Below are 138,263 nucleotides of genomic sequence, written 5' to 3'. Positions count from 1 at the left end.
AACATGTGGAAAATTGTTGGGTCACTCTAGCGACAAGGGGAATTTAACATGGAACTATAGTGTGGGTCTGTCTAGCGACAAGGGAAATTAACATGAGGAATAGAGTTTGGGCTTGTCTAGGGACAATGGGAATTGAACATGGGATTTTTTTTTTTTTTAAAATTTTTTAAAAAAAAGGGTAGGCAATTGAAAGTCATTCTCTTTTCGAGAAATATGGGTGGCCCTGAAAAGGGCCTTTGGGTTTTTTTCTTCTTCTTCTATCTCCTTAACTTCTTCCACCATCCTCTTATTTTTTCCATCATTCCTTTCTTCTTCTTTTCTGTTTCTGGCATCCAGTCCGGGTGACCCATGGCTCGGAACTTCTCTTGGATTTTCATCCAGTTAGCGTTTAGTTTCTCTAGTTCTTCCTTTTTCTTTCTATTTTCTTCTTCTTTTCTTTCCTTTGACCACTTTTCTTTGATCTTCTTGACCTCTTCCGTCAGCACATTCCTCATTACTTCTTCCGCTTTCTTAAGCTTGTCTAAGCCCCACTTCACAAAAGACCAATCTGTCCATTCTACAATGTCTTCTAAAAAACACCTTACACTCGTCACATAAACTATCGCTTCTTTCAACTTACCCACTTTCACATACGGTGGGTTAATTAAACCTCTGATTCTCTTCTCCTCATCCTCTATCATTTCTTTTACAATATCGATGGTTAAGTGGAGGCTGGTTACTTGTCTTGAGACGAAGTCTTTTGTCACTGCATGCCTCCATTCCTGTTCAAGCCTTTCTGCTACATTCAATCCATCCACCATCCAATACCAACTTCCCATAAGGTTGTTATACAAAGCTGAAGCTGCTGGCATCTTCTTGTTTGCTTATTCCGTAGAATGGGATCCAATGGCAAACATTGTTAGTTTCATACTTAAAGCGCGGACGTGATTGAAAACATCCCCCCCAAGACATAAAATTGATATTACCTAGATCAGGACCAAACAACGCGCGGACGTGAAGGAAAACATCCCCCTACTTTCTCATTTCGTATAATAAAACCCAAACTATACTCTTCACATACGCTAAGAAACAATAAACAAACCCATAATCTATTATTCACACAAACTTACGTGAGCAGTTACAAACACAAACACAAACACACATACACTCACACTATGAAAAAAGAGTCAGTGTTTATATTCACACTACTCTACCTACACACATTGGCAAATGGATAGTTATTTCTTTTCTAGAGTACTGGGTAGCCCTGAAAAGGGCTGTTTTTTTTTTAACTTCATGGACACCTGGTTAATGATGGCACCTTCCAGGCCTGGCGCCACATACACATCTTGTTCCCCAGTTGCTTTTTACTTTTATTGGGGAGAGAGCAGAGGGAGGATAAATAGCTTCAGAATCCCAATTTTCTGTCTCTGGGATTCTGAAATTTCTTCTTCTTCTCTCCTTTTCCTCCTCTTCTTTGTTTCTTCTCTCCTCCTCCTCTTCTTTGTATCTTCTCTCCGCCTCTTCTTTGTATCTTCTCTCCTCCTCTTCTTTGTTTCTTCTTTCCTCCTCCTCTCTCATTCTTCCCTCTTCGACAATGGCCTCCGCGGCCAGTTCGTTCAACAGGCACCTGGCATATTCCAGATGCACATGAAGTTCCAACAGTTTCGCTAGTCTGGTGTTCATTCTGGTGCTGATCAATCAACAAGGGTAGCTAGACTGCCCAGCGAGTTTCAATTTATAGTGAAAGCGCGGACGTGAAGGAAAACATCCCCCTAGAAACATAAAATTAATTAGTTAGTTAGTTAGTTGGATTATAGTGGTTTTCGTTCTTTTGAACATGTACCACTTTTTTATTCACGCACTGCGTGATTTTTAATTACTCCTGGGGGAAGGAAAAGGAGCCTCATCCCCCAGGCTTTTATGTACTCAAAGAGTACTTTTTAATTTAGCCACTCAGGTGTAGGACTAACTAGTCCTTAACAACCTGACTGAAAGGCTAAGACTTTTTCCATTTTTTTTTGTTTTGGTTGGTGTGTTAATAAGGCACCCACTCTTGGAGGATGCTACTCTTTTTCTCTTGAGGTATTTTCTTGGATTGGAATGCTTTGCGTGTGCAACCGGCAATAGGTGTTGAAGAGGAGGATGTCCGAGCGGAGGATATCGGTTCTTGTTTCACTTCTGTCTTCACTTCTGTCTTCACTTTCTTTTTCTCTTGTGATGAATTAGGGGTGGCCATCATCTTTTTAATCCATCCAGTTCTGGAGGTAGGTGGTGTTGTTAACTTGCGCACTTTTTCTGGTGGAGTTTGAAACGCTTCTTCTTCTTCTTCTCCTTTTTTTGTCTTGGTCACTGGTAGTGGTTGTACTGGTACTGGTACTGGTACTGGTGATGGTGCTGGACTTTTCATCAAGGTCTTAAAATCTTTCAGAGTGGGTAGAGCTGTTTCGTCTAAAGCTTTCTGGTAAAAGAGTTGCAGCCGTTGCAAGAGTTGACCGTACTTTTGCGATTTTTCTGTTTCGGACAAATCTTGGCGATCCATCAAGGACTGCAATTCGTGTTGTAACTGGGACATCTCGCTCAAATTGGGATTGGGAGGTAAATGCGGGTTGCGTTGTTCTTGCCACCGATGGTATTCCATCCATCGTTTGTAAGGCACTAAAGCCAGTTTTCGTCCTTCCATGGGGTTGTCAGGGGTCGATTCTGAGATCTTGGGACTTCCGAGGCCTTTTTATCTTGCTCCCACCAGTCCTCCCAACATGGTTCCCAAGACTCCTTTCAGCAAGGGACCTAACAAGAGGGGAAAAATACCTCCACGTTGGACCAACATCTTCTTTTTTTGACGAATGGGAATTTTCTTTTGAACCATTTGGCGAAGAACGTGACGATGTTTGCCTAAGCATTGTTTCTGGTGTTTGGACAAAGGGATCGTGCCTTTCAAGACGTTCAAACAACATTCGCACACGGTATCGATGACCTCTTTGGAGGCCGATTGAATGAGTTTTTTCGTAGAGGTGGAGAAGCTTTGGACAGGACAGATAACATGTCCCCATGTTTGACTAAACGTGGTGGCAGTCCTTTCCTTTTCTTTCCTTGGGGTTTTCTGGAGGGTGACATCTTTGAGTCTTCAGGAGCACCAAAAAAGCACTGATACCCCCGATTTGGTCACAGGACTTTTTTTATACTGGAACGCGTCGCCACTGATTGTCTTTACGTCGTATTAGTTTGATGACAGGCATGACACGTCGTGCAGGGGTACGCAACGGACTAAATCGAGCCAGTTCTTGCTTGGACAAATCCAGTAAACTTTGTAACATGCCCGATCTTTCTTGGACTTAGATTTTGGGAGAAGGTACTTTGTGAGCAGCAGCCACTGCCACTAAATTGGAGGGTCCTGCCACTGGGGAAGTTCTTTTGGGGGTCATCAACGGAGAAGTTCTTGGTGTGATCAACGTCTCCAAGTACTCTTCAGTTCTTGGTGTCATCAACGGAGAAGTGGATGAACGTGAGGCTGCCGGAGACACAGTCACTGCCGTGGCAGGTCGTGGTTTGCGAGTGTAAAGTTGCGTCCTGGCCGAAGTGCCTCTCTTGCGACTAGTTTTCTTCTGTGGGCTTTTCTTTTTCTGGGGACTTTTTCTCTGTTTCTTTTTCCGGGGTGGTGTCTGGTCAGAGGAGGGTCCAGCCACTGGAGAAGTTCTTCTTCTTGGGGACCTGGTCTTTTTCTTCTTCTTCTTGGGGCTTCGTTGGGCTTTTTTCTTGGGGATAACTTTGGGGGCATTAGGATCCCATCTTAAGAGAGAGCAAATGATGACCCCTCCTAGAGTACCGCTCCCTCCAGGTTTCAAAATGATTTGTTTTTTGGTTTGAGTGTCGATGCGGGGATCGGCCAGTTGGACCAAAGCGACTTTGTTTCGATCGAAAAAGCGTTTGGTTTTATGAGGAATCTGAATGATTCCTTGGAGTATTTGGCGTGCCGTCACCGTGAACCATCGTAAGACTTCTTTGAGACTAGCTTCTAAGACACGAGCTCGTATTTGTGGATTTTTTTCTCGACTGATGCCATACAAGGCACGAATCAATTTGACGGGAAGATGCGACTGAAGGGACGTCATGTTCACACTGTGTGAGACAGACGAAAAGGGTTTGAGGTTTTTATAGATTTTTTTTATGTGGAGTGAAATTAAGTCGAGGACGGAGACGTGTACAGGACAGGCCCTCCGTCTTGGCACCAGTGGTGAAACAAGTGGGTACGAAATCGCAAATCATCGGGGGTTGTAGGTTTCAAATCGACGAGTAAATAGGCATGTGACGTTTGAGTGGCATTGTCGTACGCCTGAGTCAGCCAAGGCGTTCCTAACTGTTTGGCTAAGACTTGCACTTGCGATTTATCTCGAGGGCTTTTAAACAAGACCACGTAATGCGCATTGCGACTGATGGTGCGATGGGCTTTACTTTTTTGAAACAAATTTTGGGTAATGTAAACGACACTGGCATTACGGTGATGCCCTTTGCGCGTGAACCACAGTTTAATTTCTTCTTCGTCTTCTCCTAACATGTCGTCGAAAATGACCAAATGGGTTTGACGGGAGTCAGAGACGATACCGTCGTCTTCTTTAGGAATGCCTTCTACAAACACGATGGAATCGCCTTGACTTTCTCGCAAGAGGCTGTACGCCGATTGCCACTCTTTGTAACACCACACGATCCGTTGAGGTGGCCGATCGATCAAATGATGTTTATGTTCGATCAAACGTTTGACGAATTCGGTTTTGCCTGAAACGCTAGGTCCAGCAATGAGCATGTTAAAAGGATGGCGAAGATACAAAGCCTCCCAACTGGCACGATCTAAGTGTTCGTCGATGACTTTGACAGTAGAGGAAGAGGGAGCAGAGACAGCAGAGGTAGACATAGTGTGAGAAATGTCACTTGTGACACGAAAACAAACAAGACAAGAGTTTATATACTTTTTTTCAGAAACACGTTTATTGAATGTTTCAAAGATGAATACGAAAGACAAAAATACATAAAAGCCAAAGGCTTAAGTAAAAGCATAAAAGGCACATGATAACCATTAACGTGGAATAAAAACAAGTGTCTGTACAACATGTTTTGGGTAATGTTCTAACCAGTTCTATAGTAGGGGCTAAGGTCACACAAGTGTCCTCCCGAAAGGGTCTTTCAGGCCTGTCCACGACAGTCCTGTCCTGGGTGACGGGTTCTTCTGGCACCGTCACTAACACGGGTTGAAAAGTAACTTTTTTCCTTGAACAACTCTCGTGCATACTGGGCCACTTCTTGGGTCCAAGCCTCAAAATCCCATTCTTTCCAGGCACGGACATCTGTCCAATGGGGATGTAAGTCACAAGCTACACACACATCGTCATACACGTCTTGGGTAGCTAAAAGTTGACGAATCTTTTTTTCCTGTTGAGGTCGAGAAGTATCCAGATGAAAACGCAAGGCTTTGAGCAAAAGGAGTCTTTCGTGACCATTTAAGGCCATGGGGGTATGGTAAGTACTGATCGTAAAGAGTCCACAAAGAATCGGCTGGTAAACGAAATCCCATAAAACAAGTCACTAAGACACACACCACTTGTCGACCCAAATTGAATAGATACAGTTCTTGTAATAATCGATGGTAATGATCCACGGTTTGAATATGGTCATTGAGTTCCTTCCACGGAATCTGTTCAATCACTTGTGACATAAGCCGTGGCATGGATTCCTGTTTTTGTACTCTTTCTTTCGGAAGCAATACACGTACATTCTACCCAGACATCTTCGTTCTCCAGAAGGAAATCTAGAATACTGTAACCTACAGTTCAAACTTCGATTAGAAGTTTTCTCTTCCACTTAGTAGATTCCATGTAACATATGTTGGTAATCCTTTAACTCGTCTTCCTCAATGCGTTGCTCTAGGTGAATCTCGAAGTAACCAAAATGATGAACATTTCGTTCATTCACTAACTCACTAACAAGGTCTCACCACTGAAACAATTTCTGACGAATCAGTCCTCTTATACCATTCAGGTACCAGTGGTTAAAGATCTGGTGACGTAACGGATGCAATTGTTCTTTACGTTTGACTTGTATTTTCACCAGCTCTCGGTAAATCCTTTCTCTCAACTCCTCAGGCAAGCCCAAAATGTTCTCTTGTAAAGTACCCATAAGTATATACACTGTTTTTGGAATCCTTGGGTGGTGGCCAATAGCCTCGTTTACCTTTGTGCCTGATGTAATATCCACTCATAATCAGTCTTCTTATACTTTGGAACAGAGCATAATTTAAAAACGGTTCAATAACTTTGCGTTTGCGTTTCACTTGTATTTTGATCAGTTCTCGGTAAATGCGTTCTCTCAACTCCACAGGCAAGGCACGAATGTTCTCTAGCAAAGTATCCATGAATAGGTCATACTAAATCCTCTTTGGCCTGACACAAGAAATGTACTCTTTGCACAAACATGGTTTTACTTCAGTGTCGAATTTAAATCGTTTAGTCACTAATTTACACATTACAATTCGTTCAGAAGTTTCCTCTTTCACTAAGTTGACATTGTGTTCAAGATGTTGGTAATTCGTTAACTCTTCCTCTGGAATTCGATGCAGTAAGTTTACAATGATGTAGTAGATAGAATCGTCCATAACAAACCAATCCTTTTTAAAACTAGGGGATCGTTGATCAATGTCTGTCCAATGGAACACTTTCAATTGAATCAGTCCTTGTATAGCCTTCAGGTACCAGTGGTTCAAACACCGGTGACGTAACGGATGCAATTGTTCTTTACGTTTCACTTGTATTTTGACCAGTTCTCGGTAAATGCGTTCTCTCAACTCCACAGGCAAAGCACGAATGTTCTCTTGTAAAGTATCCATGAATAGATTATGGTAAGTTACTTCAATGTCTCGGTCCCACTAAGGGTAAGTAATGACAATTCGGTGACCATCGAGCATGTTCTACGTAGGCCGAATCTTGCGGTTCGCAGTGGTGAAGTGACACACCGCAACTGAAGCACTTGACTTTATCTCCTTCGCCCAAGTAGAAAAATCCGGCTCTGGCTAATTCTTCGGGGGTCGGTCCTCCCAGATACTTAGGCCATTTTCCTTTCAACGATTGAAGACGATTTTCAAAGCCGCAGTATTCCGACAAACGCACAGGAAACGAATATTCGTCTTTCACAGGTTCGTTTCGATGAGGGTTGGGTGACATGAACAGGAGTTTGCTCAGTGCTGGATGACATCCGTACGGGGGTAGACGTGAAGGTGAACATTCCCCTTTAAAACGAAACCCAGTAAAATGTCCAAGAGGACGAGCGGCATCACTTTCGCATCCCTCAGGTTTGACACGCACAGCATCCCTTTCCATGATAGGGGTAGTGACACTAAAGTTCCCATGATGCTTTACGGCATCGCTAAGGTCACAGCGTACAGCATCGTACCCATCGCAAGGCTCACAATCGCATTCCACTTCAGAAGCCTCACACTTGAATTGTGCCTTTCTAAACAACTTGTTTTGTGTTTCTCTGAAAGTATTCATCTTGTTCGCTCGGTCTTGGTAGTTCCAATGAACTATCGATCTTGCCTAGGGTTCCCTTTTAATATACAGACCAATACCGACGTGTCCATACGGTAAGGTGAAATGATTGGGAAGTCGCACTCGCTTCTGGTACACGATTTGATAGACTTTTTCCAAGGGTCGACTGACGATATGATGAGTGGGTAAACGTACAATCTTGTTCGGTTGATAGGTGGTCACTTTAAAGTGTTCATCCTCTCCCGATTGCAAGGCTTGTTTCAATACCCCAAAGTTGACCACACGACTGGTACGATAATTCAGAGTCAGTCCTTTCACTTTGCACGTCGTGTGCACTTCTTGTTTGTCCCGGTATTCGTAGCCATAATTTTTTGGACCGCCAATGACGAAACTTAGAATCTTGTCGTCGGGATGCTCGTCTGTCCATGCTCCTAAACGGTCTCCTTCGATGTCAGGGTGCTGTTGACTCGGGTGATGGATGTAAATGCAACTGTCCGTGTCAAAGTACAGGACGCGATCCCCTAACAGTTCTAAAGCTTCGTACAATTTTAAGCGAGCATGGGCTGTCACGTAAGCCGCAATGATGACATTTCCAAAAGGGTCGTCTTGTACAAAGTCCAGATCTTCTTCGTAATTGACCAAGATCATATCCTCGCGAACGACGTCCACGTGTTTCATGTATTTGGTTTTGTCGTGAATCATCTGGAAGTAGCGGGAAGGTTCTGTCAAATATTCCGTCTTGGGTAAACACGGTCGTTGTGCCATTTTACCCCACAAGCAATTTAACATCACTTTGGCAAACGATCGCCTGCCTTCGTTTTTCTCGATGTGGTCTAAAGTGATGCCTTCTTGTTCATAATATTTCTCTTTGAATTGTATTTGGTCTTCGGGAGTGTGACACCAGGACGGATAGCCGCTGGCTTCTTGTTTCAGTTTCAAAAAGGCATCCACGTAGTCAGCGAAAATGCCTTTCTGACTGGGATCACCCTTGTGGTATTGTTGTGTCTTGGGAAAGTGGCAAATTTCGTACACTTCTAACAGTTGGTATCCCATGTCCAGAGCTTTGAACAATTCTACGCTGACCCAGGTTCCCGTCAAGGCACGTTCTTCCTGGGTGTGCTGGCAAGGCTGGTCTTGGTTGCACGTTTCGGTACAAGTACGGCACAAGGGAAACATGAGTTTGCCTTGGCAATGGTGAGGTAAGACGGGATGGTACAAGTCCGTGGGAGGCAAAACTTTACACTTGATCAAGCCTTCGTATTGTCGAATGTTTTTCAGGTCGATGTGTTCCGTGAACAATTGCGGGTGCCCTACAGGAAAGCGACAATATTTGCACACGTAGGGATACAGCGAACACACGTCCAAGTATTTTATTTCTTCTCCTTTCTCTTCGTCGGCTTGGTACAACAAACAGGTGGCATTGGTCCTTCCTCCGTACAAACTATCCCTCGGGTTCAGCGGGTCCATGAACTGGTAACTTTCCACGAGGCGTTTAAACTCGGGATCGGTTTTCATACGGTGATCGTACTCGTGTTCCCACATTTCCACCACTTGGTATCCTTCCTGTTCCAACTTTAGGCGCCGCTGACAAGTGTCCTGGTACAAATCTTCCATGGTTCGTTGTAAAAACTGATTTTTAGTGCCACGGTCAGGGTAACAGACGGGACATCCGTGAAATAAGCAACCGTTAAACTCGTAGACGATCTTGGGGTTTTCTAAGTCCCAGCCATCGACCGAATACGTTCCGATGGTCTTTTCACCCCCTCCGTTGCGGGCATGCTGAATCCATTTGTCTTCCTTGTCGCACAAGTAATGTAACCAACGTAGGGCTTTGACCGAGTATTCACGTTTGACATAGTGGGTCGTTTGAGGACTGATGACAGCCACGGTGTTTTCAGGCATGAATCGTTGGCGGTACACTAAGGAACACGCTTTGGCAATGGTGCAAGCTTCTTTCAAAGGATCGACCCCTCCGTGTTCCATGAACAGTTCTCGAAATTTTCCACAGCAACGTCGTAAAATGTCCACGTCGGAACGACAATACTTTAGCATTTCTTCCTGAAAGTCGAAAGGGTCGGAGGCATGAGCCTGGTACCAAGCGTAGAAAGCTTCTCGTTGTTCGGTACGCATGTTGTCGGGGTCGTAATAGTGAGCCTCAGGTAAATGGGGTAGAACGGCGTGTTGATTGGCTTCCGTATTGAAAAAGTGTGGAAAGTACCCTTTAGCCATTTCTGTCATTCCAAACGTTTTAGGCATTCGGCTCAAAGGCATGTCCAAGTAGCTCATCGAATCTTTAAACTGTACTTGTCCCACTTGCATGAAAATGATTTTGGCTCCGTTCAAAGTCACTTTAGGACGCTCGGTGCCTTGTTCCGTATAGTATCTCAAAAGAAACTGTCCATCGTATCCGGAGAAATTGTGAGCCATCACCGTGGCATGACGATGACAATCTCCGTAACGTTCGATGTCCTCTTGGCTCCACGTCTTGTCGATGGGGTCTAAGACCCATTGTGCAAAATCGGCTAACGTGTTCGGTCCCCGAAAGATTTCTTCACGCCCTCCAGGAATCTTGCTGCAGTGAGGGCAATGACTGAAAATAGGTTCTTGAATGCACTTCTCGCACGCTCGATGAGCCACGCAGAAATTAGGAATGTGAATGCCAGTCTCTTGCATGCATTCGAAATAGAAAAAGATGAAATTGCCTTTCTTCCTGTGACCGTCCTCTTTCTTTGGTGGGGGTTGGTATTTTTGCACGTAGCATTGGTGTTCCAAGTCCACGATGTGGTGACAAATGTGACATTTTTTCTTTCCTCGACATACGTGTGCCTTGACAGTATTGGTACATATGCCTTGTCCACACGTAGGGCACAATCTCAGCAGTTGACAAGCACATTTCTTCTGTGAACCTTGCGTCTTCAAATGTTGTTGGTAACAGGCAGGGCTGACAAACGTGCGCAGACAAGTTGAACAAGGCACTGGTTCTTCGCTCAGACAGGGTGGAGAGGCCAAACATCCTGGGCATTTGGATCCACAATGTTTGTGTTGCTCTCGATTATTATAACCACGGTCACATTTCTCACAATAATAAATATATCCCAAGAATCCGGTGATGGTGGTAATGGTATCGAAATGGTCATCGTGATAATAAACATGAATGTATTTTCCGTCCTTACAATCTTGGCCTCGAAACAACAGAGGCCCGAGCACTTCTTGAGGGTGCACTTTCAAGGTGTAGCGTGGAGCTAGGGCATCTTGCAATTTTTGCATCTCAGGAATGCCACAGGGTGTGTCTTTGGACAGTCCGGCTTGTTGTAACAGGAGTTCTGCTTCGCTTCGTTGTTTGGCTCGATCGGATCGTTGAATAGTTTTCCAGGTTCTTTTCCATTCTACCGTGTCGTTCTTGTTGGCATAGGTTCGTCCCACCACGATGGCACAGGCTAAACACATCTGGTCTTGAGAGTTGTTAATTCGGACTAGACTTGTTTTGGTGTTGCGAAGGTCGTCCACCAATAACATCTTTTTGCGTCCAGTCCCTTGAGGAGGAGAGACGTGGGTCATGTCCAGTGTGGCTTTTCCATCGGTGATGTCAAACTGGTCATTAGAATGTTGTACGTGTTGAATCTTGTCCATGACTTTGGAAGCGGTCAATTCTGCAGGGGTGCTAAACTCGATCCAAACAGGGGATTTCAAACCGTCGTGTTGTATAGAAAGTCTCAAGCGATCGTCTTCTTTGGGTTGACATTGTCGCATGAGTGCGGTGAGCAAAGAATCCCACACCCCAGTGATGAACACTTCTGCTTTCTCTAACGGTACTTCAGCCTTGAAATCTTTAAACTTCACCGTGTATTTGTAAGCCGTGGTTCTAAACGTTCTAGAGGAGCGCTTTTCCGTCTCTCGAATGGAATAGTACTTTTCAGGGTTGACTAAGGGTGGCGAACTTGGTTTAGAGGGTTCAAATTCTGGTTCACTCATGTCCTCTTCAAAATCACTGGCATGAATTTGTGCCAAGACTTCAGCTCTGGTACGAGGCGATAGATCACGTTTCTGCCTCTTACTTTCTTCTTCTTCTTCTTCTTTCTTCTCGAATGAATAGGATCGTTTCATCTTGAGTGGAAAACGTCAAATGACTCAAGTTTAGACACCATAGACTAATTTATAGTCATGGCAGACCAGCGAATATAAAAGGGTGTGTGTCTTGTCCTTTCACTATTCATTTCACTCTCAAGCCGAGCACAACGATGAAAGAGACTAGCCAAATCGAACGTTTCGTCAGAGCTTTGCGAGGGGTCATTAGAAAATTCTCTTCACACCAGCCGACGGACTACTCTCCTTCCTTTCGAGATAAAAGTCAAGATACTTGCTATATCTGTCAGAAGAAAGGGCATTGGTCTTCAGAGTGTCCAGACCGTCAAAAAAGAAAAACAAACAGGGGCTAAAAAAGACAAAAGTCAAGATACCTGTTATTATTGTCAAGAAAAAGGACATTGGTCTCCAGATTGCCCAAAAAAGAAACAAGAGGAGTCAGAAGAAAAGAGGAATTCTTCAGAAGAAGAGAGGGATTCTTCAGAGGAAGAGAGGGATTCTTCAGAGGAAGAAGAGGAAGAAAGAAGACAATTTTATTTACAAGAGGCAAAGAAAAAGAAACAGGAGAAGAAAAGAAGAAGGGAAGAAAGTGAGGAGAAAGAAGAGGAAAAGACGGTGAAGAAATTCAAAAAACAGAGAGACTAAACAAGGAGAAAGAAGAAGTCAATGAACTTTTAATTAAAGTGTTCTGTTGTGAATTGTGAATTGGATTGTAACAATGGATAAAAGAATAAATTAATTATATAAGGTAAGTGTCTCTGAGTTATGATTTTAAAATAAGAACGTACACTCACGCACTCATACAAAGACACGTACTATAGGGGTAAAATGGTTTGTTTTTTTTTTGAGTTATTGGCAAATTGAAAGGCTATTTCTTTTCGAGAAACGTGGGTGGCCCTGAAAAGGGCCTTTTTTGGTGCAGGGGTGAGTTCAAGCAATCAACTTTAACTGCCTTAAGCCTTTGCCACGGCCAAGGCCTACTTCTGGACTGCGTAATGTTGATGATGATGATTGGGTTGAAATCACTAAGGGTGGTACGGTAGGCTTAGTCACAGGGTTGACGTGTTTAGCTCGAGAAGGTCGTATTCTCTTCGGTCGTAATAAAGAAGTCTGATACATTTGTTTCAGACTTCTTAGCTCCGCTAAAATGTCCAACAGTACCGTAACCGTTTGATTTTCACCCTCTTGTTTCTTTGCTGCTACTTCTTCTTGCTGTTGTTGCTGTTGTTTTTTTCTTACCTCTTCTTCTTGCTGCTGCTGTAGGAGAAGAGCTTGTTCCGCTTCCTTTTGTCGTTGTATAAATTTCTCCAATTCTTCTTTCTGTCTCTGTCTCAAATTCTCCACTTGCGGTAATGAAGAAGGTAACGAAGGTTCCGGAACAAATTCTTGCGAGGTAAGAAAATCCACAAAATCCCAATTCACCTCTTCTGAAAGTAAGTCCGGGTTCCCTTGGGCAGTCTCCCCTGCTGGTGCACCCCAATGGATCGTTTTCTGAGTTTCCGTCATGTTGAATCACTGTCGCATAGATTGACTGTACACAAGCGCTAGCGAATCTATATAGACCACGTGACGTCACAGACTGCTCTCTTCGGATTGGATGCGGGCTGACTGAATTTTGTAACGCGTGTTCGGATTGGTGAATGAACTCAATCCGTTTCGATCCCTCTTCTACCTATAAATAAGCGCAGTTCACTGCATTGATTCACCTGTTCTCGTCGCTTCAAGATGTGGACCACAGTCGAATCATCCACCCTTGTGTCTTCCATGATGTTTAGGACGGACATGCTCATGTATGTCCAGTCCAAGTGGACCGTTGTCGACAAGTCAGACACCAGTCTGTGGATACGAAGAGTGTACGTAGAAAGACAAGGTTGCCTCAAGAGGACACTGATTTATGGCCCTCGAGTAAGACGCAGCTTGAGGACAAGAAGATGCCGCAGATGCCCTTTATGTTAATGGATACATTAACATAAACCCAAAGGCCCTTTTCAGGGCCACCCATATTTCTCGAAAAGAGAATGACTTTCAATTGCCTACCCTTTTTTTAAAAAAAATTTTAAAAAAAAAAATCCCATGGTCAATTCCCCTTGTCCCTAGACAAGCCCAATTTCTACTCCTCATGTTAATTTCCCTTGTCGCTAGACACACCCACACTATAGTTCCATGTTTAATTCCCCTTGTCGCTAGAGTGACCCAACAATTTTCCACATGTTAATTTCCCTTGTCGCTAGACAGACCCACGATTTATTCCCATGTTAATTTCCCTTGTCGCTAGAGTGACCCACGATTTTTCCCCATGTTAAATTTCCATTGTCGCTAGAGTGACCCAGGGGGGGTCTGTCATGCTAATTCCCATTGTCGCTAGGGTGACCCTATTCACTACTTGTAGAGGCTAAACTAAATCTACCCCATTCTTAACAGAGAACAGTATTATCCAATACTTGACACAAAGGGGAAACAACCACAGAAAAAATAACATAGATATAACTGGCACATAAGTACAGAAGGTAATATATACTTTGACATGAATCCGTGTATGCCAGGACGTACGTGGTTTAGAGACTGCATTGCTATGCTACGTGGCTCACGCGAGGTACACGTGCCTGCAGAGGATCCAAAGAAAATCGGGCGCACGGTATATGGACAGAGAAGTAAAAATAGATAAAGAAATAAATATACATAATGCCAATGACTAACAAACGTTTCACTTACTTAATAATAGAGTCACGACAAAATATATACACCCCAGTCTAACACAAATATACAAGTACTCGCTCATTTGAGAGTTATATTTACTCAATTCATTTTTTAATATTTGTTTGAATTTCGGCTACGTTTTCGCATCCAACCAAGCAACAATTTTGATAATAAATTTGTCTCCTTTCAATAGTGTTACGATGAAACCGTAGTGCGTTAAAAAGGCCAGACAAAACAGAATTTTGACGTAAAAACCAACTGTTTCAGCAGTCAAGTGTACACCATTCGGACCCCAAAAACCTAAGTCGAAATCTCAAATGACGACTGCATACGGCACGCCATATCTTTCAGACTGGGTGTACTGGAGCAATCGTATGGTGAGCTGGAGAAGGCGAATTGGAGAGATCGTTGGGTGAGCCGAAGTAAATGTAAGGTGAGCGGGAATAATCATAGGGTGAGCTTGGGGAGATCGTAGGGTGAACTGAAGTAATCGTAGCATGAGATGAAGTAATTGTAGGGTGAGCTGAAGTAATCGTAGGGTGAGCTGGAACAATTGTAAGATGAGCTTGAAGAGATCGTAGGGTGAGCTAAAGTAATCGTAGGGTGAGCTGGAACAATCGTAAGATGAGCTTGAAGAGATCGTAAGGTGAGCTGATGTAATCGTAGGGTGAGCTGAAGTAATCATAGGGTAAGCTTGGGGAGATCGTAGGGTGAAGTTAGTGACGGATTCCCAAGTAGGCAGAGTAGGCACCGGCCTAAAGCCACCGCGACAACGGATCAAAATAATATTGATAAAATGTATTAGGAGATAATTTGCGGAGGGGGAGGGGGGCAATATTTCAACTGCCTAAGGGCCTAAGGGCCTCCACAGGGTTTAATCCGGCACTTGATGAAGTGAAGTTTCGTAGAATGAACTAAAGTAATCGTGGGGTGAGATGAAGTAATCGTAAGGTGAGCGGGTGTAATCGTAGGGTGAGTTTGGGGAGATCGTATGGTTAAATGGAGTATTCGTAGAATTAACTGAAGTAATCGTAGGTGAGCTGAAGTAATCGTAGGGTGAACTGGAGTAATCGTAGGATGAGCTTGGAGAGATCATACGGTGAGCTGAATCAATCACTTTGAATTATAAGAACCTAATATGTATCGTTGTTGATACAAATGAAATGGTTCATGCTGTTGTTTACTTGTATTAATTTGTGTGAGGCGCCGTAGCGGACCAATGCTGGTCCAATAATAAAGTTTCAATTAAAATTTCAATGTCGTATGTGGAGAAATCCAATATCACTTGTTGGATCAAATTACATGTCCTTAAAGTTTCATTTTCTACATCGAGATTTTAGATTTTATATGTTGAATTATACAGTAGTTTATAGTTTTATTTCCTATTTCGACCTTTTACAGTGTATATTTTGAATTACACAGCGTTGGTTGAAATTTCAATATCATATGTCGAGAATCTCTAATTCACACGTTGAACGTAACTGTTCGTGACGAAAGTTCCATTTCATACGGCGAGTATTTAGATTTCATCTGTTGAATTTCACAGCAACGAATAACAACCTCCTTGTTTAAAAATAACGCGTTCCGTTCACGAGTGCGACCTCTAGCGAAGAAATTTACAGAAATTCTCGACCTGTAAATGGTAAATTTCAAACGGTAGATGCTTGAAATGTAATGGCGCCTCATAAATTAATACACGAATGATGTATCTTAATACTCGATATTATTTTGAATTGTTAAAGTGGACATTGTGTAATGTTACTTTCAACACCAACACATCATTTCACCATAACAAAAAGCAATTCTGATAAAGCACAATAAATCTCCAACCACCGATGTGTAATTCAACAAATACAATCTAAAACTCAACATACAAGATGGAACTTTCAGCACAATCAATGTGATTCAACATGTTTAATTTAAATTCTCGACATATGACATTAAAATTTCAACAACCGCCGTGTAATTCAGAAGATACAATATAAAAACTCGACATTGGACATGGAATTTTCCACCAAAGGCTGTGTAATTCAACAGATGAAATCTAAATACTCAACATATGAAATGGAACTTTCAACATACACTCTTTGAACCAATACGTGAAATGTGAATTCTCAACGTATGACATTGAAATTTCAACCACCGCCGTGTAATTCAAACGACACAATTTAAAACCTCGACATAGAAAATATAAAAATATAACTTTGAACCACTACTGTTTAATTCAACAGATACAATCTAAAATATCGACCTAGAAAATGGAACTTTAAGGACATGCAATTTGATTCAACACGTGATATTGGATTTCTCGACATACGACATTGAAATTTCAACCGTAACTTGCTCATTGGACCAGCTTTTTTCTGCTACGGCGCCTCATAGGTTTACCCTACATGGAGTTTTCTTATGAGGGGGTGTTGTTGCTTTGTTCTATTGACAGTGGCAGAGTTTAATTCTAAGTTAAAACAAAATAACGAAAAATAATTATAACTAACGTTAAAGTTTGGCAGGCAAGTACTTGATGAAGGAAATGCAACATATATGCCATCAACTTGATTTTCCTTGACTACACAGTCTATTTCAGAGGTATATTATTTTACAAAAATGATAAAAGCTACTTTGATGGCTCCATTGAAAACGCCAATGTCATGCCTTTTTATTTCCTGCTTTCTGTGGGGGAAAAAAGGAATGTAATAAATTGATACTTTTATTCCATCTTTTCCTTTTCCATATTCCGTGTGACCATCCATCATTATGTCCGTGCGTCTGCCTTACTTTCGCTTCTGTACAAACACTCTCCTAAATTAAAACTGGACTTTCAAAAACGGTGCGCAGTTTTAAATTTATACGAATTTGGAAGAAATGTGGTTTTTCTTCATTTTATGGTGGGATTATATCCTGTGATAGTCCCAATAAGTAAATTTCATTTCTACATGTTAACCATATTCATTATTATCACAAGTTTTCTCCAGCACTTTTGTTTAGATGAGGTCTCACATAAGGTTAAATTTAAACAATTAGCATCATCATTTTGAGGCTTTGTTAGACCATTGGTTGTATGCTAATGTTTCCACGCAATAATTATTTATTCGTGCTAGATTTTGCCTAAATTGATGAATATTGATGGGCTAGAAAGTGAGTCTGACGTTCAATTTCAATATCGTATGTCGAGAAATCTAATATCACGTGATGGATCAGCTAGCAGGTCTTTAAAGTTCCATTTTCAAGATGGAGATTGTAGATTTTATATGTTGAATTATACAGTGGTGCAGGGGCGTATTAACCATTAGGCAGACTAAGCACGTGCTTAGGGCACCAGGGCCAAAGGGGGCACTACAAAGTTGAGAAAAGGGTGAAAAGAAAAAAAAAACGAATGAGGATTTGTAAAAAAAATTGATAAAACTAGTGCAAATTGATCATAATGTTCTGTTTCTTGATCATGGTGCACCCTAGGGTTATCTTCCCAGGTGTACGTGGAAGGGGGGGGGGGGGCACCAAGATTTGTCAGTGCTTAGGGCACCAGTGAGCCTTAATCCGCCCCTGCAGTGGTGGTTTAAAGTACTATTTCCTATGTCGATGTTTTACAGTATATATTTTGAATTACACAGCGGTAGTTGAAATTTCAATATCATATGTCGAGAATTCCTCATTCACACGTTGTATGTAACTATTTTTGATGAAAGTTCCATTTCATGTGGCGTGTATTTAGATTTCATCTGTTGAATTTCACAGCAACGAGAAGCGGCCTCCTTGTTTAAAAATAAGGCGGCCAATTCACGAAAGCGACCCCTAGTGAAGAAATTCTTAATAATGATCGACCTGTAAATGATAACTTTCAAACTGTAAATGCATGAAATGTAATGGCGCCTCATAATTGAATACACGAATGATGTATCTTAATACTCGATATTATAGTGGACATTGTGTATTGTTACTTTTAACACCAACACATCATTTCACCATATAAAAATAACAATTCTGACAAGCACAATAAAATGTCCAACCACCGCTGCGTAATTCAGCAGATACAATAAAAAAAAACCTCAACATACGAAATGGAACTTTCAGTACAATCAATGTGATTCAACATGTTAAATTGAAACTCTCGACATATGACATTAAAATTTCAAAAACCGCCGTGTAGTTCAGAAGATACAATCTAAAAACTCGACACCAGACATAGAATTTTCCACCAGCGCTGTGTAATGCAACATATGAAATCTAAATACTCAACATATGAAATGGAACTTTCAACATAAACTCTTTGAACCAATACCTAAATTAGAAATTATCGACGTATGACATTGAAATTTCAACCACCGCCGTGTAATTCAAATGACACAATCTATAGCCTCTGCATAGAAAATATAACTTTCAACCACTACTATTTAATTCAACAGATACAATCTAAAGTCTCGACCTATAAAATGAAACTTTAAAAACAAACATTTTTGATGCAACACGTGAAATTGGAATTCTGGACATACGACATTAAAATTTCAACGGCAACGTTCGGTTGAACCAGCTTTTGTCCGCTACGGCGCCTCATGGCTTAATATGAAGGCCACACACAAAAAATAATAATAATAATAATAATAACGCACGATGAAATTCGCGTCTCTGCCTGCATAAAGTTTAACACGATTACAAACCACGTATATAAGGCACTACGCGAAAAAGCCTTCTCAGGAGAAAAGGTCACGCTTATCGTAGATGAACTCGCGATATCCACATCCATAAAGAATGAAATGAACACATAGCGCATGCTTCTGTCAATATCTACGAGGCAAATTAACGAAAAAAGTTTTATATCGTGAAAGAGCGAATGCCCGCGAGTCGTTTACGGAAAATGATTTACGTTTGTCGTGCAGTCGACCAGCTTTTGATACTTTATATAAACCCAAAAGTGCGTATAAAAAACCCCGACATTGCAATTCTGCTTGTCGGAGACAACAATATAAATGCCGACATATTACCTGAAGCAATCACACAATATGGTCGCCTTTGCTACGTTTTTACACAGGAAATACTGTTAAACATGTTCTTTGTCAGCTCATGTCTAGATTTCTTGCAAATTTGCACCCATTACCTGTAGCAGGGATAATTAAACATACAAAAGACGCAGCAGATAGGATCTACAAAGAAATGTACTGTCACCTGGAAAACGAAGTGAGTGCGATCTTAAATTGATGATTACCAGTATTTTGGACAACCATAGTAGCAAAGTTTGCTTTGATAACTCGCATGTCACGGATAAATTTCATTCTGATGGCATTAATTTGTCTGCGATGATCTATGCATGCTTTAAAATACCCAAGAACCATTAAAACGGAAAGCATGGGTGTTCGTTTGTACATTATCCACGTTAGCGTGGTTGCAGCAGAATTCCCGTTGGGTGTTTCACTTTGAAATCCTAGTTAGCTGCCATTTAGGAAATAACATGCCAGGTCGTGTAGCATGTCTGCTTTTCAATTTTAATTGTATATGCCCCCAAAGGGAAATAACAAGCCAGGTCCTATGTCTGTCCTTTTTCTGCAAACATCCTTAGCGTATGCCATTGTGGGGATACTAGTCAGACCCGTACTTAATCATCTTTTTTAACATGGTCCTGAAAACCACTCGGGCACACATAATAATGGGTTCCAAGTAAAACGTTTGTGGGTGATTTTTACCACTGCAATAACTTTGACATATCAAAGTATCATGTTTCTTACTTATTATACAAAAGTAGACTTTTATCGGTGACTTTCTCTAATTATACACAAGTTGGCTTATATCAATGACTTTGGATTTTCCTATCTGCCCACCTTGGGAGATAACGGGTCAGGTCGCGTGCCTGTCCCTTTCCTTCAGTTCTTTTGTTATGGCCTACTTCTGGAGATAACATATCAGGTCCAGTACCTGCCCGCCACTCGTCCGTAGGGCGTGACTATACATCTGCCGTTTTGCTACAGAAAATTAGGTCAGGATTAGCATACCTTGCTTTGCCTGGACGGAAAGGTTCGATATTTGCTGTAAAGATGTAACAATGAAATGTACACAATCTGGGTACATGGTCAGGAATTACGGTCAGCCTGTAACAATGAATGTGCACATGTGGGGCACAGTCAGATTTCTGCGGTCAAATTGTAGCAATTGGACTGTGCACGTTTGGTACACATACGATAAAACACTGTACACGTTTGGTACACATACGATAAAACACTGTACACGTTTGGTACACATACGATAAAACACTGTACACGTTTGCCTTGTCATTATATAGCTTGCACATTATGCATTCTGCATACTTGTATATTAGTATAGACAAGAAAAAAATTTAAATATACCTTATTACACGCATATATTTATATATACATGCATCATTTGATATTCAAATTTAAACAGAGTTCTAATATAATTGATATTTTATCTTCAACCTGATTAAGTCATATCTCCACTGTCCTCGGTGAAGATCTGACAGCGACCGCTTACAGGTCATTTTCTGGTGACTTTTGAATTAGGCAATGGAAATCAGCTTTAAGAAATTTGTAAAAGAATAAAATCGTTCAACACACATTGATATTCTTCAGCCATAATCCCAAATGCGTGGATATAAGACTTCATCTGATTGGTTTATACAGTTAGCGATTATGGTAATAATATGGGTCATCAGAACATGACCCCTAAGCGATCGTGTCAGATCTTCACGTAGGACAGTGGATATCTAGTTTTAATCTAATTAACCACATCTTTCTCATAAAATTAAAAAGAGTTTAATTCCTAAACGTTTGTAGTATATTCTATAGTTTACTGGTATTGGACAATAAGTATTCTTAACAGGATTTTTTTTTCTTCAAAGGGAGCGAGTCGCAACTGTTTATAGATCTCATGAATGCACAAGTGATAAGAGTACTCAAAATAAATCAGTTCTTGGCATCCGTCCGTCTACGAGAGACGATGGCATAGCTCCAAAGTACGCTTTTGCTTATCCTTCTTTTTAGCTCTCTTTTCAGCTTGCTTTTAAATAAATCAGTTACGTTTGATAAAAGCTAATAGTATCTTTTTGACACCAAAGTGTGATTGAGTGCTGAGCGCTGCTTGTAATTGCAATCATTGAAGAATCTTTACTTAAAAAAAACACAAAATGAAACGAAACAAAACAACAACAACAACAACAAAGCAATTGTTATGTCAAGCACGAGTATCCTCGACAAGTGCAAAACGACGCGTCTCATGCCAAAATTTCATGACTTAACTTACTTTTTGAAACATTTAGTCTGGAATTCACCAGTTCGATTCACCCAGATTATGTCTAACTTCTCTGCTACAGCAGAATATATCCATATTAAATTCCTTCGAAATATACCCTTATCATCTCTCTCTCTCTCTCTCTCTCTCTCTCTCTCTCTCCACCCCATGGTATCGGACCAAAATTTCAGGTTATTATTCTCTGAAGAATATAAAGTCTAATTTGTACTTTTCAATTCACATATTTTTTTGGATATAAACAAAGAACACGATTTGATCGCATTACCCTCATTGTTGATGTAAATTAACATTACATCTTGTAAATAATTATGTGCGAATGTCAGGTGAAAAGGAGTGGCAGCGGGTGGTGATAAATTAGTATATTTCTTTTATTTGCTCATACAGGTATGAACAAAAAGAATACAAATTAGCCTAGCCAATCAGATTTCGGGAAATTGTACTGAAGAAAAGAAATTAGTTATTGTAATATATACGTAAATGGCACGTTTAAAAGGAATTCCGGTTCACAAATAGCTAATTAATCTTCTTTTGCTCTCACTTTTGGAGCGTAACCTAATCGAAATAGACTAAAAAACGTCCAGGTACAGACAAGTACTGATTTATGGAGGGTAACCGAACCTAAATAAACTAAACAACGTCACAGGTACGGACAATAACTGATTTTAAAGGTGAATAGCTTACAAATATTTCAACATCCTGTGTATTAGGAAACCCTAGACGACACATTTAGAAAATTTACTTTACAAAAGTGCCAGAATGCAAAACTTTAGGAAATACTATGCTAATTTGCTACACATTTTGCATTTAATAAAATTCGGTTTGTCACAAAATCAATTCGTTTCTTTTAATTTTTGAAAGTATTGTCTCCCTTTTTTTCTAGCTCTTTTTCGTTCTAATAACAATATCACGTGGTAACAAAAAAGACAACATGTCAACCAACTGTACAATTAAGTTTTGCCAATTTTCAATGATTTGTTAATATTAGAAGATGGCTATTTATATGCACATTATGTTGCCATATTCAATATTTTTATCACTTAAAGAATCTCTGGTTCCAACTTTCATTTTTAGTAAGAGCAAAACTTTCTAACACAATAATTAGCAATTTACAAACAGAATTTTGTAGGAACCACGGATATGGAATTTTTGGGTTCTGACAGTTTCCAATGAGGTTAAACAGAAATCTCCAATTGTGATTTTAAATGTTAAATGGCATTACAATATTTTTTTAATATCAGTTATGGGATTCAAACTGTAAGGGTGAAAAGAACTGCCAATAAGTATTTATGTTGCTCAGTCAGCTGTCTTTGTTACAGAAAGGATTGGTGCCGCTCATCTACACGGCTAACCAGGTGGTTGCAAAATCTATCTTTAGGGTAACAGTAATAGTTAAATTTTAGCTACGTTTGTATTTGTATGGCAAGTCATGTTTATAAATTACTGTGGAATGTGTTTTGATGTGAATGCGTGTTAGTGGTTTTACCGACTATATTGATGATATCATTATATTTAAGTTCTGAAAGGTCTTAGTCATCGTGTGAACCGGTCATCTGGTATTTTTCGGAGTGTAATCAAACACACGTTCATCAGACATGACTCTTGTGAGTGTGCCCTGATGCCCTAAATTGGTCACGATTTCGCATTGGTGCCGTACTTCTTAAATGTTTAAATGAGGTCAAATCGTTCAACCGGTATTTTTATCATGAGCATTACACACGAATAGATACATGTCTTCAAATATTTACTCGTAGGAAAAAATCATCACGATTAGAAAAAAAGAAGAAAAATATGCGTTAAAAGCTCTCTTGAGCGGCATCCACAGAAAAATGTTTCTGATACTATGAAAGCCATTTGCTGTGTAGTGTTTAAAGGTTTGTTCCAATGTCACAACACAGTGAAATTGTTGATGAATTCAGTAGAAAGTAGCAATAGTTTCCCTCTGTCAATCGTTCCTACTTAGCGACCTAGTTTTAACTATACTTACTAGGAAATGATACCAACTAAAGCCCACTGTGTTATGTAACAAATAAACTAAAACGTTTAAGGGAACAGGTCTCATGGGGCAGACTGCAATAAAGAACTATTGGCAACTTTGCACCTTTACGCTTAAATAAACGTTGAAATCATAAATTCAGCGTAATTTAATTACAGCAATGCCTTTGAGTTTATTAGAAGAAACTTTTATTCAGATTAGAGCCTGACTTTGACCAAATAGCAGCATATATATATATATATATATATATATATATATATATATATATATATATATATGTGTGTGTGTGTGTGTGTGTGTGTGTGTGTGTGTGTGTTCTTTATTACGCCTTTTTAAATCTTTGCACAATATATTAACAAAAATTTCATCTTCACTCGCCATACAACTATTCTCTTTTTTAAATTTCACGCATGGATACATATTTTTGTGTACTGTGTAGATAATAAAAGGTATCAGACGATATTCACATATTTTATTCATGAAATATACATATGTGTAGTTATTGTGCAGGTTTCAGGTCGTTTGCATGGTAACAAAAAATCTGCCGTATATTTGATAAAATCAAATGGTATCTAGAAAGATACTTCCATGACAGTTCTTTCCCAAGTATTCAGCTTAGTATGGCTATTCATTACATTTAGATGCCAGTGGGCACTAAAACTTTGTTGATGACGTGGACAACACCATTGCTTGCCATGATATTTTTATCAGTGACTGACGCTGAATCTACCAAAACAGCTGAAAAATATAAAAGGAAAACATTTAGTTTCGAATCTTTTCATACGTGAAAACATGTTTAAAAATACAGTAATTGCGTTCGATACTATGACTCAACACACAAGTTGGCACATGTATTATCTGCCCCTGATTTAACAGAATCTCCTTTGCTCCAGAACGCCAGAACACGCTTCTTGTCTGACTGTACAAGCTTGATGGTTTGACCTCTAAATGCTCATCATTCTGTGCCATATACAATCTCAAACAGTCTTAACTTCGGTACTCTCAATACATTTTCATTAAAATTTACAATGTTCTAAAAAAATATTATAATTTCATTTTTTAATTGTTTCTATGCAAATGAGTAGGCGGAGTTATCTTAGCTCATTGTTGCCATTTTCTACTTTGGAAATTAAAATTGAAAGTATTCGTTTGTACAGTGACTTTTTTGATAAAAGTATTTGTTTCTTGTGTACAACTCACACCACAGACTAATAACATAAACTAAGACCTGTCATCGCGTATTGTGCCTTACGAACCGGGACCACTGAAACTAAACTTGTTGAAACGTCAGCTTAACATTTGATATGCCTGTGTATTTTTAACGGCCTAACTAGCTATTTGGCTTTATTGGGGTGGGGTGGGGCGGGGTGTTTAAGCAGGGAGCGCTTATTGCAAGAGTAATATACACGACATACCTCCAGCGTTCTTTGTGACGAGAAGACTTGATCCCTGCTGTGTTTGCAAGTGGTCACCGTTGTTTATCTGATCTATAGTACGACCTCCGGGAACCACGTGGTTTAAAAGGATCGCTAACAATTAAAACTAAAACAGTAAACTTCATGTGGATGTAGACTGATGCAACTAGTCCAGAAGATATTATGTGAACGCATGCGACAGCCTAAAAGTCTGTATGGGTAAACTGGTCATGTACGACTTGCGCAAAAAAGCGTTGCACAATAGCAACAGTAATAGGAAATAAGAAGAAAATCACAAATAACTTAGCTTTAGGTTTGATTGCTTAGTGTGGATAAAGATATCCAATAGGTTATGATCCAATATATATTAACCCCTGCGAAAAAGAAGTTAAATACTAAGATGGACATTTTGGAAATATTTATGGGAGCAATTTTAGAATGATATTTTCTTTAGAATTTTTATACAATTAGTAGTGTGATATACGTCTAAAACGTCTGAGTCACAGCCAGCACACTTGAATACTCATATAAATCGCATGAGACACTATTTATTGTACATCGAGTAGAGCGGAGAAATAAGATGAAATTATTGTACAGCATAAGTGATGGCAATAGGCTATATTGTTGTAAATTCAATAGTTCTCAGAGAGGTGATTGAACTATTTTCATGAGTTCATATTGAAAAGAGCAATCTCAATAGCAAAATATACAGTGCATTTGTTTACAAGATTTACGATTACTGAAATACAGAAGTAAAACCAACAAGTCTTGTAAAATTTAACAAATAATTTAATTGTAAAAGTTATAAACGAAAATGTGAGAGGAACGTAGAGTAGTATTATGAAGTGAATCCAAAATAATCCTGAAAAGTTCTATTAAAGTCCAAAAGAATGAAAAGTTCCGTATAATTTTTGAACCGAAAATGTACTTGTCCACCAACAATCGTGACTTTGTAAAAATGGCGTCGTCTAGAACACCTTTGAATAATTCGGAACAGTTCCAAAATATATTATAGTCCAATGAGCACTTTCTGTTTCCACTGAACAGTCCACACAAATGGTTTTTCCTCACAAATATCTAAGTACAACATAAAACACGTCTGCATACTAGATGTTACAACATTAACACAAGAAATAAGAATGACTCCAAAAAAGAAATCAAATCTGATTGTTCATTTCTCTCCTTCAAGAATATATTACCGCTATACGTTGCAATAAGCCTCACGTGATAGATCTTACTCGTCCAGTATGAATTAGCTTAATTCTTCTCAGATATCACCTGATCGGTCTGTCCAATTGTAAGACAGTGCATAATCTCGAAAACATATTTACTAATAATTTTATTATTACTAACTGATAACACATACGTAAGGAAAAGGAAAGAAAGGAGAAAACAGTTAAAACATATAGATCAGTCTTTCTGGTTACATGACAGCTGATAAAATTTGAACTTATGAATTAAAAATTAGTAAAAGAGTAAGAATTTCAAAATATAAATCGATATTTGCAAAGGGCTACCTACCTGGGTCTACCGAGGAAATATTTAGAATCGCGCAAATAATTTTTGGTGATATGAGAGTTTATAAATTTTAAGACGTAAAGAGAGAGAACAATACAGACATGTGTTATGAACAAGAGTTATCTCTATACAACAAACAAGATGACATGTACAAAGCGGAAAAGATTCTGAAGGCCATAAGAATGGAGGTATTTGTATGTAATTTGAATCGGAAAAGATATGACAAATCACATGCAAGGTTTTCCAATAAAATAAACGACCGGAGCACAGTAACAAGACAACAATATTAGATAGCTTACAACTGTTGAGATCGTAGGAGATAATGAATTTTCAGAAGGTAATAGGTGTGTGAAAAACAATGCTTCAGAAACCGAAGGAGTTAAATCGTGAACATCATGCTTATCTGTACTGATCACATGGAAAAGAGTACAACGCAAAATATTACAGTTAAAAGCAATACAGTACACAACGACAAATATGACAATGTCTTCTGTGACGTCACACATTATCACGAGTGGATATCCTCTCGTGATAATGTGTGACGTCACAGAAGACATTAAATAAATATTATTAAAAGATAAAGTTCATTATCTATACATTTAAAGAAAGCCGAGAAATAAATACAAATGATCAAAAGCTGTCTACTAGAATTTGTACAAGGTTGTGCAAGTCACGGGAGGTGGACGGATTCTTGAGTACGTTTGAACTTCTTTCAAAGTTCATACCAAACAAGTATGGCGATTTACACAAAGATTAGATAATCAATACAATTTTCCTGGACCATCTATAACTTTTACCTCATCCCTGAAACATTCAATCTCAAAGAATGATCACAGCGTTAAACGAAATCTTTTTAAATAGAAAGAATTTGTACACCACCTGGAGGAAGTAAAATACAGTATTCTTTTCACGGTGCGTTTAAAGATTTATAATGTTCAGTTTTAGCACAACTTTCGCTTGATTGCTAATGAAATGAAACTACTGAAGTTAATGGCATATTCTTTGTTGTCGCAAAGAGACAAGCTTTCTGGCAGAGCGGCAATGTCAGCAGAGGAATGATTATAAATTGGTACAAATCTTACAAAGAAAAACTGATATAGAAAATGGTAAAAGGAAATACAAATACAGAGATGCTACAACTGTGTATAAGAAACGGGTTTAATCATGTAGGAAATTAATATATTATAGTGAATAATCAACACTGCAATGGAATGTGGAAAAACCATAAATAGACGCTCAATGTATTTGCACAAGAAACACCAGTTAAATTATACGAAGTGTAGGTATGCTAATTTCTTGATTTTAAATGCTGGATTTCTGAATTTGTTAAAGCGAAAAATAGTTTAAAGAGAATGGGCTAGATAAATCTAACACTGTACACCATTGTGTTGGTAAGCCTGCTTTTGTACAAGCTGTTTACAATTCTAAGAAATAACCATGGAACAGTATGCAATGTTTAGTACTAGAGAACATTGTGCACTGATCAAATGTCAATGTGATTTAAAAAAAAAATATGTGTTCACCTTCTGTCACACATTTTCCCCAAATGTCCGCATCAGTATCAAAAGCTTCTGCCCCCTAGTGTAACATATATCCGAACATAACCAACAAGCATCATAAGGGATAGTTCATACATCCTATTGCAAAACCGTTTTAAACTAAGCGACTGGACTTTCGGCTCTATAATTTATGAAGTTTTCTTATTCCATTTGTAATACATTTGGGGTATGTGCATTTGGTTATAGCGCACCGTTTTAAGGAATTCTTAGATTTTTTGTGATTATTTGTCTGATTATTGGAATTAGATGCAACGGAAATTTTCCTTTGCCCGAAATAATTAGCCAATTCTTGTCGAAACGTCAACAACGGCGAACAATTGTTTGATTTTCTCCAATATGTCAGAAACTGAACGAAGTGTGTCGAGCTGTTTTAAAAATTGAACCATTCTTGATTACGACTGGCATAATCTGGAAATTAGCAGACGCAATTAGGATACACTAGCTGGGTTGGAACTACCTAGGTGTGCGTACGCGTGTCTTCCCTTGTGTTACATTGTTACAAGTTTGACTCCTAATTTCTCTGTAATGAACCCCTGTGTTCTGCATTGTCCCCAAGAAGTAAGCCGCTGTAATATATTGCTTGATTGTAATTACTATAAAGGCAAGAATCTTCGTAAAAATGTGCTTACAATTGTTTTGCAAAATGTGAAATTTCCCATACTGGTTGGAACCCTTCCATTGTGAAATCTTCATTTTCGAAGGTGCGTAGCTTATAAATGTTGTCAAGTTCTTCAATTTCGAAAGTCGATAAATCTTACATGTAGCAATCCTATATCCGAAATAGAAGCGATCGGTTCTGAAAAGAATCGGAACTTACATGAGATGCTTCGAATGGCCTCGAATGTGTGACAGCATATACACTTGCAGACAATTATATATTTTGTTCGCCAGTAATTCTCTGTCAATCCTTGTTTTATAAATTACAGGGGTGGTCCGAATGACAGCTAATGGTGTATAACGGAAATATGATCCTTAAGATTGACCCGAAAGTTGCGAATGGGAGATTTGGTACTTTTACAACATTGAGGATAGGGCAGGGCAAAATACGGTCCGCGGGTCGGACGCAGCGATTGAGCTGGGTTTTTTCCCCCGTTAATTTACATAACAGATTGTGGCTTTAAAAATAATTTATTCGGCCCGGGCCTTGGAGGAAGTTACCCATGAATGTGGAAGAGGTCCCACAAGGATCTCAAGTGGGACGTTTTTTGCCATCGAAAGACGCATTCGGAGACCATGTAAATTATTCTGCAAAACAGAAGAATGCTTATGTTGTGTGCTGGCATAGTTATTTGCAGAAATGTCAATTGTCAAACATTTTGTCCGCCAGATGTTCTCTTTTTTCGGACCACCTCGACTATTTCTGTTATGTGATCGAAAAATACATTCATGCCTTCTTCGTTAACCTTACGCCAAGGTGGGTCTGAATGCAAGTATAGTTCAATGATTAGTCTGAATAATTTGGAGTGTCAGACATTGATATATATGGGGCAGGATCAGTGGGATTGACCAAAAAGTTGCTATTTGCAAAGGACTGTAATAGTCAAATTGTTAGGAACATGCAAACTCGGTATACGGCTCATTATGCCACGGCATATCGGATTTTAGTTGGGTTTTTTTTTTTTTTTGTAGTTGGCATCCCGCTACACAAATGCAAATACACTAAGCAGTTTGAGATTACTTAGTGAAAAAAAGTTGAATCCCATTATGACCACACTCCTCTTGTAAGTAAAATATATTTTATAAATCCAGAATTAATTTGTTTCCAAGTAAATATTTAAATAGCGGGAAAGGGATAAAGAAAAAACGATCTTTGGAAAAGGTTTCCACATTTTGTTTATCATACAAATAAATAACTATGTTTTTAAGGAATGTGTGTGTGTGTGTGTGTGTGTGTGTGTGTGTGTGTGATTTGGATTTTTAACATAGCTTTAACAATTTTTCAGTCATATCGCTACGATGTCTGCAGTGGGACAGTTTATAGTTATGTCTAGCACTGGGGTATCATGCCGCAGACATGTAGCATGATGTCCCACCCAGTCACATTATCCTGACATCAGGCCGACCAGTCCTAACACTAACCTCTTAGTGCTGAGCGCCAAGCAAGGCAGCCGTTAGTACCATTTTTGCAAGTCTTTGTTATGACTCGGCCGTGGATCGAACCCACAGCCTCCCGCATCTGAGGCGGACGCTCTAACTACTAGGCCACCGGAGCGGTGAGGAATATGTACTTATAGTGTTAATTATCGCCTGAGAATGGAGAAAATATGCTTTCCTTTAGATAATTATGATGTCTTAGATATTGTTTCAGTACATTAAAATGTCGCCCGTAGACAGTTATGAAACAGTTTTGTAGATCATAACAAATTCAAATTAGAGATATTTTACCAAAGGGAAAAGGCATTAAAATATGCATTAGTTAACTGCCTTCACTTTTACACCTTGGTAAAAAGACCACCAATACTCTTCATCAAGAACATTTTAAATGATAAGTTTTCATTATTTAATTAGCATTAGAACAGCAAAATCACCGAAATGATCCAATAAAAACAGCTGAAATCCGTCCTTATTGTTTGCATAATTATTCGGGAAAGTTGTTTTCAGCGGAATCATGCTTGGCCCATCGCAATATCTCATAAAAGTTTAGCAAATCTCTAGACGACGAGATTTGAATGAGAGCATTTACCAAGATGCTGCTATGAGATAATAACCGTTGCAATAGCTCAACCTACTTTGGTTCAAATGAATTTGTTTTGGTTTTTCTCCGGGAGCGTCCTCCAGATGTGAATGTCCCGAGAATAAACAATCTGAGCACGTTGGTACTCTTACCTTTTAACTGTGCCGTACTCAATTGAAAGATATGTGTGACAGTGCGGAAAGCTTCGTCGGTAGGAGCAAACAGAGTAAAGTCACCACCTGCAATAAACACGAGTGAAGGGGAGGTTTTGTGTTTTCTTTTAAGTTTAACGAACGTGAAATCAGACATGTCATTCTCTATTCAAGGCTTACAAACCTGAAACAGTCACATGTCAAAACATTAATATGTTCGATTTTTTTCCTCTCCAGTCATCTCAGTTTAGTTTTTGATATTTGCTTTTACTGTTATTGTTGTTTTTACTATATTATTATTATTATTATTATTATTGCTGCTGCTGATGTTGCTGTTTTTGTCAAACTGGGATACGGGCTAATTATATCTCGCCTCGAATTATTTGATTATAACCCTGAATGATGACTATTACTGTAGTTGTACTCACTATTTTGTCTATATACAATCAAAATCTTCGTCTTCGTTTGTCATCATCATCATCATCATCAGTAAACTTAGTAGCAATAATAGCAATATTAGCATTACTTTTGTTCTTGATGCATTTAGACAGATAAACAAGTAATTACCTATTCATAAAAAGCAGTTACAAACGAGAGCTAAGTTAGCTAACTAACACAGCCATCAAATTACTTGATAGGCAGGGAGGTAAATACCAAAATAAGAAGACATACGCAGACAGATATTAATAAAGAATGCATGCATACGGGGAAATATTAAGCGACCTAAACTAAGTGTACTTGGAAAATAATAAATAAATGAGCTAGCCAAGATAACAATAATTAAAAAAGTCGATGCGATTTCATCTCACTTTCTAAGACCTGTGTGAGGTTGGTGATGGCAAGGGCGAGAGCCAGGTCCTTGAAACGACTGTCGTCCTTGATGATAATCTCCGTAATGCTCTCAGTCGAAATCAAACTTGGCAAAAGCACATGGTCGATTTCATGTATTACACCGTTGGCGACAACAATATCTCTGTTTTGAATGCGTGCAACATCATTAACTACCAGCTGAAAACAAAAAGTATGCATTATTGTTTTCCTTGCGAATATGCATATACATGAATGAACATTCATGCAAAGATTATATATTCCGCTCCTGTTAGTACGAAATCGAGCGGATGGCAATAATCTGTTCGTGTTATCAGAAGTTCTTATCAAGCTGAGTTATTTTCATATAATTACTCTGGAATTTAAACAGGGAATTCAAATCTATTCGGATAAAGTATAGTTGACGGTACATACATACATACATACATACATACATACACATGGGCATACGCACACACATTCACAGACATACATGCAAATTTAACATTCCAAGGGGATGAGAAGTGTCATTTTGCATATGAGTTTCTCTGAGAGGTTATTAAATTCACGACAAAATTAAAAGTATGCATTGTCTCCAACACAGTATTTATCTTAATAATTTTGTATTACACACCTTTAATGCATATAACATAAACACACTTGTTTGTGCACATATACACAATTTAATTTCAGATGTATTGAACTCGGTTCCGTAATGACGTAAGAATAATTCTGGACTCACCAGTCTCATCCAATAAAAGTTGGAAGTTTTAATGATGGAGAGTGATTTCGAGAGGATAAAACCTGTTCAGTTTCGAAGAAAGAAAGATTTTGTTAATGTTCGAGATTACCCGGGCTTTACTGTTTCAATAAGAGGTTTTTTTTTTTAAAGTGATATGAGATCGATAACTTCAAATCATGTTCAACAGTTAGCACAGCAAAAAAAACCGTGTATTTTCCGCACAAAAAACAACACCTTAAACCTACCCCGGTAGCGGTTTTCTCTACTTTGATGGTCTGACCCTGCAGAGTTGGTTCATTCACGATTCCAGTCACAACAGCCACGAGTTTGAATTCTTGTACCACGTGGTACTTCAGCATTTCTGTAAGCTTGTTTGGGTTTGACGTCAGCGATGTCAGTATGTTAGGACTAAGCTTGGCAAAGGCAGCGTTTGTTGGAGCGAAGACTGTGAATGGTCCTAGAAAGATACGCGAATAAATCAAATGGTAACAATGTTACTACAGTTAGGTATATTTGGTCACACCTGACTGATACAAAATGTTTATATCGTTCGAGAAAGAATACCCTATTCAAAGTCCCCCCGTTCCTCGTTCTGCTGCTGCTACTACTACTACCACTACTACGACCTATCCGTAGACCTTATTTCAAACACCATAATGACCACTTGTACTAGTACTACAACCGAGGCTACTTCACAACTACTACTAGTAAAACTACTTCATTGTTGCTAATTTCATTTACTGTTAGTACTATTATAGCATCAACTACACCGTGCTTGATGGCGACTCAGACGCAGCTTGTCTTTCAATCTAGTTGATCCTTAGTAGCAAGACAAACCATAGAACATATCAGAATTTTGTAGCAATTTAGAATTCCTTCATTTTATCTTACTAATTTTGGGTTTAGTAAAATAGAGACCATGTACTGTCATATATATATATATATATATATATATATATATATATATATATATATATATATATATATATATATATATATATACAGAGAGAGAGAGAGAGAGAGCAGGTCTCATACGCTTCCAGAACTGAGCTTACCACTTCCCTTGAGCACTTCATCTAATTTCGTATCATGAAGAAGCCTGACAAAAGTTGAATAGCCATGATCTATCAAGTACTGTATGACGGTTTTGTTTTCATACGCCAAGGAGGAGCCGAGAAAGACAAAAACGAAACAGAGATGGAGAGCCCACATGTTGCTTCTGTTCGGAATGCTGTCTCAGGAAAGACTATGGCTGAAAACTATGACCTCTCCGTCAGGTGTGTGCGCTGATATCGAAGTCGTGATGCCGAATGATGACAGAAAGACACAGATTTTCTATTGGTGGAAAATCTGAAAATGATAAGATAAGGAGCATTTGCAAATTGTTTGCTGTTACTTAATCTTCATAGAGGTACTGTCTATCTAAGGGTTTCATCAAATAAAAGTAAGGTTTTAGTTATATTTTGTTTCTGTATATCTGAGCAGAAATGAACAGTAATATCGAAAACTAAACAAAGTATGTAAGTCAGAAATATCAATGATAACTCTCTTGCTTCTTGGGGATCTAACTTACTCTAACCGTCTTAATAATATGCATTCAATTTCATGATCATTAATGACAACAATTTTTTTTTAAAAATCCTGTCTTTGTGCCTCTGCCGTGGTGGACTATGAAAACTCGAGTCACCTCTTACAGGTATATGAAATCTTATGGTTTCCTTTCCAGATCTATGAAAACTCAAGATTCCCCTTCCAGGTCAATGAAAACTTAAGGTTTACCTTCCAGGTCTGAGAAAACTCGAGGCTCCCCTTCCAGGTCTATGATAACTCAAGGTTCCAATTAGGTCTATAAAAACTCAGCGTTCCCCTACCTCTTTTTGTATAATCTTGGAAGAAAAAAAATTCTTCAATAAATCGAAGAAAAAATATAATACTTCTATACGGCTTGGACCCAAGATTTATTTGCAGACCATTTTTAGACCTCCCGACTAGGACGGTGCAAACCTTTGATCCTGTGATGGTGGTAGCAGTTGGTGTACGTAGATTGTTCTTTGCGCCCATGGTTTTGAAGCCCCAAGACCTCTAGCAACCGGGGAAACCGCCCCGTCTGTACCCCGTGCATTTCTTAATATTTTAAGGTGTACATATTTTCATTAATTTTAAATATATATTTCAGAAATAGTTGTACGTTAGTCTTTTAAATTTGTGTTTAGTTTGTATTGGTTTTTGATCATGATTATTGGTAACAGAAGAAACCTCTGTACATATGTATCAGTTTCGAGTCTGACTGCAAGTAGAGTTTTAGATTTATGTAGCGAATGATTTATTTATTTTATGGTTCAATGTACATAATAATTTTGTTACTCTTTATTTTGGGGGCCGCTAAGGATCACTGCCATCTCACCTCTGTCTGCGTGGGTTCGAGTCTCAGGCTCAGCCGGTGTGGGTACTTGAGAAAGATTGCCATTAGTTTTCCGTGGATCGGTGGTTCTTTCCGGGGTTTTCCGGGTTCTTCCTCCACCATTAATACTGGCCGCCATGTATAGCCTATCGTGCTGAAAAATGGCGTTAAACCCCACAACAACAACAACCGGTGTTTTCCCGCGTTCTTTCTCGACCAGTTATACTGACCGCCATATATAAACTATCCTGTGCTGACAATGGCGCCAAACCCCATAACAACAATAACAATAACAACTGTTAATTTTGCACCTTTGTAAACATGTATAATCTTTATCTGTACCTCTGATAAATCATTCATCTAGAAAAAGTTACAGAGGAGGCAATGGGTCATTCTTGAAATAGCCATGCAAATTATCAATGATCAATTTTATGCACATTATGAAGCACGATCATAGCCAAAGAGGTATAAAGCCGGTCTGACAAAACAAAAACAGTGCAAAGAATATGATGGCATTAGTGTTTCTACGCCATTTGGAAAATTTAGTTTCGACATCTAGAAGAAGAAGAATAAACTTAATTTCTCAAATACCGGTGTTTCCTAAGGTTTATAAACATGATTAATAATCCACTAATGATTATCAGCTCAATTGTATATTATTAAGATGGTCACAGTGTGTCAGATCACACATTAAAATGAGAATTAAGATAATTTTCAATGGTCGTTTCGACTTACATCATTTTGTTTTAGTTTCAGATACTACCGTATATTTTGGTGCTGGTTGGTTGGTTGTTGTTGTTGTTGTTTGGGGGCCTGATTGTTTTTGCGGGGGGTTGGGGTTGGTAGTTTTTTGGGGGGTGCTCAAATACACGAAAAGAAAATTTAACACTAAAACCTTACCTTCCGTTAATGAAACACTAAGAATAAGGAACATCAACTAATTAGCAAATGCTCCTTGTCTTATCATGTTCAAAAATTTCAACCAATATAAAATTTTTGTCTTGATGTAATCATTCATAATCATTTGGCGTCACTAGTTTGATTCACTTTTTTAGCGCAAACACTTGACGGAGGGGTCATTGCTTTCAGTCCTTGTCTTTCAAGAGACCACATTCCGAACAGAAACGGCATGCATGCTCTCCATCTTTGCCTCGTGTTTGCATATTATTTTTTTTTTTATTTTTTTGGCGCGTCGTTAGCGTTTGAAAACAAAACCATTGCACAGTATTTGATAGAACAAGACTATACAACTTTTGGTAGGCTTCTTCAGGACACGAAGCTCGATACTGTTCTCAGGAGAGGCGGTAGGGTCAGTTCCAAAATCGTTCAAGACTGTTTTCTGTCTGTCTTTTTCATTCAAGATCAATCTATATATCGATATACGTAAAATACTCTGTCATTTAGGAGTAAAGGTAAGGCACAACTGTATCCTGGAAATGAACTTAGATAGAAAGAAGCAACAATTTTAAATTTCAGTATTTTTCACGAGTTTGGTCAACTAAGGATCAACTGAAAAGGAGGCTTTGTACGGATTACCATTACACATGGTGATGTAGTCAACTTTGTAATAGTCGGAATAATAAATATAATGAGCAACAATAAAGATGAAGTATACACAGCAATAAGAATAGAAGATGCAGCAGCATTGGTGCTAGAAATAGTTGTTGTTATGGTGCTTGAATGAATTACTTGTGGGAGCTACAACTTCTTATTACTGGCATATCTCCAATTCATAACAGTAATAGTAGTAAGGTGAAAGGAAGAGGACTTTTAGTAGAGTATTCTTTATTTAACGAGAGAAGCATTTCTTATCACTCAGGTGTGGCTTGATATACATCCCCATAGTATTAGTAATAGCAGTTGTATCATCTCTTTCTATGTCCACTCAGTTTTCGCTCTAACAAACACTGCCTTTGCCAAGCTTGAAGATAACATTCTGTATTCCCTGACGTCAAACCCAAACATGCTTACAGACGTGCTGAAGTACCACGTGATAGACAGTTTTCTTACTGGATTCCTTATTTTGGGAATCAAGAACGAAACATCTCATGCAGGGTCTGTTCGTTAAAGTGCAGAAAACCGCCAGTGGCGTATATATGTTTTCTTGAAAGTAATATGAATCCGAAGTTATCATTCTCTTATCGCGTGAAAAACTCGAATTAAACGATACGATAAAACCCGATAAACCTCAAACACAGCAAAATCATTGCTTATTCAAATTTGTAGAGGCTTTATCCTCTCGAAATCACTGTCCATGATTAGAACTTACGATTTTAATGGGTGTAACGGTGAGACTAGATCCAGAATTATTCCTACAACATACCATAACCGAGTTCAATACATTGAAATTAAATTGTGCATCTTTGCACACACACAAGTGTGTGTCTTGTTATATGTATTCAATGTTTGTAAAACAAAATTATGAAGATACATAAGGTTTTGGAAACAATACATAATTTTAATTTTGTCGGCAATTAACCAAACATTCAGGGAAACTCATGTAAAATGAAACTGCTATAGCCAATAGAATGAATGAATAATGAATGAATGAATGAATGTATGTATGTATGTATGTATGTATGTATGTATGTCTTCCTGCATGTCTACATAGGTTTGAGTCTCGGGCTCGGCTAACGCGGGTATGTGAGAAAGCTTGCCTGTAGCTTCTCGTGGGTCGGTGGTTCTTTTCCGGGTTTTCCCGGGTTCTTCCTCCACCATTAATACTGGCCGCCATGTATAGCCTATCCTGTGCTGAAAAATGGCGTTAAACCCCATTACAACAACAATAACTTCCTGTATGTCTTTGTAGCGGCTGCTACTGGTGGTGTGGCACTATGAGGTTGTCTTTTCTTGCAAGGTGTCCGCTTTATTTGGCTATCGTTATCTAGAGGGCGATCGCCCTCGGTATTGTTGCTACCCTGATCGAGTAAATATTAAAATAAAGTGTGAAATTATAGATGGAATAAATAGAGATCTGAGCAGATATACAGAACAGAATGACACGAGCCCCCGTACATGGAAAAACAAAAATGGTATCAATTACATAAACAACTGGAATAATACAGTACATTAGGAAGATATACGTCTTTTTGGAATAAATCTTTCACAGAATTTAAAATCACATATATATTTATCTAAATAGCCGGTCTGTCTTAAATGATACAATTAGTTTATCATATAATTGAGCAAACGATCGAAGTCATTGCCTTGTATAACTTCATTACCTGCTTATTCCAGTCCTCTCCAACTTCACTACGGTGGTTCCTCTAGGTCCTTTTCGCTTTTTCCCTTTTCCGATTTCCCTACTGTCTCGCCTCTTTTCGGCCATCAAACTTATTGTGGGTAAGTGTATACATAAGTACGTAGATACGTAGATACTTGGATAAGTAGGTACATGGATACGTAAGTGGATAATTCAGTGGATACGTCTGTGGAGCTATTTCCCCTTTCTAAATAAACAGAAGCAACCTAAATCTTCTGTCAGTTGTCCTGCTGGGAACAAATCATTACTCCCCTATCGTTATGTCAGATATCGTTCTATCGGAATTCTAACAGACCAAGCTAAACATGACTGACCATAAACAAACCTAGTTTCACAAGATTAATGTACTTCCTGATGGCCATTTCATCACTGATTCCCATTAATATTACACGAGACATAACAGTTCCGTTCTTGTCTCAATTACACAAATGAATTAATGTAATTAATTATATGCCTTAACTACTTTATTTCCAGCGAATACACACATTCAAGTCATTAGCATACATGAAATCATCTTTGATCGATGAATTCAAACGGGTTCTCGTAACTCATATCAACTAAAGTAATGCATGAAATTCTTAGATTCCTATAACAATCAAGACGACAAATTCAAACAATTTGTCAAACTTATATAAAGAAGATCATTGTATGACTTCAGAGAGATTAACTCAAACACAGTTACACTCATTTCAAAAGAAATGATCTGCGGATTTAAACAAATAAATTCATGCAAATATAAACAATTAAATTCAAGCAAATCATTATATTGGTATCAACGAACTACATGAAATTGACGCAAATACCTTGTTCCTTCAATCTTTGCTCGCTTCTACCACCAAAATCTTGTCCGTTGACTTCCAGACATCTGGTCCCTGTGAACAATGTTTTACGAGAGAATGTCTTCCAAAATCAATCTTGGAGTCCCTTATATTTTCACTCTTGCAGGAAAGATGAAGACTGACTAGACTTTATTATGAGGGCAATTTAACCCCAAGAATTTTCGTGTGAAAACCAAGCCTCTTTTTAGCGTAACCAATCAGGATCAAATATATTTACCGCCTTTTATAACTAGGCGCCGAAATTGCGGTCAGCATTACTTATAGAATTCCAAACAACAGATCTGAAAAATTTCAAATCTGACAGTTCCGATATAAAATCGAAGGTAACCTTCCCTTTTCTAGTCGTCTAACGGTTAAGTAAACAAAGGCTTAATTAAAAATCGCTTCATCTCCCGACACAGACATTATAAATCATTGCAGTATAGCGATTTAACAATACCAACAAGGGCAACAACATAAATGACAACAAGAGCAATGTAGAAAGTTGAATTAATGCAGGAGATGAATAATATTAACTTTTATTGTTTTGACATGTGCATGTTTCAAGTGGATATGACATGAAATGAGAACGACATCTATGATTTTGTGTTAGCAAACCTCATAATTTACACACAAAAAGGACTACAACAAACAATTTGATTTAATTTTGTTGCAGGTGGTGACTTACCCTCTTTGCTCCCAAAGACGAAGCTTTCCGCGTTCCCACACATATGTTTCAACTGAGTACGGCACAGGTTAAAAGGTAAGAAATTGTAGATTCTCGGACTTTCCTTCACATCTGGATGTCCATCCCAGAGTAACACCATTACAAAATCAATGTGCTCCATACTGTGTGGAGCCAATGAAAAGGTTATTCTCTCATAGCAACATCTCGGTAAATACTCTCATTTAAGTCTCATCGTCTCGAGATTGGCTGAAACTTGGTGAGATATTGCAGTGGGCTACGTATGAATCCGCTGCAAACCCAATTCCCGTAGTCAAAATTGTACAAAAACAATAAGTTCTGATCTTTCCAATTGTGTGTGTGTGTGTGTGTGTGTGTGTGTGTGTGTGTGATCATTTCAGTGATTTTGCTTTTCTAATGTGCGACTGTTCGCTAATTAAAGAATGAAAACTTACCACTACAACGTTTCTGGTTAATCAGAGTTATGGTCATTTACCAAGAAGTAAAAGAGAGGCAGCTAGCTAATGCATATTTCAACCTTTTTATCCTTTGTTACAACATCTCCAAATTAACTTGTATATGCCGATATCTACCACACAAAAGCATTTGGACTAACCACATTATGTAACACAATTTTTGTTCCCGGGTAATAAGTGTTAGTTCATAATTGTTTATGTCTAAAAGTATAGAAAATGCCTATTATTCCCCCACAAACTTTGATTTTGTGATCAGGACAGTGATATTTTGAAATTTACTTATTTCCAGTGAAACAACGGGCGAATTTGTCTCTTTGCGTTCACATAAGAAGAAAAAACAACATATGAATCAAAATTAATATGTATTTATACTAAAGTAATAGAAAAATGACCACAAAAGATTGAGAAGTGAGTCGTTTTCCCAGACTTACGATTATACTGTAAATCACTTTCACGAATTAGCCCCCCAAAAGTAGTCTCACATCATGTTCTCGTTATACTATCCTTTGTAGCGGCGTTCAAAGACCAGTATATCCTGGTGGAAGCGCTCGCCTTGCTCTTCCGAGCACACCCCCATGTTTCCCTTGAATTTATCTATATGAGCATCAAGGATATGGACTCTGAGGGACATCCTGCCTCACAGTGTTCCGAAGTCTCAACCAGTTCCACATAGTGTTCGGCCTTGTGATTGCCCAGTAATCCCCGAACCACTGCGACAAAGCTGTTCCAAGCCGCTTTCTAGTGAGCTTCTTGGTGAATTCATTGCACTCCAGTATCTTCTTTATCTGTGGCCCGACGAAGACACCGGTTTTGACCTTTTCCTCAGACAGCTTAGGGAAGAAGTTTTGAAGGTACTTGAAGGCTGCCGACTCCTTACAAATTATTTCATAAGGCCCATTTTGATGTGCAGTGACAGCATCAGCACCTTCTGGGGGTCCACCAATGGCTACCACTTCACGTTGTTCATCCCCACAGAGAACTCATATGTGGCCAGTCCCGCCTGCGTTAGTGCGCCTTGGTGTCCCCGCTGTTCCAAGGGCAAAGATAGCAGGGAAACTTGGTAAAATTGCCTTAGAGACCCATCAGGAATGCTACCATTTTGAAGTCTCCGATGACCTTCCAGCCATACTCATCATCTTTCAAGGCGTCCAGAAAGGTCTTGATGCTGTTTTAATCCTCTTTGAGGTGCACCGAGTGAACCAGGGGAAGCGACGGGTACTTGTTTCCATTATGGAGCAGCACGGCTTTGAGGCTCAATGAAAATGCGCGACTCATTATGGTTACATGCGATTCCGATTGCCTCGAAGAGACTGGTCACATTATGGCAGAATCAGAGCCCATATTGACGGGTGAAGAAGCTGGATAAAGCTTGGTGACGCTTCCTCTGATCTGCGACTTGCACACTTTCATCCAACAAGTTCCACTGCTTCAGCCGAGACGTCGAAAGCTCGGCATTGGACTTGGCGAGACCAAGATCTCTAATCAAGTCGTTGAGGTCATTTTGGTTCGGGTAGTATGGTTTACTCTTCTCAGCCCCTCCTCCGAAGTTGTCATCTGGATCTACCACGACTTCCTCGCTCTCTGACTTGCTGATTTCTTTCAAAGACGACTGCTCTCTCTCTCCTGAGGAATGGGTACGGGGACCTCAGGGCAGTGTGGCACAGGGGCGATGGATGAAGGAAGGTCCAGAGATACCTCATAGCCGGTGCATTCTTGCCAGTCCGACGTTTGGAAGGGTCCACTATACAGAAGTAACAGTTGCTTGAGTGGTCAATGGGTTCCCGCCAAATTCTTGGGATAGCTTACTTCATGGCTCTTTTCCCCTCTGTACCATCCTACAAAAATACACTATTTCACCCATGAATAATGTGTAAGAGATTCTCGCAACATTTTTCATATATGATATATTTTTTCAATAACATTGAAAATTGTAAAACATTTTAAAATTAAACAGTTTTACAATATTTCAGATTTTAACAAATTTTATAACATAAAAGTCTGAACAACAATTGTCCATCTTACCTTCCAGAATTGTTTTCGTAGGCCTCTCACATATTAGCAGATGCTTCGACAGAGTACGTTTTCGCTCTTGTCTTGATCAATTGGCCGCAGACTTAGCAAAATGCGTCTGCCGGATGCTTGCATCCTTTTCATGCCATCTCAGAAAATGCAGATATATATCCACTTAAGCAGGAGGAACTAAACTGAACTGGTGGCTTAAGGCTCTTGTATTTATACTAATATTTATATTACTGGAATGTTCTTGAAAGTCCAAGTTTACTCAGCACTGAATCTATCTGGAATGTTCTGGAAAATAGGTCAATTTCAAAATATCACTAGCACGGACGAACTCACTTTTAGATAAACTAATTGTCAAACATGCATATGTGAGTCTGTCAGAGAATTTCCGAATTGTTGCTAAATGTTCTTTCCAGGTGTAGTTGTAGATGATGGCATCATCGATGTAAGCATCACAAATGTCTAGACAAGAGGTAATCATATTCATGAGATGTTGAAATGTACTTGGCGACCCTTTCATCTAAAATGGCATTACTTTATAGTGGTAAAGTCCATCTGGAGTCACGAATGCCAAACTTTCCTTTGCTCTTTCCATTAGTGGAATTTGCCAAAATCCTTTCAGAAGGTCAAATTTGGTGACATACTTGGCATTCCCTATCTTATCAATCGAGTCCTGGTAATGGGAATGAATCTATTTTTGTCACACTATTCACATTCATATAATCAATACATATGCGGAAAGTTTTATCTGATTTTGGAACAAGCATGCATGGTGAAATCAAGTCACTTTTACTAGGCTCTATAAAATCATTCTCCAGCAAATATCGATTTTTTTCTTCAAGTATTCCTGTTTGAGAGGCTTCATCCTGTACGGATGTTGTTTGACAGGTTTAGAATTTACAATTTCAAAGTCATGGAAAATTGTGTTTGTCCTGGTAGTAATATCTGGAAATAAGTGCTCATATTCAAATAATAACTGTTTAAGTTCATTTCTTTCTTGCTCTTGCAAATGTGAAAGTTTATGGTCCAGATCTGTCATTATATCTGAATTCCGAAGATTTATCACTCCAATATCAGTAGAATCCGATGATATTCCTTCACATTAATTGCATGTTTAACCTGGTTATCCTTTTCAGTATACTGATACTCCTATAATTTATTTAGACCCAAGGAGCACTAATATTAAAATTTAACTCATTCATGTTCTTCTTAACATTGTATGGGCCGAAATATCTAATCTGAAGAAAATGTTGAAGAACGAGCAAGAGGGACAGAACTCCATTATTACCAAACTCAAAAGTTCTCTCCGCTATGGTTCTGTCAAAACATAATTTCACTTTTGACTTGAATTGCTGAATGTAAAATTCAAGCATTATAGACTGGAATGTTCCAGGCCTAAAATTTGACCCTTGACCCGATTGGACAGATTTGGGAAGGCCAAATTGAGTTTAAAAAAATGTTATCAAAGTTTTAATATTCCCCAACGGTATTGTCTCTGGAAACCTTGTTAACGCACACATAATGGTCAACATGTATTGGTTACCTGACTTGGTCTTAGATAAAGGACCAACATAATCTACCATAAGTCTACTAAATGGTTCGTCAAAGGCAGGAATAGGTTGTAGATGAGACTTAGGATTTTTCTGATTCGGCTTTCCTACCATTTGACAGGTATGACATGATCTACAGTATTTGCCAACATCACTTTTGATTTATGACTAATAGAAGTGATTCAAGATCGTGTGATAAGTCTTATTAATCCCTAAATGACCAGCCAAAGGAGTCTCATGGGCCAAATTCGGTATTTCCTGTCTGTAAGGTTTTGGAACTACAATTTGATAGTTCACTGAACACTCGTCACCAGCAGGTACCTCGGGAGGTCTCCACTTTCTCGTAAGAATTCCATTTTTAATTAAATAACAGACGGGAACTTCAGTAGCTTCAGTTTTACTAATGACCTTTTGAAACAAACAGGAGATCTCAGGATATTTTTCCTGTTCAGCGACAAGTGATTGTCGTTTTTCACCCTGATTAGAATAAAAAGAATGAGTAGTTGAAAGAGGATCACTGTGATCAATACCTTCTGATTGATCCAAACAAAGAGTGAAAGTGACCTCATCAAAAACCTAACAAATACATGTGTCAGCTAAAGGAATACTTTCTTCTCAGCATCATTCTCAAAAGCTTTCTTTGCCATAGCTCTGGTAACTGAACAAGCTGGTAAGAAATAAGGGAATTCTTTGTCAATTGGATCGCTTTTCTGACCCAAGCAAGGCTTGTCAATTACAAGTGGATTAACCATAACCTTGTCTTCATCTAGGTATTGCCTAGTAATAAATGAATACCCTCAACGGGTAAAACAGAGACTGTTCCAACCGTCACGGGTCCTGAGACTAAATCTGATGATAAATTTACACAATGGAGAGAAACATTAACAAAGCCGCACTCTACTACCTGAAAAAGAACACTCTCATTAGAAGAAGACTTCTTAGAAAAAGGCAAAGTACCTGACAGTAAAAGACTCTAAGAAGATCATGTGTCCCCTAAAATTTTAATAGGGTTTGGATTTGCTGAATCACCTCAGAGTGTTATAGAACCCTTTCATATGAATGGTTCATAATTCTCCATAATCAAATCAGACTGGGGTTTATTAGACCCAACAAATATATTGCTTTCAATACCTGACCGTGACCTTGACCCCTTAGAAATAAGAGCATCTGGAAAAGGTCTGTCTTGATTCTGATGCCTATTTTTCAGTCTTTAGCAACCAGAAATATCCTTTTTTCTTGCAATAGGTACACGTAGGAAGAGACAAGGATCTTGAGTCAAGCTTCTCTGAAGTTTGATTTTTAGACGTTGTACCAGTTTGAGTTTTAGAAGGGCTTGTATTAGACTGAAATACTTTTCTGCCGAAAGACTGTTGAGTACAAGTCTTATTTACAAAGGAACTTTATGAGTTAAAGAATAGTCGTTTTGAGACATTCATAATCTCGTTCAACGTTCTTGGCTAAGCACCATCTATCACATAACTGCTCTTTTACTCTAGCAAATTCGACATGAGTTTGTCCAGCTTCTTTTCTATAGTTTCTGAATTTTTGCCGATAAGATTCAGGGACTAACTCATAACCCCTTAGGATGCATTCTTTAACAACATCATAGTCACCACTTTGGTGAACTGACAGTGAATCGTAAATATCACTAGCTTTACCAATGAGTACACATTGTAATAACTGAGTCCAATGCTCCATTAGCCATTTCAAATTTTCAGTAACTTTTTCAAAACGAGTAAAATATTTGTCTACTTCTTTTTTTCTGAAAGGGGACACTAATCTAATATTCTTTGCAAGATCGAAACTTCAATTTGGATTTGAAGTATGAATGTGCTTTTCACTTACCAGTTCCATTTATTTCATTCTACATTAATATTCCCTCTCTTTCTTCTCTCTTGCACTTGCATTTGCATTTCTCTCTCTTTCTCTCTTTTTTCCTTTAGCAATTGTTCTTTTTGTAACTGCATTTGTCTTTCTTTCTCTTTTTCTTCCGTTTGTAAATGCATTTGTTTTTCTTTCTCTCTTTCCTGTCTCTCTCTATCCTCTTTCTCTTATTGTAACTGCATTTGTTTTTCGTGTAGCTGCATTTATATATCTTTTTTTTTCTTCCGCTTGTAATTGCACTTGCTCTTCTCTTTCTTCTTTCTGAAGCTCCAGACTCCTCAACTCCAATTCCATCTTGTATATTAATTCTAATTCCTTCACTTTTATGTCAGAGTCTGATGAAGATTTACTGATCTAAACCAAAGCATTCTTTTCTACCAAGTACTGAACCATTTCTTATTTCCTGTTTCGTTAAGGAAGCCTTTACCTCAGAAAGATCGTATTTTCTGGCAAGTTGAATAAATTCATCTTTTTTGAAAAGATCTAATTGTTCCTGTGTAGGATTTGAAAGAAATATTTCCACTGTTGTTGACATTTTAGAAAAAGCTTGCCGATTTCACTAAATATTTCAAAAACTATGAGAATTCAAATGTCAAAAAACAAAATTTTCTGAAATATTCTAGCCACAATTCAAAGTTATCCTTAGGGAGAGCTACCCAATTCTTATGTTACGTCTTCAGGCTCGAATAAACAGTATTACAAGAAATAGTGAAAACAACAATAATTTCCCTGGAAAAAATTCTGGAAAAATTAAAAATAGTAACTTACGGGTTTTAGGAATCAAATCCAAAATTAATCCAATAATAATCCACGAATAAAATTTTAGTAGTCCTGATAACAAAATGTTCATCTAATTTTAAGTTTGAAGAATCCAGTATGGAAGAAGATGACGTATGCTGTAATCTGTAGTGTTGAAGTCTACAGTTCCTTGTAGTAACAAGAAAGATCATTCCGGTTTTGGAAATCTGAATAAATTTTTATAAAAGTTGAACAAGTTCAACAATTTCATATGAGTGCACGTATTTTCCAGGAAAAAAAGAATTAATCCATTTAAATCTAAATAATTTGAAATAACTCCAAACGGCACAACAGTCACTTTCCAGTGTAATAGCCCAACTAATGAGAATATCTCTCCAAAACAAAGCTTATATCATATTCTAAAACACAAAAAGTGGGTCACGTGATCATGTTCCAGAACATCGTCGAAATTATTTACTTGTTGAAGATCACGTACACCCAGTGTGGCCCTGACGAAAACTAATCATTTTACTAAAAGAAAAAAAAAAAAAATAAATAACTTCATAAATCAGTAGTCCATCATGACCTCGACAACAACCAATCATTTTAAAATAAAAATAAAACGTATTTACGTGGCTGCTGCTAATTTTGAATCAAGGTCAGGATCTAGGTCAACACCTGGTGTTTACTTAAACGAACAGTCAAGATCAAAATATTTCTGGAAAAAGTATCATCTCTATTGAATAAATTTACATTACAATAGTATGTAATGATTTTTTTTTAAACTGACAAACAAACAATTAAATTGAAATAAATATATATTTGATCTGATATAATTAAATGAAATATACATGACAATGTAATGCCGAAATTTGCAATCTTTTCCTAATCACAGAGCATATATTATTTTATTTTAATTGTAAACTGAATATTTTGATATGCATATTCTGTCTGGAAATGTGGTTTCCGAACATCGTCATTGATTGTATATTTCTATCCTGTATCGTACTAATGGGGGTGGGGGTGCGTGCGCGGGGGGGGGGGGAGGGGGTCCCGGACGCCAGAGGTCATGTATAGGACGCAAAAACAGCTGATACAATTAAATTACTGGAAATTCGTTGACGGCAACATTTACCTTTTCTACGCCACTGTTTCTGCCTGCATATTCTGTCTGGAGGTGTGGTTTTCGCATACCGTCATTGTTCTTGCATAGTTCTCTATCAGACCAAGGGATTAGCGGAGATCGCGATCTGCAACCACATTATGCGACAGCAGTTCTTGAACTGCAGTTTGGTGAGCTCTATCTACAGTTAAAGATGTCTTCTGTGTAAAGTTCCTATTAGGGGCTCAGACTTTAGCTGCAAAATGTACTCTATTAACACTACCTGTATAGTTTTTAAATGTCACTACAAACTAATACTTTCAAATTGTATTTCCAAGGTAGAAAATGATAACAATGGGCTAATATAACTCCACCTACTCATAGCATATCATTTAGGCGAATTAGAGTTTTTTCCCCTCTGGTAACAAATAAAAATGAAATGATATAAATTTTTAGCACATTGTAAAATTTATTGAAAATTGGGCGAGAATGTCGCAGTTATGATTGATTGAATTTGTATCTGACTCATTAACATTTAGATGTCGGATGATCAAGTCCATATAGTCCGACAAGAAGTATAGTCCGTTCTTCTGAGCAAACGAGTTTTGTTTCAGTCACATCAGGGGTAGATACTTCGCGAACATGTGAGCCATAATTTCGAACGCAATATTTCGTTAACAGGTTTTCAGGTATGGAAGATTCAAAAGTAAATTTAAACAGAAACAGTCGTACCTGACTCTAGACCATAAATGACAATTAGTCACATGCTAAAACTGCCAGGCAGGATCGGCAAGAGCTGCTAATTTTTTCCTTTGATATTATTTAGTTGTTCTGGTAGATTCTATTTGGTAAATAATAATAATAATAATAATAATAATAATAATAATAATAATAATAATAATAATTATTATTATTATTATTATTATTATTATTATTATTATTATTACCATGATGATGATAAATTAGTGTGTGTGTGTGTGTGTGTGTGTGTGTGTGTGTGATTTGGATTTTTAACGTAGCTTTCAGTCATATCGCTACGATGTCTGCAGTGGGACAGTTCATAGTGATGTCTAGCACTGGGACATCTTGCCGCAGATTTGTAGCATGATGTCCCACCCAGTCACATTATCCTGACATCAGGCCGACCAGTCCTAACACTAACCTCTTAATGCTGAGCGCCAAGCGAGGCAGCTGTTAGTACCATTTTTGTAAGTCTTGGTATGACTCAGCCGGGGATCGAACCCACGACCTCCCGCATCCGAGGTGGACGCTCTAACCACCAGGCCACCGGAGCGGTCGATAAATGAGTAAGAAGAAAAATGCAGGAAGCACCTATAATAGTTTGTTAAATAAAGGTTTAGAGATTCATTAGGATGCCACAAATTTTTTTTTCAGAGTGAGACTATAATGTTATTGTTTTGTATATTTAATCTGTTCTCCATAACTATAGGTTATGTATAATTGTATTTTGGTTTTGACCTTGTCTAAAATCAGGTTCACTGTGTAACTGACTAGATTCGTTGACGTTGTTTTATTTTGTAAACAAATAATGAATAGTTAACATTTCTCCAGAAGTGTGAATTAAAAATAGTAGGATTATTATCAATAACGGTTAACATGTGTATTTGGGTCTGGGTTTCGAATACTGGAATTCCCCCATGAAGAACATGTTATGCCTGATATTTCCCCTGCTCTTTATTATAATTTTAGTAACAGATTTTATCTGTTTACAACTTAGAATTTTCTAGAAATGAACTGTTGACCTACATTCTTGCTAAGTTTGGTGTCTTAGTTTTTTTATATAAAAATAATCTTGTTTACTTGAAAAATTATTAATTCTAGCGAAAACATCAGAAGCAGAATTATTGAGATTGTTGTGTTCAGTTTTTGATTTGGGTGGAATTATTTATTCAAATGAATATTCTCCTGAATTACAAAGTGCTCAATAATATTTTTGTGTAGGGACTTATAAATATTGTGAATTAAGACAAGAACATCTTGGATTGTGTTATTGGGAGTCATCAAAATTCTGTTGGCACATCTTCACGTAGCAGGTAACAGCAGGCAAATCGACACATTTAGTGTTGGTTCTTTTTGTTTTGAACACTACTGAATTTAATTATAACTCAGTACATCATCGCTGCTCTAACGCTAGATGGAAGAATTATTGAAAATGACGCTTGCGTTGATGTGCATTAAGATTTTATTTCTTTCTCTGATTCATTTTCAGAGACATTATTTTTGGAAAATTTGCTCAAAGAGAGTACTTTAGGAATTGAATTTGTTATTACTTCTTTGCGGTTCATTTTTGGGGAAAATTCTTTAAAAGAAAATTTGCAGGATGAGGATATCTTGAGTATTTATCTCATCACTTCGCCTACCTCATGACTTGCTATCTAAGCTAGATATTATTATTTCTTTTCTGCTGACATATTCTTTTCCTCCAAATCACAACTAACCGCATACAACCCACACTCCACCCATCCTCCCCAAACCCCATCCAACCAACCCCACCCTCGAAAGGTATATGCTGTTGGGAATAGTTATGGTCATCTGTGCCCAGTTTCCACGTTTCTTTCCTGTCTGCGGTCCAGGTCGTTCCGACTCCCATTCTTGCATATTGTAACACATCAAAATCACTTTTTAGTTGCATGTACTGTTGGCTAGCTTGCCGGGCTCTCGTGCACGTCTAAGGGACAAAAAGGTGAAATGGCTCGAGTACTTTTCACGTTACTAATGGCCAGTCACTAATTACCCTGGCGGGAATGCCTCTCTACGCGATAAAAGATGCATCCGGTAAAGTTCTTCTCCCGAAGTCGAGTGACGTTTCATTCAAATCGATTAAGATCATCGTCATGGAGACCTAATTTTCTTATTCAGCATATTACATAAGAATCGTCTGATGTGCCACTCCATAGCATGTAGTCCACACAAAGTATTTTGATTCTGACAACAATCGATGGCCTTTGTCAGTTTGCTTGAAGTATTTTGACCAGAACCGAACTAAGTTATAGTTAGGGATCTCCTCCAATAGGAGAAAAAGTTTAGACGAACATTGTTGAGCTGGCTTCAGGAAATAGAAGGCTGAATGTATGGCATTTGTCAGAAGCACGTTTAGAGATTGCCTCTTACGTCCTAGAATGGACCGTAGGATCTCCTTCTTCAACATTTTGATTTGGATCAGTGCTGGATATTTGTACTTAGGGATCTATTAGAAATCCTAGAAGAAGCATTTCTGAAATGGATCGGATAAAAAGGAATGCCTCTATTTGACATCAATGTTATGTAAAATGTAGTTAAAATAAAAGATATAGACAAAAATATAAATAAAATCTGTACACCACAGGATTAAATCAACTTATGCAAAAATGAATTGCCTCAAAATGTCAACGAGCTTTTTTTTGTTTTTGTTTTTGTTTTTGTTTTCGTTGTTGTTGTTATTGTTGTTGTTTCGTTGCTATTTTCTCTTCTTCGTCTTCTGGTTGTTGGTATAAATGCATTACCTTATGGATACGTACAGCGCTCTGTAGTCAAAGAAGGACAATCTAAACATATTAAAACATTGTTTTTATGGTGTCATACCTTATCGTCGGTCTCTTTTTGTACTTAATCTGTGATACAATTATTTCCAATACTAATAGTTTGCATTGCGTGTTTATGTTATTCGTGTAAAAGACAATTCAAACTTAAATTTTGTATTCAATCTTTTATACAGATTTGTGCTTTCATATGATCACATAAACACATATTTCCAAATGTCTAGCACTGTAAGCTAGTGTGGTCAAGTTAATTGCTTCCTGTTGCATCGTCAAAACCGCCACAGTCATAAATTAGAAAACGACTATTTGTTTCTTGAGAAACATCAAGCAGTAACTCTAACCATTTGCCAAATTTATCTGTAGCATCTGTTATATCACATTTTCATTTCTGAGGAACAACTTTTCATTGGAGGCTTGCTGGATAGAAAAGATTGACAGATAATAACGAGGCAGACATAAAAGGATTCTGTTCAGTCTCTTGCAGATTTCATTAAACCACGTTCTTTCCACAATTAATCCTTCCACAAATTATTATGCTATATCAGTTAATCTATTGTAAATTCCATCTCTTTACGACTGAAAATCTTTTAAACCATTATAATCTAACGTTCTGACTAGTTAGGTCACAAATATATTCATCATAGGAACTGCCTTTTCCATACAATCAACATGAATGTTTAAAATTAAGCATAACAATATACTGTTAACATGGATAGAAGTATGGTATATTATTCCAGTCACTTAGTAGACTCATTCATGATGACTGTAAAACGGATTGATTTTCCTATAAAAGGATCGCACATATTTATGATACGGCTGCGAAAGGGGTTTTCAGTCAGTGTCAATTGTGATACGGTTATTAAAGGTGGGGTTTCCATCAATGTCAATTGTGATACGGTTATTAAAGGTGGGGTTTCCGTCAATGTCAATTGCATACTCTGTTGATGTAGTTGCACATTGTTCAGGTTTCGCAGTTGGTCTTTCTATCTAAGTTGTTTATAAGATAGGTAATAATATATATTTCTGTCATTTATTATTTTTTTATTATTTATCTTACTAGAGAAACATGTTACATGTATACCTTAAATATATTAGCGTTATTGTTTTACTTTTCTATGTTGATATTCAATCTGTTTATTGTAACCTTTGTATAACGACCCTTAATATTGTGCTAAAAGATGTCTCAAGGAAACATCTTTTTTCTTACAGGCAAGATTCTAACAATAATTTTGAGTGTTAATTATTTGATCAAGGTAGATTTTAAACTTATTGCTTTCTAAAATCCACAAACTGTATCAGATTCAATTGTGAGATATCTGGCTGTTATGTGGCAATCAAGTTAAAATATATAGCTATCAACTGTTGAGTTTTATTTCAAACATTTAACATCAATGTTGTCTTCGTTATTTCTCAAAGTTGCAAAAATCATCAGATGCAAACCGTCATTGCTTTATTTATTTATTTATTTATGTGGTAAAATAGTTCACTTCATAGGAAATATTATAATACACGCAAAAAATCGTTTCATTCTCTTCAGTGAAATGTACATTGAACGATGGCAACGGAATTGCTGAGATAAATTTTTATTTTTCAAAGAGCTAGTCACCACCGTGATTTAGGCCCTTCTTCAAGAGATCGAATTCAATGTACTTTCATATTTACATTGGAAAATTTAAACTGACAAAATGTATAGATTTTTCGGGTTATTTTGCATCCTTTGTTGTTATTGTCTCCAAAATGGAGTTGATCTCCAAACGTTTCATGTATATACGCATCTCGTTTAATTTCTTCTCCTCCGTTGAAAATTGTTTTTTTTTCTTTTCTTTCTCAGTTGCTCTGTCTTCCTAATTGTTCATTTTCTCTGTGACTGCATTTGTATCACTTTGTGCTTACTGTACTCGATAACTTTTAAATTGTACGCATTATCGTTGATTTTTATGGCACTTATTGCTTTAGTTATCATGTCGTTGATACTGTAGGACATTTTTATTTTCATGCTGTGCTTTGGTTAACTGTTCTTTAATTTCGATGTATTTTACAACTTATGTTGAAGACTGTTAGGTAAATTAAATTTACTTTTGGACCAAATGAACAAGGTACCTAAAACAGCTACGTCGTTATCTATGAAATATTACACCCTGCTTTTATTGTCACTTTATTAGTTTGTAACAATCCTTTCATAATGTTTTTTTTTTAAAATATAAACTCTTCTGTTTTAAATATTCAAGTGTGGATTTTTAAACATTCTTTTCAACGTTTCTCAAGTTATTTGACATGTTCAATTTTATGAGAAATCTTCTGGTTTATTTTAAAGATGCTTTCACTCGTGAAAGCTTACCCACTCTCCTCGGCCATACATCGTCTTTACCATAATATGTCGGTCTTGTTTTCATTTCCATCTTTTACTTGTTCACAATCTATATATTTGCAAGAAATCCGCAACGCTAAGACAATGCAAATCTAAATCGGAACACGGTTTATTTGTAAATCATGTATCAATATTACCGTAAGTAGTTTTGAAATTGAATTGTTTGAATAAAGTAATGGACTTTAATGTGGGGAAGAAGATATGAAATTAAAATTACCAAAACAAAACACATAATGAAAATAAATGTAAACCCTATAAAAGTGAACATAATAAAAACTTGTATAAAGACAAACAGAGCGATATAACTAGTACATGAAACAAAGATATCACAATGATGACAATTCCAAGTTAATCCTCCTAAATATATTTATAACTGGACACCAGAAAATATTAATTTCTTAGTGTTTTAACGTTTACTGTGCATAGCAAAATTTTACAATCCCTGAAGAAGGCAGCATAAAATAACTTTCATATTCGACATTCCACTGCATGTACATTTTTTATTTTTCTGATCCTGAGCACCAAAAAAACATGATAACACTGGCTAACGAAAACAGTTTTAAAGAAAAGAAAATACCGGTGAGTTCATTCTTTCCAATTCGTTTTAAGTTACATTTTACCCGTTATCTCTATGTGTGTTTCGTTGTAATACATATTCAGAATTCCTGTTTTTGTTCTTTGGTTTCTTTGGATTACACGTCGTCGTCGCGATAGTCAATGGGCACTTTCATGTTATCATCACAACACCATCCTGCTTATTTTCCAGAAGATTCAGTCTTTATCGTTGCGTGAGTGCGGGTCATTTGGATTTTTAACGTAGCTTTAAAAGATTTTCAGTCACATCGCTACGATGTTTGCAGTGTGGCAGTTTTTAGTGATATCCAGCACTGGGGCATCATACCGCATATATGGAGCATGGTGTCCCACCCAGTCACATTATCCTGACACCAGGCCATCCAGTCCTAAAACTAACTTCTTAATGCTGAGCGCCTAGCGGGGCAGTTGTTAGCACAATTTAATAAGTCTGTGATATGACTCGGCCGGGGTTTGAACCCGCGACCTCCCGCACCCGAGTCGTACGTTCTAACCACTAGGCAAACGGAGCGGTCCCTTTGTCTCTCGATAAATGACAGAAAGTGGTGTCAACTTAGACAGGAAAGAATTTGAAAATCTCTTCCATGAACATGATAGTACTCACAGAAACACAAGAACAAATATAAGCTGGGGATACTGCAACGCATTTAATTAGAAAATTAAAAGATGCATTGCTCATTTCAAAAGAGTAAACATAATTCAGAGGTTTGTCAATGCGACAAAATAGAACCTAATACCTGCTGAATCATTTGCAAATACGGCAACATAATCTAATTCATGTAATGCTTAATTGTACGTAAAGCAGATTTAAGAGTCTGGAACGACCAAGAATAAAAACAGCTAAATTAAAGGGAAAAAAAGCAGTGCTGACAGAAGCAAGCACAATTGTTTGAAGAGATATCATTGTAGGAGAAGAAAACGTTGGAGAAAATACTTTTAACAACCCATTAAAAAATTAGAGAAAAAATGACATTAAGTGAAAGACTGCAACGGCTGTTTAAAGCCAAAGATATTACATTAACGGCTATAAACACCGTAATTGGTATAATAATATCAACTATGTATTATCTGGTCATAACATAAGTAATAGAAAAGAGCGAGAACCAAGAAGTTTAGAAAAATTCAACAAATAATTTATTTCTCTAGAATAGAAAGTGAAAATGTAAAATAAAATGTAAGGTATTGTGAAATAATCCAAAATAACACTAGAATTTCGTCCTAATGATCAAAGTTCTGAACAAACTTTAGTGGTATTCTAAAACAAAATCAAACGCTGGACGTGTTGATGTACCTGAGGTGGTCTATGTCTCAGTGATGTGTCAACAGCCTTTTGTTGAATCAGAATAACACAGTCCAGAATATATTTGTTTCTGAAATTTCGCTGTAAATCCAAGTCTCTGTTTCTAAGTAGTTATGTTTGAACCCTTTGTATTTCCTGAGAAAAAAAAATTTAATTAAATAATTTGAATAAATACATTCCAGCCCAAATCAATTTCTGTACAAAACAATGCTACAATTGATTCTGCTAAGATCTTTTTTCTCGGACTTCTGTCTTGAGACTGTCTCGTCTCTCACCCAGAAAGCTGATCCTTAATGCTTTTTCAGAACTTGTGCGTCCTAGCACCAAACCCTGCCTGTTCCTACAAGACAGCTACCTGGTCCCTTTCTTGTTTAACGAGGAAAGCACTATTCTCTTTAAGCTTTTCCCGGGGTCAAACTTCTCTCAGGAATTGAAAGGACTAAAGAATTTCCACTAAGGTCGTCACTTTAAATTCACATTATTTCTAAAGTGTACGCTTAATTTATTCACTTATTCTGACAAATCGTAGGCAGTGGTTCCTAAATTTTCCCCAAGACAACCATTTCTTTCGTCAGATTTTCAGACAGCATAGAATCTGTGAAGTACGGCATATCAATTTCCCTTTGAAAATGATAACCTGACATGGGTTCCTTTCAAGCTGGTATGGTTGGTAGCTCAAATGTTTACTTTATCGGGACAGAGTAGCAATGCCCCTGGTAAAATCTCACTCAGTCATAAAATTTAGCCTTTTAAGTGTTAACACTGACACGAGGGTGGGGAAGAAGAAAGGTCGAAGTGACCCTTCACAAAGACTTTTCTGGCTTAAATGCGTTGAAACTGTAATTCTCAATGCATTCAACTTTAAAGTTCAATACAAATCTAAATTCGACACTTTACACGTAGTCTAGCTATACAAATACAGTGTCCTTGACAGCTTAAGGTAATGATCCTCAATTAGAGAGAAAACGTTATTTACAAAATTGTCACTGATTTTTGACAATACAATGTCACGTTACCCAGAGCGCATAATCAAATATATAAAAATGAATACCAAACAAACAATGCAAATATATATATATATATATATATATATATATATATATATATATATATATATATATATATATATATATATATAATCATACATATAAATGATTTCAAATTTTCTTATGTTCTAATAGCTTAATCTTAAATACCTACTTCATAGTCTGAGTCACTGTGTGTTGTTTTAAATCAAATTTTTTTTTTTTGCTAAATAGTTCTTGACTGGCTTTGAAAAGTTTTCGATGTCCTCAAGTTGTACAGTAAATTTAACCAAATACAAGTTTGTGCATTTACCCACATCATACCACTTCGGTAGCCTAATGGGTATAGCCTCCGCCTCGGAGGTGGGAGGTCGCGAGTTCAAACCACGGCCGAGTCATACCAAAGACTTATAGAAATGGTACTAACAGCTCCCTTGGTAGGCACTCAGCATCAAGAGGTTAGTCTTAGGTCTTGTCGGCCTGGTGTCAAGATAATGTGACTGGGTGGGACATGATTCTTTTTGTCTGTGGCATGATGTCCCAGTTCTAGACATCACTATAAACTGTCACACTGCAGACATCGTAGAGATATGACTGAAGCATTGTTAATGCTCAGATAAAAAGCCAAATCACACACACACACACACACACACACACACACACACACACATTTACTCAAATCAATTTTGTAATTTATTCATTTTTATTGCTGAATGATTTTAGTCATGTTTCTACCAGACTGATGCTTCTTATTTCTGTGTTATCATCAATGAAAACCTGCATAGTTTCTTAAATATTGAAATATATCTTTTCTTTTCGTTTGAAATTAACAAATTCCATCTTTAACCTCTTGAATGTTATTCTTCGACACAATTAACTCTGACCCCACTTTTATCTGGTCAAAATGCATTAACAGATAGGCATTATTGGTAGACACCGACATTATTACTTTCATGTTAGACTCATTATATATATGAATATCTACCAGCTTTCTGAAAACTGTCGACTTTAATGCAAGGTTGCTTTGTCTTGTTTTATTTTGTTGGGGGTTTGGGTTGGGTTGGGAATTGGGTGTAACATCAAATTTGGTTATCGCTACGCTGGTTCTCTTCACCAATCGTTTTTATAATCTAACTGATCTAGTTAAATAAATAAATCGTGAAATAATAACCTCGAGTCTTACTGGTCTAGTAAATATTTTCTTATTTCTTAATTGTTTAACTTTTTGGTGTTGTCGTCTCCCTTTAAGGGAGTAATTGTAAAAGAATTCTTATTTTGCGCTAAAATTTGGGATTTCTAATTTTTTATTGTTGCACAAGTGTTTTTGTGTGAAAGTATTATAGTGCGTATGAACTTCCAAATATTATATACAAATGTACAACAAAGGAGCTGGTAGGACGTATTGGAATAAATCACAACAACACCCAAACACCTTGATTAATTCTGATTTGAGCATGCAACATGTATACGTATTTCAAGACTCCAAAGTATCATTTTTAAAAGAAGTAAACGTTGAAGACATATGTTTCTCCATTCAGCACGGTTCAGAGATGCGAAACTATCAAATTTGTAACATGCCGTGGATAATATCATAATTGGGCACTCGTACATGTCATAGACGTATGTCACAATATCAGTCCCGTCATACCAGAATGACCCTATGGCAAGTGCGTTGAAGACTGCTTTGTTCGTTTCTTTGTTCGGAGTATATTTTTTTATTTACTGACTTGAAGCAAATATCATAACCCTATTATGTATTAAAGAAATGAAACGTTCCTTTAAATGAATAAATTTCGACTTTGTAATTAACATTGGTACAAGTTTCCTAAAATAGGTATTCGTTTTTAAAGATCCAATGTCAGTCTGCAGGATAGAAAGTAGTTTATCTTATCACATTGTTATCTGTAGGCATGATTGTTGAGCTATGACATTTCTGGCCTTCGGATGAAATTTTGTCACGACATCAAAATAGGTAAACGTCTGCCATCTTGTTGGTAGAACTTCGTCAGCAAGAATTAGGCCGCCATTTTTATTTTTACATTCTAAGTGTTGTGGAAACTTTCTCATTTTCTTCCGGTATGGCGATCGACAGGAAAGTTCTTGCAACTGTTGTCATTGTTGTTACCATCGGTTCTTGTTTCGGATATGAAGACAAGACTGTAGTACAATATCTGCGTGATCATGGATACCATACTCTGTCGAGGCTACTGATAGATACTGGGCTAAATGTGACCTTGAACGAAACTGGTAAGCAAAAATAATTTAGATTTATAAAAACCACCAAACCAAACGGATAATGAAAACTTAAGTCTTGAAATCGAATCCACCATTTGACAATCTGTTTTCCCGACACATTTCGTTAAACTTGGATTTCAAAATATCCACCTGAAGAAGACGCTTTGACTCTAGCCAACATAAGCTGTCTCAGTTATATGCAAACACAAGACGAGAGAGAGAGAGAGAGAGAGAGAGAGAGAGTACATTTTGAATTTTGAGCTATTGAGCTGAATGATTGATCATAACAACAAAGAAAAATCGGTTCATTAGAAATTACTGGCTTTTGCAATTTATGAGCTTTCACTAGCCCCCTCCACCACTACCCTGCCAACCCCACCCCACCCCACCCCCCCTCTCTCTCTCTCTCTCTCTCTCTCTCTCTCTGATGAGTTTATAAATACTATTACTACTAATCATCGCATTGGCTTACAGTTAACATTTGTCATTTGCTTTTGTGTTGTTTTCGTCAGGGCCATTCACGATATTTGCTCCCACAGACGCAGCATTTGCGAAGATACCATCTGATACCCTGGCATCGTTAGCCTCAGATCTCAAGACGTTAACCTCTGTCCTGAGTTATCACGTAATTCAGGACTATATCCTCACTCCTTTAGTCAATGGAGTCAGAAACGACACAACTTTAGAAGGAGGAATTATTTCGATTCAGAAAACATCATCAGGGGTAAGATTTCCATTTAATAATTGACAGAATTAATTTATTATCATTTGCCGAGTCAAACAGATAATGGGTATGATGTCCAAAAATAGCCTATATGATGATTTCGACATGCATGTTTTCAAGCTCATTTTTAAGTGTAATGCGATTTTATATAAACATATAACTTAAACAGGAGTTATGTCTTTCGTAAGGCCCAAAACGTACACAAGTATTGCCAAGCAGGTAGTCTCATGCAGTTATACATGTTTGTGTTTTTTTTTCCTCACTGCAGCAATATTTTTTTCTTGTACATGCTTACTGCTGATAACGGCCATCTTAGTTGTAATAAATGACTGGACTTCGAACTCAGCACTTTTTTGCACTAAATACTCAGGTGGGGGGGGGGTCCAAAAACATGTATCTGTGAGATTAGGGTTTGCCTGTTCAGTTTCCATCTTCTGCAACATAAAGAGAAGATAGACTCGCCCAAAAAAGTGAAGTTTAACGATAAATGTGATGACATTATATGAATATATCCATAAGAAAAATGTCAATATAGTTGAGGATGATAAAAGAGAGGATTTATTAAATCTCATAATAATCTTATTGTGAAGAGAGTGGTGATGTGCCTGAGGAATAATATATGTCCAAAACGTGTAGAAACGACTGAACCATTGAAAAGGGTAATGCGGTATCTAAATCAAACACTCTTCTAATTTAGACGCAACATTTGAAGATGGCAACAAACACTGCCAGAACCTTTCTATATAGTAATGTTGAAATATGACAAAACAACTTGCTGGACTTACAGTCTAGCCTGGAGTTTTAGATATTGTTTTCCCCTAGTCTGGGTCAGTGAGAGCAGGGACATCATCGTGCATCTCTGGTGAGAGCTTAGAACTACTGAATGTTTTCTGTGACACTAAGATATTATGGGAAAGAAAGCCTAGGCTTTTAAATTATGCCGGTTTGTAAGTGAAAGCGATATTTACTCTGCTGCTTTCCTCATACACTATATGATTAGAGGAGGCAGATGAACTTAAGAGAAGAGAATACGTCAACTCGAACAAACAGAAGACGTATCTTCTGTCTCCAGAATTGACCTATCGCCAGTTGTCAATCATTCTGCTCGATTGACCAATCAGCGAGTGCTATTATACACACCTCCAGTCACTGTTTACGTCCGCCATTTTCCTCCGACAAGCTGCTTCTGTCGATATCGACTCAGCTATTGTATATATTTACAAATTTCGCAACGGTTCGGAGAAGTCGCCCCACTTTGCCTGGAGAAGTCGCCCCAAGGATCATATATAGTAATTCTGAGATGTCGCCACATGGTTAAGGCTTTATTTGTTTTTGGTTTTCTTCAACTTAATAACTTATTAAATTTATAAAATGTGCAATTTTTCAACTTTTCCATTTGATCAACTCCGCTTCTGTACTTTACGAAAAATAAGTGTTATCTGTCCCTTTTGCTCTGCTCTTCAAATCAGTATATGCATTTTAATAATATCTGTAGAGATAGTGTTATCAATATTTTTCATCACATTTACATCTAAAAATGAAACATGCGTAATAGATGCAGTATAAGTAAATTTAATCGTCGGGTGAAAATGATTTACGCGATCAATAATTTTTTTCCAGTTCTTCTGTTGAATGTTTCTAGATCATAAATATGTCATCTAAAAATCTGAACCAAAGAGATGAATTAAACTTTTCGTTTTGAATAAAATCCTTTTCTAATTCACCCATGAAACGGAAGAGTATATATGAGCCATATTAATACCCATTATCTGTATGTAATTCGTATTATTAAATTGAACATAATTATTTTCCAAGATAAGTTTTTATTATTTTACAAATATCTTCGCTAAATAGTGTGCTATTATTAGGATTGTTATTAAGAAAATATTTGTACGCTTCAATACCATCTGCATACGGAATGTTGGTATATAGTGATGTTACATCTAATGATACCAGTATTGAAATTATCAGATAGATATGGAATAGACTTCGACTTTTTAATGAAAGTAGTTGTATCTGTAATGTATGAAGGAAGTGATTTCATTAAAGGTTGTAAAACACTATCAATAAATTTAGATAGGTTTTCAGTATATGAATTACAACCTGATATAATGGGTCGTCCTGGAATCAATAAATTTGGATAGGTTTTCAGTATATGAATTACAACCTGATATAATGGGTCGTCCTGGAAAATTTAAAGGTAAATTATGGCCAGGATTTGTACGAGTTTTGGGTAATATGTAGAACTGGGGTGTACGTATGTTAAGAGGGAAAGTATCAAATTCCTCATATACGGAATTATTATTTTTAGCGATCTAATTAATGCATGTTGAAATTTTTTATTTAATTTCTAATTGACGTTCAACTTCTTTAACATAATCATCTTGATTCACAATAATAACAGTGTTTGACTTTTCATCCTTTTTAATCACTATGCTGTCGTCATTCATTAGCTTATATACAGACTTAATTTCGTCCTTATAAATAATAATATGATATTGCTTTAATTTAGTTAATATCTCTTTTGTTATCGCATATATATAAAAATATAAATATGAATCACGTAAAAGATTACTTAATTCTGTTATAAAAAGGTTATTTGGGTGACAAGTTTTGGGATGACTTCTCCAACCAATTAGGGCGACTTCTCCAACCACTCTGGGACGACTTCTCCAGATACGTGGGGCCGAGTTCTCCATATGGCGAGTTCTCCGCATACCGAAATAAACTTAGAGAAGTGCAAGCGATGGATAAATGCTCTCGCTTTCTGTCTCTGTCTCATTGTTGTTTCATATGGCAAATATTGCTCACCACTATCGTCTGGTATATCTTTTAATGTTATCACGCCCGCCATTTTCACAGAATGTTTGTCGGAGGTTAAGAGGTTGTCAAGTCACGTGTTCGGTAGGCGGAGCATCTACCTTCTGGCGTAAGGTCAGTTGCAATCGGCGCAATTATTTTATAACAGGAAGGGATGCAAAATCTAACAGTCGCTGATAGAAATCAAACCCGGTTAAGCTGTCTCGCAGTTAAGCGCACATTCTACTAGACTAAAGGATCTGACCCAGCTGGGCTGGTAAGTTAATGGCTTAGTATGTATGACCGACAACACTCCTCTCCCTAACTTTCTCATATGGCACGACGGACAAATGGACTACGGATTCACCTCCTAGAATGGTCGAAACGCATTCTCTAGCGCATCATCACAACTGAGAAGATTACAAGCACACATATATAACGGGAAGGATGCAAAGTCAATTGTGTTGGTCGTCATGAATCGGATCCGACTTGTCTGTGTCGCAGTCAGGTGCACAAACCACTAGATGTTAAGGTTTGGACCAGCTTGGTTGGTTCAGAAGTGTTCTTGTACACCTCATCCACTACAATATCACGCGCGAGTGATTGACGTATAAATCAAAACGCGGTTGAAAAAAATAAGTACCACCACCTTATTATGGTTTTTTCACGGAGAGTATCTGCTTCACGGCAATTCATCTAAGTAAGACTAAACTTATGACGCATCTTTATATTGTAAAAATAAATTGCAGGATAGATAGTATATACATTTGTATCAACATATTTATCGTCTTCTGAAAAATGGACTTAAGATGTGCCGTGAATAAATTTAATTAACTGAAATGTTTAAAATTACCTTGTTCTATCAGATTGAGCTCTCAGTTAATATATTTTTCTGAATCCTTAAATTTGATCAGAAGAAATACAATTTTCATGTCGGCGTTATTCTCTAGCTTCTTATTAATGGCGTCGCCCGCACCCTGCCAAGCCAAAGTGATGAAGTTGTGAATAATGGCGTAATTCAGCCAGTCGACACAGTCCTTCTGCATATCTTCCACCCGGCCACCGAGACCCTGACTCAGATTATTGTGCGGGAAGATCACCGGTTCAAAGATCTAGCGGTTGCCTTCCTATTGGTCAACTTGCTTACAACTCTCTCAAGTAAGGTACCAATATTTCGTCTTTTTTTTTTTTTACAATCATTTAATCTTTTGTGTTTGTTGACAAACGGTGATTGAGATATTCTTTACCAACATTATGTATTTTCAGTACATTCATTTAAGAAAATACGTTTCATTATCTTATGAAACACGTACACTTGGATAGCTATTGATGGTGAAAAGGATCCAATCTTTTTCAATATTCCAGACATAGTATTGTTGCTTGTTCCGTTTTTCATGTTTGAAAACAGTTATTCACTAGTTGAACTATTTAAGGATATTTGAATTGTATTAACTTACAAATATTTTTTAAACCCCACTCCCACCCCATGTACAACTCTTGTCTTTTCTTTTTGGTTTATGCTGTTTCTTTTTTATGGCTCACACAGTTTTCTGTAAATCCTGTGCGGTTTGGTTTACGTTGTTCCTATGGTCAGCAATGAGATTTTAAAATGTCTTTAGATACAAGAATAACTCATTCTCTCTACATCTATACAACATTAATCTGTACTGCCTTTCCTTTAAATTATTCAGGGTATACCAACAAACAAAAAAAAAACAACCAAGGAATAAATGTTAATCCTGCTTTACAGCAAGTTACAATCGTAATCTTCAAAATTGGCATTATTTTTTCCCACGTACGACGTAAATTAAACAACTCTTAAATTATATATGTTTATTTTAGATATTTTTGCAAAATAATTTTATTCTTCGTCATGTACTATATCCTAATAGGGTCCATCCATACATGACGTCACGTAAGTTGGGTCGATTTTTTTATTTCCCCTTCCCTTTGTAACATTTTATTACAAAACTCACACAACTTTTCAAATATGACGTCACTAAGCATTACCGCATCCACCCCATACACCTCCCAAAAATAATAATATTACTTTCAATAGAAAAACGGAAAAAATACAACACTATTCTGAATTGTTTAATACGTACATACTACATTGATCAATCCAGGTTTAATCCTTTAAGACCTACACTAAAGAGAACAATTATGGAAAAGACAAAGATTTTCATTATTCAGTGAATAAAGTTGCAGACATCTCGTCACATGAATTTATTTCTCAACGTCCCCTTCCTCCCATAGTGATACTGCAATGCTGCATAGTTTACATTTTCTCCGGTAAATAGCGCTGGTGTTTATTTGTGACGTTCATCGTCACACAAGTCAAACCCCTTCCCTCCAGGTCAGTGACGTCATATGGATATCTCTGCAGGACATTCAATTTGGTTTCTCCAATGAATTCTTCTTATTCATCACCTGCAATATATTCAGATACGTTACCTTGAATCCTCCTCAAATACCGTTTGATTTTAATTTGTATGTTTACTATTAATTGGCGTACTTTACTGCTTTTGATTTACTGTCATATGCATGATTTTGTCGAAAATGTTTTCTTTTATGCGACATATTTTCTAGATTGGAGAAATAAAGGTTATTAATCGCCTTCTTCAGTAATGATACCGTCTTTTCTCACTATATGTCTAATTCACGTTGCTTGTCAAAAATCATCGGTTTGAACTTTTTACACTAAATAGTTAGCACGACGTGATGCTCAGCAATTTTGACCAAAACAAGTCACATTGGCAATCTTTTGTTCATGTTTATTTATTGCACAACAGTTGAAATCAAAATCTTAAGTGGAGTTCGTAGCTTTATCTATGTACCAGGTTTGACACTGCCTACCTCTAAATGGCGCAAGTGTCTTCTGATATTTCAAGGCCGTTCGTTTGTTTAGATGACTTTCCTCAAGAACAAAGTTGGAAAACAGGAATTCCTAGGGTTTATAGTATAGACACAAAATCCATCAGCAGGAATATGGGGAGAGTGAGTTCCAGATAGACAACTAGCCTAGATGTTATGATCATTTTACCTTGAATGACTCCATATAGACATCTAGCCTAGAGATTATGATCATTTTGCCTTGAATGACTCCATATAGACATCCAGCCTAGAGATTATGATCATTTTGCCTTGAATGACTCCATATAGACATCCAGCCTAGAGATTATGATCATTTTACCTTGAATGACTCCATATAGACATCTAGCCTAGAGATTATGATCATTTTGCCTTGAATGACTCCATATAGACATCCAGCCTAGAGATTATGATCATTTTACCTTGAATGACTCCATATAGACATCCAGCCTAGAGATTATGATCATTTTACCTTGAATGACTCCATATAGACATCTAGCCTAGAGATTATGATCATTTTACCTTGAATGACTCCATATAGACATCCAGCCTAGAGGTTATGATCATTTGGTTGAATGACTCGGATTCGAGCTCCAAATCTACAATAAAAAATCGGAAGTTAGTGGCAAATGAAACGTTAGGAAGATGACAGAATTGAAGATGACCGTAAACTGTCGTCAGTCTGAATTTTCAAAGCTGTAATTCTATGTATGACATGACAAACTATTGCACATTTTCCCCACTAAAATGAAATTATATGTGTGTTGTGACACACTATTACTGTTTCCACACTATAATGCAACGTTATGTATATTGTGGCACACCATTAGTTTCCACACGATAATGCAATGTTATGTGTATTTTGACACGCTATTACACAGTTTCCACACTAAAATGCAAATTTATTTACGTTATGAAACATTATTACAGCTTTCACACGATAATGCCATGTTCTGTGTGTTGTGACAAACTATTAAACAGTTTTCACATTATTATGCAATTTTATGTATGTTACACTATAACAGTTTCCTTAATTTAATGAAATTTTATGTATGCTGTGAACACATAATGCTATTCTATGTATGTTTGTACACAATTACAGTCTCCACACTATAATGCAATTTTATCTAAGATGTAACACGCTATTACACAATTTCCGCACTATAAACATATATACAGATATTTTCTTTGGTTCTACTATTTTAATATCGGGTCAAATCACAAAATTGAGTATAAATGACAATATCAGTCTACATTCCTTGGTAGGGCGCTAAAGTCGTGGGGAGATTGCTAAAACATTTTGAAAATACCTGATGGATTTATAACTTTGCAAACACATGTAGTTTTACCATATTAAGTTGATAAATATAACTTGAATTCATTTTTATTTGAAATGACTAGATATAATACTAAATAATGGCAGTTTAAAACATAGTCCCCATTTAGCAAGTAAAGTCATTAACAACTGCAACAACAATTAACTGTTTGATTACTCTTTACATAAAAATGCATGATTTATGACTGATTTAATAGTTTAAAAAATGAAAATGCAACGTTCGATCTGTTACCATTGTTATTTCTACTTTGTTATTGTACACATAATGGTTCTTCTGTCTTTGAACCGTCCAACCATACAAAACGAGTTTGAAACCAACATATTGCAGCTATTTTGTTTTCTATATCGTCTGCGGCTTGAATCCCTTTCAACAGCTGAATGAATAAAAACACGATATCGCTACAATTTGCAAGAAATTCTTTCAAATATTGTATTTAAAAAAGCATGCCGCACTATCAGGGGCTCTTCGCAGATATAAATATTATTTCAGAAGAGGCGGTTCAATTTTCTAAAAATAGCTACCTTTGTTTTATCAATAATAAAATATTATACTAAATATTGTGACTGTGAAAAAAAGGCGTTCGACCTGGTCTTCCGATGTCTCTCTAAATCCGCCAGGCAGTTTTGAATATACCAATGTTTTCTCACCCGAACGAGTCTCTTTAATCTTGAATAAAATGCTTGTATCTCTAAAGTTTCTGCCAATTCTGTTACTGTTCACTGAACCTTTGAAACTCTTTGCTTTTTGGAAAAACACAATATTCGTCAAGAAGGTACTGAGGTTCTACTCCGGTGAACAACCGATAGAGCACATCGTGAAGGAAACACATGTTTCATCTGCCTAAATGGGTTACCTGACACATTTGGTACCCTGTGCACTTAAGACATGCATGATACCGAAATATTCTTAATAAATATCTTTTTTCCTCAGGTGGAGACTACACCGTGTTTGCACCAGTGGATTCGGCCTTTGCAAAATACAAAGACAACCTTCTGAGTTTCGATGCTCCAAACGCTGGCACCATTTATACCAGTAAGTTATAACCTTACGAATCAGTTTCCTGTGCTTACCGAAAGATATTATAAGACTCTAGACTGTAAAATGTGTCTTGCTATTGGTTATAAAAATATGTCAGCTCAGTAGTTGTGGTAGTTGTAGCGGCAATAGTAGTGTGTTTTTGGACTTTTAACGCAGCTTTGGTAAGATGTTTGCAGTGTGGTAGTTTATAGTAATGTCTATCACTGGGGCATCATGTCGCAGACATGTAGCAATATTTCCCACCTAGTCACATTATCCGGAAACCAGGCCGACCAGTCCTAACACTAACCTCTTAATGCTTAGCACCATGAGAGACAGCTTCTGGTACCACTTTTTATAAGTCTTCGGCATGACTCGGCCGGGGTTCGAATCCACGAGCTCAATCATCTGATGCATACGGTCTAACCGTTTAGGCCACCGGAACAGTCAGTAGTAGCAGTAGTAGGTTTTAGTGACAGTCAGGATAGGGTAATTGGCAATTCCTTTAATTGCCCCCTTCCAAGTACATGATGACAGTATGCAGTGTAAAACCAGAGATAATATATGTGATACACATTGAAATCACTCAGTGAAGGCAGGGATTAACTGACAGTTACAGCTATATCGATATAATTAGGCGCACACCCACCCACTCATATATATATATATATATATATATATATATATATATATATATATATATATATATATATGTGTGTGTGTGTGTGTGTGTGTGTGTGTGTCTCTTTCTATCTATCTATCTATCTATCTATCTATCTATATATATATATATATATATATATATATATATATGTGTGTGTGTGTGTGTGTGTGTCTCTATCTATCTATCTATCTATATATATATATATATATATATATATATATATATATATATATATATATATATATATTAAGAATGTACATAGCAGTAATAATAGTAATAATAAAAGGAATATTAAAAGTAAAGAAGTAGTAGTGATAAAATTATAGTTGTTGTGAAGTTATTTATATATGTATATGACCATTCTTAACCAAGTTTATCAGTATTTCTCTCTTATTTTTTATACATATATTTTCTATAGATTAATGTTCCAAACAGGTCTTAAAAGTCATTTATGATGATTAATGTGATTATTTATTTATTGATTTATTCCTTTATTCATTATTTTCAATGAAATAAAAAAGTTTTGAAAAGCACAATTTATTTTCGGGATTAGCTTTCTGAAGGTAAAAAGTCTGTGGCAATAGATGTATCATAAATAGATGTATCATAAATCTGTCATAACGACTGTATCATAAATATGTACTAATAGATGTATCATAAATCTATCATATTGGATGTATCATAAATCTGTCTTATTGGACGTATCATTAATTTGTGTGCGTCTCTCCATCCGTCGACTCATGGCTGCAGGGCTGCATATAACATTAATAAGATATATTTGTTCTGTTTCTGTCTTGCAGGGGTGATGCAATATCACATTGTAAGAGGTGGTCGGACTACTTCTCAACTGTCTCACGGTCAGTCACTGATTACCATGGAGGGGATGCCTTTGCTTGTGACAAAAGATGCATCCGGTAAAAATCTGCTTGTGTAGTCCGAGAGCGTTTTGTTCAAAGATTGCCTTCATCGTAATGAAGTCATATTTCCTCGTTTAGCTCATCACAATGTATAAGACTAATAATTTGCATACACATAACCCTTGTATTCTATAATCATGAACAAAAGTGAAACACACAAGAGATATACATAACACATGGACATAAAGCGATTATTTGAACATATACACGTATTTTCTTTGATGACAGTTATAATAGATCGATTATTATTATCATTATTATTATTATTACTGTTATTATTGCTAGTTATCGTCACATATTTCTCAAATCTTTGCAGGTATGAAAATAAACAATGTAACTGTGATCGAAGCAGACATAAAGGCAACAAATGGAGTTTTGCACGTGATCAACGATATTCTCTTTACCCCCGACATACGCGGCTGACGAAAAGAAAACGAGAAATTCTGAAATTTTGAGTCCTAAACTATATATCAAGATTGCTCTGCTCTTGTTATTATTTTTTTAAAAACACATATCTTATGACAGGAAGAAGCATCATTAACCCAAGCCACATTCTCTCTCTCTCTCTCTCTCTCTCTCTCTCTCTCTCTCTCTCTCTCTCTCTCTCTCTCTCTATATATATATATATATATATATATATATATATATATATATATATATATATATATATATGATATACAATATATCAGTTTTTAAACAAAATAAAAAATTATACAATTTTGTATAGTGCATTGGTATTAAGGCCATTAGGATATAAAGTATCTAACTTATGAATCCAATAAGTTTCTTTCTATTCATGTCACCATGCATACTATCTATTGGCATGAAAGAAAAATCGAATAGAGAGTGATTATTGGTGTTTAAGTGTGTTGAAATACTAGAGGAAAACTGAGGATCTCTATAATTTTTTATATGAAAGCGATGATTATTCATTCTCTTAGAAACTTGTTGTAGTGTTTGTCCAACATATTGCATGCTACATGTTTTACAGGTTATCAAATGAATCACATCAGTTGATATGCAGTTAATGTTATCACGTAGAGAAAATAACTCTTATGTATTAGCGCTACCGAAAGAAGTACTTAAATGTGTGCGCATTGGGAGCACCGGTGTCTGTTACATTTAGATGACGAAAATTTTCTTTTTTATTTTTTGTCTGTTTAGTTCTAATTAGAAAATCTTGCAAATTCTTGGGTCTTCTATAAGCGAGAATTGATTTATTTTAGCAAAGTGATTTTATGCTGGTTTTATTTGATAAATTTAGGAGACTATAATATTTATTAATTATAAGACCTATATTAGGTAATGAAGGATTATACTGTATTGTGAAAGGAATTATATTTGTCTCTTTTTTACATTCTGCTGTGTTTAAAGCCTAATGTTGAGTAAGATTACGGGATAGTTTCAGCGCATAATCAATTATATGTGTATGATAATTTATATTTTGGAAATATGTTTGTAATTTATTCAACGAACTTTGTAATTGTCAATCATCTGAAACAATGCGTCGATATCTTTTGGCCTGGCCATATAGTATACTGTTTCTACATGACATTCGATGACATGAAGAATATTCCACATATTGGTGGATATTAGTTTCTTTGATATGAATATTTTTAGAGATAGCGTTATCAATATTTGTTATTACATTTACATCTAAAAATGAAACATGCGTACTAGATGCAGTATAAGTAAATTGATCGTCTGGTGAAAATGATTTAGGCGATCAATAAATTATATAGTTCTTCAGTTGAATGGTTCCAGATCATAAATATGTCATCCAAAAATCTGAACCAAAGAGATGGATTAAACTTTTCGTTTTGAAGAAAATCTTTTTCTAATTTACCCATGAAAAGGGATGCGTACGAAGGAGCCGTAGGACTACCCATTGCCGTACCCATTATTTCGATGTAATTCTTATTAGTAAATTGAAAATAATTATTTTCCAAGATACGTTTTATTATTTTACAAATATCTTCACTAAATAGCGTGCTATTATTAGGGTTGTTATCAAGAACATTTACACGCTTCGATACCAGAGAAAATACTTCTTTCAGTAGCTTTAATATAAAAGTGGTATTTTCTCTACGTGATAACACTAACTGCATATCAACTAGTGTGATTTATTTGATATATGAATGGAACAGGTAAGGTGACATAACGGTACTGGAGATTGGTAACAATGTAGCGAGGGGCTGACCTCAATTTGGCGGAACACTGACGACAATGTTGCAAGTGGCTGACTTGAACACGGGCTACCGCAGGTAGAGACGAATACAGTAGAGACTTAGACAAAGACACACTAACACGCATATATGACAAAGAGGAATACATATCTTCTCGAGGCATATGAGTGGCCCTGAAAAGGGTCTTTGGTTGTTTTTATTTTGTTAACATCAATCCGTTAATACAAAGGGCATTGCATATGTCTCCTTCTCTTCCTCAAACTTCTTCTGACTTCTGGACCGTAGATGAGGACTCTCTTCAGACAGCCTTGTCTCTTCACATAAATTATTCTTTTCCAAACTCTCGTATCGGTGATCCGAATGATGGTCAATGATGATCTGACATACATGGGTAAGTAAGTACGGAATAGCGTCGACGATACGCTGGTAGATGATTCAACGTTAATCCACGTCTTGTGACGAAAGCAGTTGAAGGGAATGTAGTGAACCGCCTTTATGTATCGTGGAAGTTTTTTCATCAATCCCAATACGCGTTACACAATTCAGTCACAGTGTGGAGTCTGTCTTCCAATCCGAATAGAGCTGCCTGTAACCTCATATTCCCTGCGTAGATGCGCCAGCGTTTGTGCGCAGTGAATTAATGCGGCAAAGTTTTCAAACATGAAGACGATGAATTGGGGTGCACCGGCTGTGGAGACGATAAACGATGACATAGCAGTGGCTACCAAAGTCACCAGTCTTACTTACAAAAGATACCGATTTTAGTTGGGATTTACTGGATTTTCTCTCTTCGCAAGAATTTTTTCCAGAACCAGCACCTTCGCCACTTTCTCCTTCTTTACCACACGTTGAGGATTTTAAAAAGAGACAGAAAGAAGAATTGGAGAAAGTTTTACAGCAGCAGAAAGAAGCGTAACAAGCTTTTCTCCTTCAACAGCAACAGCAAGGAGAAGAGGCAAGAAGAAAGAAACTATAGAAGGACGAAGCAGCAACAGAGAAGAAACAAGGTCTCGGAGAGAAGGAGGACAGTAAAAGTCAAACGGTGACGGTACTCATAGACATTTTGGCAGAGTTAAGGGGTCTGAAACAAATGTATCAGACTTCTTTATTACGACCAAAGAGAAAAAGACATTCCCGAGCTAAATAGCCCAACCCTGTTGCTACACCTGAGATACCCACTTTAGTGATTCCTACCAAATCATCGTTGACATGAGCAAGTCCAGAAGTAGGTTTTGGCCGTGGCAAAGGCTTAAGGCAGTTAAAGCTGATTGCTTTCCGTTCCTGAGTTGTTTTTCATATATAAAAAAACACCCAACGGTCCTTTTCAGGGCTAACCACCTCTCTCGAAAAGAGATAGTACTTATTATAAAAACTTTTGTCTTGTTTGTCTTCGTGTCAAAGGTGACATTCCCTGCATTATGGTTACCTCTGCTGTCTCTGCTCCCTCTTCTTTTTTCAAAGTCATCGACGAACACTTAGATCGTGCTTGTTGGTAGGCCATATATCTTCGCCATCCCTTTAACATGTTAATTGCCGGACCTAGCGAGTCAACCAAAACCAAATTTTTCAAACGCTTGATCGAACTTATTAAAAAACGGAAAAGGTGCTAGCCAGCATTTACTACGATTCAGCCCATCCTGCAGGTTACGGAGGAGTTCAGAAATTGTATCCGGCAGCCAAAACCCGTCTTAAAAGTCTCCGTTTACCTCAAGTGCAACGATGGTTACAAGAACAAGCCACGTACACCTTACACAAACCCATTCGACGAAACTTTTCCAGAAGTGTCACCCGCGTTGAGGGCATCGATCATCAATGGCAAGCCGATTTAGCCGATGTCTCTCATTTGGCCACCTACAATCGTGGCTACAGATATTTGTTTTGTGTCATCGACGTCTTTTCAAATTTGCCTGGGTCGTACCCCATTAACTTCCAAATCGAGAAGTGAGTTAGTGCGAGCCCTCAAACTGGTGTTGAAACAATGTGGTCGTCACCCTCTTCGATGGCAAACCGACAAAGGCACCAAATGTCTGAACCAAGCTTTCCAAAAAAGAATTAGAGAAACGAGACATTCATTTTTTCACCAGAGAGAATCCCGAAACCAAAGCCAGCTAGCATCGTGGAACGTTTGCAGCACACCTTGAAAGAACGAATGTGGAAATATTTTATGCTACAACACACTTTCAAGTATATCAACGTCTTACCGCACCTAGTCCAAGCTTACAATAATCTTACCATCGAAGCATCGGAAGTGCCCCCACCCCCCAAAGTGACTCACAACAACGAAGTGACTGTTTTTGAGAGCCTGTATGGTACGTTCCCGACGGTGGCTGTCCCCAAGAAAGGAGGAGTGTTGGCAATTGGAGATTGGGTGCGCATTGGCAAAACCAAACGCACTTCCGACAAAGATTTCTTACTCATCTGGACCACCGAATTGTTTCGTGTCATTGGACGGGTGTGTGGCCGTCATCCTGTAGTCTATAAATTGGAAGACATGAACTGGGAAGTGTTAAAATGAACGTTTTTACTTGCCCGAGTTAGAACTCGTGACCAAAAAATAAGTTAACGTGTACTACATCAAAAAGCATTCTCGAACGAAGAACCCGTAAAGTGGGATAACGCCGTATTAAAGAAGTCAAAGTGCGTTGGAAAGGATATCCTCCCGGTTTTGATTATTGGATCGACGCTTCGCAAGTCATCGGCTATAAAAAGATGTGACCATCATTCCCTTCAACTCCGCATCAACGGCTACCACCACAATGACCACTCCTTCATAAAGTTCTTCTGTGCAAGATCTATAAAAGCAACCCTTGTGGGTGTGATGAGAAGAACGTGTGCCTAAATCGCAAATCGTCTTTTTCTGCCAAATCTTTGTGGTGCGGCCATTACCAATTTGAGTTTTCAACAAGGAGACAAACAATTGTGAACAATTTTACTTAGCAATTGCATCGGTTACCCTTTCCCCAATCCTTTCATTAAAAGTTCCTGCAACGGGAACAACGGAAGTCTTGTGTCCAACGTCATTCACCACTCCAACAATAACCACAACAGCAATCCTCTTTTAGACACTCCTCTCACTTCGAGTGACCCCTCGGGCATCAGCAGAAATCTGGTATTATGAACAAAAACAATCATTTTTACTTAACTTTACCCAGTGACAGCTCCATGGAGGTGTTTCCCAACAATACTTTGTGATGTTACACGGCCAAATTACCTCAGGCCATCCAATTAGATCACGAGGCCATTGGGAAGTGGCTTTGGTGGAAATGATTTACTCTACAGAAATCAAAAACATCACTGAAACTCAAAATACTTTTCAGAGCGAAATCCTGAACGTCAAATTGTAAGAAGAAGTGACTAAAATTGGGTTTTCAGGTGACCATTCATCATTCAGCATGTACACGTTGAAAATTTCGGCAGGCTGTTTTCTTTTCTGCGGTAAACATATGGTGGACACGCTTGCTGACAGGTTCGAGGCAGCGTTTGGCAAAGCCCTGAACATAGTAAAAAAGTGTTACAGTTGAGTACCATAAAGTGTCCCTCGGCTAGTGATGATATTTCGGGATACCGAAACGCTGTCCATCAGGTTTAATGGTAGTTTGCTTTCTTTCAATTTTGGGTGGACATCAACAGATGGTAGCACACAATCTGATCCCAAAGATCAACAGTAATATGGATCTTTACAGGGCTTTTGGATTCCATGTAGAACTGAACCAAGGACTCTATTTGATCTTTGTGTATTCCGCTGAGGTGTAGTACAATTTAGTGGAACACACCTCCGTACCGTTACTACGTGTCATTCCTTTCAAAGCGGATTCTACCACGCCCAATGTCCAGGAAGGTGGAAACCCCTATCACATTTGCCGCGAATGTGTACATCCTCACTATTTAACCGTCAGTAAGTCGTATTTTGACACTGTCAACATTGCTATAAAAGGAGATCTGGGACAAAATATTCCATTCTCCAAAGGGAAAGTCACGGTGAAACTCCATTTTCGAAACCGATTCTCTAACGAGTTGTATCCAGTGTAACGAGGCATCACTCGACAGCGATGACATGGTTTAGAAGATATGCTGAAATCGGCCTTTCGTTCGGTGGCCCCGGTTTTCAAACCGATGGTGACATGATGATTGCATGCTTTGAAAGATGTCGCATTGACGCACATCAAAGAATTTCTCCAAAATGTAATCGTCGACAATCAAAACCCCAAAGAAGCTTTCTTGAGAGAAGGCATAAATGTCTTGCTTCAAACGGGCAAAGACATTCTGGGCCGACGAGAAACTCCTATGAATGCCATGGACGGTGCCGAGTCGGGCATTCCTGTTTCCCTGACGCTGCAACAAGGACAAGGGAGTAGGAGACGACGAAGACACACTTCCAGAGGACTTCACATCCCTAGAGATAGAAAGACTAAGAAAAGAAGAACCGTCCGAGACTTAGACGTTTTTGATTATTAAAAAACAGAGAGATAAAAAAATGATGGACCGAGAGTCTTGCGCCTGTTCCAAATCGGAACTGTATCTGTTTGCCAATCCAACCATCATGATGACGATGCAAGAATCATAATGGGTAGAATTTCTTCCCGTCCCTTCTGTCATGGAATCAGGATCAACTCACATCGAATTTGAAATCAAAGGACAGAACGAAGATTACATCGATCTGAATAGCAGTTGCTTGTACTTGAAAGTCAAAATAACCGAAGCGGACGGTGACAATCTAGTTGACGCGTCCATAGTAGCTCCCGACAATAATGTCATGCATTCCTTGTTCAATGTAGTGGATTGTACTTGAATAACAGACTGGTCAGTAGCAGCATAAACACTTACCCTTACCGAGCGTACCTGGAAAATCTCTTTACGTACGGAAAAGAAGCCAAGAACACTCCTCTGGATGCTGTTGTGGTATGGAAAACTGACAAATTCAACGATACCGATTACATTGCAGATCAAAAACCAAACCACAATGTGGGATTGGACAGTCGACGAAACAAAATCAAAGGACCCAACAAAATGTAGAACTGATGGATCGTTTGCATTTTGACATGTGGTTGCAAGAGAAGTATTTGCTGTACTGATTCGATGTGCACCTGAGAATGAATCGTAGCAGTGCCGCTTTCCATTTGATAGCTGAGTCTGCCTATTACAAAACAGTCATACAAGAATACTGATTCCACGTACAACGTGTGGAAGTGTTGCCTAAAGTGGGAAACGACATCAGTCACACTTTGAGCAGAACGACCGCCAAGTATCCGATACGATACGTGGAAGTGAAAACTTTAACCATTCCCGCTGAACATCAATCGATGATCGAAGATCATCTTTTGCAAGGAGAGTTATCCAAACGTTTGACATCATTGGTATCATGAAAAATACAGCCTTCAATGGAACCTTCGAGAAAAATCATTTTTTTTTTTTTTGCATTTCAGCAGTACATTTCGTCCAAGATCGAAGCCAGTCGCGATGGCAAAACCTTATGTACTAGGCCGTTCGAACCTGACTTAGTGACGAGAAGAATAATTACTTGAGATCGTACTTGTCCTTGTACGAAGCCACGGGACAGTTAGGAACCAACACCATTCACGGCATTACGTACGAGGATTATACAGAAGGTTACACTTGCGGGCCTTTGATTTTACTCCAGACCAAGGCAGGGACGAGGGACATTCCACCCTATAACATCCGGCCAAACTCATGTGGAACTTCAGTTTGCAAAGCCAATACCAGTAAACAACACGGTGAATGTCATCTTGTATGCCGAATTCGACAATACGATATAAATCAACAGTTTGTTTGTAGCCATTCTAGATTATTAGAAATTCTGGAAGTCATGCATACCTCATTGAGTGGTGGATAATCTATGGAAATGGAATGGGATGATACCATGAAAGCTAAACCCCAAGACAAAGACGAATAGGACGTGGTTCTGAGGTCCAGATGGACAGAACAAGAACAACATTTAGTCTCCTGTTTTGCCAAACACCAAAATTACGAAATTGATCAAGAACGATTGCTATGAATCATCTCAGTTAAATTCAACACGATAAATGTCTGATGATGAGTAAACAAATCGTACAAAGCTAAGAAACAATTACAAAATTAAATTTTTAAGCGAAAAGTCAGGATTGAATTGATGACTTATCATTCCTGTGAAGAAAAAATATAAGAAAAAACAAACCAAAAAATGGATAACTGGGAACTGTATTACCTTTTGAACCACAGTTCGATCACTGCTTTTTGGAATCCAGTGGTGTATGCTAAAGATGAACTGCCTCATCGCAAACCTCTAGACCATCAAGCTTATTTCATCAACACGGACGACAGTCATATCCCAAGAACCCGTCTACTTCCCTAAAGAGGGTTGTGTGGATTGTTTTGATTCGTATATATTACCACCTTTGGAAGACGATATCATCGACTTTATGAGAAGAAATGGCCAGACGACACGATTCAATAATGTGAAATTACAAGACACAGATTCCATGGTGTGTGGACAATATTGTGTGTATTTTCTTCATCTACACAGTCTTGGATATTCTTTATAACATTTAGTGACTTATTTTGATCGTCACTCTTCTAGAAACGATGACAAAGTAGATCGATGGTTTTGTTACCATTATGGCTATATTTTGTCTTTAGCTAGGAAACGTAGTGTACATCAATGGCCCAATGAATTCCATCATTGGAATTCATGCTTCACTTTATAACGTTCTCAACCTTGCCATAAATAGTTTATTTGTTTGAAAAATTGTTTGTTTAATGTTTGCTTTTTGTTCGAAGAAAGAAAGAAAAAAACGTTTAATGGTTAATTGTTGGTTGTTTGAATAAAAATGTTGTTTTGAAAAAATGTGTCTGTCGTCTGTTTTCATTTTTTTTCTTTATACATGCTCTTTGACTTCTCTATCCCTCACCCTAAAACCAACTCTATAGTATTCCGACCCAACACAAAATCGTAGATATGTTTTCTATCACGTCCGCGCTTGAACCATATAAAGCGATGCAGTCTCCAGTCTGACCATCCATTGTTGACTCGTTCACCTATGAAGATGCTTCTAATTTAGCTAAATTAAAGGAAGCCTACGTGCATTTGCATCGTGTCATTCAAAGCCTGATACTCAAACCTGAAGAGATAGAGAATATCAGGATGCTGAAAGTGGCCAAAGACCTGATGGAAGAGTACTTCAGAGATTAAATCAAGAAGGAGAAATAAGAATGGACGGAGAGGGACAGACTTCAGAAGCAGAGAGAGAGCAGCAGCAACAACAGCAGGAACCAGACAGAGGTTTTGTCGACTGCCGTGTGGACACGAAATAGTTCTCTTCGTTACGAAGAAGCAAACCCCTATCCTGTAGGAAAGCCTGCCGCCATATATAGATGGAGAGATTGATATTTTAACTTGACCTAGATATGAGTTATTCCGGTGGAAAATTACAATCAAGTTGCAAACAGATTTGTTTCTAGAACATTATAACCTCCTAGCAAGCTATTTATAACCTACATTCTTGGACAAACGTTAATCATGTAAACATTCTGTTTAGAAATGACCATTACCTTAAATTGCAAGCTACCATCATAGACAAAAGTTAAGTACACAATGTAGATATACATGCCACTATTAGAGGCACTGCTAAAATATTTTGATCTAAATCGCTTTTATATATCTCGTTGTTAGGGTGTTTTAAAAACTTTGCGAAAAATGTTGACAAATAAATTGAGCTTGTTCCAAGAAATAAAGAGACTGCGTAGGGAATAATTTTATAAAACTTTTGAATGACCGAAAGTATTTTGATTTTGACAACATTCGATTGCGTTTGTCATTTTGGGATTGCAATGATCCCTACAGTACGTTTTAATGCAATTCGTCTAGGCGACTCACCGTAATACAGTGGTCTCAAAGGGGAGGTTGTTTCATACACTCCTTATTGCGATAATCTATTATGTGAACAATCGGGTCTATTAGAATCCCATTGTGCTTCTTTTTATTTGAACCCTTTCTGGACATTCGTAGCTAGAGATCAACGTAGAGATCAGCTACGTTGAGCCGAATCGGAGAAATATATGAACCCGGTACGGTGAGAACCGATTCTATTGACAGTTGGGGCGACGCGAGGACTTTTTCTATTTCCAGTTAGGAATCCGATTAAAGTATTAAGATTATGACCCTTTCGTTGGCCTCTGGTAGCTTGATATCTGTTAGGACCGATTGAATAAGTGAATCAATAACCCTTGCACCAATTTTCATTTTAATCGCTTTCCTGGACATTTCTAGCTAGGGCTCGACTAAGACCTGAAAATAAGTTGAGACGGAATTCGTCGAGCCAAATCGGAGTAATAGGAATATTTTTGTCGGTGTCGTCTATAGCAACGTACCGATTTTACCACCACTTTGGACCCCTGCTTTATGTATTTTCATTTTGAACTCTTCTTTGAAAGATCGCAGCTAGTGCAATGAATCTGTTCTAACATTAGAAAAGTTTCGACGAAATTTGTCCCGCCGCTTTCGATAAATCAGAGGCTGAATAGATGGTGGTAATAAAATTCAGCAGGAAGATTTCATAATACGTTCACATGTGGACTCTAATATCCCGTTGTAAAGTCCTTTCATTAGACCCCTATTTAAGATTTTATATGTAGGCATCCGTCTGGACCGCTAGATAGAAATACTGAGATATGTTTTCAGGCTTAGTCGGAAAAATAGGCTGGCCATTTGGGGTTGGTTGCGTAAGGCCTGTGGATATATGAGCGATGATATTAAGCATTTAGGCTATGAGATAACCTGTCTTAAAGGATTTTGATTAAACCACTATTTATTCTTAAGTTAGAGATCTGTTCAAACAATATAAAATGTTTGAATGAAAGTTGTTGAGAAGTTTTTACTAAATAATAAGGCAAAACAGAGACTAAGTCTACAATTTTGGACTATGAGAAGTTTGCTTAAAATGATTTGATGTTAACAATGTTTTGAAATGGTGTCAGTAATTCGCTTAGCTAAATGTTTGCAGGAAATTCGTCAATCGTGTGCCAAGAAATATGCAGGCTAAACAGAAATTCATTATATGAATGTTAGGTTCGCTGCTTAAATATTCTGATTTTGATCCCTTCTTTTGCCCTTTGGTACTTTCGAAAATGCCAATAAATACGTTGGATTTGGTAAACATGGATCTGTTTGTACTTCGGAGAGAAGATCTTTTGTCACGTGACTTATACAAATTCTCCAAGCAGCAGTTAGATCAAGGTCTCATTAGTTTATTCCTGAAATTGTACAACGAAATTATAGTGATCTACAACAGATGCACATGTATCGGCACATAATGCGGTGGTGTCATATTCAGCGATAAATGGTGATATTCAGCATTGGTAAATATGGAAATTTAGAAAATTCAAATTAACTGAACAAATGTTCTGCGACTGACATTATTAGTGTTATCTAACTGACTGATGCACAAATGGTATTACAAGAAGTTGAAAAACGTTAATAGAATGAGGAATATTCAAGGCTGATATATATTCTCTATGTATTCATGTCGAAAACGACATGGAAGAGAACATATAATTTTACCACACTAGTGACTACCCAAGGAACAACGTGTTTGGTAAACCGTAAATGAACTAAATTATACTCGGCATTTTCACAGATGAACTAACCGGTTTTACAGATCAATGGTTTAGTCAGCTAAGATCAGAACTATATTCTTTTAAGGCGGAAAAGATAAAATGAAAGGTTTTAACAGAAATGTGAAGAAGAAAAAACGTCTGATCATATAACATTTTAATTTAAAAATACCGAATTAATTATCAAAAATAAATTTACTTGAACTCCGATAATCATGGCAGAGTTTGCTGTTATGGCAATAATCCTTTGCTTAGCGTTATATAACCATACTAGAGGCGTGTCTGTATTTGTCATTTACACATTTGCAATTGATTCCGAGGTAAACGTATAGTACTGCAGCTGCAGACAAATGTTTTCCAGTTCGTAGTAATAATTTCCTCCCTATTGCACTTCTGAGACGTTTGCAAGTGCAATGTTTAATTTCAAAGCCCTCAGAAATAGCAGAAGTGTTATGTTAAATCTCAAAGTCCTGACGAATAGCTGAAGCTTTTGCAAGTGTTTTGCTAAGTCTCACAGTCTAGATGAACAACAAAAACTTTTTCAAGTGTTATGCTACCACGCCTAGCCAGAGACCGGAAACTTTAGTTGGCCAAGGCGAACGGTCGTATGACTTAACAAAGTATTGCAGATCAATAGGGTTTACTCCGAGAAACGAAGCCAATCGTAATTTTGCGGCAGAACTAAGAGGTAGATTCTAAGGAAAGACAAAGCTTCGAGAAGGTCAGTAACTTATTTGCTCGATTTTGCAGAATATTGCGGCATCATAATTGTAATTATTTGTAGTATGTGCACTTAATTACTCTGATCATTCAGCATGCAGAATTACCTTTGTAGTGGTTCATTTTATGCATGTTTGAGAAATGAGCTTGAGTCTTATGTAGAAAACTATTTAATACGAGTAGGAATTATGTAGATTGTTAGCTTGTGGTCAGAATTAATTTTGTAATTCGCTATTAAGTTACTTCGTAGTAAACCAGTACATTTATTAATGCGTTATGTTAGAATTTTCGCATGCTTGAATTGTGAATCTGGAAACATGTTTGAAGTATGTAAGATTATTTACTATGGACGTATGCACATGTCAGAGCATGGATATTTGAATATTTGCGTACTTTGAGTTGTAAGGAATGAAATGCGTCTGATTATTGTGATAGTGTTTAGTATAACGGGATGAGGAATATGTACTGATGTGACGGAATTTATTGAAGTACGTATAAGAAGTAATTGATACCGTGTTGTATTATGACGTTCGTTTTAGCATGCAAGAACGTGTGGGTACTTACATGTGAACGAATGCGTTACCGAAGAAATTGAACAGCCGTTATCTGATGATAGGCTGTGTGTAGTGTGGGATGAGAAGGCTAAGAAAAATGGTTGTACCGTCTTTGTGTTTTCACTGGTAGCATTTTAGGGGACAGAGAACTTCGGGTTTCATTGGGTTCTGAGTCTTAAAGAGTTGGACATGGAATTGAGACTAGTCGAGATTATCCGAGACAGTCAAAGTCGACAGAAGTGTTGTCGGGGGAGAGATTGTTGAAGAGGAGGAGGAAAAGGAGTCTAAGGAATGTGGATGAGTCTGAAAGAAGTGGAGGAGGAGAAGGAGTCTATAGAAGTCAAGGAGGAGGAGATATCTGGAGAAAGGTAGAGGAGGAAGATGAAAAGGAATTGTGAGAAATAGGAGAGAGAAAGAATACAACGGATGAGTAGAAATACAAGGACAGGTGGAAATCAGTCTCACACTGCTAATCGATTAATGTGATAGGCTTATTAAAGGGTCGAGCGAAAGGAATGTAACTGGAAATTTGAGTCGTTTGATTTTTGAATTGTTATTAAATTGTTATTCATTGAATTTCAACCTTTATGTATATTTAACCATCTAACGGTCGGAATTGCTGACTGGGGACAGGGAACTTTACATCTATCTTTCACTAAATTTAACTTCCAACAAAATAGAGCCTGAGTGGTATCTCTATAATAGTTTAAATACAATATATGAAGCACCCCACCTCCAATCATATACTTCGTCACACTGATAAATAGCTGAAGTTTTTTAAAGTGTTATGCTAAATCTCAAAGTCCTGATGAATAGCTGAAGCTTTTAAAGATGTTATGCTAAATCTCAAATCCTGATGAATGGCTGAAGCTTTTAAAGATGTTATGCTAAATCTCAAATCCTGATGAATGGCTGAAGCTTTTTAAAGTGTTATGCTAAATCTCAAATCCTGATGAATGGTGAAGCTTTTTAAAGTATTATGCTAAATCTCAAATCCTGATGAACGGCTGAAGCATTTTAAAGATGTTATGCTAAATCTCAAATCCTGATGAACAGGTGAAGCTTTTTAAAGTGTTATGCTAAATCTCAAATCCTGATGAATGGCTGAAGCTGTTTAAATGTCATGCTAAATCTCAAAGTCCTGATGAATAGCTGAAGCTTTTAAAGATGTTATGCTAAATCTCAAATCCTGATGAATGGCTGAAGCTTTTAAAGATGTTATGCTAAATCTCAAATCCTGATGAATGGCTGAAGCTTTTTAAAGTGTTATGCTAAATCTCAAATCCTGATGAATGGTGAAGCTTTTTAAAGTATTATGCTAAATCTCAAATCCTGATGAATGGCTGAAGCATTTTAAAGTGTTATGCTAAATCTCAAAGTCCTGATGAACGGCTGAAGCTGTTTAAAGTGTTATGCTAAATCTCAAAGTCCTGATGAATAGCTGAAGCTTTTTAAAGATGTTATGCTAAATCTCAAATCCTGATGAACAGGTGAAGCTTTTTAAAGTGTTATGCTAAATCTCAAATCCTGATGAATGGCTGAAGCTGTTTAAATGTCATGCTAAATCTCAAAGTCCTGATGAATAGCTGAAGTTTTTTAAAGTGTTATGCTAAATCTCAAATCCTGATTAATAGCTGAAATTTTTGAAAGTTTTATGCTAAATCTTAAATCCTGATGAATAGCTGAAGCTTTTTAAAGTGTTATGTTAAATCTCAAGTCCTTTGGAATAGCACAAGGATACAACGGACAAGGATCTGTTATAACCTGAAAGTCAATGGCTATTCAAAATTCTTCTCCATACACAACAAAAGAAATAGCTTCTGTACCAGATTTTTGTACATTACCTTCTGTACCAGTGTTTTGTACATTACCTTCTGTACCAGTGTTTTGTACATTACCTTCTGTACCAGTGTTTTCTACATTACTTTCTGTACCAGTGTTTTCTACATTACTTTCTGTACCAGTGTTTCTACATTACCTTCTCTGTACCAGTGTTTTGAACATTACTTTCTGTACCAGTGTTTTGTACATTACCTTCTGTACCAGTGTTTTGTACATTACCTTCTGTACCAGTATTTTCTACATTACCTTCTGTACCAGTGTTTTGTACATTACCTTATGTACCAGTGTTTTGTACATTACCTTCTGTACCAGTGTTTTGTACATTACCTGACACTGGTCGTAACTTTTTCAGTTTTTCTCACAGCGACTTATTCGATCCTGATTCCGATAAGCACATTTTTTTTCATGTCCAAGTTGGGATCATTTAACTTGAAAAGATTGATACTTCTTTACGGTATTGCCATATCAGATTGATACTTCTTTACGGTATTGCCATATCAGATTGATACTTCTTTACGGTATTGCCATATCAGAGTGATACTTCTTTACGGTATTGCTATATCAGAGTGATACTTCTTTACGGTATTGCCATATCAGATTGATACTTCTTTACGGTATTGCCATATCAGATTGATACTTCTTTACGGTATTGCCATATCAGATTCATACTTCTTAACGGTATTGCCATATCAGATTGATACTTCTTAACGGTATTGCCATATCAGATTGATACTTCTTTACGGTATTGCCATATCAGATTGATACTTATTTACGGTATTGCCATATCAGATTGATACTTCTTTACGGTATTGCCATATCAGATTCATACTTCTTTACGGTATTGCCATATCAGATTGATACTTCTTTACGGTATTGCCATATCAGATTCATACTTCTTAACGGTATTGCCATATCAGATTGATACTTCTTTACGGTATTGCCATATCAGATTGATACTTCTTTACGGTATTGCCATATCAGATTGATACTTCTTTACGGTATTGCCATATCAGATTGATACTTCTTTCACATGGATTATACCCTTAATATCTGTGACCTACATGCCATAAAAATGACGGAGCCTTTTTGTCGTGTAAGTCGAGGTTGTTTTGGGCAAGATCGTAGAAACTGGTAAGCAGCATTTGCATGAACTTCCATCAAAAGTGCAATGAATATTGTTAAGTATATCCACATTATGTTTGAAGTTATTTACTAAAGCTTTGTAGATTGTCACGATGATTTAGTAGACATCGTATTAAATATATAACTGTCCATTCTTTACATTGTGGGTGTGTACTTAGGATGAGGAATTTCGTCTGAGTAAACATGTATCTGTATAGAGGAAATCTTATTGACAAATTTAATGGGATTTGATTTCCGGTCACGAGTTTCCACCTAGTAAAACCAGTAGATCTAATTTCAGATTGGTTGGCTGTTCAAGGACTAGACTTTCTTACTAGTTAGAATGATTTAGAAATGAATATTCGACACTCAGTCTGATTCGCAATTCGGATTTATTTTTATCTAAAAAGGGATGTTTTCATGCGAATTTGTTATTCGTGTCTTATACATCAGTCTTAACAGAGTCATTTAGTTCTGCTCAGTTAGTATTTGAGAGGATTTATTTATTTCAATTATTCATTGGAATTACAAAGGGCTCATAAACGTCAGGATTAACTATTTTGTAATTACTGTGAACTCATTTAAAGAAATTGGATTATATTCATGTGATACATCAAGACGGCTAGCACATCAAACAATTGCAGAGTATTTTACATCAGTACTATGGATCTGAATTTATTCGGAACACCGTTGGAACTCATTTGTAATACTCGATACTTTTGAACTTGTGGTAGAACTTTTAGGACTGTAAGATTTCATTCATCATACTGTAAGGTATTTTTAATTTTCACTTTGTATTCTGGGAAATATATTATTTTGTTGAATATTACAAAAAAACTTGAGTTTGTTGCTCTTTTCTATTACTTAAAAACCATAGAGTCGTACTAATATGTATTCGTATTGTTCTTCATCGTTAGCAGATGGTATAAATTGCATGGTTTGGGTTGGCTTTGTTTGTCCAGATTTGCATTATTTTCAGGCTGTGAAGAAGACTATCAATCAAAACCATCATGCATCTTGTTCAAGTCATCAAAACTTGTTCCGTCAGTCATTCATTCGTGTAATCCAGTGTTTTAGGTGTATTTTCAGTTAATTACTCTGATTGTTGTTACGATTTATTAATACTTGATCAGCTGGGTTTGGATCAGAAAATTCAACATACAATTGTTTCCTTAAATGCTGGACTGTTTCTCTTACAATCATAATTACTAATCTTGCAATTTATTGTGCTCGAAAGGTGTTTCGACCTAACAACCCTTTAATGCATATGTTTTTGCTTATATCTCGCTGTCTTGTTCGGTAGCACAGACTTGTGTATCAACAGCGTTGCATCCGAAAACTGTTGTCCTGTATAGGACAATGCCATAACAAATGTTGTTGCATTAGAAACAAATGTTGATACTACCGCCAGCATTTTATGCTAGCTTGTATAAAGGATCCCATTTTATAATTTAAACAAAAACAATAACATTTTGCTCTTTACATAGTGTTTATTTTACATTGGAACGAGTTTAGCTTCAATTTCAGCTCTAACAAGAAAGCAACGCATTTATCACCTACAACTAATCCAGTGTGAAAATCAACCTACCAATACACTAATGTAAAAATAAACGCACCACTAGTTCAATGTAAAACTCAACGTACCACTAATCCAATGTGAAAATCATTCTACCACTAATCCATTGTAAAAAACCAACCTACCTGTTTTCGGGTCTATGCTTTTACAATAAGTAACAGAAATGAGTGACAGAGTGAAGATAAGCTTTGCAAAATATAACAAATATTTATTTTCCTGGAATACAAACTGAAAAAATGAGAAAAATGAACTTACGGTATTGCGAATTAAATCCAAACATAATCCAAGAATTATACACACAAGTCCTGTCAATGAAAAGTTCTAAGTGAATCTCAGTTCAAATCCCGATGGAATTCAAGATGGAAGGCAATGACGTATGTAATAACCAACAAAGTGTAGCTGCGTTAATAGTCTCTTGTGGAATCACATACATATTATTCCAGGTTTGAATTCAGTATAAATTCCAATGAATGTCTTTGTTCAAAAATTATCAACGCACATTTGTGTTTCCAGGGAAAACAATCAATTGACTAATTTACACAACAGAGAGGAACATTAACAAAGCAATCTACTCCCTGAATATGAACTCTCCCATTAGAAGAAGACTTCTCAGGAAAAGGCAAAGTACCCGATAATAAAAGACTCTGAGAAGTTCCTGTGTCCCTTAAAAGTTTAATAGGGATGGGATTAGCTGAACCACTCATGCGTGATATGGAACCCTTCAACATGAATCGTTCATAATTCTCCATAATAAAATCAGACTGGGGTTTATTAGAAAAAAAACAAACAAATGTATTGCTTTCAATACATGACCGTAACATTTACCTCTTAGAAGTAAGAGCATTTGGAATAGGTCTGTCTTGATTATGATGCTTATTTTTCAATTTTTAGCAATCAGAAATAACGTGCCCTTTCTTATTGCAATAGGTACACGAAGGAAGAGATAAGGATTTCTGATAATTTTTATCAGAAACGTGACTTCTGAAAGTTGTGTCAGATTGAAATTTAGAAGGGCTCGTATAAGTCTGAAATACCTTTTTACCAGAAGACTGCTGAGTGGAAGACTTGCTTAAAAAAAAGAAACTTTATGAGCTAAGGAATACTCGTCAGCATTACGAGCAGCAGTTTCCCAAGTTTCGATCTTATGTTTATCAAGATAAGTCTTAATGTCACTATGGACATAGTTCTTGAACTCTTCAAGTAATACGAGTTGTCTGAAATTTTCATAATCTGGATCAACGTTCTTGGCTAAGCACCACCTATCAAATAACTGCACTTTTTCTCTTGCAAATTCGACATGAGTTTGTCTAGCTTTTTTATTTTATAGTTTCTGACCTTTTACGAAAAGCCTCAGGGACTAACTCATAATCCTTTAAGATGCATTCCTTAAAAACATCATAGTCAGCACTCTGATGTACTGACAGGGATGCATATGTGTCTCGGGCTTTACCAAACAGTGCATTCTGTAATAATAGAGTCCAATGCTCCTTTGGCCATTTCGATTTCTCAGCAATTCTTTCAAAATGAGGAAATTATTTGTCTACTTCCTTTTCTCTAAAAGGTGGCACTAACCTAATATTCTTAGCAGCATCAAAAACCTGAATTTGTATGTAAAGTGAGGATGTGCTTTTTCACTTGCCAGTTCTTGTTCTCTTAATCTAACCTGATATTTTCTTTCTTCCTTCTCTATTTGCATTTTGATTTGTCTCTCTCCTCTTTCTCCAATTGCAACTGCATTTGTTTTTTCTCTCTCTCGCTCTCTCTTTATCTAATTTCATTTGTTTCTCTTCTTTCTGTAACTGCATTTCTTTCTCAATCCTCTTTCTCCAACTGCAACTGCATTCTCCTCGCTCTCTCTCTTTCTCTCTTTCCTCTTTATCTAATTGCATTTGTTTCTCTTCTTTCTGAAGTTCAAGCTTTCTTAACTCCAATTATAGTTTGTATTTTAATTTTAATTTCTTTACTTTCATGTTAGAGTCTGATACAGACTTACTGATCCAAACCAAAGCACTTTTATCCAAAACATTATTTTCCACCAAATACTGGACCAAAATAAGTTTTATTTCTTGCTTCGTTAAAGAAGTTTTTGCGTCAGAAAGATCATATTTTCTGACAAGTTGAAGCAATTCGTCTTTCTTCAAACAGTCCTACAGCTAGCTCCTGGATAGGATTTGAAATAAGGATGTCCACCTTTTATGACATTGTAAAAAGCAAATCTTGTTGATTATGCTAAAGATTTATAAAATATGATATAATACTTTGGATTTAAAATTCCTAAACTAGGGGAATATAAATTTCAAAAACAAAGTTTTCTGAAATACTTTAGCAAAATTCGTATCCCAAGGACAATCGCCCAATTTTATGTTACAAGTCTATGCTCTTAAAATAAGTAGAAGAAAGTAGTGCAGGTTTGACCTTGACTTAACTTAATGTTTCTTAGTCTGAGAAAGATAAAAATATTTTTAAAACATTGTTTACCAAAACTGTCACTGATTTTGGAACAAGGTCAGCAACTCGATACAATGTTTCATTACTGATAGCATATAACAAACATAAAAAAATAAAAGTAAACAAATATTAAAAACTAACAAACAAATTAAATTAAATTAAATTAAATTAAATATTCATAACACTACTACTAATCCAATATAAACATCGGTTTACCACTAATCCAATGCAAAAATCAGTCCACCACTAGTCCAATGTAAAATTCAACCTACCAGCAGCAATTCAATGTAAAAATCAATGTACCACTACTTCAATGTAAACATCAACATACCACTAATCCAATGTAAAAATCAACGTACCACTAATTCAATGTAAAAATCAACGTACTACTAATCCAATGTAAAAATCATTAATTCAATGTAAAAATCAACGTACTACTAATCCAATGTAAAAATCAACGTACCACTAATTCAATGTAAAATTCAATGTACCACAATTCAATGTAAACATCAACGTATCACTAATTCATTGTAAACATTAACGTACCACTAATCCAATGTAAAAATCAACGCACCACTAATTCAATGTAAAAATTAGTGTAAAGGTACGCCCCTCACTTGCAAGGGGTGTGGGTTGATTGGCAGATTATACATTCTTTCAAGGTGTCCGCTTTATTTGGTTCTCGTTATCTAGGAGATGATTGTCTTCTGTATTATTGCCCGGATCGAGTAAACTTATTGGGGGAATTAATAGCGATCCGAGCAGATATATAGAACAGAATGACACAAGCCCCCGTACGAAAAGAATCAAAATTTAATCAGTTACATAAACACTGGAGATAATACAATACATTAGGAAGATACACAACAATGGAATAAATCTTTCACCGAATTTCAAAACACAAATATATTTATAAAAATAGCCGATCTGTTTTACTGATTGATTTAGTTCATCATATGATCGAGTGAACAATCGAAGTCGTTGACTTGTAAATTGCATAACCTGCTTAGCTCTGATTCCCTCCAATTTCACAATAGCTGTTCTCTGTCTTTTCGCCCTATCTTTCCGTCCTTTTTCTTCCTCCTCTCCAACCTTTCTACTGCTCGCCTCCCTTCGGTCCTCTTTCTTTGTGTGGGTAGGTGGTTATGTAAGCATGTATATACACAGCTAATTGATTTCGTCAGCGCGTGGGTACATCTGTGGATACGTCGGAAGATACGTCTGAAGATATGTCTGAAGTGCTATTTTCCCCTTGTGTTTTCCTCGCTCCTACAGCCAAATAGTGACCGTTGAACTTTCAGTCCTCTTGTCCCTTGGACAAGTGTTCGACGAGCGAGAATATCTTTCAAATTCCTCTCGGAGTGCATGTACGTTTACTCTTGCAGTAAATCTTAGACTAATTAGATTTTTTCGATGTAGAAATATTTAAAACTAGGAACATTAGTGTGGGAAGCACGCCCCTTATTTAGCATAACCAATCAGGATTAAATATATTTACCGCTTTTATAATTAGGCGCCAAAACTGGGATGAATTTGACCTTCTACGTTGCGACTAACGGTTTATGGATATTTTTAAATTTTTGACAGTTCCACTATGAAATCGAAGTTCAACCATGTCCCTTATAGTCCGTCTGACTGCTATATAAACAAAAGTGTAATTAGCATCCTTCCGTCCCCGACCAGACATTTAGAAATGCTTGCAGTATAGCGATTTAACAAGCGCCTGTCTCAGTATATCTAATTAATTGTTCTCTGGTCTCAAACTAATGTGTTCTTCATAGATCGAGAGAAATTTGATCCCTCACAAATAGTCTATCACTCTCTAATGTAAACATCAACCTACCACTAATTCAATGTAAAAATCAACCTACTGTTAATCCAATGTAAAAATCAACGTACCTACTATTAATCCAATGTCAAAATCAACGTACCACTAATTCAATGTAAAAATCAACGTTCCACTAATTCAATGTAAAAATCAATGTACCACTGATCCAATGTAAACATCAAAGTACCACTAATTCAATTAAAAATAGTACCACTAATTCAATGTAAAAATCAACGTACCTCTAATTCAATGCAAAAATCAACGTACCACAATTCAATGTAAACATCAAAGTACCACTAATTCACTGTAAACATCAACGTACCACTAATCCAATGTAAAAATCAACGAACCACTAATTCAATGTGAAAATTAGTCTATCACTCTCTAATGTAACATCAACCGACCACTAATTCAATGTACAAATCAACCTACTATTAATTCAATGTAAATATCAACGTACTGCTAATTCAATATAAAAATCAACATGCCACTAATTCAATGTCAAAATCAACGTACCTCTAATTCAATGTAAAAATCGACCTAATACTAATCCAATGTAAAAATCTACATAGTACTAATCCAATGTAAAAATCTACATACTACTAATCCAATTCTAAAAATCAGTATACCACTAATCCAATGTAAAAATCAACGTACCACTAATTCAATGTAAAAATCAACGTACCACTAATTCATAGTAAACATCAACGTACCCCTAATTCAATGTAAACATCAACGTACCACTAATTCAATGTAAACATCAAAGTACCACTAATTCAATGTAAACATCAAAGTACCACTAATTCAATGTAAAAATCAACGTACCATTAATGTAAAAATCTACATACTACTAGTCCAATTCTAAAAATCAGTATACCACTAATCCAATGTAAAAATCAACGTACCACTAATTCAATGTAAAAATCAACGTACCACTAATTCATAGTAAACATCAACGTACCACTAATTCAATGTAAACATCAAAGTACCCTTAATTCAATGTAAACATCAACGTACCACTAATTCAATGTAAAAATCAACGTACCACTAATGTAAAAATCTACATACTGCTAATCCAATGTAAAATTCAGTATACCACTAATCCAATGTAAAAACCTACATACTACTAATCCAATGTAAAAATCAGCATACCACTAATCCAATGTAAAAATCAACGTACCACTAATCCAATGAAAAATCAACCTACCGATAATCCAATGTATAAATCACTTCCCGGGTTCTTCCTATACCATTAATACTGGACGCCATGTATAGTCTATATTGTGCTGTAAAATAGCGTTAAAACCCACAACGACAAGGTAACGGAATTTTACGTAGAATAAGTTCTGCTAAACAATAAAACGATGCACTTACCATCTCCAGCAAATATGGCACATCCACATTGTGCATGCTGTAATTTTTCCACACCCCCAACATAACTGGAGGCCAATGTTTACTGTTATATGCCTGACTCTATGATTGTAGTGTTTGGTAATATGTTTGTAATTAACAGTGTATTAATGTAATTAGCATTCAATAGTTGTATTGAATCACAATATGTTAACGATAGTTAATATTCATTGTGTCTGTTAGCAATATGAAAAAGTTTGGCTGAGTGTTTCATGGTGTAGTGCAACCAAAGGTTACAAATAATGGTATCGTTCACACCAATCCGTTTATCTTCGACCGTCATCGGGTTCGTATGTAAATGCAATATATACTATATTTCTATTTTGCAAATTGCATTCCAAAATTGATAGGGAATGTACTCATTCTCTAAAAAGATATTGTAAATGTATATTGATAGATCTACGGTTGTATATTTATTCTGAAATACGTCATAAATTAAATTACTTTGTTTCTTGTAATGTATTCTTCTTGTATTGCATTCATTTATTATTAAGCCTTAGGTAGGAAAAAGAAATGAGTATATAATAAAAAGGTTACTGCATTTGCATGGGAAAATATGAACTCGTTTATTCGGACTACAGCTACACTCCCAAGTCCTGCAGTATTACTCAGAAGAAAACAAACCCGTTCATATTTTCCGATACAAATGAAGTAACCAATAAGTACTCTCAGTACTGCCAAAAAAAGTCCTTAAAGTGATGAATGTATGACGGATATGAAGGATAAATGCCGAGTTTTCTTCTCAACCGAATTACTTTCAAGTCACTGGATGTAAAGAAAAGATTGTCCTATTTTGATCAATGCCACCTGCCAAGTCATCAATATAATGTTTACTATTCTGAACATAAACATTTCTTGGGAAATTTAATCCCTGCAATCTACTCTGCTTTTACAAAATAAAAATGTAATGAGGAGACGGTAATAGTTTTCACCTAAACATTTTTTCTTCACTTTAAATCAATGTCGACATGTACATATCACTTACGTTGGAGGCGTCGCGGTGGCTCAGTGGTTTGTGTGCTGGATTCGGAACCGGATGGAATTTTAATAACAGCACGGGTCGCCTGCAAGGGTGTGTTTATGGGCAAGGTAATTCACTCCGATTGTCTCAGCGCAAAAAATCTACATCTGTTGCGGTGCCGTAAACACCAAACCCACCACCACTCTTGTATCGCGTGTTCACCTTAGATTACCTTGTCTGAGCAGGATACGTCGCTGCTTCGCTGATAAGAACTTTGGGTTACTCAGTAAAGAATACAGCTGCCATGAAACACGTATACTTGTGTTTATTTCTAAGTCTCCTCACGCCCGCTTGGGGTTATGAAAACATCAGCGTGCTGAAATATTTGACGAACCATGGATACACGACATTGGTCAAGTTCCTTACAGATACAAAACTGAGCTCTTTACTAACGTCTGCTGGTAAATATTTCTCATCACACTCACACACACACACACTATACGATTCCATTTAAATTACTCGAACATGAAGACCGGGAAATACTTTTTGTTAGAATTCAATATCATTTCTTACAATGATTTATTCCGTGAAGAGCTCCAACCACTAATCTTTGTAACAATTGAGACTACCAACAAATGCGAAAGCATAAGATCACTCGCCCCACCCCCACCCCTGGCCCCAACAGTATTGTACATAAGATTCTTAGTTTCCAACATATGCTATACAACAGTGTGAACATCAATGTTTAGCGTGCTCATGACTATAATATTGTGTGACCAATAGACGCGCACGCCTATTTCTTTGAAAAATTAATTTTCTGATATAGTGACACTACGTCATCATATTGTGATGATGTTAAGCAAGCACGGTTTGTTGGTTGGTAAATTTTATAATAATAACGAAACTGGCACCGATATTGTCCAGATTAAAGACTATCATCTGCATTTTCGATTAGAAAGAACATAACACAGTATAAACAAGCTAAATAATTTTGAAAATACCGTGGAGAAATAATCGAGATAGCATATTCAGCGGGGCATCTGTCCAACAACAACTAGTTCAATTACAAATTCCTGACTGGTCTACAGTAGGACTAGAAAAGGTATGCGCTTTTTAATCAGGCCAATTCCGACACAGGTAAAATTGTCTGACTAAAATATGCATTACTATATTACTGTAATGAAGAAAGAGATAAACATAAAGATTTTCTTCCATCGCTTTATACCATATATTATATATATATAATTTAGAGACGAAAGATAACAATTTAGAACAATGAGCATTGGCAAACGTTGACATTAGCAACGTGGCAAAACTTAGTATAAAATATACACCATTTATACGACTAACAACGTTTACCACCAAAAGATAACAAACCTGTCATGCTAATCTACAGTCTAGAAAAAAACACAAACACAAAATAAAGTTTCAAAACATGTTTGAGTTATAGTTCAAAGCTAGAAGAAAGGAAACATACTAATCGAGAAATTTTGAACAAGATATTAAACGCGAAAAACAATGGATAAAGAACATAGCAGAACTGGATAAAAGGCATAGAAGAAATGATGATTATCGCTTTATAAAAATTTAGAATAAACCTAATTAGAAATTCAAAAATAAAATTTTAACATTTTCTTTTGGTACATCGAAGCTTGATAGAATTTTGCTGGATGATGAATATACGATAATGGAGTATTTTATGCAATGGCAAATTAAAGCGTTTTTACTCAAAGTTAAAAACTACCCAGTACTCAGATATATAAAAGAGGCCGGTGGAAATACAATATATTATCGCAGGGAGAACACGGTAAGGAAGATTCAAATGAATTATCGAAAGAAGGTTGTTGAGATATTATTGAAGAAGGCTAGTTTAAAAACAACAGAAACTATTGGAAGTGAATGATATGAACAGAAATAGCCACCCAGTAAGGCTTATAAAGTATTATTATAAATAAATGTAAACCAGGAACTAGGGCAAATAGATTGTAACCTATGGACAGAAACAGAGGAGAATATGAATGTTCAGAAAATACCTCGAAATGTTAAACCATACCTCTTCTTTTTCAATAATGGAATTATTATCAGTGGACGAGGAACAGATTAAAAAGCGTGGCTCTTCTGTCAGCTGGAAAGGTTACATAGATTCCATTAATGTTTTAAACCTCAAACAGTCAGCTAACCATCCCACCCATAAACATGGTCACATTGTAGACTGGATTCTTCATAGACCTGATGATAAAATTCTACGGTCCTCCCTGGTATCACATGACCTTGCATCAGATCACCTCTGCATTATATGCCATCTTGACGTATCAGTCCCTAACCATCCACCTTTATCTGCTACTAAGAGAAACCTCCGTATGATAAATAGAACCAAACTAATGCACGACATCCAAGCAAACCTAACAACTTGCTTACCTCCTACAGCAGAACAACTTGATAACTGCCTGCGTTCATTGCTCAACAAACATGCCCCAGCTACCAAGTGCAGAGTATCAATTCAAAAGTGTATAGCAGTGTTAGGGACCAGCTTCGCGCTGCTAAAAGAGACCGCCGTGAAGCTGAGAGGCTTTGGCTTTCCACCAGACTCATTATTCATAAGTAAATCTTTGAAGCCGCTAAGAAGAATGTCACAAATATAGTCCATGCAGCGAAATCAGCCCACTACACTACTAACATCATGGAAAGTTCCAGCTGCAAAGAACTTTTCGAGATTACTAACAAGCTAATGTCAAGGAACAAATCTACACCAGTTCCAACTACCTTCTCTCCAGTCGACCTTCCGGACATGTTTGCAAATTTCTTCCGTGACAAAGTACAAACCATTAGAGATAAGCTTGACACCACACGTTCAATTGACTCGTCGTCACCATACAGTTGGGATACATAATTTGAGCGGCAACCATTTGCAGCATTTGAATCTGTCTCTATGGATCTCGTACGTACAATCCTGATGATGAGTGCACCGAAGTCATGTGAACTTGATCTAATTCTAACATCACTGCTGCTTGAGTGCTTAGATCCAGTATTGCCTTCACTAACTGATGTTATTAATACCTCTCTCTGTCATCAGGGGAATTCCCATAATTTTTCAAAACTGCCATTGTAAAGCCTCTGCTGAAGAAACCAACACTAGACCATAACGATTTAAAGAACTACCGCCTAGTTTCTAATCTCCCATTCATATCAAAAATCTATCCCACCTTGTATCTCATCTAAATTCAAACAGTCTTTTAAGCAATGTACAATCTGCATATCGCCCTTACCACAGTACTGAAAATACTCTTCTAAAAGTAGTTAATGACATTCGCTCTGCGTTGGATTTGCGGAAAGATTACAGTCCTCACCCTCCTTGATTTGTCTGCAGCATTTGACACAATAGACCATGATATATTACTTCACCGTCTCCAGCATGCATTTGGCATTCATGATACAGCCTTACTGTGGTTCAAGTCCTACTTCGTCAACAGGACACAAATTGTATCTGGAAATGGAATACACTCCAGCCTAGTTGATCTATGTTGTGGTGTTCCACAGGGGTCTGTTCTTGGAGATGTTCTCTTCATTCTTTACACTCAGTCGATCTCAAGTATCATAGATCATCATCCAGTGTCCCACCAACTGTACGTTGATGACACCCAAATATACAAATCTAGCCACCCAACTGAAGTTGATGCTACCATCCAATGTGTAGAGAGGTGCCTTTCTGATGTGAAATCATGAATGACATGTAACAAGCTGCAGATGAATGATGATAAAACTGAGGAAATTCTGATCACAACACAAAGACTTTCTCATTCACATCCTTTACCTCAAACAATAAATATCAGCAATACCAACATTAAATTCACACCATCAGTACGAAACCTAGGTGTTATTCTGGACAGTACTCTCACATTGCACCAACATGTCATGAACATATGCAAGGCTGCATATCTTGAGCTGAGACGCATCATCTCAATTCGCAAATATCTTTCAGCTGATGTCACTAAAACACTTTTGTGTTCATTAGTACTTTCAAGACTGGACTATTGTAACTCAATTCTGTCTGGTTCATCTCAATATCTGCTCCAGAAACTTCAAAAAGTTCAAAACACAGCTGCTCGGATCATACTTAGAGTACCACGATCAGAGCACACCTCCCCGCTGCTCTGTACCCTACACTGGTTTTCCATTCGATCCAGAATCAAACACAAAATTTGTTCTCTGTGCTACGTTTCACTATCGGACTCTATTCCATCATGCCTATCCGACCTCATCCATATGTACACACCAGCAAGATTCTTAAGCTCCTCTTCTGACAATCGTATACCCGTTATTCCCTCTATGAAAACAAAGTCATATGGACAGCGTTCTTTTGCATACCAGTGCCCAGCAACGTGGAATGAATTGCCCACTGAACTTAGACACGAAGACACAGTGATCCCATTCAAGAGTGCTCTCAAAACTCACTTATTTCGACTACAAGACCAAACTTAAAGACCTAATAATGTTTCCTACCTTAAATATTCTAAGCAAGTTTTTTATGTTTTCTAATTTCATGGTGTTATTTTGTAATCATATCATTATGTTTTTTTATCTTATATGTGTTGTCTAATGTTGTAAAGCGCTTAGAGCTTCTAAAGATTAGGCGCTATACAAAGTCCTGGTTTTTATTATTATTAATATTATATAAAAAGCGTCGCTCTTCTGTCAGCTGGAAATGTTACACACACACACACACACACACACACACACATATATATATATATATATATATATATATATATATATATATATATATAACCTTTCCAGCAGACAGATGAGACACGCTTTTTATGTGACCTTTACAGCTGTCAGAATAGCCACACGTTTTATGTAACCTTTCCAGCTGACAGAATAGCCACGCTTTTTATGTAACCTTTCCAGCTGACAGAATAGCCACACGTTTTATGTAACCTTTCCAGCTGACAGAATAGCCACGCTTTTTATGTAACCTTTCCAGCTGACAGAATAGCCACACGTTTTATGTAACCTTTCCAGCTGTCAGAAAAGCCACGCTTTTTATGTAACCTTTCCAGCTGACAGAATAGCAACGTTTTTTATGTAACCTTTACAGCTGCCAGAATAGCCACGCTTTTTATGTAACCTTTTCAGCTGACAGAATAGCCACGCTTTTTATGTAATCTTTCCAGCTGATAGAAGAGCCACGCTTTTTATGTAAACTTTCCAGGTGTCAAAATAGCCACGCTTTTTTTATGTAACCTTTCCAACTGACAGAATAGCCACACGTTTTATGTAACTTTTCCAGCTGACAGAAGAGCCACGCTATTTATGTAACCTTTACAGCTGTTAGAATAGCCACACGTTTTATGTAACATTTCCAGCTGACAGAAGAGCCACGCTTTTTATGCAATCTTTCCAGCTGTCAGAAGGGCCACGCTTTTTTATGTACTTTCCAGCTGTCATAGGAGTCACGCTTTTTATGTAACCTTTCCATATGTCATAGGAGCCACGCTTTTAATGTAACCTTTCCAGCTGACAGAAGAGACAGAGAAACGGTTTTTATGTACCATTTCCATTTGATAGAATATCCACGCTTTCTTTGTACCCTTTCCAGCTATCAGAAGATCCACGATTTTTATTTAACCTTTCCATCCGACAGAACAGCCACGCTTTTTATCTATCTCTTCAAGTTGTCACAACAGTCACGATTTTTATGTAACCTTTCCTGGTGACAGAATAGCCACGCTTTTTTATGTAACCTTTCCAGCTGACAGAATAGCCACACGTTTTATGTAACTTTTCCAGCTGACAGAAGAGCCACGCTATTTATGTAACCTTTACAGCTGTTAGAATAGCCACACGTTTTATGTAACATTTCCAGCTGACAGAAGAGCCACGCTTTTTATGCAATCTTTCCAGCTGTCAGAAGGGCCACGCTTTTTTATGTACTTTCCAGCTGTCATAGGAGTCACGCTTTTTATGTAACCTTTCCATATGTCATAGGAGCCACGCTTTTAATGTAACCTTTCCAGCTGACAGAAGAGACAGAGAAACGGTTTTTATGTACCATTTCCATTTGATAGAATAGCCACGCTTTCTTTGTACCCTTTCCAGCTATCAGAAGATCCACGATTTTTATTTAACCTTTCCATCCGACAGAACAGCCACGCTTTTTATCTATCTCTTCAAGTTGTCACAACAGCCACGATTTTTATGTAACCTTTCCTGGTGACAGAATAGCCACGCTTTTTTATGTAACCTTTCCAGCTGACAGAATAGCCACACGTTTTATGTAACTTTTCCAGCTGACAGAAGAGCCACGCTATTTATGTAACCTTTACAGCTGTTAGAATAGCCACACGTTTTATGTAACATTTCCAGCTGACAGAAGAGCCACGCTTTTTATGCAATCTTTCCAGCTGTCAGAAGGGCCACGCTTTTTTATGTACTTTCCAGCTGTCATAGGAGTCACGCTTTTTATGTAACCTTTCCATATGTCATAGGAGCCACGCTTTTAATGTAACCTTTCCAGCTGACAGAAGAGACAGAGAAACGGTTTTTATGTACCATTTCCATTTGATAGAATAGCCACGCTTTCTTTGTACCCTTTCCAGCTATCAGAAGATCCACGATTTTTATTTAACCTTTCCATCCGACAGAACAGCCACGCTTTTTATCTATCTCTTCAAGTTGTCAGAACAGCCACGATTTTTATGTAAACTTTCCAGGTGTCAGAATAGCCACGCTTTTTTATGTAACCTTTCCAGCTGACAGAATAGCCACACGTTTTATGTAACCTTTCCAGCTGGCAGAAGAGCCACGCTTTTTTATGTAACCTTTCCAGCTGACAGAATAATCACGCTTTTTATTTAACATTTCCAGCTGACAGAATAGCCACGCTTTTTATTTAACCTTTCCAGCTGACAGAATAGCCACGTTTTTTATGTACCGTTCCAGCTGACAGAATAGACAAGCTTTTTATGTAACCTTTCCAGCTGTAGAGCAGTCACAGCAGTCAAATACCATTACCCGTTGTCATATACCCTTAACAGTGAACGGAGCATTGTTCACAGACTGATAGTACATTCTTAGATTATTATTTTACTCTTTTTAGGAGAAGCTAAGGAAAAAATGTGGTTAGAGGAAAGGTGATATGAAAATTAGAGAGATGATGGAAGTAGTGTTGGCTTACAGCATATTTTATCTCTTGTTATATTAATTTTCTATAATAATTTTTACAGGACCATTTACGGTGTTTGCCCCATCAGATGCAGCATTTGCTCGTCTACCTACCCATACAGCAAACTATTTGACATCACATCCCCAGAACTTGGCTGATGTGCTGAAATATCACATCGTACAGGAAATCGTTATCGCTCCACTTATCTCAGGAGTAGAGAATCGTACAACGTTACTAGGACAGTCTGTGGAAATCGCAAAAGCAACGAATGGGGCAAGTGTTTGCTTTGTTAACACACACATACACACACATATTTATTTGCACACACACACACATCTATATCTATCTATCTATCTATCTATCTATCTATCTATATATATATATATATATATATATATATATATATATATATATATATATATATATATATGGTGGTGCTTACACGGGAATTCATATTTTTCCCCGACCTTTTGGGCATGGAAAGTCCACGACGGGAAAGAAAGAGAGCAGTTACAAAGATATAATAATCGTTTAATAACATAATCCTCCGAAAAATCAAAACGTCCACTTGACAAGATTAGCAAGAGAATTATTATGTATATGAAATGGTAATTAAGAAAGAGACCGTAAGAAAATTTAACTTGACAAAGAATACAATACCTGTCCACATGAGAATTTAAACATCAAACTTTCAGTGAAACTACTCAAAATATTGAGAGAAAAAAGGCAAACATGTATGCTTTCATGTAGAACATGGAGAAAAAAGAAAACATCGAACTTTTACTGAATATGGTCAGTAAATGAGCCTGGACACAGCATAAACATAGCTAGGAAGACCAAGGTACACATAAAATTACAAAATCACGCTTGTCTAAATTAACCATACCGATTATGCTGAATAGTTAATTCCTATATTTATGACAGGACCTAAAATTATTTTACGAAATGCTCGAGCTGAAAGAACGGATCTAGAACAAAGGGGAGTTTTTTTGTTGTTTTACAGCATAGAAGCAAAATTATATTATTTTGTGCATATGCTATTAAAGTGTCCTGCACATGGACACACCATGGATGCCAACCAGGGCTTATCCAATGGTAAGATTCGAACTAACATTCTTTCAGTCAGGATCTTGGAATGCTAGGGACTGTTAAGCTGTTGTAATAATAATAATAATAATAATAATAAATTATTATTACTATTATTATTATTATTTTAATGGTTTAAGCCGATCGTAGTGTGCCATTTAGTAACTAAAAATCAGTAATAATTGGAACGATACTATGGAAACAAGAAATGGGGAAGGAAGGGGGAATTCGAATTTAACATTGGTTAAACATCTAAGTCACCATGGTAACCTAAGATACTTACTGACGGTCCAATACACATCCTTACTCACCTGGTGATATTGAACCACTTATGGTGCCCATTCCGAGACAATGTGACATTCGAAATGGTTGTTGCATCGAGGTTACGTGTATGAAGGAGGATTGTTTTACAGGGTTTGTTTTAACAAGGCGGGGATCATATATCTAGCATGTATGCAAATTCCTATTAAAATTCCTAGGCTGCAATAGAACTTACAAGACACCGAAAACAAACTAAGAATATTGGATTAAAATGGCCGAGAATAAAACTGATTACAAAATTCTGAAATAGACACAGACTTTACCTCAGACTAAACATTTCTGAATATTATCTTAAGAAATACGACTTAGACTAACACTAATGCTAAAATTCTGAAACGGAAACGGAACTTAACAGACATAAATAAAAATGTTGACTATTGAATTAAAAGGGCCGCGAGAAAAAGTAATTCTAAAATTAAGAAACTGACACGAAGATGTGAACTGGCTGAAACAATCAGGAACAAAATTACCATGAACAAAAAAATGAAAAATAAATTGTAAATGACATTTGAATAATTGTAAAACATTCTAGAAACAATGTATTACTGAATAAAAAAGAATTTTCATAAAAGAAACTCTTAAAGTTGTACGAAATTACTAACTTCAACGATTGTACAAAAACAAATTACGTTTACAAATTTTCAACAAATTTAAAACGTCTTATAATACAAGATTTAAAAAATTTCAAAATCAAATGAAAAACAAAAATACATTTGCACAAGAAAAGAAGTAAATACTAATAAGTTATAAAGTGTTGAAAAATTATGACAATGATTAAAATATTTAAACAAAATTTGAAAATTTTGCAAACTAGTCACTGACATGCGTAAGGTTTATTAAACTGGAAAAGTCACAAACGAACAAATCTTTAGAAATGCTACATTTGTACTACAGAAATATAAATTAAAAAATGAAAATGTCAAGGGAAGATATAATTTTTTAAAAACTTTTTATTCAATTGAAAACATTCAAAAATGCAAACTTTTACAAATTTAAAATTGTTTAAATTTAACATTTTTTGTAGTATCACTGTCAATATTGGATTTTTATTACTTTTTCTGAGTCAGAGCTTCTATCCTCCATTTTTTACCAAGCAAACTACAAACGTTGTGCAACCGGTGGACTATTAATCGAACACAAATGTGAAGTGACTCAAAGAAGCTGCTAGACTCATACAGTGACGCAAAGCCGTAACAGGCAAACACCAACATTGTCACTCAAAGTCGTCAACGTAATCCACTTCCCATTGCTAGATTTGCAATCTATGAATTATACAGTCGTTAATAATTTAACCAACCGCAGCCAGCACATTTTCGGTTGATGGACAAATGGCCGCTTTTGGGGGTGCTCAAGTCACTAATCGATGTAGTCGATCTCGAAGCGAATGATTCGCTTGTTATCCCAGTTTTTTTTCATCCGACCCACAGCAACGTTTTTGATACCATCAACGACTTGCACTTTGTTTTACAAGTGGTTCAACCCGAGAAGACAATCCCGCAAGTACCTTTGTTGCACCTGTAAACAATCGACGAACAACGTGAAAGAGGCCAGTTCCAAAATATGTCGCGTAAACGGGTTTTCTAGGGTTTACAACGCGCACGAATTTCACATGTCCACGTACGACTGTCATTATATTAAATATCAAATCGATGTATAATGTAGTTTTGTCGTCAATGTTTAACTCCGCAGCTCTAGAACGTCCCAGTCTCGATCCTTAAGGGTAATCTAGTATTCACAATGACATGTTCTGCCGAAGAGTTAATATTTTCCACGGCATACGCCTTTGCATTTGTTGCGTCCCAATGCCATTGAGCTTTTTATATGTATAAAAGTTTTTCCAATTGGAAGAGCTACATCGCTGGACTCATATTCATTTTCTCATTTCGTTGAACATAGATGCACGTCTTTTGTTTCCTCACCAACTTCAAATAGTACACAATATTGAGACTAGGCGAACAGAGAACTTTACAAAATACATTACGAGATCGTGTGTTAATCCGAAATTTTCAATCAGGCTATCTCAAAAAATATATTTTTGTTGAGTCAATATACAGTTTCGCAAACGTCGTTAAAATTTCATTTGCCAACGCAGTGAAGTCCAACTTACAATCAGCCCATAGTAAATCAAATGATCCATCACTGAGTATTACGCCTACTTGATTACTACCAGCCAACTCGACTACTACCAGTCTTTTGCGTTTGAATGCAATAACGTTAAATGTATAAGAGCTTTAGTAAATTTCCTCAATAGTTTTGTTTGGTTGCTTTTAGTAATAGCTTCTGAAAATTGTTTTCGGTGATAACGTCCCTCCTCTTAGGCGTCGTTGTGCCATTTTTTATGGATATACTGAAGTTTGGCGAGTTCAGATTACATTATATTTATACCCAAAATCACTTAATTGATTTGCTGTCGGATGTCTTCATTATTATAGCTACAACATTCGCTAAAATCATCACAGGATTCATTTGAAATATCAATCCTAGCTCGCATCAGATGTAGCTGGTAATTTACTCAACTTCAAGAATCCATGTTTTTTCTTGCACAGTATTATACAAATGGGTTTTGACTGCTTGTTCTAGTTTATTCATTTCAAGTTTTAAGATCATTCATACGGTAATCAAGTAATCACTGTGTTCGAATTATGCGTCTGAAAACACATATAACATCTTTTGAGCTGCTTTGATAAACCGATGCATTCAAACGAAACAGCTATTTAAGTTTTTCTGTCACATATTTTACACGACACTCATCGGAAAGAACTATATTATTTTTAGAGATCTCCACAAATTCCTGCCAAAATATTCATAGTGTCGATCACCTGAGTATTTTTCGCCATTATACTATATATGCCACGGAAATTCTTCAGTATTAAATATAGTTTCTGGCAGCAGTTTAATTTACTGCTATAAGACATATTCCCACACTGTATATTTTTCCTATTATGGGGGAAATTTCCAGCCCATACTATATGTAATGCTCTCGCTGAAGAAGAAAATTGAATACCTGGTATATGCGCAAAGATATAAGACAAAATAAATAATGAATATATACTGTCTCATTTTAAAGATGTATCTGATCCAGCATTTAACATGGGCGTACCTGTGTTTGGGAATCGAAGTAAAAGAGATTTGCCGTATTATTCATACCCAGCCAGAGACCCAACGCAATTATAAACAAAATTTAAAGTGCAGGACACGTCCAGGTTTTTTTTCTTGCATGTGAGTTATTCTTGAAAAATGAGGGAAAACTTTCAGTTGCCGAAAACGATAACAAATACGATGACAATGTGTCTAATTTGGATTTGTCAACAATGGAATCATGGCATTATTTAATAGTGCACGTTATTTCATCGATTGAATGGAAATTTAAGCAATTATTGAAAACTTTGATGTAGCTACGACAGTTCTTGTACTTGCCAGATATAGCGATGATTACACGAAAACAGTTTGTCCATCAAGGATGCTTGTCAAAGATGCAACTAATCGTGCAGATTATTGACCGTATACAGCCCTTGTTGTTCATCATGACTCTCCTGAGCCATACGCCGCTGCTCAAACCACATTGGTGACAGGAACCAACCAAAATTTTAATCTTGTATTTACACAACGTCGATCACAAATCCTTGGTGCTTCATTAACGTTTCTTTTTCTGTGATCCCCACTCAGTCACACATTTGGCTTTTTTAGAGACGTTTACATGGTTATTTTTGGAGCTAAATACAGCCACCTTGTTTCGCAAGAACAACTCCAACGATGAAATATGGCATGATGGAGGTGTCACTGATATTACAGTTGAGTTGTCAACATTGACTTTGTGGATGCCTTTGCTAGCCACTTCACTGATTTCAGAATCACGTTTGTTATCTTTTGTGGAATCTGGTACAGCGTCATAGCTGTCGTTTCTCGTACATACCACAAATGCGCACCCATCAAGTGCTATTACGGGGCAGTTTCGTTGTCAAATAAGTACCCAACGTGGCCTTACTGTACCGAAAAATGTGTTCGTTGCGTTTCAAAATACTGAGCGAGATAATGACAAAGATCGTAACAAAGTGGCATTTAACGACTTACAAGTGACTGAAGTTTCCTTCCGGTTAAACGATAATCAAGAACCTTCTGAAGAAATTCAGCCTAATTACAGAGATGCCACTCCTGATATTGCACGTGCACATCACAATTTGTGGGCGTATATGGACCGGCATCAAAACGTTGACACGTGGCTGCATATTTCCCAACAAGACTTTTTGACGTTGTATCCGGTTTATTACTTTTCGTTGGAACACCTGCATTTGTTTAAACAATCCGTTCCTGTCATACATTTTAATGCATTTGTGGGTGCGGCTGGTGGTGGTTATGATTGTTATGCTGCATTACTGACAAGACTCTGTTGCTGGAGGGAACTGGTGACTGAATGAGGGTCAATGATGTACATGTGGATATTACATAATTGAATGCGTTACGTATTGAAACAATAATGTCCTATCACGAAGTCAAGATCGGCCTTAATGAAAATCAGCTGGGGAAATAACTAACAGAATACAAAAAAAGACAATTTTATGGTCACCATGAAACTTTCTCCGGCAAAATTAAATGGAAATGCCCCCGTGTGGTAGACCCAAACACAACTTGCTCAGCTTAATGCGGCCAAACACACTACATCTAAACGACATTAAAATTCTCCAAGTCAACGGTGACACATATGCAAAGAACCAGTGGAATATTTCGAAACCTTTCAGCAATTGCGGCGTCGTTATCAGCAACGGCTCCCGCAGATGCAGACGCTGAGGAGTTATGTACTATAGGAACTGCATCTGGGATGGCGTTAATGAAGGTGGATGGTGTTCACATAGTACATCATGAACCTGGTAAGTCTATCAAAATCAGGAAGAAGCCTTCAATTACCAGGAACAAGTCGCTAATATCATAGGAAAGAGGTCTTCGATTATCCACGCAGAAAGTCACGCGTCCATTGGCCATTATAGATTTACTCAAGATAGCAAAATCAGTCAAGCATTTTTGTGACCTCTTTATGCGAAATGAACTTGCATCGATGGTGTCACCCATACGTGAACCGGTATTGTCAACCTGAATTTTACTTCAGGACCTGGCACTCATTGGGTTGCAACAGTTGTGGTACCTCAACATCGTTTGCATTTTGACTCGTATTGTCCTGCACCACCAGTTCAAGTTGTTAATTATTTAAGGAATGGCACTACCTTCCTACGCAGTTGGCGTGGACGACAAGCAACTATACCTGTACAAATACGTTTGGATGGACCATTATGTGCTCATCTTGTTGTTAAAGTGTTGTGGGCACGTGGGCGTTCACCTACCCCGCAAACACATTTTACATTTTAGTACGTTTAATATTATACAAAATGTCTAATAACATTTAAGGACGTTACTCAGCCCGACAAACGGTGCTGATGTGGATTTGAGCAGGTTTGCCACCAAGGCGGATTTGACTGAGTTTATTACTGGCCTTGATTGCTACGACTTTAAGTAAACCAACCAACAGAAAAGAACAGAAACCAACAAGTTTTGTAAAACTGCAACAAATAATGTATTTCCCTAGAATATAAAGTGAAAATTTAAAATGTACTTACAATATTGTGAACTAAATCCGAAATGGTCTTAAACGTTCTATCACAAATCCTAATGTATGAAGTTTCAAATGAATTCAAGTGGTATTCCAATTGAAATCCAGTATTGGACGTGCTGATGTGCCTGTAATCTCGATTATGCTAACGTGCCAGTGATTTTTTAAAATACTAAGTCTTCTGATGTCTCACAAGAATATAATCCAAAATGCCTTTGTCTGAATTCACTATAATTCAAATCAATGATTCTGTCCAAGAATACTATTCACCACTTTGTAAGTCCAGTGAATAATACTTTAAATAAATAAATCCACTCAATGAAAAACTGAACACAACGATAATAATGATCAGATGCATCAGATGTTAAGATTATATACCCCTCTATTTGACCTATGTAAAACAAGTACCATTTTCTGAAAATACTTTGTCCACTTAATGAAAGTTTCCATTCTAGAAGTTTCTACGGTCAGTATCAAGACTATAAACATGTTTACCAACAATACTGATATGAATATTTAATCGACACTAATAGAGAGATATTAACTGTGTATTATGTTGTTTACAAATTAAACGTAACTGGTAAGGTACAATATCACCTTAATTTTGGACAAAGTCAAGAACACAATACAGATATACATAACATACAATCATTAAGAAAAGCCAACGAACAATGCCAATTAAATACACATAATATGATTTGGATGTTTATCCTAGAGAGCTTATGACTTTTTGAAGAGAAAACTAAAGATAAATCGCAAACGTCCAACGTAGACATTAAATATATTATTGTCAAACTGAAAAACGCTGAGGGGGAAAAAACCCTGACTGAGGCCACTGAAAAATTGGGGAATCAGAGACACCGGCGTGTCGGTAGAGTTTATCAAGGATATGATGATACAGCCAATAATGTGATTTAGAAATACGTGGATAAAAAGATCACAAATTTGCCCGAACCATCACGTTTAGGAACTATAGTTACAGCATAGTTAAATATTTTGATCAGCAAAAGAAGAAAGGAAACAAATGCCACCACAACAAGTGGTTGACTTATTTTCCCTAATGTGAATAGCTTTGATAAACCTAAATCTCGCATCATGTCAGTATCGTTGGTCGCCGGAGAGGAAATACAATACGAAGGACTCAACATCACTCCTATCAGATACTTCAACGTTTTTGACGTTTCTGTTTAAAATTAGACTCATCTTTATTAACATGATTGATTCTGACCGCGGTGATGAGGTTGTAGAATTTACTGACCGAGTATTAGATCAACTGACAACGCATGTAAATGTCGATAGCAAATTTGTACTACTTATCTACTTTAAAATGGTGTTACCAAATCATCGTATGCACTCAAATATAATCTTATTAAGGATCAAATAGAAATCAACCATTGGAACCACCATGATGTACCACAATCAACTCAAGGTCCACTTGGAATCATCGCACAGGCAAATGCCCAAACGTTGACTATATCACCACGTGTCATAAGGTTGAAATGGTATTAACCGCAGTAGCCACCCCGGTTAAGTTCACCAATGAATATTTTACACCAACATTGACTCAGTTGAGACAAAAATGATCTTGACTGTTTTTAACAAGAACGCAATCGTTCGGGTAGCAGTTATTGGGCAAAGACGATCGTTAGATGTAAAAGGTACAGACGTAATCGGTGTGGTCTTAAATGAACGGATCACTACACTTCCATTTGAATACTCCGCAGAAAGATACTTTCTATAAATGTATGACAGTTGTAGCAGTAAAGAAAGGGTAATTAGATAAATGTGCGTGTGCACCAGTTTGAAGTATTATCATGGCTTTATCGATAGCAACCGGTGTCTATAGTGGTGCTAGCAAATTTATTTGGAAACGATTATATTCATGAATACGTGTCTATTCAGAACTGCTTGCAGCAGCACAATGTAGCCTCAACACCGTTAGTAAACTACATTCGGTAGCTACTGAGGATAAAATTATTAGCATGGCCGAGTTCTCTACTATGTTGGCGAAAATGGAAAATCAACGACAGTTTCTAGAACAGATAATGAACCGCGCGAGTGCGAATTTACATATAATAAAAGTCGAGTAAAAACCAAATTGTCATAGGCGGTTTTGCCGATCACTGCTCTGCGTCACTTTATACCTCTGTCTGCTTGACTAGGCCAGTTAACTTTCGTGGACTATTGATGCTAATAGTTCAGGGTTACACATCGTGTGTGGATGCCTGCTAAATAAGAAAACATCATGAAGTATAGTTGCTGTTTCCTAGAAAAGAAACAAAAATCCAAAACCGACATACATGCACTACTTTTCGAAGTAAATTTAGAACATAAGGACAGTCTAAATAAAATAAAATTGAAATACAACATATTGCAAAACAACAGTAAATATAGAAGGGAAAAAATAGAAAACAATGAAAGATTTGAACAGAGTAAATGAACAATTTGAAAAAAGAAAAGCACGTTTGAGGAAAATTTAATAGCATACACATGCACATATACATACCTATATACCATTACATACAATTAAACAGAAGGGAATTGTTCATACGCATTATAGTTACAGCCCAGTGCAGATTGAATGTGGGGTATTTTTAAGTTTTATTTTGATTCTGCATTTAATCGCAAAGAAAAAAAGAACGTATGGACTCTAGAAGAACAGAACATGGGTAGCTCGTGTATTTATATTTACTATCGAACATACTATCATACATACAGAGGGATAGGAGGGGTAGGATCATATACATAGACTTACTATCCAATATAACATATGCAACGGAAATGGCTAAAGAATATTTCTTCACACACACACATAAGTGCGCACACGCACTAGAGGACACTGAGGAATGTATATTTAAAGATAGGTTTACAAATAGGATAGAGGGACGGACAAAATCGCATCTAAGAAAATGACTTATTTTTGCAATCCAACACTAAGACGTAGAAAGAAACTAAGAAAGGACAGTAGTGGACTAGTGGATATCAAATAGTCATAACACAACTCTTCATGATAAATACTCTCGTATGGAAGTAAAACATAAATTTGAGCCTGAAAATCGACTAACTCTATCCGCTCTCTATAGGTGGTCTCATCCATCACAGGGTGGCCTAGTGATTAGAGCGTCTGCCTCGGATGCGGGAGGTCGCGGAATCGATCCCCGGCTGAGCCATACCAAAGACTTACAAAAATGGTTCTAACAGCTTCCATCGCTTGGCGCTAGGCATTAAGAGGTTATTGTTAGATCTGGTCGGCCTGGTGTCAGGATAATGTGACTGGGTGGGACATCATGGTACATGTCTCCGACATGATACACCAGTGTAGACATCTCTATAAACTGCCACACTGCAGACATCGTAGCGATATGACTGAATTGTTTTTTAAAGCTACGTTAAAAAAAGTCAAAAAGAAAGTCCATCACAGGAGGGAACGGGGATAGGCGATGGTCACTCATATCTATTTAACATATTTATGGTAAACATACGAATGACATACCGTAGTTTAATTACGTACCTTAAAGCTGGTACACTTTATAAACGGTGTTTATCACTACTTACAGATGTGGCCGAGTGGTCCAAAGCATTCGTTTTACAGATTGTTGCTATTTCATCTCTGTCCGCGTGTGTTCAAGTCTCGGGCTTTGCCAATCTGGGTATATGTAAAAGCTTGCCAGTAGCAATGTTTGGATGTGTGTTTCTTACCGGGATTTTCCCGGGTTCTTCCTCCACCACTTATACTGGCCGCCATGTATGTATAGCATGCAAATGGCCGTAAACCCTAAAACAACAACAACACTATTTATGACACCACTGTTACTCAGCTATTTATACCTTCATTTTCAATCTTCTATTTTAATATATTTCTTATTTAAGCTACTTATAACTGAATCGAGGTCTATATTACCTGCTTATCTAAATATCTCACTTTACACTCTTACAGCTGTTAGTGAATGGGTTTGCAGCAGTGCATGGTGGTGATATTGTCGTAGCCAATGGAGTAATACAACCGATAGACGAAGTTTTAATCCCACATATTCCGGCGACCGAAAGCATTGCTCAGATCATTATCAAGGATGACCACAGATTTAGAGATCTAGTTATGGCCCTCATTCTGACAGATCTTCTCCCGGTACTCGGTAGTAAGTAAAAGTGGTACATAACACTAATGGTCACCTAGAGTTAAACCTGTTTACTAAGCTTATTTAATTTCCCTGAAAAATTGGATGATTGGCTCACTGTATCAGACTGCCTGTGCCTATCTGTCCGTCAGTTGGCTCATAATTTTACCTGATAAGGGGGCAATAAAGAAAATAAAAACGAGTTAAATTGGATGGCTTGAAGTTTTATTGCAAATGAAAGAATCGGTGTAGAAGCTTACAAATTATCAAAAGACACTTATTCTAATAAACGAAAGAGAAAGGGCAAGTAAGACATATTACTGTTTTGATATAAGGTGTATTACTAATGTAATAATAGAACACAAGTATTAATCATTCTGTGGATGACTATATTTTATTTGTTTACCAACGAATTTCAATTTTCTTCATGTATATTTTGTATATGATATACGTTTGTATATGATATACGTTTTTATATGATATACGTTTGATGCGTCCTTTGCAGAGTTAACAAAATTGATTTAAAATAACCGTTACGTTTCTTGCAGCTTTAGAATTTAGGTTGCTTACTTCGTTCAAGTGATGTCAACAGCTTAATAACAATAAGAAATCTAGTTTCGGCACAATGGTAGAAAAAGCTGCAATAACAATGTGGACATCTCTTATTTGGGGGATTTTTGTATGTAATAATTACAAATTCAAAAATTCAACGGAAAAATCCCTCCCACAGCACAGCAAGTATAATATTCGTAAATGCAACAAACGATATATATATATATATATATATATATATATATATATATATATATATATATATATATATATATATATATATATATATATATATATATATCATATGGCGAATAACAATCCTTTCAAGTGCACTTTCACGTGCACTGGATCCAGCAAGGGATCACGTGTATCAGGGGTTGATTAAGATAAACGCTGTAAACTGACAACGAACATTTTAGCCGCCGACTGGGACTCAAGGCCCCTTTGCCCTGCAGCCAGTAAATAAATCAGGAAAATATAAGCTGCGAACAACCCATATTCAGAAAGAAAAGTAATTGGACCCCACCAAAAAGTCCAATTCCAAACCTAGAAGCCTTTATCAACTCATTTGAAAACGACACTTCCAGACACATCAATCATATTAACGTATACTCTAATATGAGAAAAGAAAAAACATAGACCTTACACTCACTGAAAAGAAGAAAAGGCATCGTAATTAAGCCTGCAGATAAGGGTTCCGCTGTGGTCATTATGAATAGGGAAGACTACATTAATGAAGCAAGTAGACAACTTAGTGATGCTATGTTCTATCAAAAATTAGACCAGGATCCAACACTGGAATATGCAAAGACCATCACTAATATTATTGACGAGGCGTACCAAATCGGGCAAATAGACCAGCAGACGAGAAAATACTTAAGCCCAGAAAACCCAAGGGCAGGTAGATTGTATCTTCTACTTTTAAATCCACAAACAAGGAAACCCGGGCAGACCTATAGTTTCTGGTAACGTGCATCCCACAGAAAGGATATCAGAATATTTGGATCATTTTATGAGACCACACGTCCACAAATTACCATCATATCTTCAGGACACGACGGATTACCCTATCAAATTGCAAAGCAAGCGAACCATTACAACCAGAAACATTGCTTGTTTCCTTGGACGTCACATCGTTGTATACTAACATATCACACAACGAAGGGATACATGCGTGTGGAAACATGCATGGGAAACAAGATCTGTAAACAATCCACCCACACACTTCCTAGTCCAACTCTTGGAGCTTGTCCAAAAACTAAATAACTTTGAATTCAATGAAGAAAACTACCTGAAAATCAAGGGAACCTCATTGGTTACACACATGGCTCCTTTGTATGCTAATATTGTTGTGAGAAAACTGGAGGGTCAACTTTTAGCATCGGTTGCACTTACACCATTCCAGTGGGTACGCTTTATCGATGAGATAGAAATGAAGTGGCAACATGGAAGACAAAGACTAGATGGTTTCATACCAAAGACAAATAACTTTCATCCTTCAATAAAATTCACGGCAGAAGTCTCCAACTCAAACAACGTTTTCCTGGACACAGCAACCAGACTGGTAAAAAGCAAACTCCATACAGACATCTACTCGAAACCAACCGACAAACACTGGTATCTCCTCCCAACCAGCTGTCATCCAAAACACTGCATTAGGAACATCCCATGTAGCCAGGCACTGAGGATACGCAGAATTTGCTCCGGCGATGAAACGTTCCTAAAAATGTCTGAAGAGCTATCTAAACATTTAATTTACCGAGGCTACGACAAAGACCAGATTACGGAGGCAACGCAAAGGGCTAAACAAACAAACCGCGATGACCTACTAAAATATGGAAAGAACGAAAAGGCTGATACCATTTATCCTGACCTACCATCCAGACAACCTCAAAGTAGATAAAATTATCGGGAAACACTGGCCCATCGTGGAATCGTCGGACGCACTATGTTAATCCTCCCGAACAAAAATGTAGCAGCCTACCGGTGACAAAACATCTCAAGGACATCATAGTCAAGACAACCATGGCCCCTGTGGCGCTAAAAGGTACAAAACCTGTCAACATATGACAGAGATCTGGACATTTTCTAGCACTGTGACTAGAGAAATGCTAAACATACATGGTCCAAACAAAACGTGCAAAACAGAGAATTTAATTTATCTCATCACATGTAAGATCGGTAGCCTTCAGTATGTCAGAGAAACTGAAAGGCTACACAAAAGGATCAACCTTCATAGATCTGATTGGATGACAAAAGAAACTGTACAGAAGCCTGATCACAGAATATTTCTCCTCCTCTGGCCACACCTTCAGTGATATAACAGTGATATAACACTTGTTGCAATTGCTCACAACTCAGCTGGAGTTCCCAAACCAGGAAACAAAAGGAATCTTACTGGAATCGCCGCCTTAGAACATTGAAACCAAGCAGTTTAAACCAAGAAGACAGGAAAGAGACAACCATGCACAAATAAAATTATCTTTTGCAGCCAACACATTTTCTTTTAGATAATTTCTCTAAATTTGCTTAGTAGTCTATAATCACTGCTGTAACAACGAAATAGCTGAGATATAATTTGCGCTTAAATAAATTTACATAAAATAACATATGTCGTTATGGCTCATCCATTTCTAGGTCAATACAAATATTTTCCAGCATGCTCAGCATGCTGAAATAAACTAGATGACACATAATACATTTAAAGGTTTAATTCCTGTAGAAACAGCCGTGTAAAGTTTTGCAAACACAACGATTTTCCTGTTTTATTTGTTTGTCATGTCTCTGTTTTGTATTTGCCTTTGGAAAAAAAAGAATCATTAAGAGTAGAAAGAACTCAGTCCAGCTAAGTACTAGTTTTCCACTGTTTGTTGTCAGTTTATTGCATATATATATATATACACACACTAGGGCCAATCGACAATGTATTCATGCATGGACTAAATTTATATATCAGAATCAAAGCTTTATTTTTGTTTTCTTGATCAAAATCTCGCAACGTTACTTGTCGGTTGCCTTCATTTGAAATACCCAAAGTATATCCTTAATAGTCCACGGGTCTAGAATAATATTTTAGACTGAAAATGTTTTATCACCTTTAAAGATTTGCTTCACTAACATTTTCTCACAGGTGGCGACTTCACTCTGTTTGCACCGATTGATTCTGCTTTTGGCCAATATCTTGACAACTTACTGAGCACACCTAATGGGCAAATTCCTCCCATATACAAAAGTAAGTTCTCTAGAAATATGCGTATATGGCAGACGAAGCCACGAGACTAGATTACTTGATGACTATGACATGAACAAAATCATTCAAGCTTGTTTGTGTGGGTTTTATTTATTTTTTGCTGTTTTGTTTTTATGTTTGTTTGTTTTTATTATTTGCCGAGCCACACAGACTTTCTTTCACTCAATGGTATAGTTGAGTCAGTGGCGTACTAAGGGGAATGCGAGTGGTGACAGCCAAAAGGTGTGTGTGTGTGTATGTGGGGGTGGAGGCATCGGGAGAGTTGAAATACCAGTACAAGTTTTCAAATCAAATGAAAACTTCGCCAAAGTCAAAGTTCTTTCCAATTTTCTTGTTACTGTTTAAAATCTACTTGAAAACATAATATAATTTTGTGTGTTTTTGCATTTTAACATTATTTGTAATGGTTCCAAAGGAAGGATCGGTCCTGGGTACCAAATACTTTAGGTACGCACATAAGTTAATATTTCTAGGAGTGACGTCACAGTGTAGCAGACGATAATGTCTCCATCTGGGGCATTACTCAGGGCCGGATAAGGTCATGTTTCGGGTAGTGGAGGTGGAGTTTCCAAAATTTCAAAAGGACGTTAACTTTCCTCGAAAGAGCAGTAAAGCAAACTTCAGTGTGTTTTTTACTCAAAGTGTGCATAGACGTACGCAAGAATAAAATGATGGTCAAATTTCAAGTGACTACTTTTGTGTGTGTGCGTATTGGGATTTTGTTTGCCAGGGCGAGGACTCTAAAACCCTGGAACCCCTCTCGCCCCTATCTAGCCCTGATACTTAAAAACACACTATGTTCTGTATCTATATCTTTATGCAAGACATACATGTGACATCGAGTAGCCATTAAATATTTGAAAGATTTAGTTGATTTTGTCATCTTTGTAAATGAAATTAGCAACCACTGCCGTAGCTTCAAATTTTATGTCCTCCCCCTGCTGCAACAAAACATAGGAATGGGCTGCCATCCCCACCCCCACCCCGCATAGTAGGGGCCATGGAAGCGGTAGTTACTCCACTGTCAGAAATTCATATTGTATACTTGAAAAGGAAGCAAAGCTCGGGCTATAACAAGAAAAGGGCGGGCCATAACAATTTTCATGAAGAATTGCATTGCTGTCTAAAATTAATCAAATATATTTAACTTTAAGACATAATGTCGATAAGTATTGTGTCCTTAAGAAAACCGCCAATCTTGGATACCGAATCATTTATCCTCGCACAGGTTTAAGTCAAGGACCGCGTAGGTACAAAGTGATACCGCTGCGATATCCAATTCTTGTTGTACAAATGTATATTTATGTATCCGTTCATTTTAACAAGGGATTTTCAAGTATCATGTGGTTCCCGGTGGACGCATGACGTCACAACTCCATGATGGGGACTTTCTTTTCACCTTGGACGGCGCAGTTCTTCACGTGACCAAAGATGCGAGAGGTAAGGTTTTAAGAGAATATCGCAATTAAATCCGTCATAATCTAATGGCGTTCATTTGTGCCCTGTAGTATTTTGTAAGATGGTATTTTATCCTTGGATATTGTGGGTGAGGGCGAACTACAACCGGTTGAGCTTCCAAACCCCATTTACATTGGGCGAAACCAAAACATCAACCAATACAAACACTGCAGTTTATTTACCATATTCCATATAACAATAACATCCACCAGTACAAAAATATAATGTATTTACGGTATACTCCATACATCACTATAATTTATTTATTGTATACACCATAAGCACAACATCCACCAGTACAACATTATAAAGTATTTACTGTATACCCCATACATCACTACAATGTATTTATTGTAAACGTGATCTAGTGAATAATAAACAAAACTTTAATTGCTTCTCATAATAAAAAAACGTTGTTGCAAATATATTGGAATGCAAATGTTGTTTTCATTATGACTGAATTGCGCATAGATGTAGTTTAGCTTGATTTTACGAACCATCGCGTCATCATAGACCTACACTGAGGTCATTACTGTCATGTCATTATACACCAACTTTGAGGTCACGTATTGTTGCGTCATTGTAGACCTACTATGAGGTCATTTTGTCGCGTCATTATAGACTTATTTTTTGAGGTCACATACTGTCACGTCATTATAGACCTACATTGAGGTCATTACTGTCGCGTCATTATAGACTTATTTTTTGAGGTCACATACTGTCACGTCATTATAGACCTACTTTGAGGTCATTACTGTCATGTCATTATACACCAACTCTGAGGTCACGTATTGTTGCGTCATTGTAGATCTACTATGAGGTCATTTTGTCGCGTCATTATAGACTTATTTTTTGAGGTCACATACTGTCACGTCATTATAGACCTACATTGAGGTCATTACTGTCGCTTCGTTATAGACCTACACGGAGGTCACGTATTGTCGCATCATTATAGACCTACTTTGAGGTCACTTGCTGTTGCGTCATTATAGACCTACATTGAGTCATGTTACTTAGAAACAAACTTATTGGCTCTTAAGTGAGTAGTTATGGGAATCTGACTGATTGATTGATTGATTTGATTTACATCGCGTGCGCCCAGAAGAGCATGTGCGACGGGTTTATTCCCGCACAACGGGATGCTAAATGTTCCTTGGGGAAGGAATTAGTGCCACATCCCCCAGGCGTTTATGTGCTCAACGAGCACTGCTAATTTAGCCGTCAGGTCGTAGGACTATATTTCTCTAACGACCTGAATGAAAGGCTTACGTGAGTGGGAATGGGCCCAACACACACTCATTTTAACAATGAGTTGATTTCAGTCCGTATTTTCTGTACTAGGTGTCGACCCAAGCAGTATGTAACGCCCGTTGCGATTGGTCGCAACGACAACGTCACATCGGGATACGTAGCTTTAGGCGGGTGGAAATTGTTCCACATCTCCGCCGTTATACGATGTCCGAGAGATGCAAGAGGGCATGGAACTCGGCAAGCCAGCCATGGATGTCGTGCATTCCCAAGAACGTCAGTCCGTACTTAGTCAAATTTAGTCTAGTTGTACTAACGGACAATAAAAAATGCCAATAATCTGTTAGCCACCTCTGCAATGGGGTCAAATCAAAACAAGTTGTAAAATTTTCCTACGTCCTAACAATCGTAAAAATTCTAGTACATAGTGCACGTTTTAGATGCCCTACAAATTTTTAATAACTAATATATCTGAGTGATGTATAAAAAGTTTGGTCTCTCCTAGGTCATAAAAGGTTTGAATTTTGAACCGGTGGATTGACGGATTGACGGATCAAGTTAGTGTACATAATAGTTTTATCGAAACGGGATACCATGCCAAAATGGTTCCCTGGATAAGAGGCAGTATTCGTAGTCCTTAGAAGAGCTTTTTTTTAGCAGAAGTTCCCCTTTTTCTTCTGCTTCTTCAAGTTTCTCCACAGTCCTTTTTAGTTTCAGGTAATTTCGGGGAAATGGTAGCTGTGTAGCGTAAAATTGTAGCTAGCTGCTTCTACTAGCTTTTGTAAGCCTCTTGTTAGAATTGTGTAAGGGTTCTGACACCACAGTGCCACTCGCTATTCATTTATTTTGCTTTTTTATGTTAGGTGTTTCATGCGCGCGTTGAACGCTTATTTGTGTCCGACTGAGGCAAAGGACATAGTGGCCATGAAGCCAGGTGACCATCTGCAGGCAGGAGTCCGCTCATTCCAGGGTACTGGTCTAAATGGATGTACTTTCACGAATTTTGAGTTTTGGTTCTTGTGTCTGAAATTGTTCTAAAGATGAGCTAGATTACATTGGATGGAAAACTCTGTGCTGATTTAGTGTTAGTATGGTCTGTATCACAGAATTAGGCCGCAGTATTACTTTGGCTGTCATTCATGTTGGGGCTAGGAAGAGAGCAGTGAAGAAGACATTTTTTAAAAAATATTATTTTTGTTTATTTTTTAAGGATATATCTGGGATTTAAGAATTGTGATATAAAAACAACACAAACGCCGAACTAATGCTAATGCACTATATAAAATTGTATAATTTACATTGATATATTGTATATCCTTTATAACAATATAATTATATGTATGACTGTTTGTCTCTAGTTTATTTTATTATTTTGGGATTTAAGAACACGGGAACCTTTGCTGAGTACTGAGGTCCCTAGGGATGTACAAAAAGCTCCCGTCTTGTCTATGAATATTTATCTGGTTTTAAAGAGTATTTGGGTGGGTTATGTATGTTTCACAGATTATTTTTAAGCTTGAGGGACACCCTTTCTGAGTACTCAGGTCCCCCATGACCTGTCAAAGGTGCCCATCTGCAAGTGGAAATTTATTTTTAGTGAGGTCGGGTTGTTTATTTTATGATTTTAGGGTGTTTTATATTTGCTCTTTTAGCTTGGATGTGTCTAGGAATTTAAGTATGTTTTGGAAGGTCATATTTATGTTGGGGTTGTTATTTTTAAAGAAATATGGGTAAGTGGTCGGGAATCCAATTTTGTTTTGAGCTTTTTGAAATTCCATTCTGGCTTCCTGATATTTTAAGCAGCTATGTGGCAGGTCTTCGGTGGTTTTGCAGTGATAGCAAATGATATTAGCAGGCTTGGGTCCTAGATGTTTGCCAAAACTTCCTGCTAATTATTTTTTCCGGTTACGATGCGACTAATAATTTTTGTTCCAGGCTGTTCACTTTGGGTGGTTTGATGGACCTGTTGGTTTCTTTTATAATGGAGTAGAGTATCCTGCCATTGGTAGTGGAGTTCCAGTGCTCCTGCAATTTCTGGTTAATATAGTTTCTTGTTATGCTTTTGGCTTCTGTTATGTTATATCTGAGTGAGGCAGGGTTAGGGTTCCCTAACATGTTTTTGCGACTTTGTCGGCTAGCTCATTACCAGGGATTCCTATATGCGAGGGTATCCACATGAATTCAACTATCTGATCCGCTGTAGATAATTCCTTTAGCATATAAAAAGCTCTAGCCAAGAATTCTTCTCTTAATTTGGTGCTGTGAGATTTGATGGATTCTATTACACTAAATGAGTCACGGATGATAACTACTTTTGGAACTTTTTGGTCTTTAAACCATTTTAATGATTCTATTATTGCCCAGAACTCTGCGGTGAAAGTAGAGCAGTGGTATGGTAATCTGGATCCCATTTGTCTGCAGCTGATGTTCTGGGGGGTTCGGTTGTTTTGGATCCGTCAGTGAAACTTTTTACAAAGCCAGAGTAGGTGTCTTGTATTTCCATTGCTACGATGGTTTTGAGTTTAGATCCTTGTTCCAGTTTGTTTCCATAACTGGTGACTCTAGTGTTGATCCTATGGATAGGGTTTGTCCAAGGGGCGGGGTTAGGAGAGTGAGTGTACTCTTCTTGTATAGCAAGTGTTCGCAGCTTTTCCTTGAGTTCTAGGATTTGTTTGCCACCGTGTGACTTAGGAACTAGCTTGCGGCTAAACGGTTTGTTGCATTTGCAAATGGTTACTTTTGTAGCATGCGAGTCGGGGTGTTTTGTTAATCGATTGGCGTATCGGAGGAGCATTTCCTGTCTTCTTATTTTTAATGGCAGTTTAACGGTGAGGACTTGAAGTCCGTCCAATGATGTCGATGGTAGAATGCAAGTGTAAACAGATAATGCTTTCCTTTTGATGGTATCCAGTTTGTTCAGTAATGTTTGTTTCGGTGAGTTGTAAACTTGGCATCCATTATCTAGCTTCGACCTAATAAGTGATCTACAGATGGTTAGTAGGGTTTCTTGATTAGATCCCCAGGTTGTCCCTTTAAGATTTCTTAAGAGATTAATATCTTATTGCAGTTTTGAATTAGTTGTTCAATCTGATGTTTCCAAGATAGATGCTTATTGAAGAACATACCTAGGAATTTTACTACGTTAGTATATTTGATTAACTGGTTTTGAATATAAAAGTTGGGGTAAATTATCTTGTTATTGCGTTTAGGGGAGAAGATTAGTGTTATCGTTTCTTCATGTGAGATCTTAAAACCCCATTTATCCGCCCATCTCCCTATGTTATCTAGGCTTTTCTGGATTTCTTTGACTACTTGATTGCTAGCAGGGTTTCCTGCCCTCCAGACACCGTTGTCATCAGCGAATTGGGAAATGTTAACCCGTTTTGTCTCTAGGTTGAGCTCAAGGTCGTTAATCATGATGCTAAATAGCGTAGGACTGAGTACACTCCCTGGTGGGTATCGTTTTCAAGGGGGTATTCTTTTGAGGTGGTATTTTCTACTCTGGTGATTATTCTGCGATCTGTTGTGAAGTTTTCGATCCAGTTAAACATGCGTCCATTAATTCCGAAGTGACTGAGTTTTGCAATCAATCCTTTGGTCCAGACAAGATCAAACGCTTTTTCAAGGTCAATGAAGACTGCTATACGTTGTCTGTCTGATTTTCTTTTGGAGCTGAAAGCAAGTTTGATATCCGCTTCTAGTCGTAAAAGTTGATCTGTGGTAGAGCGCCTGCTACGAAAGCCATATTGGTTTTCTGATATGAGTTTGTTACTTTCTAGGTGGTGTTTTAATCTGTTGGCTATGATTGTTTCCATCATTTTATATGTTATTATTGAGGGAGATGGGACGATACGGGTTAATATTATTAGGGTGTTTACCTGGTTTAGGGATTGGGATGACAATTGCTTGTTTTCAGCTGAGTGGTAGTTTTCTACTTCGCCAAATCTGACTGAGAAGTTTTATAATGGTTATTGTAATGTTGTTTGGAAGATTTTTGTATATGATACATCCAATTTGATCTTTCTCAGGTGAGGTTTCTTTGTCTTTATATTGGTTGAAATCCATTGAGTCTCTTGTTCGCTTATATTTGTTAAGTGCTTTCTTATCTCTATGTGCTTTTTGACATTGATCATCCCACCATGGTACTGATGGTTTAGTTTGTGTATTTGTTTTTTTGGGAATATTTAGGGTAGCTGCGTTAAGTATAGTATTAATTACATTGTCATAGAATATTGTTATATCTGGGTCTTCGAGCTCTTTGGTATTAATAGCGGCTAGTATGTTTCTAAAGTTATCCCAATCAGCTTTATCATATCTCCATTTGGGTGGTGCTTCATGGGGGTTGTGCTGAACTGATATTCGGAGGGAAATTATGATGGGGAAATGGTCACTACCTAATGTGTTATCTTGATCAACCCACCACTTTGTAAGTTGGGCTAGTTTGCGTGCGCATATAGTAAGATCGATTGCTGAGAGGGAGCCATCCTCAGGATTAAGTCGAGTTTTAGACCCATCATTGAGAATGGTTAGGTTTGATTCAGCAATCCATTCTTCGATTAGTTTGCCTCTTTTATCCTTTCTACTTTCTCCCCATAGTTCATTGTGAGCATTGAAGTCGCCACAAATGATTTGGTTTCAGACTGGTTTGTGGAGATTTATCGATAAGATTCTAAGTTGATTGGGTTGTCATTGCCCCCTGGGTCATATATATTAGTTATTATTATATTATTCGATCCAATGTTGACTAATACAGTTTGAATTTCAGTTTTGTTATTTATGTCTATTGGCACTGGGATCGTTAATGTTTCAGAGTAGGGCAGGGAATCAATTAGAAATATTGCAAGTCCTCCTCCCTTTTTCCCATTGCTACGACTTTTTAATATGTCTGCTGAGTATCCGGAGATTTTGGGTATATGTTTCGGATTCTCTGGTAAGTGTGTTTCCTGGAAACAGATCATGTCATGTTTATTGATTGCATTAATGATTTTGTACATTAGTTCAGGTAGGTTTTTGGATAGGCCCCTGCAATTCCATTACCAGGTAGAAAGGTTCTTTTTAGTTGTGTTATCCATTGAGATTAGTGTTGGTTGTGGTTACGAAGGTGGTCTGAGGAGTAATTGTGAGTTTAGCATGATAATGTTTGGTAACACTTGAGTTTAGGTGTTCTATTATGTTTTCTAATGTGGGGTGGCGTCTGGTGCTGTAAGATTCAATTATCTCTTTCAACAGTTCAATCCACATCTGCCATGTGATGATGTTTTGATAACTTTGGTGGGGGTGTATGACTGGTTTTTTTTTTTGGGGGGGGGGGTTATTGTTATGGCTTTGATTTTTTCCAGATTGCATTCCTGCTGATTTGGTTTCAGATTTTGGTACAGTTTAGGGCGGATTAGTTTTTGTGGAGGTGGAATTTGTTTTGTTGTGATTGGAGTTGAGAGGTTATGTGACTTCCTTTGTTCCAATTTGATAGAAGTTGTGTTGCTGTCATAAAATGTTTTTGTTGCTACCTGATGCGTCAAATTTTTGGTATTCATGAGGTTAATTATTTGATTTTCAATGATGGCATAGAGTCACTCAGATGCTCTGGGGTGGTGTGGTTCTCTGCAGTTGGGGCATTTGATAATTCTCTTTTTACATGCCTCTCTATGTTGGCCTCTGCAGCGGCCGCATCTATATCTGTATCGACATTTGTTGGCGTAGTGTCCCCAATGTTGACAGTTGGTGCATAATCGGAGTTTGTTGACAAAAGGTTCTAGTTTGTGTCTCACTCCGGAGGAACCTAATTTTATCAAGGTTGCAGCTGCTTCTTTTGATATTATAACTGCTTTTGTGGTGGGTATTCCGTTACGATTTTTAAGTCGGCATGTCTTTTCTACTTTTGCACCATTCTCATTGAGTTTTTTGAGCAGTGTTTGGTCATTTAGATCCTTATTATATCCTTTGAGGGTTTGTACTGATTTGATGTTCGTATTTAGGGGTGGTTTGGTAGTTTTGTTGTCTGTTTGTGATTCAGAGGGGTTTTTGCTGTCAGGTTTAGTAGGTTTATTTCGTATTTTGTGGTGCCTTTCGATTTTAACTCTAATGTGGCATAGGATTTTCAGTTGCATTAATGTTTCCACTTGGTTGAGCGTGCTGCAGTGAACAATTAGGTAGTCAGTTTTTGGTTTAATTAACCTAAATTGCCCACCGTGTGCTCTGGAAAGGGCGCATATAATGCTGTTGTTGCTTAGGTGGAGCAGTTGCTTGTCCCTACTGATTATGTATAGCGTATGATCCAGTGAATTAAATCTTGGTTTTACTTCCTGATTGTTGTCTGGGGGAGAGGGTTTGCTAGTACTTGTATCCTGCTTCCCAGTTTGGGTTGGAATGGTGGTGGGTTTTTTTTTTCTCCATAGGAAGCTTTCCTTTACCTAAATATGTTACTTGTTCCCTGATGCTATCTATAGTAGCAGGTAGTTGGGTTTATGGGGTTTATTTTTAGGTGGTTGGCTGTTAGTTTCATTACCTTGATTGAGCCTGGGGTTTGGCTGTTGTTGATTGTTTCTTTTTTTATGGTTTATTCTTTGAGGCATCCTGTTTTCCATTATTGTTGGATTTTGCTGTGTTGAGTGTGATGGGGCGGGTAGTAGTATCCTGTGTAGTTGTAGTTGGAGCTGTTACGTTTAGATTGGTTGCTCAATCGTTTACATTAGGTTGGCTTACCTGTGGTTTGGGTAGGGTAATAGTGGTTTTTGGTTCTTTGCTTATCAGGATGCCGATTGGTGTTTTGGATTTGGTAAATTCAAGTAGTTTGTATGTTGGTAGCGTTGTTTTGACATTATAAGTGTTGGTCAGATTCGGGGGGAGGGTACGATTACGTGTTCCACGTATAGTATGGGTATTGTGTCATCTAATTCCTCATATTCGTATCTCTGATCAGGGCGCTTGAAGTCTATAGGTGAGGTTGGGTCAAGATCGTTTATTGCTGCGATTAACATACTGTGTGGGGAGCTGGTAGTGAATGTTAGATTTTTTGTTGGATTTGTTTTATTGAAGGGCTCAAGCTAGTGTCTAGTTGTCCTTTTTGTATTGGGGAATAGTTTTCTATTTGGTTGGCGAGTGACACTTTTCTGATATTGTTAAGTTGACTATCTTGGTTTTCTCTGGCGTTGAGCGCCATTTTGTTTGTTTACTTGTTTCGAACCATATTGTCTAGTTGTTTGACTAAGTGGGAATAATGATATGTTACTATTAAGCTGAGACCTTTCTTTTGTAAATTCCTTATGTTTGGATAGTTATAATTTTAGGTTTAGTTAACTTTATGTATAGATTGATTTCAATTGATGTTTTTTATTGTAAATTTTTGTTTTATGGTAATGTCTTATTTAATTTTCTATATAAGTTGTATTGCGTATTAATATTGTAGTAAGGTAGAGCTATCAGTTATATGCTGTAGGTATTGATTAAATTTTGTTTATTTAATAAGATTTTAACCCTTGATTAAATAGTTTAGTTTTGCTTAGTGGAGATGAGAAAAGTGGACTTGTTTTAGCATAATGGCGCCAATAAAATAATATTGTTATTGTTAGCTAAGAGAAAATAAAAATATATCAGGGTAGTGTTAAGAGTAATGAGTTTAAATACTTCAAAACAGCACAGAGAATGCAATTGCCTGCAGGCTTAAATTATATTACGATCTTACTGCGTGTTCCTATCGTTCCTTTGTTTTGTGCACTTTCTTTGTTCACGGCTTGAAGGGCTGATATTCTTTTCCTTTTCTTAGTATTATTTTTTTGTTCTTGCTTTCCTGTTCTTTTGTTCTATGGTAATTGGTGATTGTGTTAGCCGCACTCAGTAGAACTTTCTAACATTATACACCAAGCCGCTTTTATACAGTAAACAAATCAAGCAAATTCAGAGATAGTTTTCAAACTTGACGTTATGGGAATGACGTCACTAAAATAACCAACGTTAGTTTACATATGATCGTTTGTTTATCTATGTAATTCTGAATATGTTTAAAGGATATTGAAACAATCGTCAAAAAAACCTTACACAATTCTCTCGGCAACATGGTGTAATATTCCGTAACAGAACTGTATCCATTTGTGAAGTAACTTCAATAAAATTTGCAAAAATATCAGAGCTAAAATATACGTTGTTCGCTGTGATGCTATGACGGTCGACCTAAGGGGATCTGTGGGACGTATGGGAATTTAACAATACGACACATCTGAGATGTGGGTTTAACGCCATTTGACAACAAAATGATAGACTATACATACCGGTTATTATATTCAGTGGAGGAAGTACCGGGGAAGACCCGAGGCAGAGCCACTAATGGCAACCTTTCTCACATACATACGTTGGTAGAGCCGATACACGAAGCCACGCTGACAGAGGTGATATGTCAGATATCATTTAACATTAATACCGGATATGTGGCTAATGGGTATTTAACATTAGTGGTTTTGGGAACAGTATATGTGGCATTCTGTAATTTAGCATTAACAGGTATAGAGACTATAGGGCTTGGGGAATACAACATTAAATAAATAAGTTCCCTTGTGTCAAACATTTAATTAAAGGTTCAGTAAGCCCCATAGTGTCTCTTAATGTTTAGGTCCGTGGGGAGAGGGATTCTGTTTTAAAAAATATCAATTTTTTCAAAGGGATCATAGTGCCATTCTCATAAAGCCAGTATAGTCTCAAAATCGGCTAACATTAAATTTTAATCAGCCTCTTATACTCTCCCAAAAATGATTCATGTTAAATTGCCATAAGCCCCATGCTTTCCAAGATTTATCCTAATGTTCAATTCCAGAAGCCCAATATTGCCTCCCTGAAATACTTCCATATGCATACAATAAGTGGACGATTTGTCCCTGGATTCCAGCCTTGATATCTCTACGAGTATTCGCTATAAATTCTAGCCTTGATAGTCGTACGAGTATTGGCTCTGGATTCCAGCCTTGATAGTCATGCGAGTTTTGGCTCTGGATTCCAGCCTTGAATATGACAAAAGTATTGGCTGTGGATTTCAGCCATGATAAACTTAAGAATATTAGCTCTTGATTCCAACCTCTACAAGTTTTGGTTCTGGATTCCAGCCTTGATAGCTCCAAGAGCATTGGCTCTGGATTCCAGCCTTGATAGGTCTACGAGTATTGGCTCTGGATTCCAGCCATGATAGCTCTATGAGTATTGGCTCTGGATGCCAGACTTGATAGGTATATGAGTATTGGCTCTGGATCCCAGACTTGATAGCTCCATGAGCATTGGCTCTGGATTCCAGCCTTGATAGATCTACGAGTACTGACTCGGGATTCCAGCCATGATAGCCCTACAAGAACTGGCTTTGAATTCTAGCCTTTATAATTTCATTGATTTTGATAAACTGGAGCGACGGTAACTCATTTTGACTCTGATTCTAATTACTCCCGCCACTAGGCTTCATAATCCTTTCCAATTTTTGCGCACTATTTAAAAAGAAAGTTTTAACTTTGGATGTCAAGTGAAATCCAACAGGTCTGCATCCAATCCACTTATTAATACCAGACTGGTATTTCTTTATTGATATCATATAGATGATTGTAACTTTTTTAATCTATAATTAATGTTGCTCTTATTACTATCACTGTTTGTGTCACAAATTATTGAATAAAACAAATGGATCAAACGAGAAACAAGTAAAATTCAAATGCAGAGAAACAAAAAAAAACCGTTTCTCTAATCAGTATTAGTAGCTGGAAAGGTCGAAAGGGAGGGCGTCATATATTTGTTATGTCTCAATAACGGAGTTTCTGTAAATTTCCAAAAGAATATCGGCGAGTTCTCCATTACAAATTGATTATGAACGTAAACAACTGTATTCTTATGCGACGTACACAATTTAACGTCAAGTCATAAACGTTCACTTCAGATCACTGTCTCAGAAACGCAGTACTATTCGCACTGAGAATTTAATCCTTTTGGATGTGTTTATCTTTTTATATAAAATGATTTATTTACCATCCTATACGACGTTTTTAGATTTTTCTATCAAATTATACACTTTTAATACAAATATCAGACCTTTATGTGGCCTCATCTGAATATTTGTTCTTTGTCCGCAGGTCACACTTGGATTAACAACATCACGGTCATTGAAGCTGACATCCAGGCAACCAATGGTGTTGTACACGTGATAAACGACATTCTTATACCGTCTAACATATATGGCATTTAGATCAGCGTTGATCGTACATCTAGATCAAAAATGATCTTCAATTTAATAAAATTTCCTGGTGAAATATATCATTTCATTACAAAAATGTATCCTTTTTTTTAATGCATCTATAGCAGTACCGGATCTTTCTCTCCGTCCCCACCTCTCTGAAAGGAACGGTCAACCATGACCTGATTATTATTTAAACAGACAATTATAAAACGCTAGAAGCTTGCAAATTTGTAACATTAGCAGGTTTCAAACATTAAGAATTTGATGTTATTTAAAAATAGCGTGCTTGACGTATGCTCTTTTGAGGCTAACACTTACATTGTAGTCCTTCAAACAGCGCATTTATCACAAAAGAGTTCCGGAAGAGACTGTCGTACTACTGTCTGAAAAGAATTTGTAGGAATCCACGATAATCGCTGAGCATTAAAACCAAACGAGATGTTGTTAAGAAAGTTAAGAAACTGTAAACATTAAATTAGGTTGAGATTATATAAATGTTTGACGACAAAAATTCGAGATAGGTCAACCGCAAGAAAGGGGTATGATCTATATCATACGTATGAATTATGATTGGTAGAGTCGGTGGAACTTCGCTAATGAACCGTGACAAACAGGGTACAATACGATAACACATACTGGTAATACTTATGGTGTACCGATTAGTAGCCTTCTATAGTGGCACTTTACAATGACGGGTGGTCAATTGTGTATACAGCTTCACCTGTCAATCACCATGCCATAATATTTGTCAGTGTCTAAGAATCAATCAGAAAACATGTGGAGCCCTGTATTTTGTTAGAGTACAGCCAAGTTCAGACTGAAGAAAGAGTTTGACTGTTTACATAAAAAGCGTAGTGTAGAGAATTTAATTAAGTCGCTTGACCTTTGAACCGCTCTGGTTATACAGTTAATATACTGTCTCTTATACTGTCAAAATATAACACGTGTGGTACATTTGACTAAACCATAATTATTATCCGTGCTCATCTTTAAAATCGCATGGATGTTGTGATACAGTTCATGCGGTGATATATATGTATGTTCGTGTGTAATGTCATTGAATCCCTTGAACATCTTGTGTTTGTGAAAACATCTCTTAGAGGTTCCAGAAGGTTCTTGTCTTTAAAGGATAGAGAGAAAAATTACTAAGTCAAATAACTCACAGAAACTCAACAATAATCTTGTCACCAATCTAGAAGATCGTACATAAAACTTTAACGCAGCTCTTACAAGAATTGCAAAAAAGCTAGTAAATGAACAAATACAAAGCACAACTAGTGAAACTATTTGGAAATATATCGACAATAAATGACTAAAATTAAATAGAGTGGTATTAAAAGAGCTAAAACAAATATTACATATAAAAATAAACAGATTAATGATAACACGACAAAAAATTTTTGGATTCACACGCATTTTTAGGCAGAGATTCTGTACTTTCTCTCCTGCTATAGAAACCTTGAAACAAGCAACAGAAAGAGCGCGTGGTTTGCCTAACGTTAGAAAATGTATACAGCAGATCGAGCTGAGGATAAACGCTGAAATAGATACCTTGTATAGTGACATGGAGAAAAGAAATCTTGTGAATGCTGCAGTTCTAGAGCAGAAGAGTCACAGAGTAATGTGGATAACATTATACGGCTTGGCACTTGTAAGGGATGCCTGAGTGTATCTTTATGTTGCTTGCAAGCTTTCATAAAAACGAAGACCGCATTCACCGGTGTTGTGGTTGAAGTAAAAGTAAACAGCAAAGATGTCGTGCACCTTTGTTGCAGCCTTGTTCCCAAGTGATAACATCGTGTGCCGAGCACTTCCTGTCCATTGTTGGGTACACCTTCGGAACACACGTTTATTTTCACTTTTGGCTTGACAAATAACGCTATGTAACACAATTTTTATTCCTGGGTAGAAAATGTTATTTCCTAATTGCTTATGCCTAAAAAGTATAGAAAATGGCTATTATTCCCCACAAACTTTGCTTTTGTGACTAGGACAGTGATATTTTGAAATTTACCGATTTCCAATGAAAAAACGGGGTTATTTGTGTCTTTTCGTTCACATAAAGTAAAATAAAACAACATATGAATCAAAATTAACATGTATTTATACTAAAGTAATACAAAAATGATTACAAAATATTTAGAAGTGAGTAATTTTTCAAGATTTACGATTTTACTGTAAATCACTTTCACGAATCAGCCCCCAAATGTAGTCTCGTTATACTGTCCTTGGTAGCGGCCTTCGAAGTCCAGTATATCCTGGTGGAATCGCTCGCCTTGTTCCTCCGAGTACGCTCCCATGTTCTCCTTGAATTTATCAAGATGATCATCAAGGATATGGACTTACAGGGACATCCTGCTGCCCATTGTGCCGTAGTTCTTCACCAGAGTCTGAAACAGCTCCACATAGTTTTCGTCCTTGTGATTGCCCAGGAATCCCCAAATCAATGCGACAAAGCTGTGCCAAGCCACTTTCTCCGTTTTAATGAGTTTCTTGGAGAATTCATTGTACTCCAGGATCTTCGTTATCTGTGGTCCGACGAAGACACCAGCTTTGACCTTTTCATCAGACAGCTTAGGGAAGAAGTTCTGAATGTACTTGAAAGCTGCCGATTCTTTATCTAGAGCTCTTATAAATTGTTTCATAAGGCCCAGTTTGATATGCAGTGGTGGTATCAGCACCTTCCGGAGGTCCACCAATGGTTCCCACTTCACACTGTTCGTCCCCACAAAGAACTCGGTCCGCTGTGGTACGTCCCCGCTCTGGTAGTGCGCCTTGGTGTCCCTGCTGTCTCAAAGGCAAATATAGCAGGGAAACACTTGGTAAAACTGCCTTAGAGACCTATGAGGAATGTTATCATTTTGAAGTCTCCGATGACCTCCCAGCCGTCCTCATCATACTTCAAGGCGTCCAGCAAGATCTTGATGCTGTTGTAATCCTCTTTGAGGTGCACCGAGTGAGCCAGGGGAAGAAACGGGTACTTGTTGCCATTAAGGAGCAGCACGGCTTTGATTCTCCTGGATGAGCTGTCAATGAAGAGGCGCCACTATTACATGCGATTCCGATTGCCTCGAACAGACCGGTCACATTGTGGTAGAAGCAGAGTCCATCTTGACGGGTGAAGAAGCTGAAAAAAGCTTGGTGACGCTTCCTCTGATCTGCAACTTGTCCACTTTCATCCAACAAGTTCCACTGTTTGAGCGTTTCCCTGTGATACATCAAGACGGCTAGCACATCAAACGATTGCAGTGTATTCTACATCAGTACTATGTATTTGATTTTAATCGGAACACCATTGGAACTCATTTGTAATACTCGATACCTTTGAATTTGTGGTAGAACTTTTAGGACTGTAAGATTTCATTCATCATACTGTAAGGTATTTTTAATTTTCACTTTGTGTTCTGTGAAATATATTATTTTGTTGAATATTACAAAACTTGAGTTTGCTGCTCTTTTCTATTACTTAGTTTAAGACCATATAGTCGTACTAGTATGTATTCGTATTGTTCTTGATCATTAGCAGATGGTAGAAATTACATGGTATATGTTGGCTTTGTTTGTCCAGATTTACATTATTTTCTGAGTGTGAAGAAGACTATCAATCAAAACCACCATGCATGTTGTTCAAGTCATAGGCTATACATGGCGGCCAGTATAACTGGTGGAGGAAGAACCCTGGAAACCCCAGGGAAGAACCACCCACCCACGAGAAGCCACTGACAGGCTTTCCCACGTACCCACGCTAGCCGAGCCGTGGACTCGAACCCATGCAGACAGAGGTGAGATGGCAGTGATCCGGAATGGTGAGCGCTTTAGACCACTCGGACACTCGCTGCCTCCTTAGCCCAACTGACTAACCTTTATCAAAACATCAGTTATACGACAAACTAAAACGCAAAACAGATTCCCGGAAGATGGTCAAAAGTTCATTCTACTGGGGGAAAAAATAGAAGTTTGATACTAATTGGCACATGATAAATATCTCGTAGTCCTGGTATGACCTTGACTGAACTTAATGTTTCTTCCTCTGAAAAAGATGAAAACAAAAAAAAGTTGTTTACCAAAACTGGCGCTGCTTTTGGAACAAGGTCAGCAACTAGATACAATGTTTCATTACTCATAGCATATAACAAAAATAAAAACTAAAAGTAAAACTATATTAAAAACTAACAAAAAAATTAAATTAAATTAAATATTCATAACACTACTACTAATCCAATGTAAAAATCGGTCTACCACTAATCCAATGTAACAGTCAGTCCACCACTATAGTGTCCAATGTGAAAATCAACCTTGCACTAATACAATGTAAAAATCAACCTACAACTAATTCGATGTAAAAATCAACCTACCACTAATTCAATGTAAACATCAACGTACCACTAATTCATTATAAAAATCAACGTACCAAGAATTCAATGCAAAGATCAACAAACCACTAATTCAATGTAAACATCAACATAAAACTAATCCAATGTAAAAATCAAGGTACCACTAATTCAATGCAAAAATCAACGTACCACTAATTCAATGCACGATTCAAAGTACCACTAATTTAATGTAAACATCAACATACCACTAATCCAATGGAAACATCAACGTCCCACGAATTCAATGCAAATATAAACCTACCACTAATCCAATGTAAAAATCAACGGCCCACTAATTCAATGTAAAAATCAACGTACCACTAATCGAATGTAAAACTCAACCTAACACTGATCCAGTGTAAAAATTAAACCACCACTAATCCAATGTGAAAATCAACGTAACACTAATCCAATGTAAAAAATCAACCTACCACTAATCCAATGCAAAATTCAGTCTATAACTATCCAATGTAAAAATCAACGTACCACTAATTCAATGTAAAAATCGACGTACCACTAATTCAATGTAAAAATCAACGTACCACTAATTCAATGTAATAATCAGCTTACCATTAATCGAATGTAAAAATCAACCTACCTCTAATCCAATGTAAAAATAAAAGCACCACTAATTCAATGTAAATATCAACGTACCACTAATTCAATGAAAAATGAGTCTGTCACTATCTAATGTAAAAATCAACGTACCACTAATTCAATGTAAACATCAACCTACCACTAATTCAATGTAAAAATCAAGCTACCACTAATTCAATGTAAATATCAACGTACCACTAATTCAATGAAAAATGAGTCTGTCACTATCTAATGTAAAAATCAACGTACCACTAATTCAATGTAATAATCAGCTTACCATTAATCGAATGTAAAAATCAACCTACCTCTAATCCAATGTAAAAATCAAAGCACCACTAATTCAATGTAAAAATCAACCTACCACTAATTCAATGAAAAATGAGTCTATCATTATCTAATGTAAAAATCAACGTACAACTAACTCAATGTAAACATCAACCTACCACTAACTTAATGTAAAAATCAACCTACCACAATAATTCAGTGCAAAAATCAAACTACCACTAATTCAATGTAAAAATCAACCTACCACAATAATTCAGTGCAAAAATCAACGTACCACTAATTCAATGTAAAATTCAACCTACCACTAATTCAATGTAAAAATCAACGTACCACTCATTCAATATAAAAATCAAACTCCCACTAATTCAATGTAAAATTCAACCTACCACAATAATTCAGTGCAAAAATCAACGTACCACTAATTCAATGTAAAATTCAACCTACCACTAATTCAATGTAAAAATCAACGTACCACTCATTCAAAGTAAAAATCAACGTACCACTAATCCAATGTAAAAATGAGCTTATCACTACCTAAAGAAAAAGTCTAAGTGCCACTAATTCAATGTAAACATCAACGTACCACTAATTCAATATAAAATTCAACCTACCACAATAATTCAGTGCAAAAATCAACGTACCACTAATTCAATGTAAAATTCAACCTACCACTAATTCAATGTAAAAATCAACGTACCACTCATTCAAAGTAAAAATCAAACTACCACTAATTCAATATAAAATTCAACCTACCACAATAATTCAGTGCAAAAATCAACGTACCACTAATTCAATGTAAAATTCAACCTACCACAATAATTCAGTGCAAAAATCAACGTACCACTAATTCAATGTAAAATTCAACCTACCACTAATTCAATGTAAAAATCAACGTACCACTCATTCAATGTAAAAATCAAACTACCACTAATTCAATGTAAAATCCAACCTACCACAATAATTCAGTGCAAAAATCAACGTACCACTAATTCAATGTAAAATTCAACCTACCACTAATTCAATGTAAAAATCAACGTACCACTCATTCAAAGTAAAAATCAAACTACCACTAATTCAATGTAAAATTCAACCTACCACAATAATTCAGTGCAAAAATCAACGTACCACTCATTCAATGTAAAAATCAAACTACCACTAATTCAATGTAAAATTCAACCTACCACAATATTTCAGTGCAAAAATCAACGTACCACTAATTCAATGTAAAATTCAACCTACCACTAATTCAATGTAAAATTCAACCTACCACAATAATTCAGTGCAAAAATCAATGTACCACTAATTCAATATAAACATCAACCTACCAATAATTCAATGTAAAAATCAACGTACCACTCGTTCAATGTAAAACTAAACGTACCACTAATTCAATGTAAACATCAACCTACCACTAATTCAATGTAAAAATCAACGTACCACTAATCCAATGTAAAAATGAGCCTATCACTACCTAATGAAAAAGTCAAAGTACCACTAATTCAATGTAAAAATCAACGTACCACTAATCCAATGTAAAAATGAGCCTATCACTACCTAATGAAAAAGTCAAAGTACCACTAATTCAATGTAAAAATCAACGTACCACTAATCCAATGTAAAAATGAGCCTATCACTACCTAATGAAAAAGTCAAAGTACCACTAATTCAATGTAAAAATCAAAGTGCCACTAATTCAATGTACAAATCCACGTACCACTAATTCAATGTAAAAATCAACGTACCACTAACTCAGTGCAAAAATCAACGTACCACTAATTCATTGCAAACATCAACCTACCACTAATTCAATGTAAAATTCAACGTACCACTAATTCAATGCAAAAATCAACGTACCACCAATCCAATGTAAAAATTAGCCTATCACTATCTAATGAAAAAGTCAAAGTACCACTCATTCAATGTAAAATTCAATGTACCACTAATTCAATGTGCAAATCAGTGTACCACTAATTCAATGTACAAATCCACGTACCACTAATTCAATGTAAAAATCAACGTACCACTAATTCAGTGCAAAAATCAACGTACCACTAATTCATTGTAAACATCAACCTACCACTAATTCAATGTAAAATTCAACGTATCACTAATTCAATGAAAAATTAACGTACCACTAATTCAATGTAGACATCAACGTACCACTAATTCAATGTAAAAATCAACGTACCACTAATTCAATGTAAAAATCAACGTACCACTAATCCAATGTAAAAATGAGCTTATCACTACCTAAAGAAAAAGTCTAAGTGCCACTAATTCAATGTAAACATCAACGTACCACTAATTCAATGTAAAAATCAACGTACCACTAATTCAGTGCAAAAATCAACGTACCACTAATTCAATGTAAACATCAACCTACCACTAATTCAATGTAAAATTCAACGTACCACTAATTCAATGAAAAATTATCGTACCACTAATTCACTGTAAACATGAACCTACCACTAATTCAATGTAAAAATCAACGTACCACTAATCCAATGTAAAAATGAGCCTATCACTACCTAATGAAAAAGTTAAAGTGCCACTAATTCAATGTAAAAATCAATGTACTACAAATTCAACGTAAAAAATCAACTTACCACTGATTCAATGTAAAAATTAAAGCACCACTAATTCAATGTAAAAATCAACGTACCACTAATTCAATGTTAAAATCAACGTACCACTAATTTAATGTAAAAATGAGTCTATCACTACCTAATGAAAAAGTTAAAGTACCACTAATTCACTGTAAAAATCAACTTACCACTATTTCAATGTAAAATTAACGCACCACTAATTCAATGTAAAAATCAACGTACCATTAAGTCAATGTAAACATCAACGTACCACTAATTCATTGTAAACATCAACGTAACACTAATTCAATGTAAATATCAACCTACCACTAATCCAATGTAAAAATCAACCGACCACTAATCCAGTGTAAAAATCAACCTACAATAATTCAATGTAAAAATCAACCTGTAAAAGGAAACATTACTAATCAAATATAAAAGCATCCTACCGTTAATCCAATGTAAAAATCAACCTAACACTAATCCAATGCATGCGTATATGTAAAAGCATGGTAAATCACTTACCACTAACCCAATGTAAAAGTTTTCGCTAATTCAGTGTTTAAATCAGATACCACTAATATAATTTGTAAATCAACCTACCACTAATGCAAAGAAAAATCAACCTACCGCTAAACCAATGTAAAAATCAACCTACCACTAATCCAACGTAAAAGTCAACCTACTACTAATCCAGTGTAAAAATCAGTATACCACTAATTCAATGTAAAAATCAACCTACCACTAATCCAATGTAAAAATCAGTATATCACTAATCCAATGTAAAAATCGAGCTACTACTAATCCAATGTAAAAAATCAGTATACAACTAATCCAATGTAAAAATCGACCTACTACTAATCCAATGTAAAAATCAGTATACCACTAATCCAATGTAAAAATCGACCTACTGCAAATCCAATGTAAAAATCGAGTTTTAATTCACTGCATAAATCACCGGCCACTAATATAATTTAAAAATCAACCTACCGCTAATCCAATGTAAAAATCAATCTACCGCTAATCCAATGTAAAAAGCAATTTACAGCTAATCCATTGTATAGGTCAATGTATCATTCTCTAGTCGCATGCGTATATGTAAAGCGTGGTAAGGATTTAGTATAACATCTTCACATCATTTGTTTACATGGGTATTTTGAGATTATATTAAGTACGATGTTTTGTCAAAGAATGTTTGATGTATTTTTACGATGTCCGGCATCTTTGTTTTGGAGGCAATTTATATATTGGCAGCATCTCCAGTTTTCACTATGTGGTATATGGAAGTATAATTGAACATTAAAACAGTTTATATAACGGAGGGGCCTCGAGTGGCCGAGTGGTCTACGGATCACTGCCATCTCACCTCTGTCTGCGTGGGTTCGAGTATCTGGTTCGGCCTATATGGGTATGTGTGAAAGCTTGCCAGTAGCTCCTCTTGGGTCGGTGGTTCATTTCGTGTTTTTTCCGGGTTCTTCCTCCACCATTAATACTGGCCGTCATGTACAGCCTATCTTGTGCTGTAAAATGGCGTTAAACCCTACAACAACAACAATATAACGGAATTTTACGTAGAATAAGTTCTGCTAAACAATAAAACAATGCACTTACCATCTCCAGCAAATATGGCACATCCGCATTGTGCATTCTCTAATTTGTCCACATCACCAACATAGCTGGAGGCCAATGTTTACTGTTATATGCCTGACAATGATTGTAGTGTTTGGTCATATATTTGTAATTAACCAATAATAATATTATTAGCATTCAATATTTGTATTGAATCACAATATGTTAACGATAGTTAATATTCATTGTGTCTGTTAACAATAGGCAAAAGTTTGGCTGAGTGTTACATGGTGTAGTGCAACCAAAGGTTACAAATAATGGTATCGTTCACACCAATCCGTTTATCTTCGACCGTCATCGGGTTCGTATGCAAATGCAATATATACTATATTCCTATTTTGCAAATTGCATTCCAAAAGTGATAGGGAATGTACTCATTCTCTAAAAAGATATTGTAACTGTCTATTGATGGATCTACGGTTGTATATTTATTTCGAAATACGTCATCAATTAAATAACTTTGTTTCTTGTAATGTATCCTTCTTGTATTGCATTCATTTATTATTAAGCCTTAGGTAGGAAAAAGAAATGAGTATATAATGAAAAGGTTACTGCATTTGCTTGGGAAAATAAGAACTCGTTTATTCGGACTAAAACTACACTCCCGAGTCCTGCAATATTACTCAGAAGAAAACAAACTCGTTCATATTTTCCGATACAAATGAAGTAACCAATAAGTACTCTCAGTACTGCCAAAAAAGTCCTAAAAGTGATGAATATATCAAGGATAAATGCCGAGTTTTCATCTCAACCGAATTACTTTGAAGTCACTGGATGTAAAGAAAAGATTGTCCTATTTTGATCAATGCCACCTGCCAAGTC

The 138,263-nt window shown here is 37.0% G+C and overlaps 3 protein-coding genes and 1 long non-coding RNA gene across 4 annotated transcripts; 2 read left to right on the top strand and 2 right to left on the bottom strand.

Moving 5' to 3' along the window:
- Positions 1 to 23,990: 23,990 nt before the first annotated feature.
- Positions 23,991 to 33,718, bottom strand: LOC149797485 (periostin-like). The gene is made up of 6 exons (XM_089960424.1): positions 33,458 to 33,718; positions 32,648 to 32,859; positions 31,663 to 31,861; positions 30,854 to 30,940; positions 24,951 to 25,064; positions 23,991 to 24,273 (listed from the first exon to the last, which is right to left on the bottom strand). The coding sequence occupies exons 1-6, from the start codon at positions 33,612 to 33,614 to the stop codon at positions 24,173 to 24,175; spliced, it is 870 nt and encodes a 289-aa protein (XP_089816550.1). The 5' UTR covers positions 33,615 to 33,718; the 3' UTR covers positions 23,991 to 24,172.
- Positions 33,719 to 58,107: 24,389 nt separating this feature from the next.
- LOC149797484 (periostin-like) lies at positions 58,108 to 69,205 on the top strand. The gene is made up of 6 exons (XM_089962288.1): positions 58,108 to 58,410; positions 58,911 to 59,122; positions 62,872 to 63,079; positions 67,060 to 67,161; positions 68,611 to 68,724; positions 69,044 to 69,205. Exons 1-6 carry the CDS (start codon positions 58,242 to 58,244, stop codon positions 69,148 to 69,150), a joined length of 912 nt encoding a protein of 303 aa, XP_089818414.1. The 5' UTR covers positions 58,108 to 58,241; the 3' UTR covers positions 69,151 to 69,205.
- LOC149797483 (uncharacterized) lies at positions 64,133 to 93,197 on the bottom strand. The gene is made up of 3 exons (XR_016421832.1): positions 93,005 to 93,197; positions 64,965 to 65,391; positions 64,133 to 64,351 (listed from the first exon to the last, which is right to left on the bottom strand). It is a non-coding gene; the product is annotated as an uncharacterized LOC149797483 (long non-coding RNA).
- Positions 93,198 to 93,245: 48 nt separating this feature from the next.
- LOC149797482 (periostin-like) lies at positions 93,246 to 128,066 on the top strand. Its single transcript, XM_089962290.1, has 6 exons — positions 93,246 to 93,441; positions 100,207 to 100,418; positions 111,089 to 111,287; positions 114,949 to 115,050; positions 116,395 to 116,508; positions 127,869 to 128,066. Exons 1-6 carry the CDS (start codon positions 93,285 to 93,287, stop codon positions 127,979 to 127,981), a joined length of 897 nt encoding a protein of 298 aa, XP_089818416.1. The 5' UTR covers positions 93,246 to 93,284; the 3' UTR covers positions 127,982 to 128,066.
- Positions 128,067 to 138,263: the final 10,197 nt, after the last annotated feature.

This window comes from Sinohyriopsis cumingii, chromosome 6, assembly GCF_028554795.1.
Source record: "Sinohyriopsis cumingii isolate HCF-2022 chromosome 6, ASM2855479v2, whole genome shotgun sequence".
Lineage (NCBI taxonomy): Eukaryota > Metazoa > Mollusca > Bivalvia > Unionida > Unionidae > Sinohyriopsis > Sinohyriopsis cumingii.
Note: the sequence above shows the minus strand (reverse complement) of the source record. Positions and strands in the feature narration are given on the sequence as shown.

What these genes read in the sequence shown, in the direction of transcription:
- LOC149797485 (XM_089960424.1), bottom strand. Translation starts at nt 33,614, where the DNA reads ATGTGGGCTCTCCATCTCTGTTTCGTTTTTGTCTTTCTCGGCTCCTCC. An exon ending in TGAAGTGCTCAAGGGAAGTG is followed by an intron (nt 32,860 to 33,457) that starts GTAAGCTCAGTT and finishes GTATCTTTCTAG; the next exon opens with GACCATTCACAGTCTTCGCT. An exon ending in TAGAGAAAACCGCTACCGGG is followed by an intron (nt 31,862 to 32,647) that starts GTAGGTTTAAGG and finishes TTTTGTTTTCAG; the next exon opens with CTGGTAGTTAATGATGTTGC.
- LOC149797484 (XM_089962288.1), top strand. Translation starts at nt 58,242, where the DNA reads ATGGCGATCGACAGGAAAGTTCTTGCAACTGTTGTCATTGTTGTTACC. An exon ending in TGTGACCTTGAACGAAACTG is followed by an intron (nt 58,411 to 58,910) that starts GTAAGCAAAAAT and finishes TGTTTTCGTCAG; the next exon opens with GGCCATTCACGATATTTGCT. An exon ending in TGTGACAAAAGATGCATCCG is followed by an intron (nt 68,725 to 69,043) that starts GTAAAAATCTGC and finishes AAATCTTTGCAG; the next exon opens with GTATGAAAATAAACAATGTA.
- LOC149797482 (XM_089962290.1), top strand. Translation starts at nt 93,285, where the DNA reads ATGAAACACGTATACTTGTGTTTATTTCTAAGTCTCCTCACGCCCGCT. An exon ending in TCTTCTCCCGGTACTCGGTA is followed by an intron (nt 111,288 to 114,948) that starts GTAAGTAAAAGT and finishes ATTTTCTCACAG; the next exon opens with GTGGCGACTTCACTCTGTTT. An exon ending in AATTCCTCCCATATACAAAA is followed by an intron (nt 115,051 to 116,394) that starts GTAAGTTCTCTA and finishes CATTTTAACAAG; the next exon opens with GGATTTTCAAGTATCATGTG.